This window comes from Pelobates fuscus, chromosome 2 (genome assembly GCF_036172605.1).
Source record: "Pelobates fuscus isolate aPelFus1 chromosome 2, aPelFus1.pri, whole genome shotgun sequence".
NCBI classification, from domain to species: Eukaryota; Metazoa; Chordata; class Amphibia; order Anura; family Pelobatidae; genus Pelobates; species Pelobates fuscus.
In genome coordinates, this window is record NC_086318.1 from 230726893 (window position 1) to 230871071 (window position 144179).

Below are 144179 nucleotides of genomic sequence, written 5' to 3' on the forward strand. Positions count from 1 at the left end.
CAAAAAAGATTCCGGATTTGTAGCTCGGAATTGATGGGCATATAAATTAGTTTGGGCGACAATGTTCCCCAATACATCATCGCCCAGAAACACCTCCATAAACTGCTGAGGGCTAAATCCTGTGACATCCAAATTAATGCCAGGATTTGCAGGAAAGGATGGGATGTCTGGCCTCTGGCGATGAGGCACTACCCACTCCTCAGCAGCACGTCTCTGGAGCAGCACGTCTCCTTCTGGCAGGGGGACTAGCAGGCACAGATACAACATCACCAGATACATCACTAGCAGTAGACACTGTATCTAGTGATGATGTATCTGAGCACCTGGCAGGGTCAAAATCATGGTCAGAGTCTGACATAGACGCGTCAGACTCTAGCGCAAGGGTGGCATATGACTGCTCAGCGCGGGTTGACTTCCGTGACCCATGTGCCATGACCACAATTACTTTACTTAGTGACCCGTCACAAAAAAAAAAAAAATAACCCCTGAAAAAATGAACAGACAGCAAAATAAGTGATGCTGTGCAAGAGCCTGTGATCTGTATAGTGATCACTGGCAGGACAGGGGTTAATCGTTCTGAAAAGAGCTTTTGGGTCTCAAAAAAGATCACAAAAAAATGAACCCCTAAAAAAAAAAAAAAGGCACAAACAGCAGAAAAGTGCTGCTGTGCAAGAGCCAGTTATTATAGTGATCACTGGCAAGACAGTGGTTAATGGCTCTGAAAAGAGCCTTTGGGTCTCAAGATTTTACAAATCCCTACCTATGAATACCTAAATCTCTCTAGCTAAACCACAGATCTCTCTCCCTCTCTCACTAAAACACAAGTGAAGAGAGGGAGGCAGATCCACACTAATCAGAGAAATGGGGAACACACTTGGGATGAAATTGCTAATTGGGCAAGCTGTGATTGGATGACCCCAGCCTGCCTCTTATGATGCGGCATGCTAGGGACGCCCCCAGAAGCCCCATGATTCTGGGGGCGGGGGGGGGGGAGTTAATATTGATCTTTTTTTTTATTTTTTTATTTTTTATATATATTATTTTATATGCACGTAGTGCCAGGACCCCTCAAGGCACTCATCACATGCAGAGCGTGTACGTCCAAGGTCATTATGGACTGTTTTCTGCCAGACGTACCTGATACGTCCGCAGTCGGAAGGAGTTAATTAAGATTTTCTTATCCCCTGCTATGTCAATAGCTTGCTAGACCCTGCAAGAGCCTCCTGTATGTGATTAAAGCTCAATTTAGAGATTGAGATACAATTATTTAAGGTAAATTACATCTGTTTGAAAGTGAAACCAGTGTATTTGTTTTTTTTCATGCAGGCTCTGTCAATCATAGCCAGGGGAGGTGTGGCTAGGGCTGCATAAACAGAAACAAAAAGTGACTTAACTCCTAAATGACAGTGAATTGAGCAGTGAAATTGCAGGGGAATGATCTATACACTAAAACTGCTTTATTTAGCTAAAGTAATTTAGGTGACTATAGTGTTCCTTTAATGTCATGAATATTCTATTAAATCGCCCCTGTCATGCCGTACCTACCTTTTTTCCCTATTGTTTTCTCGTCTCTTCTTCCCTACTTTAGCTTTCTTTGTTTCATTTTTGATCAATTTCCAACTAAATAAATAAGACAAAGTAGGGACATCCAACTGATGTCTATATATTTTTGCTACATTGTCAATCCAGACAGCCGTGACGAGTGACATGTGCAGGGAATTGGCTCTGCCTATGGAGGATCCCGCGGTTTTGCAGGATCTTTCATAGACCTCAATGCTGTACTCTTGTACAGCATTGTTGCTGAAAAGGACCTGCTGGAGGATGAAGGCAGCTCTTGCGAGGGACAGGTTCAAGTAAGTAAACCTCTCCTTTAACTGCTCCCTAACATTCTCTGGACCCCCCAGCAGTGATGTCACTGTCGAAGGTCTTTGCAAAATCCCCAGACGGTGACATTGCTGCTTTTACATTCAAGAAACACTCCTCCCCCCCCCCCTGCCCCCCATTTTACAAACAATGCAGATGTCAATCAAAACTGGCACATTTCTGAAGGAACCTTGCTACACCACCCTTTCAGTGAGGCAGCAATTGCCCAGAGCATCTGTCTTACAAAGACTTCTTATTGAGCTGCATTGGAATGTCTGTGATTGGACAGCTACAGAAAGTCTAGGCGAAACGGGTGGGTTTGCAAAGGCTGCAGGCAAGAGATCTGCATTTTTTTGCACGCTGTTTTTATATACACTCCCAATGAAAATATGTGTAAATCTGCATGCATCTTTTCATTGGGGGTTTATCTACTAATCAGTGATTTTTATTTGTTTTTCTATTTGGGCAGTAGAGTGGCTATTAAGGATGATGCAGAGAACTTTAAAGACGGTGAGTGGTTCACATTTTAAGAGGTTACACTTCAAGCGGTGGAGGAGATCCATGCTAACCCTTACCTGTAAAGCTCTAAGCACCTCTAACCCTCTTATATATTTTTTTCACTGATTCATAGGTATTCCACTTGTCTGTCTCTCCGCTCGGCTGGTGAATTTCTCCTGTCTACTCCTCGCACCCTCACTGCTTACTCACGTTTGCAGAATTTTTCACATGCGGCTACTTTCCTTTGGACCATCCTGCCTACCCCCATCAGACTCTCCCATAGTCTTCAATCTTCAAGAAGTCCCTCAAAACCCTTCAGTTTAGAATTGCTTATGGCCTCCCAGAGTAACTTCTATGTCACATATGTCTCTTGCTCTCTCTTAAAGAGCCACACCCCACTCTCACTTTCAGTTCTGCTACTCTCCCACCTTATTTGATTGCGGTCCCCCTTGATGCCTTTCCACTCCTCTAGAATGTAAGCTCTTTTGAGCAGGATCCTCCTATACCCATTGTTCCTGTATCATTTTGTAATTGTCTCATTTATTGTTAAATTCCTTTTCATAATATTGTAAAGTGCTGCGGACGTTTGCGCTACATATATACCAATAATAACTTTTTATACTGGAACTAAATGTGTCAGCCTTCCCAGTGACCTTCCTGTGTTATATATGTATGTATGAAACACAAATATGGGAATACGGCTAAAACCTAAAGATAAAAAGATCATCATAGTGTGACATAGAGCACCTGATTTAGACTTCTCATTGAGCGGCATTGGGAAGTCTGTGATTGGACAGCCCCAGAAAGTCTGGGAGGAGATAGAAGGGGAGAACTTCCAAAGGCAGCAGACAAAGAGACCTGCAGGTTTTGCAAGCTAGTTTTAGACATATCCCCAATGAAAAAATACATACCGTAATTAAATGAATGAAAGTTTTAATTTGGGGTATATCCACTAAACGGTAATTTTAATTTGTTTTGTATTTGGGCAGTGGAGTGTCCCTTTAAGTGTCAGGTGAATTCCTAATAATAGAAGGGGGAGAGGGGTTGGGGGAATTTTCCCTGTGCCTGTTTAATCATGTATATTCAAACTGAAAGGGAAACATTAGCCATGTGTTTGGATAAATCCTAAATAATCCAAAAAATCTAGTTGTGCATTTCATGCATTATTTTGATACTTAGTAATCTTATTACTGACATTTGGAGCCTTAGAGTTATGGTTTCTAAAGTGATTGTATCTGACACTAATATTTTACCATTTTAATAGACTCTTACCTAGTTTTTGTAAAATGAAATCTCAACCCCTGAATCTTGGTTTTTTTTTGGGGGGGGGGGGGGGGGGGGGGGTTCTTTCCTGTTAATCTCACTAATTCCATAAATATTAATAAACCTCTCTTCTAAAAAGCAAATTAGAATTTTTAAGGACCTGATTTGTGTTTATCTTGAGACACTATGTGGCTGCACAGTGAGGAGACCTTGCAGCCTTTGCCACTAGCTTTAAAGGCACATTTACCCTGGTTCCTGAAAATAAAATGCCTGCATGTGTTATCACATCTTTTGTGGCTGGGTTAATGTATCAAGTGATTAGGCACTTTTTCTGTCGTGTATGCTTATGTACAGGTACGAATATTGCGTTGTTGTTTATTGTTTATTTTTTTTGTTGGTTTGTTTTTTAACTGACATACAATTGTTAAGTAAAAAATGTTGATGGCTTTAGATTTCAAATAGATTGTAAAAGAGAATCTAAAATTATTATTGATTACTTCAAAAGGACACAGTAAAGAAATAAAATAGAATTTAGAAAATTGCTTAAAAATACTCAAGCTATAATTTGGGTTCACAAAATTTCTTATATTCTGTGTACACATCGTTTGTTTAAGTGATGAATACAAAACCTTCTGCCCTTTGTAGGTCTTTGGATTTTCCTAATGCGGGAATCACTAAAGTAAAAAGGGTCCACCATGGGGTATGAACATTTATTCCCAAACATCTATGCACTTGCTTTAATATGTGGGACATTCAGCATTTATTATTTATTTTTGTTCACAGTTGCAATTTTTATTTTCTTTCATACACAAGATCACTTGCTTTTGTGTGTATTTCAGTTGAATATTTTTTGACAACCTTTGTGTTATAACGGTTTGTTTGTGCATTTGGTTGCTTTCCCTTATACTGCTTACTTGTTATTGATGAATCTCCACTCCAAATTGCATTTTTTTCTGAATGCCAATAAAAGTGAAATAGATTTTGTTTTTTTTCCTTTTTCTAGACTCCAAACTTGTTGGTGGATGACAAACATTGAGTAAGCCACCTCAATGGATGCAGATAATGATGTGGCACTGGATATTTTAATCACTAATGTGGTATGTGTATTCCGGACAAGATGCCACTTGAATTTAAGGAAGATTGCTTTGGAGGGAACAAACGTTATTTACAAGCGTGAAGTTGGAGTAAGTAAATTTTTTTTTTTTTTTTTTTAAACCCCTCTTTTGATATAAAATTTTGTAAATGTGAGTTCTTCCATAAATATCTCTACATTTAAATAAGTCTGTTTGGGTGACAGGGTCCATACAGTTCTTTAAAGGGTTACTGCAGCCAAAAAACAGTTTTCAGAAAACATTGTTTTTGTTTGGAGTAACCTTTGCAGTGCTAGTCACCTCACTCCCTAAAAATAATTAAATAAAGCTAAAACGTAACTCCAGCTCCATGGCCAAGTTCTCCCTGCAGCCCAAGGGGACAATATGGGCAGCATTGAGAGGTGTGCCTCCATTGTACTCTTGTCACCAGCATGTTGTGCATGCTGACGACAGACATCCTGTATGTACAAAATTCATTTTGGCCACCCGGAACTCTAGTTCTTGGCTGGCTAATGACATCCCAGTGAAGCTGCAAGTGGGGGAGTTACACCTCTAGGCTGCAGAGATGTTACAGTGCTAAACTCTACAGAGTGTAAGTACAGATGCCATGCACTATGACCACTTAGAATCACTGAAGTGGTGATGGTGTTTAGTCATTTTTGAATATTCTGTCATATTGATAACTGCTCAAAGAGAAAATGTTTTAATCATATTTAAATTGTACCTGTCGTATTAAAAAAAAAAAAAAAAAAAAAAAAAATATATATATATATATATATATATATATATATATATATATATATATATATATAATTTAAAATGGTATGTGGCTGTCTGTGAGTGTGTCTCAGTGAGGGTTTCAAGTAACGGGAGAATCTGCTTTTTTAAGGTGCGGATGGGGCCATTGGGGGTATGCCAGAGGCCGGACTACGGGCACTGCTTGTTGGCTGTTGTTTTTTATTTATTTATTTATTTTTTAAACAGGGGCAGGAGTTAAGAAGACAGGGGACTGGGCTTTAGTAGAGGGGGTGAAAATGTATTTTTATTTTTATTTTTTTTATTTTTTTTGCGGCCCACATAAACTTAAACCTTTTTTATTTGGCCATGCTAGGAACACTATAGCATTATAGTGTTCCTCCTCCTCTGTGTCTTAAGTATAAGAGCCTTTTTACCTTTAGATCTCTTTGCTGCCGGTCCTGCCTCCTTGGCTTAATGATCTAAGCCAATCCAATGCTTCCCAATGGGAATCACTAGGAGGCTAGAGCACATGCCTGACAAATGGTCACAGTGCACCAATGAAATGCAGCTCTAGGAGCAGCATTTGATTGAGAACAGAGCATCTACTAGTGGTCAGGAAGACAGCTGCAAGAGTTATGTTAAACACCGCAATGAAAACATTGCAGCTTCTACAAAAGTACAATGTTTTACATTGCAGGATTAAAACTAAAGGGGACAGTGCACTCAGACCATTTATTTGAGATGAAGTGGTCTGGAATCCTTTAGTGGTTGTTTAAAGGTAAAAACTATGGCTACCAATAGTCAGCATAATTACTTCCAAAAGCGATAATTTTCAACTGTGTGTTTTTTGCAATTATTTTGTGAAGGAGGCCTAAATGTATCGATTAAACCTGTTTGTACCATTTTTAAGATATTTGAAATAAACCATGGCAATTCAGTTTCTGTTTTGAATGAGACATGGGAATGCGTCTAGCTTTTGTGCAGCCAGTAGCAGTATCTGTGTTGATGTACTAAAACAGGCAGCCTTCACGTTGGACACTTTGTTACTGTAAAGCTGTGTAAGGGCAGATAAACATAATCATTGACTAATAATGTTCAACTCTGAGTTTAGAGTGTACCTGCCATGGAAGGAAATTAAACTGTTTCTTTAGCAACTAAATATTTCATATTGTACTTACTGTGGTTTAAAATTGTGTGTGTGTGTGTGTGTGTGTGTGTGTGTATGTGTGTGTATATGTATATATGTATATGCTTGGGCACCCACACAGACAATTTCAAATTCACACAGTGATAACCCATAAATCCTTGCAAGCAATCATATTGCATAGATCATTGTAAGCTAAAGTGGGTGTGCAGCTGTGCACACATCACTACACACAGCTACTCAAAAAAAAAAGAGCCACACATGCCACTCACAGCTACTTGCACACATCCTCTCTGTACCCATGCACAGCAATACACATCACTTACAGCCATCACACTTACAGACCGCCTACACCTAAACACAATCACCACACATTCACACAGACAACTTAGACCCTGTCACCTCACTCACACCTCCACTACACTACAATAGCTACAACAAGGCCACTCTACATCTGAACTATACGCACACTGTCACTCCACGCATACAGCCACAATGTGCGCGCAGGCATCTATTCACTTTTGAAAGCCACTCTACACCTAAACAAAACACACAGTATCTCCCTACATACAGCATGCATAGTATCCACTCATACACATGCAGCTTTTTTAAAGGAAAACTCCAAGCACCCAAACCACTACTGCCTGCTCTAGTGGTTATGGTGGCAGTAGTACCCTAGCACCCTTCCAGAGTAAGGTGTTTAAGAACAGTTTGACAACTTACGTAAATTCTGGTAAACATACTTATTCTAAAGCTCCAATATGCAAACTACAACCACTAAACATACACACATTACAGTCCATGCATAGTACACCACAAACAGACCTGTTTACACACATTCTACACCAGAAACAGTCTTCTCCACACACTATCCCACAGGCAGCCCCCTTACACATACTCCACACTCTTTACAAGACCACCCCCATGGTGGCGTTTTTCTGTGCCTATGCACTACCCTCCCAGTGCTTTCCTTTGGGGAAACATTGCATTGGCTGTGCTTATCCTCCTTAGACTTTGGGGAAGCCTGACACCTAAACAACTAACAGGCACTATAGCATTAGTAACACACATTTATATTCACAAGGCTTTGCTGTTTCTTTAATGCTGTGTTAGTTTAAAACCTAATCTAAAATGTGCTATAAAACAGAAGAAAGAAAAAGAAGAAATGAACAATCTGCCTGTGCAGACCTCCTAAATGGGGGATAACCCCTATGATTAAATTGGAAAAAGAAAAGAGAAGAAGAAAAGGCTGCAGTACCTGATAATACAAGAAATGGAAAAAGAAAATTAAATACATCTATATCTAAATCTAAAACATAGAAATTGAAAGAAACGGACAAAAGTCCAAATAGGAGGATAACAGAAAAAAGGAAGCCCTACCTTTAATAATTCTAGGGGTAACAATAAAGAAGTAAATACCAAAAAGAGGAAGGGCGGAACTAAGAGAGGCTGCAATTAGTCAGTAAATATAAACTGATAATAAAGCTAAAGAGGTGCTGCAATAATGTCAGCCTGCTTATGCAGATCAAAAAAGCCAAACAGGGTGATATAAATACAATCAAAAGCAGAGATAGGAGAGAACCACCCTCCTCTCCTGCAAAAATCCCCAAAGCCAAATAATAGAGAAGCCAGACTGACCTGGAGATCCCTCGGCACAGTGGAACGTCCACTAGTGCCTACCAAAACCTCTATCCCTTCCTCCACTAAGAAAAACACACTTAACGAACTAAAATTGGTGCATAGGGCTACCTAGTGATTAAAGTGAAAAAATGAATAAACAAATAGCTCGATGCCGTTTCGGTCTGTCAGCACGCCGTCGTCAGGAGCATTAAATGTAGCCTGGGTGGGCAAGAGAATATATACACCTCATTAATTGCCAAAGTAACCACTGCTGTGTGATTAGGGTTTGTCCTATAATCATGTTGGTTAAGCCCCAATGCTTAACCTGCCCTGCTTGCTCCCCTATCAGGGGGCGTGGAGCTACTATGGAATGAATGGAGAAAGGTGGAGCCATGTTGGTGAGGACCGCCTCCATATAGGTGAAAAATATTATGTACCTCAATCTAAGGTAATCGGCACAATCCGCCAGTCAGAGCGACCAATGTCATACCAAGCACGTCTGTGACAGGGGGGCGACCAAACCCGAACGAGTTCAGCATACGCTCTCCTCCAATCCAAATTGGAAAAAGAAAAGCGAAGAAGAAAAGGCTGCAGTACCTGATAATACAAGAAATGGAAAAAGAAAATTAAATACATCTACCGGTATATCTAAATCTAAAACATAACTTTTAATAAAGGTCCATGAGTAAAAAAGTCTCCAAAGGGACAAGACCAACAACAAAATAAAATAGTACTATACACACAACATATATAAATTAAAATAGCAAGGAAGCTGGTCCACACAATGGACTTAATACTCCTGAGAAGTATAGAAGGACTACCAGCCGTGTGTCCGTCGGTGAGTGTGGTGAAAAATAGACAAAGTATTTTTTGTTAAATACACGCTGGGTGGTCAGTTTGACTATTGCTGCCTGTATATTGCATCTATGTAACTGAAAATCGTCAGTATAGTGATCAAGGAAAAATGTATACGAAAAGTAACTGTTGGTGGGTATTGGCAAAGAAATGCCAGTGTTAAATGAGGTCTAATAACTCCTATATGGAGGCAAAACTATACCAGAAAAGGGGGGATACGGAGGGGAGGGGAGAGAGTATCTCTATCTCTATCCCAACTGTGCCTTCGAAGGCACCCCTTACCACAAAACTCACCCTAAATCTGTATATAGATAAAACACCACCCACTTGTCCAAGAGTCACAACGAAATCCTTGTAAAAATAAATTAAATTAAATAAATAAAGTCTGATGCAAAAAAACAGACTCTATTGGGTGTGTTCCAGTATGTCGGCAGATACTGCAGGTAGAGAGTGTGGAGCCAGCAGTGCCCCAAAGCCCCTGACATACGTTTCGCTGGGTCAACTTCAACTAACAGCCTGCTTCACTGGAAGAGCCACCATCCCCATAACCTTAAAGCAGGTATCCCATACGGCTAATACCTCAGCGCAAGAAGGAATTGTTCCAGTCAGGAAACATTTTTAAGGGAAGCACAATGACTTAAGAAACATTTTAAATCTTTGGGTTATCCCAACAAAATCCTTAAAGCTTTTCAACGTGCCAGATCAAGTAGCCTAAGAAGTATGAGACCAAAACAAGAAAAATCATTGATACGCTGCATAGGCACTTTTGACCGTTTTATGGGATCCAGTGAGACAAATTTACTCTGATCATTGGCCTATGCTAACCTATGATAAGGACTTGTCTAACCATGTATACCACTTCCCCAGCATTACAGCTAGTCGCCCCAGAAGCATACGTGACATGTTAGTACACAGTCACTTAGAACCTGATCCCATTCAACAGACCTGGCTCACTGAAGTAAAAGGTGTCTTTTAAGTGTGGTCACTGTAAAGCTTGTGATTTTATTAAACCATCTAAAGTGATTGAGTGCACACAGACAAAAGCATGATTTCCTGTCAAACAGTTTATTAACTGCACCTCTACCAAAATTGTGTATGTGATCACGTGTAGCTGCGGATTACAATACGTGGGGAAAACTTACCAACAATTTAGGCGAAGGGTTCTTCAACATGTTAATACAGTCAATAATGTCAGCATCTCGACTCCTGTCCCTAATCACATCAGAAAGTTTCACAATAGTGACGCTTCTAATTTAGAATTCCAAGCACTGGAAATGATTACAATGAACTCTAGAAAAGGGAATTTCAACTTGAAACTTTAAAAAGAAAAAAAGAAAAAAAAAAAGAATCCAAATGGATACACATCTTTCAAACTTTGGCTCCCAGAGGTCTTAATGAAGAATTTAATTTCACCCCCTTTATTCACGGATAATTATCGGCCACTAGGGGAGTATGATACATTTCTACTCATTAATAACTCTGTTACACAACAGTTTTTTTTTTTTTTCTGCGATTTATTATTTTTTGATTATTTAATTCTGTTAAACTTTTTTAAAACGAGTAATATTTACTGAACAACCTTGTATCCAACTTTGTTTCAATTGGATCAGGATTGAACATTCCTTGTATCAATAGGATTCTTTGTAACAAACGTTTAGGCATTTATGAAGAAAAGAACAAACCTATAGCAGTAGTATTAACCTCTACTCAACTACAGGGTTTAATCTCGTCACTAAGTCCACAAACCTACGTCCTATAACAGAGAAATTATGGCATTTGCACATCCTCTAGATTCGCTATATTTTACAATTAATATCTAGTAAATACGTATGGTAACATACATCACCTTAATAACCATGAACACCACACACTGAAGGCACAATACTATCCTTTTTATTTGGCTATTATTATATATATATTTTTTTCTTTTTCTTTTCAATTTCTAAACACCTTATTAAGCCATTGTATCTAGGGACTGGATTTTTCTGGTAATAATAGTGGGCACATTCTGCAATATAAGCTTGGGCATCTCAGAATGGAATAGGACATCCCCATATAAGAAGTACCAACTTTGGATTTATTACAAGGTCCGAAATGGCTGTTTAGTTTACAAACCCTCCGTCTTTTTAGGCACATTTACATCCGCTAATGCCTCAAGTCCTTTGCCACTCTCTGTCATTTATTAAACATAAAATATACAGAGCAGTATATATCTCAATCTTTCTAAGCCAGTGGAAATTATTTTATTTAAACACCTGATGCTTATTTATTTATTTATTATATTCTCAGGATAGTCTAAAGCCTCAAGTGGCTTTTCCTAATTCACCTTAGTAATTATTAAGAGGTATGTCTGAACAACTTAATTATGAAGTTCTGATTCTAAAATTTCTACTGTTAATACAGCATCTATCAACTCATTTTTAACTTAATAATATTTTTTTCACTGGTCTCCTCCTCCCCAATCTCTGTATCCCCCCTTTTCTGGTATAGTTTTGCCTCCATATAGGAGTTATTAGACCTCATTTAACACTGGCATTTCTTGGCCAATACCCACCAACAGTTACTTTTCGTATACATTTTTCCTTGATCACTATACTGACGATTTTCAGTTACATAGATGCAATATACAGGCAGCAATAGTCAAACTGACCACCCAGCGTGTATTTAACAAAAAATACTTTGTCTATTTTTCACCACACTCACCGACGGACACACGGCTGGTAGTCCTTCTATACTTCTCAGGAGTATTAAGTCCATTGTGTGGACCAGCTTCCTTGCTATTTTAATTTATATATGTTGTGTGTGTATAGGCCTATTTTATTTTGTTGTTGGTCTTGTCCCTTTGGAGACTTTTTTACTTGTGGACCTTTATTAAAAGTTATGTTTTAGATTTAGATATAGATGTATTTAATTTTCTTTTTTCCATTTCTTGTATTATCAGGTACTGCAGCCTTCGCTGCTTCTCTTTTCTTTTTCCAATCTAATCTAAAATGTCACATAAAATACAAGATAATTAAGTTATTTTATTGTTATTTTCATTCATTCTTTTTTTATTTATTTATAGAAGGTGTTGATGAAACTTAGAAAGCCCAGAATTACTGCAACAATTTGGTCTTCAGGAAAAATAATTTGCACAGGAGCTACCAGGCAAGTTTGCTATCTGTAATAAAGGGACACTATAAGTACCAAACTAGCTTAATGGGGTGTTTTTGGAGTATAGAAAATGCACCTGTAGTTTCACTGTTAACTTGAATGTCATTTAGGAGTTAAATTGATTTTGTTTGCTGGGTGTGGCAGCCTTAGCCACACCTCCTCTGCACGGGGACCTATATTCTCCCTATACTTTCCTGTAAAGAGGGATCTAATGTTTAAACCTCCTTTATTGCACAGTTGGTTTCATGTAGAAATTCTAATCTCTTGCCCTGCTCTCTTAATAGCCTGCAGTGTGAGCCACAGGCAGGGGACATGTTGCTAGGACTGTATAGACAGAAACAAGAGTGACTTTACTCCTAAATGGTAGTGAATTGAGACAGCAGGGACATGATCTAGATACCAAAACTATTTCATAAAGCTAAAATTGTATTGGTGTTTAGTGTCTCTTTAATGTGCAGTAAAGAGGAAGCACGTCTCCCATATCCTTTTATTACATTTTGCATGTTTTATTTAACCTTGCATGCTATTAGTGTTGGTTTGTTAATTCCACTCGGCTAATGTATGCTACAATGTTGATTCTCAACATATGGTCCGATAATAGTTCCATGAAGCTTTGGTACAAAGGAAATGACTGAGAGTATATGTTTCTTGAATAAAATATGAACAATGTGAAATTTTTAAATCATGTATTGGATGCCTGCACTCTTAAAAGCTTGCAGCTAAAAGCAACACTGCTCCCATAGTAGTTATTGTTTTTCAGTTCTGTATTAAAGCATCATCAAATAATTTTGAAAAAAATGTGAGTCCCCCACGGCATCCAGAGACTACTCGCTTACTTACTGTATTGTTAATGCATCATTTACAATTCCTCGTAGTGTCTGTTTCCACTTTAGATTGCAGTGAATACCTGAGAATTTCTGCTGTTGCTTTCAGCCTATCACTGTCATCCATATATGAGATAGAAGAAAGGTCCAGGCACTCCAAGGTACAAAAAGGCTAATTTATTGTACCCACTCCATCACAATGTTTCAACTTATACAGGCTTTGTCAAGCTTGACAAAGACCGTATAGGTCGAAATGTTATGATGGAGTGGGTTCAATAAATTTGCCTTTTTGTACCTTGGAGTGCCTGGACCTTTCTTCTATCTTCATCGAGTACTTGGTCCCTGGTACTGGGACTGGCCAGGTAGCACCAAGCTACATAATACTTGGGACAGAGTGCAGTTCCATGTTTTCACTACAACTGTCATCCATATATGGACACAATTGACATTGCTATTGAGTAAAGTGTAAATTCTGCATCAGCTTTGCAGCAAGCGAGGGGCTGGACCCTAGATGCTTGGTGGATCCTTTAGTTTTTGTCAAGCCATTTGAAAACCCTTTGACACATAACAAGTGAACAACTGCCTTAGCCTTACTAGCTCCGTAAAAACTAAAACAGACCATAGTAGTTATGAAGCTAAACTCCACACTTACTATAAAACTTCAGTTTTTCTTACAACCTTAAAGAGACACTATACGCATTAAAGCAAAGTTTGCTTACTGAAGCAGTTTTAGTGTATAGTTCATGCCCCTGCAGTCTCACTGCTCAATTCTCTGCCGTTTAGGACTTGAATCACCTTTGTTTCTGCTTACGCAGCCCTAGCCAAACCAAATCAGATGTTACATTACTTTAGACATTTTATCTCCTGCTCTGTAAACTGAAGTTTAATCACATACAGGTCTTGCAGGGCCTTGAAAACCAAGAATTACTTATCTCCTGCTCTGTTAATAAACTTAATTTGCAATAAAGGAAGTTTAAAGACTATATCTCTCCTTACAGGAAGTGTTTTAGGAAGGCTGTGCAAGTCACACACAGGGAGATGTGACTAGGATGCATAAACAAATTAATTTAAAGCAGAATTGAGCAGTGAGACTGCATAATCTATACAACAAAAAGTTTGTTTGGTGCCTATAGTGTCCCTACAGAGCAAGAGATACATACTTCTAAAGCATGTTAACATCTGATGGAAAAATTAATTTTCTTTCATGCAGGCTGTGTGAGACACAGCCTGGAAAGGTGTGGCTAGGGCTACGTAATCCGACACGAAAGTGACATTCATCAAATATAAGTCTCTCTGTTAATAGCCTGCAGTGTGAGCCACAGGCAGGGGACATGTCACTAGAACTGTATAGACAGGAACAAGAATGACTGTAACACCTAATTTACACTCACAATAATAACTAATCAGCCACCCTCATATGCACATCAAATTAATTGCACACTCCCACACCTACACATAGAGATATATGCACAATTAGCCAGTCACCTCACCTCTGTATACATGTACTCTTGCATACGTACTTTCATAGAGACATTCATTCACACACTTGCTTATGTTCATACAGACTTTCATACATTCACACAGATATACACAGACATGTCAGTTTACATTTAAAATGGAAAGTAAACTGTCAGCAGAGATTTCTCTGGCCACCAGGTACCATGACTGTTGATATTAGTCCAGAATTCATAAGGGTAATTGTTTTTGTTTTTCTTCCTTTCTTTACAGTGAAGAAGAGGCGAAGTTTGGTGCTAGACGTTTGGCACGTTGTCTACAAAAGCTTGGTTTCCATGTAAATGTTTTGGTTTCGTCATGTTGAAAGAAAAGTTTATAATTATTTTTAACACCAGCAGCTAAAAAAAAAAAATGTAAAGAATTAAAGGGGAAACTATCATGCCAGGAAAACAAACTTGTCTCCTGGCACTATAGCTTCCTATTGCGTCAAGGCTCCTCCGGTGCAGAAGAGGTTAAACCCTTTTGGCACTTACCTGGATCTAGCTGTGATTTCCCTCGGTGCTGGCTCTGGTCTTTCTTCTCTTTTTCCCCCGCCGGCGGGGAAGATTTGATGCATATGCGGGGCACTGGCTGCACTCGCATAAGGATTTCCCCATAGGAAAGCATAATGCAATGGTTTCCTATGGGGATTCCGGTGATGCTGGAAGTCCTCTTGAATAACGTGAGGATGTCAGGCGACTCAGTCACCTAACAGCCTGGAAGTCCCTCTAGTGACTGTCTGGTAGACCGCCACTAGAGGAGGAGTAAACCAATAAAGGTAATAATTATTGAAATGTAAAAAAATAAAACTGCAATAATTACCTTTGCAGGGTTAAGGGGACAGTGACACTGCACCAAGACCACTTCAATGAGCTGAAGTGCTCTGGGTGCCTATAGTGTTCCTTTAAGAACAAAGCAAAAAAGCAGCAGTTCAATTACAAAATCACGAACTCGCTCCAAAACATAAGTTGATTGGTGCCGCTTTGTAGGTGGTCTTGCCAGAGATGAGGAGGACTAAGCATTAGTCTGCCCCACCTGAAATATATTGCACAGCAGTTAACTGGAAACTAATAGAGGAAGGTGCCAACAAGATACAACTCTAATTGTGAATACCTGTACAAATGTAATAATTGCAAGCATGTTAGCTGAAGCTAATGGTTTATGTTTTGTTTTTTCTCCTCAGGTAAAATTCACAGAGTATAAAGTGGTAAATGTCCTTGCAGTCTGTACCATGCCATTTGAAATAAGACTTCCAGAATTTACAAAGAAGAATCGCCCTCATGCTAGGTAAGTGTTAATTCAATGATGGGAGGAAAACTCAAATTAATGTTGTAAATATGTGGTTGACTGTAGTATAACCTATACAGTGCTGGATCGTCATCTCATTAAATATTGAATTGATATGAACTGTTATCTAGGTTGAAACATGAGTTAATGCTTGATGTTTTTGACTTACAGTTATGAGCCTGAACTTCACCCTGCAGTTTGCTATAGAATAAAGACTCTGAGATCAACTTTACAGATCTTCTCGACCGGAAGTATTACAGTAACAGGTAATTATTAGAATGGAGTCTGAGTAAGCACAATACGACCAAGGGGTTCCTTTAATGTCTTGAAGATGGATGTGCATATTTCAAGTATTGTAGAAGTATAATATACTACAGTGCAAGGGTAATCAAATAGCAGACCTCAAGATGTAAGTAGACTTCACATCCATTAAACATTTGTCAGCCAAAACCATTTCATGTGGGTTGTAATCTTATTATTATTGGCAGTCCAGTATTTTCATTCCATATACTGCTTCTATATATTATTTAATGTGATTATAAATAACACGTTCCATTTATTCAGCTATTTCCTCAGAGGTGAGCTTTGTGATGCAGCTGCAGACAAGAACACATTGGGACAAAATACCCAGGTTCTGCAAAACAATAGGGGAGATTTATCAAATTGGTTTGAAAAGTGACTTTTATTTTTTGGTCTTTAATATGGCCTTATTTATTAAATTATTCTAAAATTTGTGTTAAAAAAAAAAAAAAAAAAAAGAGAGAAATACAGCCTGTTTTTCCCCTACCTAAATAACTTTTTTTTTTTTTTTTTACACAAAAATATCCGTTTTAGATAATACTGCTAAACTTAGAGTGGGAGGAATAAAAGGGAAGTAAAACGGAATGGTCTTCAGGCAGTGATTAACAAATGTCGCATCACCAAAAAAATGATTGGTTAGGGTGCAAAACATGCAAGCATTTCTTATTGTATTTCAAGGGTTACTCCAATCAAAAACCGCATGTTCTCCCTGCAGTCCCTGTCCCTGGTGTAATCAGCCCTTTCAGTTATACAGTGTCAGCATTCTACACTGTTCTACAGTAATTGAATCTGATGGTTTTTAGAATCCAGTATGCTTTTCCTGACTTTATGCTAATCTATATTTATTTATTTTTTCCTTCCTGCAGGCCCTGATGTGAAATCTGTTGCCACTGCCGTGGAGCAAATTTATCCTTATGTGTTTGAAAGCAGGAAGGAGCTTTGTAAATAACCACTTAAGCATTTGGTTTTTAAGGCCGGCACCTTTTTAGAAGAAAACGAAAAAAAGCGGAAGAATGAAACAGTGATGCAACTTGAACAAACATGAGTAGGACCAATCAATGGACAGCACTTTTTACCCGTCAAATGTTCGTCTTCAGAAATTCTGGATTTCATTTGAAACATTCGTGTTATCAACTAAGGACGGTTTACAAGACTTGGACCTGCTGCTTTTTAACAGACGTGCTATTTATTTGTAAAGTAATTCTTATGTACTCATACGGAGAGCTGTAATAATGTGCACTAATGCAAATCCTCTGTTTGAGCTTGTGGTTTATTTATGAATCATCTTAACTTTTTTCTTTTTTTTTTTTTTATAAATACGGGCACCAAAGAAGCTGTACAAGTTTTCATTCACTCATTGAATGTGTTTTTATAAGTATTTTTGTTGTCCTAGCACACATTTTGTTTTCTTTATTTTTGGTCATGTAAATATTTTTTAATAAAACAACATTGATTAAGCCATTGTTATGTCAATTGATCATACCAACAAATGTTTATAAAGAGCTCTTGCTTCCGGAAGGACCAATCTAGTTTATTTGCAGGTTATAGTACAATTAAAGGCAGTCAGGGAATGGTCCTGTGTGCTCAAAGAAGTTAGAGGATAGTGTGCTACCCGTCAATCAGTAAACATTAAAATGTTCTCATCTGTAGGAAAACTATTTAATACTGCCTAATGTCATCAGATTTTTATTTAATTTGCTCCTTTATGTAGCACTTTAGAAACTGCCTGTACATTGTTTTACATAGACACTCTAGGCACTCTAAAAACTTCCTCTCATTAAAGTGTCTATGGAGCCTCCTAGAACACTATAGTCACCTAAATTACTTTAGCTAAATAAAGCAGTTTTTAGTGTATAGATCATTCCCCTGCAATTTCACTGCTCAATTCACTGTCATTTAGGAGTTAAATCACTTTGTTTCTGTTTATGCAGCCCTAGCCACACCTCCCCTGGCTATGATTGACAGAGCCTGCATGAAAAAAAAATTGGTTTCACTTTCAAACAGATGTAATTTACCTTAAATAATTGTATCTCAATCTCTAAATTGAACTTTAATCACATACAGGAGGCCCTTGCAGGGTCTAGCAAGCTATTAACATAGCAGGGGATAAGAAAATCTTAATTAAACAGAACTTGCAATAAAGAAAGCCTAAATAGGGCTCTCTTTACAGGAAGTGTTTATGGAAGGCTGTGCAAGTCACATGCAGGGAGGTGTGACTAGGGTTCATAAACAAAGGGATTTAACTCCTAAATGGCAGAGGATTGAGCAGTAAAGCTGCAGGGGCATGTTCTATACACCAAAACTGCTTCATTAAGCTAACGTTGTTCAGGTGACTATAGTGTCCCTTTAAATTGTTTCCAAACAGCTTATTCGTGAATCATTGACCCTGGCTACCTGGCCCCGCCTATGTTTACACATTATCCTGAGTAGTGATGGGATACACTCTGAGCATCAGCTAACCGCTCTCAGCCTGTCAAAGTGCTCATTGCTGTTAATATGGCCAAAGGGACATGTAGTAGAAATGTATGCCTTAGTCATATCTTCAGTTGGGGGCAGGTTCTGGTTGGTGAGGGCCCCCTCATTCAGTGCTCAACCATCCAAAAACAGTTTAACAGTGAATTGAGGGATGGCACCAGACTCTCCAGACACCATAACCACTTAATTGAGATTACATTGTTGTAATGTGTCAACTGGCTCTTATATTTTTTATATATTAGGGCTTAAATTTGTAGCCCTATTCTATAGTATATGCCCCATGCTTGACTCTCTACTCGCAAGGGCTACATTTTCACTTGCCAATGGTTAGTGGCAAGAGGATATTTTGAGTATTCGGGGAAATATATATATATATATATATATATATATATATTATGTGTGTGTGTGTGTAGCATTATCAGACAGGGCTAATCTGGTGAAGTGTTTGGCTGAGATCACATGCTTTCACAATTTTTTTTTTTTTCATAAACTGTAATTGTTAAGAATAATCGATATTTCTAGATGACCACTTCCATACATAACAGCAGATGACATTTAAAGTGACAATTTCAGTTAAATGTGTGTTAGTTTTTTTTTTTTTAGATGAAAATAATAAAAAAAAAAAATCTCAATTTGAAAAAAAGTAAGCAAAATGTGGAGTTTACATGTTTGTTATAAGTTAAAACTCTGCAAAGAAAATTTTTTTTATGCACTGAAACATAAATTTAACCTCTTAAAAACATAGCTTCGGAAACCTGTCTTGCACTTATAGGAACACTATAGTGTCAGGAATACAAATGTGTATTCCTGACACTATTGGTGTAAAACACAGTATTTAGGCCCTTTGCCCCACCCCTCCATCCCCGTAAAAAAGGTATTGACCTAACCCCATGAAAAAGTTATTAAACGCACGGGTCTCCTCGTTGCCTGCCCTGCATACGCTCTGCCTCTTTGGATGAGATCATCAATTCCTACAATCTCAGCCAATCCAATGTATTGCCATAGGAAAGCATTGTGAAGCTAATGCCCACTCAAAACACCGCTCTGCACCAATCATTTATTTTCTCGGAGAGAAATTGAATCAATGCATCTCTATGGCTAACGCTCAACTTGACCCAAACGTCAGTGCTGCACACTGTGCAGCACTGACACAGGTACCACCTCTAGTGCCCGTCTGAGTGCCTGCTACTGGAGATGTTTTTAGGCGGTAATATAAACACTGCCTTTTCTCTGTCCCAACACAAAAATGGCTTTAATCTGATGTGTCATATGTATGAATTACCATTTATTATGAAAAAAAATAAAAATCTTTTACAGTTTGTGCACGATGGATGCATTCAGTGACCTAAACCGGAAGTGGAATTCCGGTTTAACCCCTTAAGGACACATAACATGTGTGACATGTCATGATTCCCTTTTATTCCAGAAGTTTGGTCCTTAAGGGGTTATGGTAGAGTTCTGGAATGCATAAAAGAGGGACATATTAGGCTTATGGTACCCATAGGGTGACCAGGAAATTTAAGCTGCTCTGAACACTTGAGGATGCATACGGACTGCGACTGCACTGAACTTTATATTTGACCCTGATGATGTCCATGCACATGAGAGACACGGCTGTGGTGTTTTTAATATTTGTTCTGTATATGTATTAGTGTGCTTTTACTTGCTGTTCACCATCTGGGATTCTGTTTGTGTGAAGAACCAGTGGATATGGTGATGTGTCTGAATATTTTTTTTAAATCCTGTAAGTGCAATAAATATATGAAGTAATTTTACTAGTGAGGAACTACTCTGTGTCTCTCTCTTTATATATGATTTGCTGTTAAATGAAAATTCCGAAGAGAGACAAGTACTCCCATTTATATTTTTATCTTTTTACTGTATTACACTATTTTTAAGTTCTTATCTAGGTAGATATTGGTGTTTGTTAGTATGGCCTCTATGCCGGGCCAGGGCAAACATTTCTGACTACTCAGACGAACAGGAGATGCATTTTACTGCGCCATCCTCCCAAAAAGAATTTTGCCTGTGTGTCTCTTAACCCCCCCCCCCCCCCCCACCCCCCTTTGATGTTTCTTATCCCATCTTATGAATGTCTTACCACTTTTTGTGTATCTTATCCCCTCGTTTGTGTCTTACATCCCCTTTAAGCGTATCTGTATCTTATCCACAATTTTTCCCCTTAGACTCATTGTGTGTATCTTACTTCCCCCTCAGCCTATTTGTGTGTGTTATTGTCCCCTTTCCCAGCACCTCTGTATGTCCCTTGTCTCCTTCCTCAGCCCCTCAATGTGTCATTGTCCTCTTCTCCAGCCCCTCATAGTGTTTCATTGTACCTTTAACCAGACTCTCTGTATGTCATTGTCTCCTTCCACAGGCCCTTTTGTGTTATCTCCTCTACAACCACCACCCCCTTGTGTGCCTGCTTACCTCCTTACATGTAAAGTGGCTAAGTGCACCATGGTAGAGGAGCTTCTGTTTCATCTATCCGGTCTGACAGGAAGCTGTTTGGTGCTCTCGGCGAGCACTACCTGTCAGACTGGATCGAGGATAAAGATCCTCTACAGTGGCACGGTCCGCATTGCCACACTACATGCAGTTACCGGCAGGAGGGGGATCACTGTGTGCTCTCCTCCTGCCATTCACCCAGAGCCTGGATATTCACCAGAAAATGCTTCCCCCTTTGCCTTATGGTAGCCTCGGCCCTGCCTCTATGAATTAACTCTGCTTAGCAACAACCTCCTAAGTATAATTTCCAAAGGTTTCTTGGGGGTAATTGAGATTGACCATGCTGTTCAGGAATGGTCTGAAAAAAATTAAAGTAACATATGATAAATGGGAATCTATAAGAAAGGAGTAGAAATACAAGAATAGTGCAGATTATTTCTTAAACTGAGTAAGGGGGTGCCCAAAATAAGTAATATACACTCACAAGTAGAGAGCCATAGGATTTCACTTGGCTCTAGTGAGTGATGCTTGTGGATCTTTAGGGAGATTCACAGTCCTCTTCTGTGTTTTTAAATGGGTAGATGAAGCTGGAAATCAGAAAATCTATAGCGTAATACTATATTTTAACTACAATATAGTAATGGTATAGATTGCACTCACAACATTGCCAACATTTATTGGGTTAAAACAAGTAAATAAAAAAATAATAATACAAACTCAATAAAGTCCAAAACATATTTCGCCATGTGCTGGCTTCTTCACTTGGATAAATGGCTTTAATTTTCTGTATTCTTATATACCTGACATAAAATGAAAAAAATTATTGGCCTCTGTGGGAGTCTGCTTGGTTTCCCGGAACACCCCCTTCCACCGCGTCATTTCCTCTTCCTCCTTCGTTGTGGAACGCACCTTGACCCTTGGATTTAAAAAAAAAACAAAAGCGTATCCCTCCTCTCTCTGAGGCTTACCTTGGGCTAGGGAGGGGTGAGACAGGAGCCTGCATCCAGCACACAGCAGCAATTTAATTTGTTGCTGCCGCCCAGGAGTGATGGGAGTTTGAGCGCAGGACTTTTTTTTGTATTTGTATTCACTTTTTGTATCATACAGCTATGTTACAATGCTGCCGCCTATCCCATGTGTTCCCTATTAAGGGTTAATAAGTATGTAGGGGTGTATATATAAAAAAAAATACCCCTCTCTGTCTCATTAGAGATATCTCTGCCAGAAGCTCAATGAAGAGGTTTTCCTTGACGTGGCAGGCGGGCCTTCCCTCTGATAGCCATTGGTGTAACTAAATAACCTCCATTTGTTTAAAAATCCTCTAACTGCTGATTGCTGCAAAAGGCTCCAATGACATCATATATAATATTGGAGACAACGGGCAGCCTTGTCTGGTTTCATTTCCCAATGTGAACCATTCAGAGCTAAACCCGTTGCCCACCACTTCAGATACAATGACATTATGGCTCCCAATATACCTCCCTCCAAACCAAATGCCATCAACGAATATTGTAAATATCTCCACCCAACCCTGTCAAAGGCTTTTTCAGCATCTAACGAAAGAACTATTTCCAACATATCAATTAATTTTCATATATTAGTAGTTGCGTATCTACCCTGAACAAATCCCACCTGGTCTGGATGGATTATTTCTTCAATAATCATATTCAATCGCGCTGCTAAAATACAATATAATTTTATATCGACATATTGAAGCACGATTGGTCGATAATTAGAAACTTCCAAACTACTCTTATCCTGTTTCAAAATTGGAACTATATTTGATTGTAACATTTCCATTGGGATTGGATTTCTCTTAGCGAAATCATTAAAAAGTTTAACAAGTTAAAATTTTATATTATCCTTCAAGATTTGATAAAACTTATTAAAAAATCCATCCGGACCAGGAGACTTGCCAATTTTTTAAAAATGTTTTAAATGTTTTTTTAATTATTTTTTTTGCAGTGCATATAAACGGTACAAGCAGGCGTGAGGTGCCCCAAAAGCAGTCCTCAGGCTTTTCCTCGCTTAACATGCGGGGCAAGTGAGTAATAAGCACAGTTTTATAATATAATCAAGCTTGGTGAGAATGTCAGCAGGTAGACAGTGTCGAGTATGAGAGACATTCATGTAAGCCAATAATGCTATGAAATCTGCAGTGTATATACCGACATTTTGATTAGACAGTGACATGGTAACGTAGCATGTTCATATTTTAAAAACAGGATTAAACTTCCTACTGTGTCACAAAGATAAGAAATTAAGGTACAAGAGTAAAAAGGCATGCATGAGTGTGTTTTTAAAGACCAGACTTGAGACTTGCTTATCTATGTCAAGTGTACCTCTGTGGGCGCTGTGTGATTATGTGAATCCGCACTTACTGGAGGAGCATATAGGGGTGGTATAGAGTGCTGGTGTAGGTCACAGCTCCGGTAGTGCGTTGTTAGACTGGGTAAAGTTGGATATGTTTTAGTGAGTAGCAAGCAGGATGAACACATGTCTGAACAATATATCTGGTACTGGTGCTTATGTACATATTAAGAGGTGAAAGAGTAGCCATAAACATATATCTGCATAAGAGGTTATGATTTGCGGAATCAGTGTCCATGAGTGGCTGGGTAGCGTTCATTTATGAGTGTCGGGTGGAGGATAATCGCCCGTCCGCCGATTATTCACCCCATTCCTTCAGGTGGGAACCGTGTCCGCGGCATCTGGGGTTCACTGAGGTTGGCGGTCGGCCAGGAGTTAACCAGCTGTGCCCTCCAGCTCCGGGTCTGTAGTGGGGCTGGCATCCTGTGGCCACAGACTCGGGGACTTCTGAAGACTGGGTCCTTCCCTTTCGGGTCAGGTCGGGAGGCCATGTTGTTGGTGTTGCGCCGCCTTTGGCAGGCAGGTCTCCGCCTGCATGGTCGATGCACTGGGGTTGTTCCCTTGGTGGCCCTTGACCCAGATGGGCTAATGTGGAGATTTGTGGACTGCTTTTTAACGGCTGTGCCCGAGGGAAGCCGAGTCCCATTCCGGGCGACGTCGCCTTGTTGGCCCTCTGTGTTCCCGCTTTTCAGCAGCCGTGGCGGTTACGCTGCATTTCGGGCCTTAATCCATGCCCAGAAGGCCTCAAACAGCTCGTTTAAGCGTGTGGTGAGTGACTCGCTTGTGCTGGGGCTGTGTGTCGGAGGCCTGCTACCTCCACAGGGTTGCGTGTCCGCCATTTTTATGCGGCGGTCTGCTTGCCGGTGTGATGCGCGGTTAGGGCTGATCTCCGCATTTAGGGTTCATGGAGACATGCCGATCGAGACAGTTGGGACCGGTCCCCACCCCCACCGGTCCCAAGGGGGGCAGCCGTGTGCTGCATGTGTTTGTGGGCCGGGAGAGTGGCTGTCTCTCCCTTGCCCTGCGTGGCATAGGCCCCAAGCCTCAGCTCTGTCATTCCGGCGTTCATTTCGGCGTTCATTCTTGGCGTGTGAGGTATCCACCGGTTCACCAATGTTTGCGGAGCAAGTTGTGGTAGGTGGGGGTTCAGGATTGATCGGTTTGACCCGAATTTCAGACGGGTTTCAGGCCCAGGCCCAGGAGCTCAGAGTTTGTGCATCTGTACAGCTTCACAGTCAGGCCACGCCCCCCGAGACTTGCCAATTTTGAGGTTCCCAATAGCATTATTTACCTCTTCTTCCCTAAAAGGCAGATTTAAAAATAACAATTGTTCTTGCGTTATTTTAGGTATCTTACTTTTTCTTAAAAAGTCCTTAATATCTCTATCAGAAGGCGCTATAGGCAAATTATATAGAGTCTTATAATAGTCTTGAAAAGCCCATCCTATTTTCTCCGGTATCATGAGAGTCTGATCTTTATATAGAATTTTAGAAATAAATGTATTTGCTTTTTCTTTTTTTAATTAATTAGATAATAACTTATCTGGTTTATTACCCTTATAATACCATGTTCTCTTTTGATTATTGAACCTTTCATTTGCCCTTATTATTAATGTAATTAATTTTTTTCTTTATTTCGATCATTCTTAACGTATACTCCCTAGAGGGGACCTCTTTATTTAGAGCACTTATAGAGTTTTATTGTAAATATAACTCAGGTAAACCTAGTAGTTTATTTTTATTTTCGTGTGTCCAAATTTTAATTAAATGACCAGGTATTCCACTTTTTTTTTTTTTTTTTTTGGTTTTAAAGTTTTTTATTGTTCAACTTTGCATTTTACATTGTTTTAAACAGGAGTCAACTCGTATCCTATTTGGTGAAGAGTTACAACAAACTTGAGTGTGTCAAAGGTTACATACATTGGTATAGACAAAGTATGGCATACATCGAAAATTTATGGGTATCAATATCAACAAATATATGTTTGGTGAGGTATGAGTGGTAGAGTGGGGTGTTGTTGTCTCAGTTGGTGTAGGCTGTGCTTGTTCGGCGATCCCTGGGAACAAAGTGGTTTTCCAAAAATATTATAAGAGCATAGCTTATGCTGGTCGGTGCTATATTGGGGGGGGGGGTGGTGTTTCGTCTGTGTCCCTTTGTAGCGAGTTCACTGGTCCCCTGTCAGAGTCTCTTTCACCCGATACCTTCCTTGCAAAAGTAGTGTACGTCCGGCGCTGGGGTTCTGCTTCTCGCCGCTGTGCGGGTGTCCGTAGAGGTGTCCCTCCTGCCCCAGGCTGGTTTGGAGGCCTGCACTTTCTTGCCACTAACTCGATTACCGCTAGGGTCCGGGTTTCCTCCACGTGCGGGAGTGACGGGGGTCTTTTCCTGTCGCTTGCGTATCTTGTTCCTCCGCCAGTGTGGCTGGTGCTTTGGGGCTTTCTGCCCTTCAGCCTGCAGCCCAGGTGGGCTAGATTGCGTGTGGATAAGTAGTTGAGGTGACGTTGTGCCCGAGGGCATTCCCTCCACTCCCCGCCGTCCGTGGGTCTGCTTACCCAGCGTCGGTGGTGTAGGTGTCATGGTTCGGGCTGCTTGTTGCCGCTTCATGAATGTGTCCCAGAAGCGGTTCAGTATCTCCTCTAGCTTCTGTAGGGGTGCTTTCCTTGGCGTTTGTGCCGAGTGTGTGCTCGCCATGTGAGTCGCTTCAACGGGCGCCATTTTAGGTGCACTCTGTAAGGGTCTGCAGCCTTGCAATTCAGGGTCAGGCTTGTGCTGCTTGCTATTTGAGTTGCGTGTGGACCGGGAGGACCCCCACCGGTCCAGAGGGGAGGGGAAGGAGGCGAGTGTGCATAGGGGGCTGTACTCGGCTTAAACATCCAGGAGATCGGCCGCCTCTCCCTGGCTCGGTCGCATGTAGGCCCCATGTGCTGTTGGTCGGTGTAAATCTCGTTTGTAGGTTCATTCGATGCCCCTTGGGTCCCTTGACTCGTTGTGTGCCCTCCGGCTCAGAATCGTGTCTGTTTTCGGGGTATTTATCCCCAGTTTTGTCGCTTTGTGCAGAAGCTGATTCACAGCACGTCTGTCCTGCTTGGCAGTTAGGCTCCGCCCCCCCACGTATTGCACTTTTATAGGCACACCATATTGTTGAAGATGATACCTCTTCACTCTCATTTTCTTCAAAATACAACTTAGTTGTATCTTTTAAAAGTTCAACATGTTGTTATTTAATAAATTATCAATTCATCTCCATGTAGAGCGTTTGTTTTCAAATTCATCCTTTAATTGTATCATTATGGCATTATGATCAGTCTGAGGGGTAGTAATAATTTAAAAAAATTTTAATATTCTTAATAATTCCAATATTTGTCATTATACAATCTATTCTAGAATAAGTAAGCACAGTCTTGGAGAAAGAAGTATAATCCTTTATATTGGGGTTAAAGATTCTCCATATATCTAATAGCGCATAGTTCTTAATTAACTCTCTTAATCTTTGTGCATTATTACATGCATTCCTATCTATACTTCTCCCCTCTACTGAATTTCTATCCATTAAACAATTCAGATCCCCCCATTAGTATAATATCTCCTTGTTTAATCCTCTCTATCTTATTCAACCCTTTTTTAATAAATGTAATTGGCGAGTGATTCGGTGCATTTAGATTGGCAAATGTGTATTTCTTATTATTTATCTCACATATCATAATTAAATATCTACCTTGTTTATCAATTTCTTGATGCATAAGTTTAAAATATAATTTATTAGAGAAAATGAATGCCACTCCTCTTTTTTTCTTATCCATTAGTGAAGAGGTACATATATATGGATATTGACTGATTTTATTCTTATTGTAATGTACAGATATGAATCTGTTCTTTCTGGAGAAATTGTAATAATATTGCCCATTTTTTAAGTGAATTGGTGCCACGGGCGTTAATCGTAACTATTTTAATATCAAAGTTATCACACACTTTCCCCCCTTATTTTGAGCATACAGGTCATACAGGACAGCAGAACTCCCCTCCTGTTGTTATGTTGCATTAATTTTAATACATCCTTTATAAATCCCCTAAAAAAAAACATTCCCTTCCTCTCCCAGGGTGATCCACCCTAAGAAAGTTCCAGTGCATGAAGACAATAGCAAGAGAGACAACAATCCTCTCCTCCATATCTCCATGCTCTGGATTCAGAAAGACCGTCAACACGGTCTATTTCTAGTATCGATGCTGGCAGAATATTACGATCATTTATCAACTATTATTTTTGACTGCCAATATATACACCTAAAGAGAGAAAAAAAACAAACATTAATTCTAACTTTTCGGCCCTAATTTCTATGGTTTCTTAAAACTTAATCTGCCAAGATATCTCTCAAATACTCATGTGCACGTGTCTATATGATTATATCTTATTTACTACTTCTGTATTCTTTCTCTTTTAATACTTAATTCTTAATATTTTTGTAATGTTTATATAATAAATTGTGTAATTACCCTCTATTATTACTTATGGTTTACCTATTCATATACCCTGTTGGATCTTATATTCTCTCTTAGTGATAAGTTTAATTGATTGTATTCCTTATACGTGTTTTTAATATCTCTAATTATGTGATATCCAATTACCATAACTCTGGAAGTGAATGATCAAAGTGACCTTATTGTGTCTTAAAAAGAAAAAAAAAAAAAATATATATATATATATATATATATACATATATATATTTTGTCTACGATAACAAAATTTTTCTCTACATCTTTCTAGGGATTTCTTTATTTATTTTCTTCTTTTCTCTTCCCCCTTCCTTCCTTTAAATTTATGGGAGAAACTTCATTTTGGCATGCACTCTCTAAGATATTTTGAATTTGAGAAAGTCCTCCTGTAGTCTTCATATGTGACTGCTATTCCCGTCGGAAATGTCCACATATATCTAATATCCTTAGATCTTAATACTGTTGTAAGAGAATCATATTGCTTCCTCTGAAGCCTTGTATTAATTGACAGATCTGGAAATACACGTATATTCTCAAATCTTGTATCTTTCTTTTCCTTCTTCCTATATGCTTGGATAATTTGGTCTTTAAGTTTATATGAATAAAAACATGCTATAATATCTCTTGGAAGAGAGGCTGCTATATTCGCTGGTTTATTTAATCTATGTACTCTTTCAATAAAATGATTGCTTAAATCCGGATTCAAATCCAAGAAAACAAAGAATTCATTTAGATACTTTCCCATTTCATGGATAGTAACACTCTCTGGCATTCTAAGATTCACCCTGTGTGCTCTGTCTTCATTTTCTGTTAGTTTCAGTTTCAAGGTTTCTGTCTCCTGTTCTAAAGATTTGATACGGTCTTCCATCTGTCTATTATGATAAGATACTGCTTCCAATTTCTCGTCCATATTTTCTATCCTCTTTGTCATTTTTGTTATATCACTTTTCACATTTTCTGATAGGGTTTCTAATTGTTCTTTGATTTTTTTCAAATTGGTTGTCAAGACAAGATTTCAAGTATTCTGGAGTTATACCCTTTATGTGTGAGGATTCTATATTTCATGTATCTTGATATTCTTCTCCTTGCGGATTTATCTGTTTCTTTTGATTTTTATTTCGTTTATTTCTTTTTTCCGACGGATTTTGCTGATAACCGTTTTTCTTCTTTTGAATCATTGTTTCTATCTTTTTTAGCTTATTCTTAGCTTCAGTTCTTTTTGTCGCCATTTTTAATTAAATGGATATATTTTCAAATGGAGCGGGTATATTCTTATATGTTTCACTTTCTCACCTTCTTCCCTCTCCCCTTCTCTATGACTGTATTTCAGTGCGGTAGATATCAGCAGTAATGTTGGCAGTGGCTATTTGAGTACTTATATATCCAAATATATATTGAATAAATAAAACTGTATTCGGATTGACCACGAATATGAGGGGGGTGTTCATCAAATTAATCTTATTATTTATATAGAAAAATCACCATAGGCAGTTATTTTTTATGATGCCAGTTGTCCATGATGGATGATAAATAAACAAGGTAAACTTATCACCAGATAAACTGAGCCTTTTGACGGCCAGAATTAAAATTCTCATTTAAATTAAAATGTTACCCTGGTACCCTGGTTCAAGGTAACAAAGCAAGGGGGAATAGGAGTAGACGGGTAAGGGCCTTTTGTGCATCTGATGCAAAGTATCTTTATGTGATATGTTCAAGTTGAGGACACTTACTCAGGTCCTAACTTGGGCGTTAGAGTTAGAAGAACCTATAAAAGTAAACCATTTACTTTTCACACTGTTATCCTATTTAATTTAAAGGGACACTATAGTCACCTGAACAACTTTAGCTTAATGAAGCTGTTTTGGTGTATAGAAAATGCCCCTGCAGCCTCACTGCTCAATCCTCTTCCATTTAGGAGTTAAATCCCTTTGTTTATGAACCCTAGTCACACCTCCCTGCATGTGACTTGCACAGCCTTCCATAAACACTTCCTGTAAAGAGAGCCCTATTTAGGCTTTTTTTTATTGCAAGTTCTGTTTAATTAAGATTTTCTTATCCCTTGCTATGTTAATAGCTTGCTAGACCCTGCAAGAGCCTCCTGTATGTGATTAAAGTTCAATTTAGAGATTGAGATACAATTATTTAAGGTCTCTTTGAAAGTGAAACCAGTTTTTTTTTTCATGCAGGCTCTGTCAGTCATAGCCAGGGGAGGTGTGGCTAGGGCTGCATAAACAGAAACAAAGTGATTTAACTCCTAAATGACAGTGAATTGAGCAGTGAAATTGCAGGGGAATGATCTATACACTAAAACTGCTTTATTTAGCTGAAGTAATTTGGGTGACTATAGTGTTCCTTTAACATTTTAAACACATTTCAGCTACTTCTGTCTCCTCCAATGTCTATTAAGATGTAACTGTGACAAACTCCCCTTTCCAAGTGTATTTGGACTATATGGTTCGGGAACTGAACTGCCGCATGAACCGGAGACCACCCTGGAGCTTATTAAGCGTAATTGCTACTTTGTAGCAATTTCCACCGCAGTGTTCTAAGTGTTCGTCTGGGTGGCCACATTTCCTCTGAACGACCACGAGACTGCGGCCATCTTGTTCACATGAAAACAGTCAGCAGTGTTTGGTTGTCGAATTCATGGAACTATTTTCGGACACTGAAACTCCTGAACACCGCTGGACTTCCACGATCGCCTGTGTTTGGTTTTATAACACTTAAGAAGACACTGTGCGGTGGAAACGTTTCCACGAACAAGGGGAACAAGCTCCAGGGTAAGACTCTTGAATATGTTTGGTAGTTTGTTCGTTTTTTAAACTACCGAACTAGACCGTCCGCAAGCCTTGATTCTCTGGAACTGTTTTGGGCATGGGACCATGCGTGCGGTCGGTCAAATTATGACTTCCAGGAAATTCCTGAACCGATCTGGGTGATTTTTGGATATGTTGGTCACCCAGATTGGGGCTATCATGGGATGTAACTTTTGTGGGGATTTTGTGTGTCTAAAGGTATTTTGGGGGTTTTGTAAAATTGTATGTTTTCTGTGCCTGGAGATAATTGAGTTTAATACAGTGCTGACTCAATTATCTCCCAGGCACAGGGAAGGGATTGACCCATTTTGTAAGGGAGTGTCTTGGACCTGAGAGCCAAGGTAATCGTGTGTATGTTTTTACTGTAGTCTACTCTCTGGTCCAGGAGGGAGTGCCCGTTGCATGGGGACCTGCATATAAGGCCAGTTGTGGCTGCCATTAAATAGATTTGTTTTACCCTTCATGAAGTCTAGGCTCATGTTTAAGGGAATTGGAGAACTATATTTACTCTGGAGATTGCTATCATCACTATACTCCCTTGGATTATAAAAAAAATTCGTGGAAGAGCAGCCTGGTTTGGTCTCTGGACTAGGAGAGGTCTACCCACTGGAAGCTGGATCCTGGTCTTTGGTCCAGGGTGGGTGAAGGACAGTGAGACCCCAACCGAGGTTTGTGGGGTTTACGGTGGTTATGGTGTCCGTTGCAGTGCTTATGGTACTCAAGGATTACTAGGAAGCGGCGATTGACAGAGGTACCCGTTGGGGTGCCAGGCTGTCCATCACAGTAACACACTGCACAGATGTCTCATCACAAAATTATTTATCAAATATCACGTTATCAAATAATTGAGGGCATGGATGCATGCGTCAATATTTGTGCTCTCATTTTTATATTTTATTCAATTTTTTAAAACTGTTCTTAACATACACAGATGTAAGTCACACTTTTACACATGATAAAGAAAACATGATTTAGATCATGGTATAAGAAATGTGATAATCAGTTTTATTTTAACTACATGTAATTCAAAGTTCACAATTAAAAAAAAAAAGATATCAGTAGACAAAATTTATTGATTATAAATAGAAACGGTCTCATAAAGCTAGCAGCGTTTTCTCCTGAAGTAACAGTACTGGAAATAAATGTGGTGATCACATACAAACTTTACTACTGTGCTACCAGCCATTGGAAAGACACACGCACACACATTACATTGTTGCCTTTAAATTTATCCATGTCTTCCGAAAATGGCTGTTTTGTGCTCTTCACCAGTTTCACTGGCATGGGTTTAATTTATACTTCAACTCTTCTGACAAACTGTCCATTTGTTATAGTTCCTGAAAGATAATTGAACAGGAGAAAAATAAAAAAATAAATAAAAAGATAAGACACAAAAAAAGAGCAGAAAGGGACTTTTTTATAGGAATATATTCGAATACATAGAAAATGTTATGAAACATTAACATTGCAACCCACTTTCTAAATTTAGTTGGAAATCTGTTTATTTTTCTTCTATTCCTGCAAATCAAAGGAAGGAACACTGCTAGTGATATGCGTTAGAGGGCTACACCTTCTTAACCCCTTAAGGACAGAGCTTCAGAAGCTTGTCTTTCACTTAATGACAACGGCATTTTTTGCATTTTTTGCTATTTGCGTTCAACTGCAATTTGCATTTTACTAATTTATTGCACCGACACATATTATATACCGTTTTTTAAAGGACAGAAAGGGCTTTAATTTGATGTAACACATATATATATAAATGCTTATTTATTATAAAAAAATACAGAAATATGCAAAAAAATGAATTTTTGTGTGTTTTTTTTACAGTTTTTGCAATAATAATGTGTACATAATTAGTGCAGGTTAAGGAAAGTAATTAAAAATACATTCATTTAGTTGTTCTGAATTACAGAATATATAATGTGTCTGGGATTTTAAGTTTTTTTTGGTAGTTACAGGTCACAAAGCAAAAGGAGTAAAATAAACTTTTTATGTGGAGCGATTTTAGAATTTGGTATGTTTGTCTTGTAAGCCTAATAGCCATAAAAGAAAACAAAATTGCCACACAAAAGTATATATTTATATAAAGTAGACACCACAGGCTATTTACCTAAGGTTGTTTTGACACTTTTTACGTAGCCATTTTACCGCCAACCTCTGCTAAATATTGGAGTAAAATTGTGTTTTTTGGGGGTTTTCGCACACAAACTTATAACAAAGAACTTCTCGTGTGTATTTTGTAAAGTTGGTGTGTGCTATTCCTGTACAACGTTTTATTATGTGTTCAGTTACTTCTGCTGAGTACAACGGTACCCCCATTGTATGTCTTTGGCACTATTTCGTGAAGCTACAGTGCCATATAGGAGACCTGTCCTTTTCAGTATTCACAGTAGAATTTTGAGAGACGGATTTAATGAGCCTATGCTTCCATTTGGGGTATTATAGTAGTTTGACTGTTCAAAAAAAACCCACAAAGGCCTACCATTTGTAAAAGTAGACACTCCAGGGTATCTCATAAGGTGCATATTGTGCCTTAACATGCCCCCATTTTTTTACCATTATATGCCAAAGTATGTGGTAAAAAATAATTTTGTGCATTTTTTACATACGGATTGCATTTTTGCTGGGCATTTTGTATATTTCATGTGTGCCACTAAGTTCAAACCCCCCAAATTATGCTCAGCTAAGTCTTCTGAGTAAAAGGACACCCCCATTGTATGTCTATGGCACTATTTCGTGAAGCTACAGTGCCATACAGGAGACCTGTCCTTTTCAGTATTCACAGTAGAATTTTGAGAGACGGATTTAATGAGCCTATGCTTCCATTTGGGGTATTATAACAGTTTGACTGTTCAAAAACACCCCACAAAAGCCTACCATTTGTAAAAGAAGACACTCCAGGGTATCTCATAAGGTGCATATTGTGCCTTAACATGCCCCCATTTTTTTACCATTACATGCCAAAGTATGTGGTAAAAAATAATTTTGTGCATTTTTTACATACGGATTGCATTTTTGCTGGGCATTTTGTATATTTCATGTGTGCCACTAAGTTCAAACCCCCCAAATTATGCTCAGCTAAGTCTTCTGAGTAAAAGGACACCCCCATTGTATGTCTATGGCACTATTTCGTGAAGCTACAGTGCCATATAGGAGACCTGTCCTTTTCAGTATTCACAGTAGAATTTTGAGACGGATTTAATGAGCCTATGCTTCCATTTGGGGTATTATAGTAGTTTGACTGTTCAAAAAAACCCCACAAAGGCCTACCATTTGTAAAAGTAGACACTCCAGGGTATCTCATAAGGTGCATATTGTGCCTTAACATGCCCCCATTTTTTTACCATTATATGCCAAAGTATGTGGTAAAAAATAATTTTGTGCATTTTTTACATACGGATTGCATTTTTGCTGGGCATTTTGTATATTTCATGTGTGCCACTAAGTTCAAACCCCCCAAATTATGCTCAGCTAAGTCTTCTGAGTAAAAGGACACCCCCATTGTATGTCTATGGCACTATTTCGTGAAGCTACAGTGCCATACAGGAGACCTGTCCTTTTCAGTATTCACAGTAGAATTTTGAGAGACGGATTTAATGAGCCTATGCTTCCATTTGGGGTATTATAACAGTTTGACTGTTCAAAAACACCCCACAAAAGCCTACCATTTGTAAAAGAAGACACTCCAGGGTATCTCATAAGGTGCATATTGTGCCTTAACATGCCCCCATTTTTTTACCATTACATGCCAAAGTATGTGGTAAAAAATAATTTTGTGCATTTTTTACATACGGATTGCATTTTTGCTGGGCATTTTGTATATTTCATGTGTGCCACTAAGTTCAAACCCCCCAAATTATGCTCAGCTAAGTCTTCTGAGTAAAAGGACACCCCCATTGTATGTCTATGGCACTATTTTGTGAAGCTACAGTGCCATATAGGAGACCAAGCCATATCAGTTTTGACCGAACTTTGAATTTTGACGCCGGGCCTATGTGCAATTTCCAAGCATCTTTGCAGGTTTTAAATTCAAACTACCCCACAAAGGCCTAACATTTCTTAAAGTAGACACCCCAGGGTATTTCAGAAGGCATATTTTGAACCTTAGCGTGGGATCATTTTTCCGCTAGCGTGTACCAGGTGTAGTGGTTATAAGCGTTTTTTTCTGCCTTTTTGACACACAAAGTGAGTTTGCACAGTATATTTTGCAAACCATATGTGTACTACCACTGTATAATACTTCATATTTTGCTCAGCTATGTCTGCTGAGTACAAAAATACCCCAGTATGTACCTTTGCCAGGTATATGTGGACATCGGAGGGGCACATTTGGGACACAGCCATTCCATTTTTTTTCACATTTTGAATTTTTACGCTGTGCCCATGTCCCATTTTAGAGTATTTTACCAGGCTATATAATCCAAATACCCCATAAAGCCATACCATTTCTTAAAGAAGACATCCCAGGGTATTTCAAAAGGCATATTTTGAACCTTAGCGTGGGATCATTTTTCCGCTAGCTTGTACCAGGTGTAGTGGTAATGAGCGTTATTAAATGTATTTTTTTTACTTTTTAAAACTTTTTTTACTTTTTAAAACTATTTTTTCAACTTTTGTTTTGATTATTAATTTTTTTAAAGTTTCCTAAACTTTCGTAAAACTTTTTTTTACAGATTTAACATTTTTCTAAGCTTTTTTTTTTACGTTAACCCCTAACTAGCAGTAAGCAGCACTAACAGTAAATTCCCCATTTTCCCATAACTCCCACCCACCCCAGCTAGCAAAATATTTAATTATACAATATTTAAATTAGTTAATTAAATAAATTTAACCCCTGAGGGTTAAAAAATAAATAAAAGTTAATCGTCAGGGGTTAAAAAAAAAATTAGAACAGTATAATACTGTGATCTGTATTTTGATCACTGTAGGCAGTGATCGACTGGCAGGGAAGGGGTTAATTTTTATTTGGACTGGGTAAAGGGTTTATTTTTTTAAATTTTTTACTTAAACGTTATTAAAACTTTTTTTAACTTAATTTTTTAACTTTTTAAAGCTTATTTTTAAACTTTTTTTAACGTTAACCCCTAGTTAGCGTAATACTAAATCCCCCAATTCCCCACTAACTTCCACCCTCCCCAGCTAGCTAAATTTATAATTGTAAAATATTTAAATTAATTAATAAAATAAATTGAACCCCTGAGGGTTAAAAAAAAAAAGAATTAACCCTCAGGGGTTAAAAAAAAAATCAGATCTTAGTAAAATGTAATCCCTGCCAATTGATCACTGTAGTCAGTGATCAATTGGCAGGGAAGGGGTTAATTTTTTATTAAAATGGGTAAAGGGGGGGAAAAGGGGGGTGGGATTTTAATTTTACTATTTTTTTTTTCCACCAAGGGGCAGGATCACTGAAGATCCGTCTCCCTGCACTTCACACAGAACCAGGAAGTGCAGGGAGGCGGAGGTGAGTATAGAGAGCACATGTGCCCGCTCAGACATGCTGTCAGAGCGGGCACATGTACTGGGGCAGCCCGATCCGGTGCTCCCGGTCTGCCTCTAATGCAGAGGCAGACCGGAGCACCATTAACCCCACGATCGCCACGATTGCGGCGATCTGGGGTTAATTTTAACGGGTGACGGACGAGGTCCGTCACTCGTCATTAACGCATTCCCCTGAGTGACGGACCTCGTCCGTCACTCGTCGTTAAGGGGTTAAAGACACTTTCATACAGAGTTATTTATTAGAGTAAGAATTGCTAAGAATTCAAATTTCAGACCCAAATGCTGAACTGGAAGTACAGTTGACTGAGATTTTTTTTTTTTAATTAGGCTATTTGGGCCTTAAATGCAGGCCCCGAGTCCTGCAGGAACGTGTGAGAACGGCGTTCCTGCACTGTTTCCACACTTTAATTCCACACTGTATTTTCTGAGAAATATATATGCATATGAGCATATAATTTTTTGGAGGGGGATGGAGGGGAGTGGATCAGGGATGAGTTCTCACACTTCCACACTCCCCAGGACTTGACCCCTGCTTCAATGTAAAATTCACTTTTAATTCAAACAATTCTTAGTTTTGTTTGTAAATAACCAAAAAACAGCAATATAACACCACAATATCAGTGAAGTGTAGTGAAAAAATAACTTAGCTTAGTAATCAAAATGTAGCCTCCCAAGATCGCTACCCACAAAGAACGACCTTCACAATATACAGAATACCAGAAAAACAGAAAATTCGGGATACGGCTAAGTGAATCTAAAAAAGGAACATAAACAAAAAGAAGTAGTGTGATACAGCATGCACAATAAATCATGCGCTATATAAAAATGCACTCACAAGATGACGTAGAGTTAAGCGCTCATAGGGTGCCTCCCCCGATGATGTGGGGGGCTAGTAATCCCCCTCTCACTGCAGGATAACCAATGGTACACAGGACTTCAGATGGATAAGTGTAAAACATTGGCTCTTTTATTATTTTTAAAAAGGTGAGTAATCACCAATCAGCATAGGATAAAAAAGAAGAAAGCGGTAGGTCCTACGCGTTTTGTTCCGTTAGGAACTTCCTCAGGGACCGCAGTGACAATAAAATCAAAACACAGTATTAACACAGTGTAAAGCATAACATATCCTATTCCTACCGCTTTCTTCTTTTTTATCCTATGCTGATTGGTGATTATTCACCTTTTTAAATATAATAAAAGAGCCAATTTTTTACAGAATAGGATATGTTATGCTTTACACTGTGTAAATACTGTGTTTTGATTTTATTGTCACTGCGGTCCCTGAGGAAGTTCCTAACGGAACGAAATGCGTAGGACCTACCGCTTTCTTCTTTTTTATCCTATGCTGATTGGTGATTATTTTTAAAAAGGTGAGTAATCACCAATCAGCATAGGATAAAAAAAAAGAAAGCGGTAGGTCCTACGTTAGGAACTTCCTCAGGGACCGCAGTGACAATAAAATCAAAACACAGTATTTACACACAGTAACGCATAACATATCCTATTCCTACCGCTTTCTTCTTTTTTATCCTATGCTGATTGGTGATTATTCACCTTTTTAAAAATAATAAAAGAGCTGATTTTTTACACTTATCCATCTGAAGTCCTGTGTACCCTTGGTTATCCTGCAGTGAGAAGGGGATTACTAGCCCCTCACATCATCGGGGGAGGCACCCTATGAGCGCTTAACTCTATGTCATCTTGTGAGTGCATTTTTATATAGCGCATGATTTATTGTGCATACTGTATCACACTATTTTTTTTATGTTCCTTTTTTAGATTCACTTAGCCGTATCCCGAATTTTCTGTTTTTCTGGTATTTTGTTTGTAAATAACCCTGTATAAGTTAAAAATAAATATGCTGAACTCAAAATACTCTTTTTATATTCAGGGAGGTCCTTTTTAAATTAAAAAGTATTTAAACCTATGGTACATGCAATGCTATTTCCGCAATCTGTCGTTCCAATGCATCTCACAGATAAGCATTAATATCATCATGTTACGCATTGATGACGCCAAATGTTAGGATCTTCGAAAACCAAAAGTCTTTAGAAATAGGAGAAATATCTTTAAAAACCAGGTTACCCTTAGGTTCTTTAATACCTTCAGTTATAAAGATAGTTATAAAATACAATAATTCAACATGTGGTTCATATTTTTTTGTTGCACACAGACAGAAGTAGAGCACATAGAGAAGGGTGTATTTCATGTACAGTTTCCCGCTAAGTTGTATGTGCTCTTTTATGACGTAGTGGCTCTTCTTATCCCAGGAATCAGCTTATCAAACTATGCTTAGTAAAAGTCATTATGTGTTTTAGTTGGACCTGCCCAAAATTATCTAGCATTGATATGATCATGATCTGTTTTTAACAAATTAAGTGCCTGGCATTGTTTGAGTAAGGATGAAAAGCACTCTCGCAGATCCCTCTGGAACCTAGAAAAGTGGAGCTATGACAGTGAGCATCTCATTCCTGAAATCAACCATACATTTTACATTAAACTTAGAAATGGAAACTAAATAAAATGTGATGGTAATTGAATAATGCGGAACCTGATTACGCAGTAAAATGGATGATACTGCCCTTACAATCCATAGACATTCAGCTTCATAAAAGACGGAGCAAAAAATAAGTAGTGGTAGTATTATGCACATACACATGTCAGTGAACTTTCCTAATAAATATTTTTTGTTTCCCTTCCTGCATTGATTTTATTGCTTTATATAACCTACAATTACTGTCAACATCTACCAACCACTGCAATTTAAATTCTAAATCATGTTTCCCCAAATCTAATTTGTCCATTTGCTCTGTAAAATTAGCAAATTAGCAAATACAGCAATTCCAAACCTATGATCAATCCAAGGTTTAATCATACATTAATATCGTATTATTGAACCCAGGGCTGTGTAAGTACTCTGTGCCTCTTGCTCACTCAGTTACTAACTCACTCATTATTGTTTTCACTCAGTCTGATTGTGAGTTAGAGATATGCCCTCCAAGTCCTAAATGTCTATCTGATATATGAAAATCTTTTAACATTAATGTGGCGGAACCAACCTCGCCACCGGGCACTGGAGAAGCCTGGTTGCTCGCCTGCTCTCTTTGGACTATGGCCCTGCAGGTTAAACCTGCTATTTTCTATGCAGAAAGGCTTATTCGTGCCTTTCTGCCGGGGTGTTCGGTAGATTTGATCTACCGAACAAACTACCGAATGCACGACCACCTAGGAGCTGGAGTGTGCCGCCAATTGACCTCCCTGAAGCTGTGGTTAACCGCAGCTTAATTGACGAATGCTGGGTGGCCTTTGTTCGTCAAACGAACACGTGGCGGCGGCCATCTTAACTCCCGAACAGCGGTGTTTTGCCGTCGAGTGTCTGGAACTAAAATCGGACACTCGACTATGCAAACGCCACTGAGACCTCCAGACTTCCATGGATTCGTGCTGGAACTACCGAACAGGCCGCCGTTCGGTAGAACTACTCATACGAACAAGGGGATTCCAACGAAGGCAAGCCACAGCTATTTCCTTCGGTATTTTCAGCCGGTTATACTCATAACCATAGACCGACCGCAAGGCCGAACCTTATGGAACTATTGTCGGCTACTGTTGCCTTTGCGGTCGGTCATAGCTTTCAACATCCATAACTCCCGAACCCCCAGTCCGATCTGGGTGATCTTTGAGTATGTTACTCACCCAGATCAGGGCTATCAGGGGATCCCATAGTTAGGAGTGTACTCCAGGTATTTGGGGTACATCCAGAAAGTGGGGAAATAATGTACATGATTAAGGGGATAATGTGTCATGCTGAGGGGAGGAGATGTGTGGGAGGTAACTCATGTGTGATTGGTGTATTGTGTAATTATTGTAAATCCCTCCCTTGCATGGGAGAATCCTTTATAAGGAAGTTATGTGAATAAATGAGTGTTCCTGTTTTAACCCTCAAAGTGAAGTGTCGTCTCATTCTTGGGGGGAATTTGACTGTATGCCGATTGCCAGGAGTGTAAGCCGTTCGTAAGGCTTTTCCTGTTCGGCTGCTTCCAGGGTTCGTGTGTTTCCTATTCGGGAGTTGGGGTATTCGTGCAGTTTGGAGTTCGGGAGATTGGTGATTGCAGTAGCTGCTGGTCTATCTGAAAGGGGATTATCGCCTAGACGGTTTTTATCCTCTTGTGAGGGAAATGGTCTGTTACAATTAATGTAAATGGTAAGCTACTTAGGACACAGATAACTTTATAGATCGTAGCTATCTTTTCTGGTGCAATGAATATTTGACGCAGGAATTAGAAAGTGTGTTAATTTAAAAGGTAGACTTTTGAAAATAAACAGACCCATGTATTATTTGCACTGTAGATACCAACCACAGTGTCATCAAGATGCTGCAAAACATTGCTTAGTTAAAGAGATGCTTGTGTCAAATAAGAAATAATGTTGCATCAGAAATGATGGTATGAGATGTGTTTAGGGTGTCAGGGTGTGATTGACATGGGGTGTCCAATATAACATTTTCCTATAAAGTAAAATAACATGTTTTTTTTTAACCTTACCATATTTAGCATAGTCAAAAATACATACTGAAATTCACTGCTTGATAAATGCATCAGGGCAGTGTGATTAGTTGGAACAGGCTATTAAGTTAGCTTTCAGCGTAATCCCTCTTATTAAAGTTACATATTCCTTTTACTATAATGTGAAATAAATGATCAAATGGTGCCTTATGCATTTTACACTTAGGTATGTCACTCATGGTCCTGGTGTCATGAGAAGAACAAATAGCAATGTGACATTTCTGTTTATAATAAGCTATACAAAAATAACGTGAATAGAGTGTAATTTCCCTAGCGATGATGATCCCTACAAATTGTGAAAATAAATAGGATACTGTAATGCATTGTTTGTGCAGGGATTTCACTTGAGATGTACACTGCATCTGGAATGATTACGTTTCTGTTGATGTGTGCATAATTAGAAAGGGAAAAGATGGGATTTTTTATGTATATTACTTTGCCTGTGGTATATCCAGCATCGGAAAAGGTTACTCCTATCTTGATGTATGAATGGGAAGGAAGAGCAAAGGTGGGGTTTTATAAGTTTGAATGGCTGGCTGAATAGCAAGATAATTTTTGGCAAGTGACAAAAATATTGTTATGCAAACACAAATGATCCTAATACACAAAGAGTCAATGATTCTGTAATTATTAGTTCCATGGAAAAATATAATACAGACATTTATTACAGAGGGAGTTTCCACTATCCTTGTATTTGTATGGTTAGCTGCTAGACTCTACGTAGGCTGTGTCCACATTCCCTGCTTACAAAATATGCAGTACCCAAACATAAGTACAAAATAATAAAGTGCTCCAACAGCATATTTTGGCCTAAATCTGTACTGGATGAGAGTGATGCTTATAACATATGTGACAAAACCAGTATTTTCCTTGGACCCGCCCTCACCAAGTCCCTCACTGACCTGACCAAAAAGTCCCTCCTCAGACAGGTAGTATGGTCGACCGAAGTGCGAGGTCCCCTTCAGCGCTAAGCAAGGCACCTGTGTTGGCCGCCCCAAACCATACTAAGAAATTTCTCATCCACACAGATGCCTCCATGTTTGGGCTGGGAGCCGTGCTAAGCCAAGTGGGGGGGAGGGAGGGGAGGGAATGGAGCACGCGGTGGCATATCTCAGCAGAAAACTTTTACCACGAGAAGTCAGCTATGCCACCGTGGAAAAAGAATGCTTGGCTCTTGTATGGGCATTAAAGAAGCTGCAGCCCTATCTTTATGGTCGTCCCTTCCCTTTAATGACAGACCACAACCCCCTCATCTGGTTGAACAGAGTAGCCAGAGATAACCCCTGCCTTCTGCGTTAGAGCTTGGCTCTACAACCATGCAGTACAGGCCAGGCAAACAGAACGGCAATGCAGATGGATTATCGTGGCAGACGGAATTGGAGCCTTAATTTATCCCCCCGGACATCCCCAAGCCAACCCATTGGGGTCTATGCAGGTATGCCGCACCATGTGACAAACCCAGTATTTCCTTGGCCCAGTTATTTTCCCTGCATTCTGTAGATTTTCCTACCGAACACCGACCACCCCCCGGCTCATTTAACTTCAAAGAAAACCACAAACTTAAGTGCTCGCTCTGTGCGGCCGCCGTTCGTATAACCGAACATAACGTCCGCTGGGAAATGGCGGCCATTGTGTCTCCTGAAAGCAGACAGTGGTACTTGGTCGTTGAGTGTCTGGAACTCTAAATCAGACACTCGACCCCACGAACACCGGTAATTTGGTATGAAAGCCTGCTTCATTTCACGACAAGCCAGGAGAGCGCTGTTCGGTAGGATTGTTAGCATGAACCAGGCGAAGAATCGCTACCTATGAGCCAGGGGAACTGTTTGTCTTTTTGTTCATTTTGGAACTCTCAAAAGTGACCGACCGTGACCACTTTTTCTCTGAAACTATTTTGGACAGACTCCACGTTTGCGTGTAAAACTTTGCCCTAGTGGCGATTCAGCTGCATTCGTGGGTCTGAGCACTATTTGGATTTGTACACTCAGTTATCTCCCAGACACAGAGACTCCTTGGCGTGTTTTACTATATTTTTGCTGGAGGCCCTATGCTGGAGGTCTGTGTATAAAATTGGGCCATCTGGTCATATTAAAACATTATTGTTGTACCCTTCATCAAGCCTCAAAGTTTGGGTATGGGAACAAAGAAGCAATTGATTTTAACCACGATCAAGCACGGAGAGCCTGGGGTGGAGGTGAAAAAGGGGAGATGGGACAGATGAAAAAAAAAGTATCAATTTGAAATAAATGCAACTATATTAATTACAAACATTTTGTTAATAGGAGGAGTAAAATTTATGGAAATGGGCTGCCAAATGGTACTCAAGTGAAAAAAGGTTGGGAACCACTGCTCTAGAGGGATGTAAGTCCTCGGTTCCCTAAAAATGGATCAAGCAATGGGGAACTGGATTTTTGGGTAGAGGTATCGGAGATTGTGAACTCTGCAACAACAAAAAAAATCAGGTTATTCTCTCTGATTTGGGGATAATTTGAAGAGATTTCGATTTGAGACTGATTCAGCTGAATTTTGTTTTATCAAGTGTACATTTAAGTTTTTATTCACCAAACAGTGAAATCAGGTGAATTGAAAACTGAACTGCTAATGTTAGATTAACTTAGCTTAGCTGTTAATTTATCAGATGCAATTACTAATATTTACTGTTTAGTGAATTCTTTAAAAAAAATAAAAGTAGATGTCATAGGTTGAACTCCAGAATAACACAAATCATTTTCGCTTTTTTTCCTTCATTCCTCCACTATAACCAGTTTAGCCAAAAAAATCCCTATTAGTATTTGTCCAAATTCAAGATAGTGTTTGTAATAAACGTATCATGTTGTTACCATAAATAACTAATAATGTGACAAGTCAAAACAACATATATCGTGACAAACGGCAACTATGCAGTATTTAGACTGCTGTCAAGCTCTGTTTGTGATGGTAGTCACCATCACTGGGAGCAGAAGGATACTTTACAAAGGTTCCTAAATTGGTCCTATGTCTAAGTCACCCTGTACCAATTATATATGCAGGGTATTTAAAATGTGTTCATATTGTTAATTGTTTTGTGTGCTCTCCTGTCCTGCTAATGTTTGTTACCAACTAGTGGATTTGGCAATGGAGCCTGTAAAGCTCCCTCTGTTGGTAGCAACAGCAATATGCACTTCCTGAATAGCAAGGCTGGTTAATTTGCATATTCAAGTAGATTTGCATATTTCTAATTCTGCAGACAGGAGAGATATTCTGTGTTGGTTATTGACTTCTCCACCTCATTGTAGATATGTTAATGTGTTATTATAATTCCCTGTATGTTTTCTGATATGTTTTGATTACTGTATTTTTTTTTTTAATTGTCACCAAAAGTTACATGTAAGGAGTACTTGGGCCAGTCCAAAGAAAAAAAAAAAGTTCTGTATGTTAGTTCCATTTGGAACGGTGTCCTGTGTGGATTTTTAGAGATCCCAGCCACAGAGTTGTTGTAGCCGTTGGCTTGCTGCATGATCCCTCTAGCCCTGGGATAAATCAAGAGAGCTGGGCCTGAGAGCAGCAAGTGCCTTTGTTAAGGCAATATAAATCACATTGCAGGCAGAGGTGAATACCAGCCTGAAAGAAGGACTGCAGCGGAATAGGCAGAGGGGACGGTACGTGCCTGGAAGAAGGGCTGCAATCTGGTCAGGTGTAAAAGCTCCAAAAGTACCCCAGTCAAGCCACGGTGACTGGAGCAGAAGAGCGTCAGTTGGTTCCAGCTAGGTAGTGAACCTGGGCGGAGGTACCCAGCCGGAGTACAGGGAGCTCTGCTACACTGTCAAGTTACCTTTGAGCAGGAGAACTCTGCATAGTAGCAGAGCTAATGTAGGGAGGGCCCTGGTGGAAATGTTTTAGGCCTTCCTCTAGCACAAGGGTGACCAAAAGGTAGATCCCATTCTGTTGCACAATTCCTATGTGCTATGACAGCTGGGGTCTACCATTTACCCTTCATTGCAGGGTTGTATTTGTGATCAGTGTTTGTGCATTTGAATGTAAGTATGTTTGTGTATAGAGTATGTGTGTGCATGAAGGGTATGTTTGCATATACTGTTGCCATTGGAATGCAGTGATGTATACTGTGCAGTGGGTTTGCGTTAAAATGCAGGGGTGTGTTTGTATGACGTACTGGCTTTTAATTTTAGGTGTGCTTTTGTGTGTGGTGTTGGTGTTTTTATATACATTTAGAGTTTATAATACAGGTGTGTGATTGGATGTAATGTTTGTGTTTTATTGCAGAGGTGCACACTGATACATATACACATATGGATACAAACTGACATACACACACACTGACACATCCAAACGATCTCAGATATACACTTACACATGCACACATGCACACACACACACACACAATGACACACACCAGCTATCTGACACACAGATACATACACTGGCACATACACACACCATGACACACATATATACACACTGACACATTCACAAAATTTGAAACACAGATACAACACATTAACACATACATACACACATACATGTAATATTATTTATTTTTTTTAGCCATCCTCCTGTTAACATACTTGTGTGCAGGAGTGTGGCTTTCCTGGGGTGTGGCTGCTGACTGAGGCTAATGGGAGTGTGGGTCTGGAGCTGGCCCTTTCTTTATATCTTCCTTTTCTCTCCCTCCGTGCAGACTAGGTCTCCTCTCTTTTCTCCTAAATATAGAGAGTATGGGCACTCACTTTCTTCCAACAGGGCACTGGCTGCTGGTATTATAGGGGCCCAATTGCGCTGTTTAAAAGCCACAGCTCATAACCAGGGCCTTGTTTAGCAATACCTCTCGGGTGACCCTAAGTGCATGCCCCCCTCCCAGCGTGTGGTAGTTCCAATGCTGACTCTCCAATAAAATCGTTGTAATTTGAGGTTGTCAATGTTCTATTAAAGAACATTAATCCTACCCACCCACAATTTATTCCTTGGCAGCCTTTCCTGCCAAGAAACATTCAAAAGAAACAGATTTATCACGTACAATTCGTGGAAAGTGTTACTCAAACCACCAGTGGTGAAGGAGTTGAAAACATTAAATAATTAACTAAAAATCATTCCTATGAATAAGGTAAACACCATAAACCAGAACAAGCTGGTGATTGTGATTCTGTAATCTATGTTCCACTTGTTGCTTCCCTTGGAGTCTTTGAAGTAAACTAGACACTCCTGACTGGAAAGGAGCACATGTTTTAAAATACTTTATTATATAGGCAACACATTCAAAACATATGCAAAGATAGAAAGAAAACAATGTTGACAATTTTCTGAAAATAAAGATTGTCAAAAAAGAAATACATATACTATGCTTTTTGGACGGAGCTGCAGCAGTAAGCCTTGACCAAACCACAAAGTGGTCCACAATCTCAATACTCTACATGCCCACCGGAATATTTCTCAGGAACTTGTACAAGGGCTAACCTGGCTACCAGCATGGTGAAATGTGTGTGTTTGCAACTGACTGTGGGGTAAGATAAGACACACAGGAAACAGAATATATCAATTAAAAGGACACTAAAGGCACCCAGACCACTTCATCTCATTGAAGTGGTATTGGTACACAGTGTCACTATTGCACTTAGTGCTGCAATTTAAAACTGGAGGCGCTTCCTGGATCCTAACTGACTTTTGGTCCGGTAACTGTCACTGGACATCCTCCTGCTCTGCATGGATTACAACAGGAGAGCTCTGACACTGCAAGTGCCTGAGCTTATGAGACAGTTACGCATGGTCTGCACCAGGTGGAGGGGCAGACCAGATTCCCAGCACACTGGAACACCAGAGATCAGCATGCCCTTCTCCGAACAAGGTAACAACAGGAAAGGAGGAATGAATATTTGTTTTAAAATCATTATTAATTTAATAAATGCCCCAAACAAACACTACACCCCTATACACACACACTATACATGAAGGGGGATGACATGGGAGGGGGTTGGGGGTAGGGCTCAGAATATTATTTTTATTGGATGACTCAAGACAAGGTGCTACAGCAGCTAAAAAAAGTTGATGTAAATAAAGCTCCGGGGCCTGGAGTACAGAGAGTTGTTATTAATGGTAAATGTTCTAGTTGGACAAAAGTGGTAAGTGGTGTCCCCCAGGGTTCTGTTCTGGGCCCGCTTCTATTTAACACATTTATAAATTACCTTGAAGACAGCATTGAAAGCCGTGTTTCAGTGTTTGCAGATTACACGAAACTCTGCAAAGTAATACGATGTGAGCAGGATATTGCTTTGCTCAGGGTGATCTCGATAGATTGAGGGACTGGGCACTAAAATGGCAGATGAAATTATATGTGGATAAATGCAAAGTTATGCACTTCGGGGGAAAGGATGCAGAAGCAACTAACACCCTTAAATGGTAGTGAATTAGGAATAAACACACGAGAAGGATTTGGGAATTGTTAAAGACAGAAAACTGGGCAACAACATGCAATAAGGTATTGTCATGTATAATATACTTTTGTCTCTTTATAAATTACCGGTAAGACCACATCTTGGATATTCTGTGCAATTTTGGGCACCTGTTTTTAAAAAGGATATTATGGCACTAGAAAAAGTACAGGTGTGGGCTATAAAATTAATAAATGGAATGAAGCATTTTAGTTATGAAGAAAGCTTACTTAAATCTCTTTTGTTTTGAAAAATAGCAGGTCAGATGGGATATGAGAGTATTATACAAATATATTCGGGGCCATTACAAACCATTGTCTGGAAATCTATTACATAGGATACAAGTGCATGTGTTTAGACTGGAAGAAAGGAGATTTAGTCTGAAGCAATGGAAAAAACAGCAAGAACAATAAGTATGTGGAATTCTCTGCCTGAATTTTACCAGAGTCTATACAAATGTTTAAACAGCAATTGGATGAATACTTGCAAAAACATAATATACAGGGATATAACTTTTAATTAGTGGGGTAATAGGTTCCTGATTCAATGAGATATCTGACTGCCATTCTGGGGTCAATAAGTTATTTTTTCCTAGTTTGTTGCAAAATTGTAAGTGCTTCAGACTGGGTTTTTTGCCTTATATTGGATCAACAGCAAACATAAATGTGAGAAAGGCTGAACTTGATAGACACATGTCTCTATGTAATTTTGCGACAGACATTTTATTACTATTGCGCAAGATGTTGCAATAGTTTTGCTGAAAAATAAAAATCAGAAATGTAAAAAAAAAAATTACGCATAGTTATGCATGAGAAAATCACCTATATCCTCTTACATAAATATAGGAGACAAAACTAGACTGTTTAACATTAAAGGAACACTATAGGGTCAGGAACACAAACATGTATTCCTGACCCTGTAGTGTTTAACCCACCATTTAGGTGGCTTGCCCCTCCTTAGCCCCCCTATAAAAGTTTAAAACTCACCTTATTTCCAGCGCCGCGCGGGTCTGCCGGTGCTGGCTCCGCCCCCTTTGTGACATCATCAACATAGCTGATTTTTTTTTTGGCAGCACTGACCCAGGAAGCACCTCCAATGGCCATCTAAGGAGTGGCCACTAGAAGGTGTCCCTAGAGGCAATGTAAACATTAAAAAAAAAAATGAAAAAAAAAGCCTGAAGGGAACCATTATACTCACCAGAACAACTACATTAAGCTGTAGTAGTTCTGGTGACTATAGTGTCCCTTTAATTAACTAAAAAATAAGATTGATAGTACAGCACCTTTAACTTTTTAAAGCTCATTCTTAAAGCATTTACAATCATACAATTTACCCGGAAACAAATCTTATTAGATTTATCCCTTTGTACAGCGCTACGGAATGTGATGGTGCTATATAAATAATAATAATAATAATAATAATTAGTTTCAATTAAAAATAAAAAAACATTCTGATATCATGAAAATGGGATATTGTTCATCTCAAAAAAGTCTTATGTATAGTAAAAGATGAGAAGCGGGGCGGGGCCTGACAGCCAAAATGGCCAGAGGTGCTCTCTAAGAGCTCTTGCACTGGAGGGCACAAAAACGACAATCCTGGCAAATCCAATCATGCCAACAGCCCACGGTGCCCAGAAAACGATAGAGAACCACACGAGGAACAAAACGGTACCGGTCATGCACTACAACGATCCACGAGCACATGAACCGTCCATGCGGCCTATACTGCAGCGGAACCCGAAGCCTGGGGGAGGCGGACGATCGCCCAGCAAGGGACCCGCTCGCAAGCGAGAATTGCAAGATGCCCAGCTACCCCCCCCTCTGGACCGGCGGGGGTTATCCCGGTACTCGCTGGGGACGATTACCCCCACAACAAGACACGAACAAGCGACAACACTTGCTGGTAAACGGGGCTGTCAAGGCCCCAACAAGATGGAGCCACAGGCGCAACCTGGAACCGAAAGGCTCCCCTGCCAAACCACCCGTTCACACGCTGGACTTTTTCGAACGGCTCTGCACCAGCCTATGGTCCGGGCTCCGCAGCAGGGGATGGCTCTTCAAGCAAGCGAGAAAAGAGGCGGCGGCATGGATTCGTCCTGCCACCCGGCGCCTCCTGAGTGGATGCCCGACCTGAGCCCCCAGAGCGGCCCTCAGACGGAGACGAGGTGGGAGATCGGAATGGGGGAGAGCAGAGAATGGCCTCCCAGGCTCCAACACTAGCCCTCACACATGGCGGCACAAGATTGCCACACATACCCGACCCACTCACCGCCCAGCAGCATCCGACGCCTCCAAACATCGAAGCACGTCCCCACACTTATGGGCGCACGCTGAAAAACAGCACCAAGCACCTACCATCCCTGGGGCGACCAGACACAAGCAGCAAGGATCTTTCCAGAAGCAGGAGCTTCATCAAAACATATCCAGTCATCCAGTGGAGGCTCCCTCATAGGCCTGGGGCCAGAGAGGCACCATACACAAGCACAGAACTGCTGGAGTAATTTTGACTCCAGCATGGCAACAAACGTGACTTAACTCTCCTATGACCCGAACACTCTCTCCACCGGGTTCCGGTGCTTGTAACGCAGCTACAATGCCTCACATATTTTTACTTTTGATTTTCGTTTTCACTCCTGATTTTTACGCTTACTTTATTCTGTTTCGCACACTTAGGGCTTAGCATGTTTCCCATATATGCTACTAAATGCTTCGGACGGCAGCGACTTGTATTCCTCCACGTAGACTGTTATGACACGCAAATAGTCTTAACCAGCATAACCTGCCCTCAACAAGGCATACACATAGACTAGAAAGTAATCTGCATTCTATTTAACAGCAATAGGATACCACTACCAGCATGTTTAAACAAACATAACTCATTTAGCGAAACTAGACGTAATTACTGTGATTTCTATGTGCATGACTTATCTAATAATGACTCAATCCTGTTTATATATAAAAAAAAAGTGCAATGTTTTTTTCTGCCATACTACTGTTATCGTATGCATACATATTTGTTTGCACCAGCTGTTGTGGCAGTGCAAATATGCTTGTTCACGCTATGCACGAATAAAAATAAAGAATTGAAAAAAAAAAAAAAAGATGAGAAGCATAAGAACTAGGGGGAATATGAATAAATCGCAATAATAATAATAATAATAAAACCCTAGAAAGGCTTAGAACTATTTTTATTATTTACTGTCCGTAAAGTGTAAGCACAATCCAAACCCCCAAAGTGAGAAGAATCAAACAAAGGAGAAAGAAGTGGATCCTTGTAAGGCATCCAGAGTTGGCAGCAATCTGCCCTATATAACAGCGATGGTGAACCTATGGCAGGTGGCACGCCGGGCCCTCTCTGTGGGCACGTGGGTATAGGTTCGCCATCAATGCAGAGTAGGCACGGCAGGTGCCCACTCTGCTTTCTTGTAGGAAGGAGGGATCTCGGAAGCAGCTCTCCTGTCCTCCCGCGAGCAATCTGTGTGGAGCTTTGCCACATGTGGGAGGACAGGAGACATACTTACCACCACCGGACCACCAGGGATGGCTGTGTCCCCCCCCTTCACCAAAGGTAAGAAGAAGGGAGGGGGGGATTCAGATTTAATATACTTTTTTTTTATGTATCTTATGTATGTATTCAGCAGTGTGTGTGTGTGTATTCAGCAGTGTGTGTGTATTCAGCAGACTGTGTGTGTGTATTCAGCGGACTGTGTGTGTGTATTCAGCGGACTGTGTGAATGTTTGTGTGTGTGTATTTAGCAGACTGTGTGTATGTATTTAGCAGTCTGTCTGTGCGTGTATTTAGCAGTCTGTCTGTGTGTCGGTGTGTGTATGTATTAAGCAGTTGGTGTGTGAATGTATTCAGCAGTCTGTGTGTTTGTATTGCATTTGTTGGAGATACTAATAAATATAAGCTTAATTTTATCTATTTCTATCATTATTTTTATCATTGAACTCTCTGTTGTGTTCTTTTAAAACAAAATATATTAGTAAGTTTGGACAACTGTACGAGTTGTTTTTTCTAAACTTAAACCTCAGTATTCAGGTTTAATTGCCGTGTTGGCACTTTGAGTAAAAAAAAGTTGGCATGTATTGCGGTCTGGGCACTCGGGCTCTCAATGGTTAGCCATCACTGCTATATAAGAACATATACAAACGCTGCAGTTCATGTTTTTCTAAAGCCAGGGTACCAACTTTATTAGAAGGGAGCTATAACAAGTTTCCGACAATATGTCCTTACTCATAGGAATGTCCTTACACTGTGTCATGATTTATTTAACAAAAATAAATTCAAAATGGAGAAACCATGTATGAAAAACTAAATACACCTTATAATGCAATAGCTTGTAGAACCCCCTTTACCAAGAATAACTTGATGTAATTATTTTCTGTATGACTTTATCAGTCTCTCACATCGTTGTGGAGGAATTGTATAGCCCACTCTTCTTTATAACGTTGCTTCAGTTCATTGAGGTTTTGCATTTGTTTCTGTACAGCTCTCTTAAGGTCCCAACACAGCATTTCAATCGGGTTGAGGGCTGGACTTTGGCCGGGCCATTGCAACACCGTGATTCTTTTCTTTTTCAGCCATTCTGTTGTAGATTTGCTGCTTTGCTTGGGATCATTGTCCTGTTGCATAACCCAATTTCAACCAAGCTTTAGCTGTCGGATAGTTGGCCTCACATTTGACTCTAGAATGCTGTTGTATACAGAGAAGATCATGGTTGGCTCAATGACTGCAAGGTTCCCAGGTCCTGTGGCTCAAAACAAGCATAAATCATCACCCCTCCACCACCATGCTTGACAAATGGTATGAGGTGTTTGTGCTGATATGCTTTGTTTAGTTTTTGTCAAAGTGGTAGTTTGGTCTTGTCTGTTCAAATAACATTGTTCCAGAAGTCTTGCGGTTTGTTCAGATGTAACTTTGCAAACCAAAGTCATGCTGCTATGCTCTTTGTAGAGAGAAAGGGCTTTTTCCTAGCAAACCTTCCAAACAAACAATATTAGTTCAGTCTTTTTCTAATTCTCTGTCATGAACTTTAACATTTGACATACTAACTGAGGCCTGTAGAGTCTGGTATGTAACTCTTGGATTTTTTTGCAATTTCTGTGAGCATTGCATGGTCTGACCTTGGGGTAAATTTGCTGGGACGTCCACTCCTGGGAAGATTGGCAACTGTCTTGAATGTTTTCCACTTTTGCATAATCTCTCTAATTGCTAATTGCTCTAATTGCTTATCTAAGATCATTGCTGCTGTCCTTCCTCCTTGGCATTGTGTTAAATACACCTGAATGCTCCAGACCAGCAAACTGCTAAAACTTCAGCTTATTTAGAGGTGGTCACACTTGCTAATGATCAATAATACCCTCACTGTCTTTGCTTTAATCAAGGCCATTTGATTAGCAGCACCTGTCTGTTGCTCAGCCTCTGAATTTCTATGGAAGCAGTAAGGGTGTAATTGCAATAAGGCCAACTCCCGGAGCGAATAGGGGGAGGGGGGCATGACTGCTGCCCTGAGGGGTGGGCATAGCAACCAAAATGATACAGTTGGTTTTACAGTTGAAAGCAGCGAATTCTGGGAAAATTACCAGTCTATTGGTGAACAATGCTGAGTGAGCCTGGCAGTGTCTTTCCCCACACACCCTCCCCAATGGTTCTGTTCTGGAATTGTTGTTTTGTGTTGTGTTTTTCTTTGTTTTTAATTTTGTCACAGCTGCGGGTTTCCTGCGCCAGCAAGTTTGGTAAATGAAAAATGCCCGGACGGGCTTGGGGAGTCGCAGAATGAATTTGGTTGATTATGAAAGACAGGCTGAAGAGGCTCTGGTGTAAAGATGTTTAAAGTGTTCCTGTCTGCTGGGTAAAACCAGCAGCTGACAATATTTGGTTATGTTGATTTAACCCCTTAAGGACACATGACATGTCTGACATGTCATGATTCCCTTTTATTCCAGAAGTTTGGTCCTTAAGGGGTTAAATAAAGCTGTAGCCGTTGCCCTTACCCACTTATCATGGGTTTGCATTACTTATCGGGAATGGAAGGGTAACAGGATTTGGTGATCGAAGGAGTCAGTAGTCAAGGATTTTTCACGCATGGCTTTATTTTTGTTAAATAGATCATGGCACACAGTGCAATATTTCATGTGTTGTTCATCTGAGGTTACATTTAACTAATTTTAAGACCTGCTAAGGAACAGATGATTGTTATTATGTCCCAATATTTAAAACCATAGAATTCAAAGTGGGTGTACTTTTTTTTTTTTTTACGGAGTTGGAGACCTCTGTGTCTGCTGTCCTGTGAAATGATGGTAAGCTGTCCCGGTATATATATTTGTGGTTACTGTTACATTTCGATTACTGCTTATATATTTTGGGTTATCTACCCTATTCTAGTTGTGGCAGTATCAAAAGGGGTACCTGACTTGACTTACAGTATGTCCCACAATACCTCAATATCTTGACCTTTTAAAATTGCATAGGAGGATTGTCCTGTACCACAGCACATAAGGTAACCATACAGTTTATGGTACAATGCACTCTCTAAAATGTAGACAGTGGCCTGTCAACTTTAATTTTATAGACTGCGGAGCAGATATGTGCATTGACTGCACATTCCTTAGTTGATATCCAGTCAGCTGGTATAAAAGCATACAGTAATACTAAAATTGAATGTAGTTGCATTTAAATTCAGAAAGAGAGGTAGACACAATGAGAGAAGGAGAGAAGGAGAACCCGAAAAGACAGAGCGGAAGGGAAAGAGAAGCAGAGAGAAGTGTGTAAGGAGAGATCAGGTCTCTATTAATTTTACAAGTTTTGCAGTATCTCTGATACGTAAGGTGCCAGGATTGAGTTTGACTCATCCTGGTCTGATGTGCCACTGAATGGTCAGATGCCGGCTGCAGCAGGGCTTTGGTTGGGCTTGCTGTGAACTCTCTGTGCTGCTCCAGGCTTACTGTGAATTGGGAGAGGCTCTTCTGGCAGGAAGAGGCAACCTAGCTTGTAGAAGAGTGCCTGCAACTCATTGCCTCTTCACAGGAAGAGATGGGGAGGCAATGAGTTCTGGCTGCAGTATGGAAGCAATATGCACCTTCCGCTGTGCACACACAGAGCAGGAGGAAAGAGAGGATCATTTAGCATCACCCCCACCCACAGCAAGGGGACAGCGATTGTGGGCTGCTGCTGTAATTTAATGCAGTATATTTGGCAATATACAAAATAACAGTTTTGCAAAGGAAAGGCTTCTCTTTCAACCCTGGTAGTTTTGCCACTGAATTCTACCATGAAGATTGACTTATAAATGTTGATTTAAAAATGATGAGGTACCCACCTATTTGCCAACTCCATAGATATCTCCTCTAAAGGTCTCCCCTTTGTATCAGGAACAAAGACTATGACAAACATCAATGAAGCTAGACTCATTACAGCATATACAAAAAGCATCCACGGTAGACCAACTCTCTCTGTTAACAAAACAAAAATTAAGTGTGTTATCAATGCACAACAATATTGTTTTTATATGAATAAGGTGGTTGAAGCAGATTATTTATTAACAGAAAAATATCACTTATTTGTGATTAAATTACTTATTGCTCTAAAAGTTAATAAACAATAAAAATGGATGAATAGAAAATAACTAATGACTCTTATTTAGTAAAAGGAGTTGCTGAACTGCAGACTAATGAGGCTTAAAATTTAAAGGAATGGCTAAGGGGTAAATACCTTTGTTTTAAGGATTTAAAGATGCGTTAAAAGCCACATCAGCAAAAAAATATAGTCTGTTTTTAAACAAAAGGTTGTCTTTCATATAATATACATACTTAACTGTAAGAGAGAGCAGTAGAAGTTGTTGTACTTATTTGCTATTATCTCATGATTAAGGTTGATAACAACGCTACTTTGGACAGGGCTTTGAGGTAGATTTGTTTAACTGGCCTCTATTTGGATATGGGGTGTTACAGTATTAGGGCCTATCAACATGGAGAAACTAATCACCTATGTATTGTGTGTTTCCCTACCCTTTCCCCTCCAAACCTGAGTGGGTGGTGGAAGGGGATAGGCATCTAGCAAATATTTTTGTTTACATGGTGTGTTCAATAAAAACACGGCAACATTTAATTCTTTGTGTGTTATTAGTTTAAGCAGACTGTGATTGTCTGTTGTTGTGACTTAGATGATGATCAGATCACATTTTATGACCAATTTGTGACGAAATCCATATCATTCCAAAGGGTTCACATACTTTTTCTTGCAACTGTAGGTTACTCAGAGTGTGCTATGGGTACCATGCGGGTGCAGAATGTGATGTTGGTGTACTATGGGTAATAGGCTGATAGGTACTGACTGTATAGGTGTTAGGTGTATGTTGATGTGACTGCACCTATACACGCATATCATATGGTTGTAATCTGCGTGATGTGCAGTTTTAGCACATTTCTCAAACTAGACTAGTTTTTCCACATCCATGTACTGAATGAGAAAAACAAAGCAGGCAGATTTAACAATGTGACCAAACATTGCTTTTTGCTAAATCTATACACAATTGAGATAACTACTTAAGGGAATATTCGTTACACCATAAACACTGTGGCTCACTGGTAAGAAGCCAAACTGTTCTAAAACAGTTTGACTACTTACAATAGGCACTCCTGACACCATAACCACTACCATGTGCAATAGTGGTTATGATGTTTGAAGTGTTCCTTTAAGTAAAAAGCTATAAAATGCATGAAAGTTGTTTTGGTGCCTGGAGTGTCCATTAAATGGAGGCTTTAAACCATAAACAACGAACAAACTTATGAACATTTTAATGTCTGTGTTCCTCATTTACAAAAGCAGTAAGAAAATTCACATAACAATCCAAGATAATTATACACAGACGTAAAAAGAATATTTACTGTATATACTTTATTTATAGAGTGTTGTCCTTGTCGGTAACGTATTATCTCTGGGAAACGAGGACATTACTCTATGGGAGTAGTAAGTTATGCTGGCAACAGCAAAAACGTCTGCCTTCATATACAGAATGTATTAAATTTAAAGGAACCACAAATGTATCTTACCAGTTAATGTGAGAAATGTCAGCGATATGAGTAGATTCATTCCCCAGTTCATACTGCTTGTTATTGAAAATGCCCGACCTTTAATACCCGCAGGAAAGATTTCACTCTGAACCAGCCAAGCCACTGACAAGAAAGTAGAAATGGTCAGTTTACAACTGCGTAGCACTGCACTACAGACTAACATAGCAGATTTAAAAAATATCCTCATTTGATCATTTAATGAGCCAGAAATTTGGTCTTTCTCACATACATCTGCAATCATGCGTGGGTCTGTTCTTAAATGGTGAGTTAACAAGCAATTTACAGTATAGTTATAAATTTGTCTTGGACTGATATTTTGATCAAAATGTGTTGACTCACTAAGCCTACCATGTATAACTGTTTACTGAATAAACCCCATAGGCAAGTTTTTAAATCCAGAAATGCTGAACAGCATGTTTCCCTATAAAGGATCAATAAAGGACTTAGGAGATGCCCAGTCTGGTCATCTCCTGGACCCTTTCAGACTTATTCCAGAAAGTCCTGTAGACAACTCATCCTTCCTGCGCCTCCTATGGGAAATGTCCCAGTTAGCCATTTTATTGTGGTCACAGTACATGCAGGGCCAGATTAAGAGCCCAGTGGGCCTGGTGCTGACAATTATGACAGGCCTAATTACAGAATCATATCGACCAAAAACCAGAAAAAAACACTCCCAAGCGTCATGTATCTGATGGAGATGGTGCTGGAGAGAAAGAAAACAGCAGGTATAAGAAAACACATACCCTAGGCTAATCTCTCACTAATTTATGTTTTCATGTTTCAAGTAAATCCATAACCCCTAACAGCAGTGTCCAGTCAAGCAGGAAGTCAATGGGCACGGTAAAAGGGTGTGCCACTGACACAAATCACGTAACCTGCCAAAAGGGGCGAACATGCCCAAAAAGGTATGTCTGCCCAAAGAATTGGAAGGCCAGCCTGGCATGAATGCATGTCAGGCTGCCTGCCAATCATGCAGCTGGCCAACTAAGGGCATACTATGCAGACAGCACCCTGAGCTTGGCATAAATGCATCTAATGATGCACTTGCTCAACGCTAGCTCAAAGGACTGTCCCCTAGCACTCGCTGGTCCACTTGTCTCCTTACCTTCTTACTAGCAGGCAGAAGCTCCTGGTATATAGTCTGGGACAGAGAAAAGCTGTATGTAGTGAGTGTAGAAGAAAAGGAACATGCCACAGTGTTAGAGAGACCAAAGTCAGCATTACCTTAAAGGACCACTCTAGGCACCCAGACCACTTCAGCTTAATGAAGTGGTATGGGTGCCAGGTCCAGCTAGGGTTAACTAATTTTTTTATAAACATAGCAGTTTCAGAGAAACTGCTATGTTTATCAATTAGTTAAGCCTTCCCCTTTTTCCTCTAGTGGCTGTCTCACTGACAGCCGCTAGAGGCGCTTGCGTGATTCTCACTGTGAAAATCACAGTGAGAGCACGCAAGCGTCCATAGGAAAGCATTATGAATGCTTTCCTATGCGACCGGCTGAATGCGCGCGCAGCTCTTGCCGCGCGTGCGCATTCAGCCGATGGGGAGGAACGGAGGCGGAGAGGAGGAGGAGAGCTCCCCGCCCAGCGCTGGAAAAAGGTAATTTTTAACCCTTTTCCCCTTTCCGGAGCCGGGCGGGAGGGGGTCCCTGAGGGTGGGGGCACCCTCAGGGCACTCTAGTGCCAGGAAAACGAGTATGCTTTCCTGGCACTAGAGTGGTCCTTTAAAGGATCACTATAGGGTCAGGAACACAAACATGAATTCATGACCCTATAGTGATAACACCACCATCTAGCCCCCCTGGGCCCCTCATGCCTCTATAAATATAGCAAAATCTTACTGTATTCAAGCCTGAAGCTGTAACTCTGCATGCTGTTAGACTCAGAAAAACAAGCAGTCTGCTGACATCATTAGAAATGGTGGCCTGATCCAATCACAGTGCTTCCCCATAGGATTGGCTGAGACTAACAAAGAGGCAGATCAGGGGCAGAGCCAGCATGATTCAAACACAGTCCTGGCCAATCAGCATCTCCTCATATCGATGAATTGAATCAATGAATCTCTATGAGGAAAGTTCAGTGTCTGCATGCAGAGGGAGGAGATACTGAATGTTTGGATGCATTTTAGGCAGCCATGACCCAGGAAGGATCTCTAACAGCCATCTGAGGGGTGGCCAGTGAAGTTATCACTAGGCTGCAATGTAAACACTGCATTTTCTCTGAAAAGACAGTGTTTACAGCAAAAAGCCTGACGGTAATGATTCTACTCACCAGAACAAATTCAATAAGCTGTAGTTTTTCTGGTGACTATAGTGTCCCTTTAACTATATTCATTGTCAGCCAGTCCACACAAGTTTTGTTCCCATACATCCCTCTTAAGTTTCCATACTTAAGCAAGAGTATGTGAAAAGTAGTTAGGGTTGCCACCTTTCTTGGAAAAACATACCGGCCTTGTTAATTTGCATAATTAAATATGTATGGGTGACATCACATGATGTAAATCACAAGGAGTGACATAAGAGAAAATGCTGTAAAATCAACAAAAAAATACTTAGTTTGATTCTGCTGTATAGATGGATTCCTCCCAGTGGCCCCATGTCTCATAGTGTCCCCTAGTGTCGTGTCCCCAGGTCTCCCAGTGATCCTATGTATCACAGTGTCTCAATGCCACATGTCTCCCTGTGTCCCCATGTATCCCAGGGTCCCCATGTCACTAGGACACTAGGAAGACGGGGAGACCTGGGGACGGGGAGACCTAGGGACACGGCGACACCAGTGATACTGGGAGACTAGGGGACTCTGGCTGGGATGCATGGGGACACTGGGAAAATAGGGGACACTTGAAGACATGGGGACACAGACACCAGGGACACAGACACTAGAGACACTGGCTGGGGGACATGGGGACATTGAGACATGGGGGCACTGGGAGACATGGGGACACTGAGACACCAGGGCCACAGACACTAGGGACACTAGCTTGAAGACATGGGGACATTGAGACACTTGAGGCACTGGGAGACATGGAGGCATTAGGAGACATGGGGTCAGTGAGACACTGGCAGACTGGGGGAACTGGGAGACTAGGGGGCACTGAGACACCAGGGACACTGGCTGGGAGACATGGGGACCCTGGGAGACATGGGGACACTGTGTCCCCATGTGTCTGTGTCATAATGTCTCCCAATGTCCCTTAGTGTCTCAGTGTCTGCCATAATGTCTCCCAATGTCCCTTAGTGTCTCAGTGTATGTCTCCTTGCAGCCTTTCCCCCCATCCCTTACTTCCCTAAGCTGTAGGCTGTCTCTGCAGGGTGGGAGTTGCTGTCTGGACTCTCTGTAGCTGCTCCCTTGTGGATCGGTGAGTAGAGATAGGCAGGGAGGGATATGCTGGAACTTCCTATCCTTGCCTCTCTCCACTCACAGCGACACCTACTGGCCAGTTGCATAGTAATCTCTTGCTTATAATGAGAAAAATACCAGCATTTGTATTGCCAGTATCACTGTAATATTGGCACCAGCCAGGCAGCCTCAAATACTGGCTGTGCCAATAAAATAAAAGCCAGGTGGAATCCCTAAGAGTAGTGTGTGAAAAAAAAAATGTTAACAATTTTTCAAACATTTTTTTTAAATCAATGGGCCTATTCCATGGGCCTGGGCCTGGGCCTGGAGCTGCAGCTCCATCAGCCCCTATGTTAATCCGGCCCTGAGTACATGAGAATGGGCCGCCATCAGGGGGTGACAACCATGACGGTTGTCACGGGCCCGGAGGTCCTGGGGGGCCCGGACTGTTCTGGCAGTCCTGGGACCCACTTTCCCTCTCTGCACACATAGATAGCGAATTTCGCTACCTATGTGTGCAGCCGCGGGCCCCCCGGCTCCCTGTACTTGCAGAGGGGGCCCAGCGGACTGCAAGTGTACTTACAAGCTCTTCCCTCACTGTAACTCCCGCGAGACGTGCGACCGTCATAGCTTTGCCACGGGTTACCATGGCAACGCTCTCTCGCGGTAGTTACAGAGAGGGAAGAGCTTGTTAGTACACTTGCAGTCCGCTGGGCTCCCTCTGCAAGTACAGGGAGCCGGCGGCCCCCACAATGCCACCGGACCACCAGGGATCATGGAATCTCCCCACACCCTGGACCAGGTAAGAACCAGAGAGGGGGGAATAACATTTTTGGAATGCTCCATTTACACTACACGCATACACTACACTAACACACACTGCATTCACTACACTAACACACACACACTGCATACACTACACTAACACACACACACACACTGCATACACTACACTAACACACACACACACACTGCATTCACTACACTAACACACACACACACTGCATTCACTACACTAACACACACACACTGCATACACTACACTAACACTCACACACACTGCATACACTACACTAACACTAACACACACTGCATTCACTACAGTAACACATACTGCATTCACTACACTAACACACACACACACACACACATACACTGCATACACTACACTAACACTAACACACACTGAATTCACTACACTAACACACACTGCATTCACTACACTAACACACACACACACACTGCATTCACTACACTAACACACACACACACACACACACACACTCTGCATTCACTACACTAACACACACACACTCTGCATATACTACACTAACACACACATTCTGCATTCACTACACTAACACACACTCTGCATTCACTACACTAACACACACACTCTGCATGCACTACACTAACACACACTCTGCATTCACTACACTAACACACACACACTCTGCATACACTACACTAACACACACTCTGCATTCACTAAACTAACACACACTCTGCATTCACTGCACAAACAGTATCTAATACACACAAACACTACATCCATTACACACATTCTAATCCACGTCCACTATACACACCACATTCAGTCCTGCATCATTTGCAGCAGACTAGGTAAGAGTCCTGTGGGCGGGCCGGGCGGTGGGCAGGCCGGCCGGGCGGGGGGAGGGGAGTTGGGGAGTCCCAGACCTTGTGCTTTGTCAGGGGCCCCAAAATTTCTGGTGGCGGCCCTGTGAGAATCCATTGCTTGTGGAATAAAATAACCACAGAAAAGAAGACGCGCATGGATAAGAAAGCCTTAACTCAGTGCCAATTAGCATGAAACATGTTAAATGATTATGACCACACGTTTATGAAACATGGATATGCAATTAATTCTTTTTTTTTTTTTTTATCTCTGGACACACTCTCGTTTGTCGTTACTACTGTTTAACCTGAATTATTTATTGTTTCATGGAAATGTCTGCAGGAGACTAAATGGGACTGTCCACAGAACTCCTGCCAAATGAAGCATCAATGGACACATAAACATTATTATGGTAAAATCTGGGAAAACTTTGCAAATCTGCTACATTGAAACCCCATGATAAAAAGCTAGGACATAACCAGCACTCTAGTAGTATGGGCAGTGATCCTGTCAGGCACTGATTTATTCATCAAGGAATAAGCCTGCTGTGATAAATAAACACGTGCCAGAAGGTAATGGTAAAGCTGAAACATTTTGGCCCTTTCTTGGTCCAGAAAAATAAATGAACTGGGAATCATTTTTCTTGAAGAGCATAGTTGCCCACACATAATATTTGAAAGCATATTCAGTAAAGAGACTCTAGTATTGGGAACTAATGAAGGTAGATTGACAAACCAGCCTTGAGACAAAGAAGATTTAAAAAAGGGACGATTCAGGAGCCTTGACTTGGAACCATAATCAACAGACCAGTTCTTAAAGCAGCACCGCCACCCGGGGCGTGGGTAACCACGGAGCAAGATGGCTGCATGAAAACTTGCTCCGGTACTAGGGTACCTAATCCAGCATAATCCTAAAGCTGCATCTGACAATACAGAACAACAATGTCCCACCACAAAAGCAAGAGGAGCTCAGCGAAACCGGAGAAGCTCAATTTTTTCAGCCAAAAACAGACTTCTGCGGCCCTGGCTGCGCAGGCCTCAAAAGCAGCCGAAGATCCTGAATCGGACGACGGCATGCACAATAGCGACCTAGACATACGATCAGACACGACACAGATCACTAAAGCCGACCTTACAGCAGCCCTGGAGGTCCTGTCTACTAAATTAATCACCACATGGCAACACACAGCAGACTCACTGTGAAAAGACATCCAGGAGCTGGGAAAACGGACGTCGCACATGGAGGACAAATGTGACGAATTTGCCACGGCGCATAATGATTTGGCCACGAATGTGGAACGCATGGCAGCAAAGATTAACACTATGGAAGAAAAAATGGCGGATATGGAGGACCGCTCCCGCCGGAATAATTTACGTCTGAGGACGTTGCTAACAACGACTTACCGGCATATGTACGAAACCTCCTGCACGCGCATGCACCGGAGATACCTGCAGACATGCTACTAGTGGATCCGGTACATCGCATCCCGAAACCCCGACATCTCCCGCAAACAGTGTCAAGAGATATACTGCTGCATGCTCATTATTTCCACATAAAGGAACACATCCTCCGGAGCAGCAGATTGAGAGCTAAGCCACCGGCCGAATATCCCACGGTCAAAATTTACGCGGATCTATCGGCCGCCACACTACGGAAAAGGAAAGATTTCCACCGAGTCACCAACACATTGAGATCTCACGGCATCCGATACAGGTGGGGATTCCCCACAAAATTGATCGTCATGCAAGATGGGGGCACAACGGTGATACACACCCCTGAGGACGGTCTGAAGAAACTGCAGGCCTGGAACACGCCGGCGGAGCCGACCGACCAGACCACACAACAAGCAGGAACACTCAAACCGGAATGCTCGCGTCCTCTCCTCCTCCTCCCCCCAGCGGCAGCATGGCTAACGCTGCACGCTGGGAGCCGGCACCCATATCAGTACGCCGGGGTCACTCACGTGACCCGGCGTTAAAGCGACAGTACAACAATCACAGTGGGGGGTATAGATACCCCCCACGTGTGTTTGTTAATTCTGATTGGAAGTTATCCAATCAGAATTAAGGCAAGGATATTTATACTTACCTTTCCTGTCTCTCAGTGCCCTGTTGTGGTCTTTGCTTTAGAGTATTGATACTGAACGTGTGCTTTCTGGTTACGTACTCCCTGGCTTGTTATACTGACTTTGTGACTTTCTCCTACCCTTTGACCTCGGCTTGTTTCTCGTTATTCTGTTTTCTGGTTCCCCTTACTCGGCCTGTCTCCTGACTATTCTGTGTGTGCTTAGCCCGGCCCCTCTAAGGTCCGGTACTGCACACTTTCTGTGTGTGTGTGTCTGTGTGTGTGTTAGCGTGTTGGGGTCCCCGAATCGTGACACAGTACCTATTCAGAACACTCCAAATAGAGCTGCCAAGGCAGTTTTTTAAAGATGCCTAATATTCCTTAAATCAATTCATCTGGGGAGGGAAACGACCTAGAATAGCAGCCGAAACCATGTATAGGCCCTTCAAGGAGGGGGGAATGGGGGCACCTGATATCACAAGATACTACACAGCGGCCATGATGAGCACACTCATATCCACCTTCTATCATACAACTCCGCCAATGTGGAGTCACATAGAAACTGCAAACACAGATGGACTCTCGATGTCCATCTTAGCTTGGATGCCCAAGCACAAAAGACAGAAATATAAAAATATTTGCCCCACCACGGCGGCAACACTCCTCATATGGGACAAATACGTTAAGAAACACTATTCCGCCTCATACATATCCCCGGCACTACAAATCCAAGCGTTCCAACTTCTTATTCCGGGATTTGACCATGGCCTGTGGTGTAAACATGGGGCCACACGTCTATCCCACTTAATGACAAATGGTCGATTATTGGACTTTAGCTCTCTAACCAAACAGTTTAACCTCCCTCCTAAAGCCTACTTCTCATACCTACAATTACAGTCATGGGCGAGAAAACATATTGGTATGGATGTTGCACAAACGCAGGTCTCTACACTGACAGAGATAGAAAAAGTGTGTATGGCCCAAAAGCCACCCCAAAAAATGCTGTCACTCCTGTATAAACTGACCAAGAAACAAGATCAACCAGGGAAACTAAGCTTCATGAGGGCATGGGAAAAAGATCTAAACCAGACTATACCCAACGAAGTATGGTCAAAACTGCTAATGGCACACAAGAACTTCACACTAAACACATCCCATATCGAGACTAGTAGGAAAGTGCTATATCGCTGGTACATGGTACCTACTAGGCTACGCAAATTTGATCAAAATAAGTCAGGGTCTTGCTGGAGATGTTTGAAGGAGCCGGGGTCAATGCTCCACATTTGGTGGACTTGCCCGGAACTTAAACCCTTTTGGGAAAACATCTCGGATATCATAACTGAATCTACTGGCAATACACTACCGCATTCTCCAGAAACTTATTCACTGCTAGCATTGCCACACGAGCTTGAAAAGGTTGACCTATACCTAACGTACCACATTATTATTACAGCGCTAATGGCTATAGGCAGGAATTTGCTGAGCAAAAACCCACCTAGCATTAAACGATGCCTAGACATGATAGATACTACCCAAGTGTATGAGACAGAGGCAAGGCGACTGAGGTCCGTAAACAAAGTTTGGCCAACAGTATGGCAAAATGGCAAAAGTGGGGAACATGGCGACAAAAATGCCAAACACAAACGTAGTTCCACTACAAATCAATAATCGGAAACACTTTCCTGAAAAAAAAACAACAACAAAAAAAAAAACGACCCTTTTACCCTCTCCCCCTCCCCTCCCCCCCCTACTTCCCAGTGTGTAACTATGGTAACACCTAGTCGTAAGTCTAGGTTAGTTGACTAAAAGCCAAGGCGCAGTTGCAGGCTAAAATGTTAAAGCGTTATGAAGTTATGATGATATATTATGTCTCCTCAGCAACCTGTTGGGGATAACTAGTATTAGATGAAGTGTGACGTACTTCAACAATGTGGATAATGTGAAAAAATGTTTACTGCTATTCTGCAACTGTACAATTTGTTTACAATTTGTTCACAACTATCCAAAACTCAATAAAAAATATTACACAAAAAAAAAAAAAAAAGCAGCACCATCACTGTCTGGGGACTTTGCATAATTTGTGAAGACCCCCAACAGTGACATAGCGGTTGGTGGTCCAGAAGCCGGTAGGGACAGGGAAAGGTAAATTTTGCTTACCTGAACCTAGCCATATTATTCCAGCCAGTCCTCTTCTTCTCTTAATGCTTCAGCACCAGGAGCTGACGTCACTGCTGTACTCTTGCACATCTGCTAGAGTACAGCATTCAGGTATTTGGAGGATCCTCCATTGACACAGCTAATATCTCTGGAGCTGTCACTGCTGAGGGCTGGGAGACTGACACTTCTACACAGCGTTAGCTCCACCCAGTGTCTAGAAGTGTCAGGCGTAAGAAATATACTGAGACAAAATAGTTTTTAATTTGTCTTAGTATAACTTTTGTCTGGGTTGCAATGTACGTGAAATTCCAGCACAGTCAGTATGAGTATTTCCCAGAGATGTTATCTTTGTGAAATACTCCTTTTGAGGGGGACCTGCCCTGGAGGACCTGCAAAAAGAGTTCCAATCAGAACATTTCTGAAAGTCTTGGTTCTATTTGTCCTCTTGGAGGAAGCAAAATCCCACAAACAATGTATTCTTTTAACCATGCCCACATTAAAGGGACACCCTAATCACTAAACAGCTTTAGCTTAGTGAAATGGTTTTGGTCTACAATTTTCAAAAACTTTATTAAAGGGTCAGCTAATTGAAGTGGTCTGGGTGCTGTGTCCCTATTGCACTTAGTGCTGCAATGTAAAACATTGCAGTTCCAGAGAATGTTTACATTGCAGCTCTAAGTCTGCCCTCAGTGGCTGTCTACCATACAGTCACTGGGGGCGCTTCCAGAATCCAAACGGACCTTTGGTCCGTTATCTGATACTGGACGTCCTCACGCTCTGCATGAGGACCTCCAGCATCAGATTCTCCCCAAAGGAGGTAGGGCTGACGTCGGCAGGGGAAGAGCGGGGGCGGAGCATGACCCAGCGCCGAGGGACATCGGCACTGGATTCAGGTAAGTGGTAATTCAGCCCCGCGGGAGGGGGGCTCCTTAGATACCTATAGTGCCAGGAAACGGCTCTGTTTTCCTGGCACTAAAGGAACCATTAATGGATGGAGTTCATTGTTTGTATCACCTGTTTATTTTACATACAAGACTGATTCCAAAATTTTAATTGTCCGCTACTTAACTTATTGTAATACAAGCTGTAACAGATATTGCAAAATGTATTGTAAATGTGTGTTATTAGTCACATCAAACTATCAATTTTATTATTTAATTCATTCTCTTCACATATTAGTTCAGGTTCAAAGATTTATGAAACTCATCCCTAGCTGTATAACAGATTGCAATCCTTGGTTTAAATAGTTATTTCTATGTATTACTTCACTTAAGCTTTTTGTGTTATTTCCAAAAATACATCACATCTGAATTTGATTGTTAGGTATGAAAAAAAATTACAGTTAAAGCTTAAATTAAAAATGAACTGAATTTGTATCTCTCCCAAACAAAACAGTGAAACACTTGTTACAAAACCAAAATTATTATTTCTTAATTTGCCTTTTTTGTAAATCAAATACTTTTTAAAATATATTTCACTATTCAATGGTTTTGCCTCTCGTGAACTCAGCGGATGTTAAAAGCTCACATCCCCATCAAAAGGGGCTGTAACTTGATTACCTTTAATCTAAAATATTTACCGTATTACAATTCAGACAAACCAGAATTTTAGATCACTTGATAAGCATTGTTTAAAGGGACACTATAGTCACCTGAACAACTTTAGCTTAATGAAGCAGTTTTGGTGTATAGAACATGCCCCTGCAGCCTCACTGCTCAATCCTCTGCCATTTAGGAGTTAAATCCCTTTATTTATGAACCCTAGTCACACCTCCCTGCATGTGACTTGCACAGCCTTCCATAAACACTTCCTGTAAAGAGAGCCCTATTTAGGCTTTCTTTATTGCAAGTTCTGTTTAATTAAGATTTTCTTATCCCCTGCTATGTTAATAGCTTGCTAGACCCTGCATGCTAGACCTCCTGTATGTGATTAAAGTTCAATTTAGAGATTGAGAGACAATTATTTAAGGTAAATTACATCTGTTTGAAAGTGAAACCAGTTTTTTTTTTTCATGCAGGCTCTGTCAATCATAGCCAGGGGAGGTGTGGCTAGGGCTGCATAAACAGAAACAAAGTGATTTAACTCCTAAATGACAGTGAATTGAGCAGTGAAATTGCAGGGGAATGATCTATACACTAAAACTGCTTTATTTAGCTAAAGTAATTTAGGTGACTATAGTGTTCCTTTAATTAAATATTTAACTTTGCTTACATTTAATTTTACGTGAATGTTCTGTATTCATGAAAATAAGTTACAAATGTATGTGTCATTGAAATGAAAGATTTTAACAAAATCTGTTGATTTTGATAAATATTATGGGTTATTCAATGGTTTGTTTTTTTCAAAAACTGTGAATTTCAAAATTTAGAGTAAAGTAATAGAACTGAAAACATAACTAACTGTTATGATGTTTCCATCCTATCTATTTTGGCCTAAAATTTGAAATTCAGAATTTACATTGAGCCAATTTTATCAAGTATCTTCTGTTACAATTTCAGAAAGATATGTCTACTACATTTCATACTTTGAGTGGAACATCTAAGGGTGTAATTTGCTAAATGCCAAAAATGTTAGGCTGCCAAGCTGTGACTTTCTGAAGTGGAGAATCTTTCTAAATCATCTACTTTTGATTCAATTTTACTATTTAGTTTCAAAGTCACTGTGAATCTGGGTTTATTGAATAAACCCCTAACTGTCACTAGGTTTCTGTCCCTTCCCTCTATATTCTGCATTAATGATCAATGGTAATTAGAATGTTTAACTTGATGACTTTTAGCTTTTAGTTTTCAACCTCATTAACTATGTAACTGCAAGCACAGTTAAGTCAAGCGGAATACTCACTTGGTCCCAAACCTATAGAAAAAGCAGCAATGTAAGCAAGAAGGCTGGTTAAACACAACCACTTCAAAGATAGTGAAATTTCTGATCCATGTGATGAGACTGTTGTGCCCCTTGGAGTAGCATGATCTGCCCTTGGTGTCCAGTGCCAGATATTTGTACCGTTTCGTAATGCAGCAAGATCTGATTCACTGCTTGATGATAGTTCATTGAATTCTTTCTTGAGAGACTCATTGCTTCTTGCTATGTTCATTGGCCTGGAGAATGCAGACATTTCAAGAGAATGATTGTGGGCTTTACACATACTTTTCGAACTCACATCTATTTTAAGGCTTACTAGTCCCATTGCCACCAGAGATACAGCCATCACAGCAGACCCAACCCAAAGAAAACGTTTACTACCAAATCTGTCCACAAACATAATTGCTGGAATTGTACTAACAACTTTGACAACTCCAATTCCAGTGGAGGCTAATGTGGCGGCTTCATTACTCTGGAACCCAACAGACTTTAGAACAGTTGAAGCATAGAACAATATGTTGGGCTGTCCTGTTATTTGTACAAAGAAGCTTAGTGTTAGACCTATTAAGAGCCGAGCTCTCATGTTATCCCGGGAACAAAACAAATCCAAAAAGTTGTACTGATATTCAGCTTTGATAGATGATTTAATCACCATGAGTTCTTCATTAATATTTGATGATGCCCTTAGTTTCTGAAGAACCTTGCCAGCAGCTTCATCTTGACCTTTCATCATTAAAAACCGAGGGCTTGGGGGGAGGAAGTACATAGCAAAGGCTTGTAGGGCAGCTAATGGAATAATAAGGCCAAACATATACTGCCATCCATTGGTGATGGTTGCAAACACGTAATTGGAAATATAGGCCAGAAGGATTCCAACAACAATCATGAGTTCATTTAGAGACACCAACATGCCCCGGTTATGCTGTGGTGCAATCTCTGCAATATAAACACAGGTAGCAATGGCAGCTAAAGATATTGACACTCCAATAGCAATTCTTCCAATGATGAGACTCCAATAATTCACAATAATGATTAACAGGAGATTTGCTAGGAGAAGTAAACATGATGTTACAATTATTGTGATCCTCCTTCCATAGTAGTCTATGAGAAATCCGCCAACAAGTGAGGCTAGAAGTGCTCCAATTAGTAATGCACTTACTACTATTTCCTGCTGTCGGCAAGTAAGGTGCAATAAACTGTTCAACTGAAGAAGGGCTCCAGAGATTATTCCTAGTTCATAGCCCACTAGCAATCCACTTATGGCAGCAATTATGGATGAAAGGGCTATAAAGATTCCACACCCTAGAAAACAAAAATAAGGATCTCAGTAAAAAGCTTTAGCACAAATGAACACATTGAATATGTTTTTCATAGATACTTTAACTATAGACGTATGCACCGGGTGTGGCAGGTGTGTCTTGGCACAGTTTACTGCATGGCTGGATGGTTTTTCCTTTTCTCGCAGACGTTGTAGCGGGGGACAGAGGATCCACTGCAGCTAGCAGCTGTTTCCTGTCAGCATGCATGAAGTGGGTAGAGGCTTGTCAGACTCAGGGTTAGATTCTATTCAATGAGATAAGCTTATCTGTTGTAATTATATAACAGAGTCCCAATGACTTCTACCGAAAATAAGCTATTCAATTACAAGAGATAAGCTTATCTCCTCTAATAGAGTCTAGTTCTGAGTGTTTACAGGAATCATTCATGCAAGAGTGCAGGTAAGGACTAAAAGAGAGAATACAATAGTGGGAGAGAAAGACTTACTGACTGGATAATTGACCACAATAAAGATTTAAAGGTAGGTTAATCACTAGACAGGGCACAAAAGGCAGCGCAAAAGGCAGGGCTGAGTGAATGGAATAACAAACAGATAGAGAAAGGTTCCAAAATAACTGACTGGTGTAAAAAGAGGGACTAAACCAGAAGAGTAACAAACAGACAGGTAGCAAGGGAAGGGGTAAAAGTAACCGCTTGGCGGGCAGAGAGTAGGGAGTAACAACAGCAGGACCTACAAGAAAAGCACAATTAGGAACAGCAAGGGAGGGACAGGAGTAACAAACAACAGGAACCACAACAGGAGAAGAGGAAGGATAATAACAAACAAGTGCTGATATAGGTTAGCTCACAATTGCATTTTTACATTAAAGTGTAGTTGTTAATATAAAACAAGTATGTTAATTGCTAAGTAGTTCAGCTAGCATTGCTACCTTTCTTGGTGTAAATTACTGATCATGCTAATTTGCACAATTAATTATATGCATGGCACATTACATGTCATTATGTAACATCACAGGTAGTGGCATAAGAGAAAAAACTTTTGGAAGGGGACAATTCTCTAAAACACTTAAAAAAATACTTACAGTGTGCATTATGTCTGACTGTGAATGTGGCATTACGTATGTGTAGCAGTGTGTGTATACTGTTTCTCAGTGTGTGTTTGTGTATAACAGTGTGTGCACTAGCAGTCTGTCAGTGTGTATATTGTGTGTGTTTTTGTCAGTGCGTGTTGTATTATGTCATTGTGTATAACAGTATGCTTCATTGTTTGCGTACTGTTTGAATGAGTGTGTGTATATTGTACCTGAATGTGTTTGTTTGCATACCAGTGTGCCATTGTGTGTATACTTTATGTAAGTGTGTGTATATCAGTTTGTGCATACTGTGTCTGAATGTGTGTGTTAGTGTGTATATTGATAGTGTGCGTATGGCAGTTTGTCATTGTGTTTATAGGGCATGTCATTGTGTCTATATTGTAGCCCATGAAGCCCCATTGTCCCACCCTCCATCCCCTTTTTTAAATTTAGCTCCCGTTTGGTCACAGCGGCAAGGAATGGATAGATAAGTTGAGGTGAAGGTTGTTTGTCTTGATGTAAAATAGTTTGGTTTGCTAAGTACAGTTAGGTTTGGAAGGGTATTGGTAGGTACGAGCTCATTGGTAGCTCCAAACCTGGTGTGTGTATTGTGTATCTTGGTATACCCCTACACGGATAACCCTGGGAAATCATGCCCTTGGTGGCAATAGTTATGTTTATATGTTAATTATATGTTATAATATGGTTTTACTTATTGTGATGTGGGTCATTGTCTGGGGTAGTAATGTTAAAGGAGTTGGGGGGGGGGGGGGGGGGTTCTGTTTAATATGTGGACCATGACCTTTAAAACATTTAAGTACTATTTATATTTTTTGTGAGGTTTGTTAAGCATTTGCTGGAAAAAGCGACTATGCATATGTCAAGTAATGTGTGTACCAGCCATGCATAAGGTGGCTATTCTGGCTCACCACTCTCCCAGAGTCCAATTAGGTAAAAGCACTGGCCTTTGCATTGCCCATATTTTTGCAATACTGGCACTGGAAAGACATTCTTAACCCCTTAAGGACACATGACATGTGTGACATGTCATGATTCCCTTTTATTCCAGAAGTTTGGTCCTTAAGGGGTTATATACCAGTTGTGCCGGTAAAACACCGGCTAGATGGCAAACCTAGGCTAATCTCATACGAAGGTTTAAAATGATTAATTATCTTAAATAATATTAATATAGAAAAAAACTTTATGGGTGTACACCCTAATGAAATGTTTAGTGCATGTACAGCATATACAGATAACATTTATAAATTACATTAGTTATCTAAGCACGAATGTTAGGTATGTGAGTCACCAGCTATGAGAACAGGCAAGGGCATTCATTTCATATCAGGACAAAATCCAATCCTTACCTTTCCTCACGCTAATTTGTTTTCTTGGTCGCATTAAACATATTTTGCTATTCCTTGAGTCATAAGGTGTATATATTTAATATAACTTCCTTTATTATAAAAGCTGGAATAGGTCTTGATCTTGTCTTGATAGTATGAAAAGCAAATAAGTACAATAAACTAAAATACGTCCAAGTGCATGTAAATAAGGAAGGTTCTTCGGCTGACAGAATACAAGTGACCCACAAATGGAAATGTCTGCTTGCATGCTGTGTTCAAAATTTCCATGTCAACAATAGTATGTAATACACGAGACACAGGTTGTACATAAAGATTATTTCAGAGGCAGATGCATTTACAACAGGAGTCAAGTCCTGGGTAAAAAAAGTGTGGAAACTCACCCACTTGCTCAACTACAAAGTAGCACTGCCTGTGTTCAGGAGCCCGCTATGCACTGGACCATGTGCGTTCGGTTAAACGAATGGCGGCCACACAGGGAAAGCACTTGAGTTAATCCATTAATTGCGGTTAACAGCTGGGGGTGGTCAGTGTTCTGAACTAATAAAAAGGGGGATCACACATGTTCCGTTCGGTCCACGAACAGGGGGATACGTATAAGTTCAGGAAGATAGGTTCGGGCAACCTCAGGGAATGTTACAAGGTCCACCACAGTCATCATTTTACTGATTTCAAAGGGTAGAAGATTAAGTGGACACAAATGTACACTGTAAGCACCTGAAACACTACAGCTTAATTTAGTGGTTCTGACAATTTAGACAGTCCAGCAGTCTCTGCAATGAAAAAACTGCCTTTTTCTAAGAAAATAAACGGCTTGCATTGGCTCCTATGACCACCTGGCTGTCTGAGTGAGTTTCAAGCTGCGGTACTGCAAAGTTTGCATAAAATGCTGAACGTTTCCAACAGAGATGCACTAGTGTATGCATGTCTATGAGAAGATGCTGATTGGCATTGCATGCACATTGAATCCATCTTTCTTTCCTATGGGGCAGCATTGGATTGGTTAAGATTATCAGTAATGAAGGGGAGTAGCTGCAGTGAGGCCATTGCGTAGGAGGACTAAGGTTAGTAAAACATGTTTAATGGAGATAATGTTGGGACCACGTGGGAGAGCCATGGCGAACCCAGCAATCAGGAATACATGTTTGTATTTAAAGTAAATCATGGGTATAATAGGTTCCTTTAAAGTCAATCATGGGTATAATAGGTTCTATATTTGGCGCGTTAACACATTGAGCTACCATTAGTTATGTGTAACTGCTTAATGACAATGGGCGTGCTACACCATCCTACAAAAGATGGGCTTTAACACCATAGGGCAAAAAACAGCAAAAAACTAATGCGAGAAAGGCTGAACTTGATGGACGCATGTCTCTTTTCAGCTATTTAACTATGTAATGATTATCAACCCCTTCTCCTTGGGTACTCAACCTCTGCGTCAGTCACGATCTGGGGGACTGTCTGACAACTGAGGTTATGGCACCATGATCGCATGACTCGGATCAGCTTAACTAACAAATTCACTACAGCGGGAATGCCTGCTTTGTCAGGCAGGTTCCCTCGACTTATAATTAATAAATATAATATAGTTCTACATAAATAATAAACAAAATACATTTAGAATCAAATTTAAGTCCACAATGAGCGAGAACTACAGGAGTCTTTAAAATCCTCTCTTTTATTGGTTTCCAGGTTACATAAAAAATGACAACCTTTCAGTTTTATATAAGAACTTTCCTCAGGACATACAAACTCCATTGGAAATCATGTTTATTGTCAAAATATATAGATTTTCAGTTGTTTGCAATGAACAAATCAAACAAAAGCAATTGAAATAGATAGACACAACGAATGCTTCAAGTGGTTTCCCCAAATTCAACTAAAACTGCAACTTACAATGATATCTCCAGTCTAAAAATTATTCAAACCCCTGAATAGAATCCCTCACAACAGCCTAAATATGCAAAACAGGTGTTATCTCAAGCACACCTGGTGCAACGAATCAAGGGCTTAAATGGCCCTATAAATAGAGCTCCCCAGAAAAAAGTAACAAATAGTAACAAAAAACAATTAAATAGCCTTGCTAACACATTTGAGATCAATATCGCAAAATGTCTAAGTGGGCAGCAATATCGACCCTTCTGTTACAAACAGTCACATTGAACCACAGGGAAAAAAAGTGGCAGTACGACCAAGAAGGGAGAAGTCCGAAAAGAAAGTAATTACAGTGATCTCAGTCTTGAAAACGAAACAGGTGGATGAGTTGGTTATGGAATTCATTGCAGTACGTATAAGTGGGTGGCAAATAAGGCTCACAAGAGAAGAGTAAGGTAAGGTTTCATTGCGGAGTTTACATTCTTGTGAACAAAACAGGGGGATAGAATAATCACAAAACCCTTCCCCAACTAAATGATATGCCATGCTCAAAGAAATTCTCATTCCTATGCTGCCATATGGTCTCAAAGGCAACATACCGGTAGGTCCCGCAAACCAATCTGGGAAATTCCACTGTGTAATAATTGAAATGGGCAAGCTCTTTATTTGACCCTGTCAAACAAGTACATGGGGGGTGGGGGGGTGGAGGAAGGAAGGGGGGTACTGTTGGACGCCTAATGGTTTTAGAACACTCCTTTTGCATTAAGGGATTAATATGAAACATATATTGCAAATAGATAGTGGCTTATGTACACAGCTAAAGCTGGCTTAATAAATACAAAACATTATAAAACAAAGTATCACAGTGCAATGATTATAATAATTAATTATCATAATTATAAAAATTATAATAATGAAACTAATCAGAGCATGAAACCAACATAAGAGTAACTAGTACCACAGATAATATTCACTGGAGGAAAATCAGCACATATGGGTGGATGAGAGTTAGGAAGCAAACCTCTCCAGACAACTATGCACCGGTGTGGGAAAATCACCAAAGTCCTCGGGATGGCAGGAGTTAGGAAGAAATCTGAGCTCCTTATGAATTCGCTTGTGCTGCATATAATGAGCAGTGAGTGAAAGCTGAAATAAACCCAGGGGATTCCCAAATCTGTTAAAATATAGCAGTTATCTATGAAGCGTGAACTACCTCCTTATAAAGATACTATTAATTATGTTTAAAAGATTTTTTAACTGTTTGCAATTGTGTTTGGGATATTATGAATAAAATGTTTTCTTACATTAAAGGAACACTATAGTCTTAATGTAGTTGCTCTGGTGAGTATAATAGCTCCCTTCAGGCATTTTCATGAAAACACTGCCTTTTCAGAGACAAGGCAGTGTTTACATTTCCCCTAGGGACCCCTCCAAGTGGCCACTCCTCAGATGGCCACTGGAGGGGCTTCCTGGCTCAGGGCTGCACAGTAAGCAGCCCTGCTGTTCAGCGTCTCCACACTCTGCATGGAGACGTTTAATTTTCCTTATAGAGATGCATTGATTCAATGCATCTCTATGAGGAGGTCCTGATTGGCCAAAATGGCATTTGGCCCCGTGCCGATTTTAAAAATCGGCCATTTTTATGATGTCACAAAGGGTGCGAAGCCAATGCCAGCGCACCCGCGCGGCGCTGGAAATAAGGTGAGTTATAAAATTTATAGGGGGCCTAAGGGAGGGCAAGCCACCTAAATGGTGGGTTAAGCACTATAGGGTCAGGAATACATGTTTGTTTTCCTGACCCTATAGTGATCCTTTAACCTTTTGTGTGATTTAGAACAGAATGCAGAGGACTAATGCTGTTCTTTGGCTCAAGTGACATAATTTCCAGTATTTCTGCTCAAGGGCGAACGAGTTCAGATGATACATTTAATTATGAGCATGATTAGACATGGAAGAGGATACAGAAAATTTGACTGGTATTGAGGGGAAAAGTACTGACATGGATTAAAAAGAAAAGGGATTTAAATTGTTATAATGTTTTGCATTTTTTTTTAAACATTATGCTATAAAAATATATATATATTTAAAATCCATAATTTCCATGTAAATTAAAATACTACATAGCTTATTATAAGAACGAGATGCTAGAAGAGAGCTCAGGATGTTAATCTATCAAATAACAACTGCGGGAATTTACCACACTTGAGTAACATTTGAGTTCAATAATTTTGTAACTCATTCTAAAATTTAGCCAAACTCACATTACTTACATGTGACTTGTTAACTAGAAAAAACTAATCTTGAAAACAACGGAATTTGCAGCTTTTCCTTGAAATGTGATTTATTCTTCAGCTAACCTTTTACACTTTACTCAGTAATGCTATGATAGGTTATTAATGACACACACGGGGTTTATTCACTTAACAGCAAGGACAACATTTTTAAAACAAGTCTCCAGCTCAGCCAAATATGGAATTGTTTCGATCTTGCTATTTTAACCTTTATTCTTGCACTTCAACTTCAAATCTGACTTTATGCTGAATTCAAACCCAAGGTTAAGAAAGCATACTTTTACACTGTAAAGTCAAAGAGACACTAGAGGCAACAAAGCAACTTTAGCTTAATAAAGCAGTTTTAGTGCATATATCATGTCCCCTGCAGTTTCACTGCTGAAATCTCTGCCATTTAGGAGTTAAATAACTTTGATTATGCAAGTTTAATTTACAGAGCAGGAGATAAAAACTTCTAAAGAATGTCAACATCTGATTGAAAATAAAATGAAGTGTGCATCACTGCTAAGGGGGGTGTGACTAGTGCTGCATAAACAGAAACAAAAATGTTTTACATAGGCTGATAAGTGACATGCATCTCTTTCTGAACTTCTAAATGGCAGAGAATTGAGCAATGAGACTGCGTGGGCCTGATCTATACACCAAAACTGCTTCACTAAGCTACAGTTGTTCTAGTGCTTATAGTGTCCCTTTGACCCCTTAAGGACCAAACTTCTGGAATAAAAGGGAACCATGTCATGTCACACATGTCATGTGTCCTTAAGGGGTTAAGCTGTTAGTCCTGAAAAACTAAGGTGTGAGATTGCACTGTGGAGTTCTCTCTTGTTAACCCCTTCAGGACTGGACTGTTTTGGCCATGTTGTACGTTAAGGACCAGAGCTGTTTTAATTTTTTTTTGGTGTTTGTGTTTAGCTGTAATTTTCCTCTCTCTCATTTACTGTTCCCATACAAGTTATATATTGTTTTTTTCAGGACAAGAAGGGCTTTCTTTACATACCATTAATTGTATCATGTAATATAATTTACTTTAAAAAATAAAATAAAAATATGGTGAAAAGTTGAACAAAAAACATGCTTTTTGACTTTTACTTGAAAAATCGTTTGCTTATCTACAAAAGCTAATGGAAAAAACTGCTAAACAGATTCAAACATTTGTCCTGAGTTGAAAAATACCCAGTGTTTAAATGCTTTTTTACTTTTTTTTTGGCAAGTTATAGGGCTATAAGTACAAGTAGGACATTGCTGTTTTAAACTATATATTTTTAAAATTGATCAATAGTAACATTGTAACACTGTTATCTGTCATAAATCTCTGAATCACACCTCACATTTTTTTTTTAAAGTAGACAACCCAAGGTATTCAATATGGGGTATGTCCAGTCTTTTTTAGTAGCCATTGGTCACACACACTCCAAAGTTAGCATTTATATTTGTATGTGTGTTAAAAATGCAAAACACAATTATAAACGCTAACTTTGACCAGTGTTTGTGACTAAGTGGCTACTGAAAAAGACTGAACATACCCCATTTAAAATACCCTGGGTTGTCTTCTTTTGCAAATGGTATGCCATCATGGGGGTAATTCTTATTCCTGTGCTACCATACGCTCTCAAAGGCAATATAACCAACCTGGCAATTTTTAATGTAAACAAATTTGACCCTGTAACTTTCAAAAAAACTATAAAACCTGTACATGGGGGGTACTGTTATACTCAGGAGACTTTGCTGAACACAAATATTAGTGTTTCAAAACAGGAAAACGTATCACAACAATGATATCATCAGTGAAAGTGCCGTTTGTGTGTGAAAAATGCAAAAAACTTCACTTTCACTGACAATATCATCACTGTGATATGTTTTACTGTTTTGAAACAAAAAAATATTTTTGTGTCCTAAGGAAAGTTCACTGTAGTGAACTGAAACGTTGACTATGGATTAAAAAATATTATTTTTATGCAAGTCCTCGAGTGCTGGCTCTTCTTGGAACCTGCATTTTTGAATAAGGAACCCACAAGCCACTGTTTTTTTTTTGCCTTCTGTATTTTTGTGCAGCTGAGCACCGGGCATTTAAAAGGAGGAAAGCTGGAGTGCAAAACCCCTACAAATTGTATATAACGGTGAGATAATTTTTTTGCTAAAAGCTTGATTTAAAATGTTACATTTTGTTAAAAAAAATGTTGGTAGTTATTTTGTTTATCATGTATTTGTATTGTGTTACTTTACAAAACATTGTGATCAAGAAGCCATACAGCATAATTTAGAAAAATAATTTATAAATGATTTTGAAGTAGACATTGAAAATCATATGTCAGTGTTTGCAGATGACACAAAACTAGGTAATAAAATAGTGTCTGAACATTATTTACAGAGGGACTTGTATAAATTCAATATAGATAAATACAAAGTCATGCATTTTTGAATAAGGAACCCACAAGCCACAGTTTTTTGTTTTGTTTTGCTTTCTTTTGGATCAACAGCAAAAAACAAATGTGAGGAAGGCTGAACTTGATGGACTCAAATCTCTTTTCAGCTATGTAACTATGTAGAGCTAGAGATAACATTAAATGAAAAAGCTTGTTATTATAGATCACAAACTATACAACAGTATGAAATTCCTGTTTGCCAATGGAAAAGTTAGTCGTTTCTGGGGGGGTTCTAATCCTGCCAGTGTTTTTATTTGTCTGACTAATTAAACAGTTAATTTTTAGAGATGCCCAATGTTCTATCATGAAAGTGTAAATATGTATGTGCTTTTTGGACTGTTGCTGGAATGCCCTGTTCCAGGGTTAGAAACTAATGTAAAAAAATTTGACACAAACACAAACTGCAACACCTTTGTACAATTAGTACAACACATTAATTTCTCTATTTGAAGAACATGGTTGTTTGGAGGCAAGAAGTCCTGTATTCTATTTATGTGGACACTTATGTGGATATTCTGAATGGCAGAATATGGAGATATCACTGAACAGGAGAGTCTTATAAATTCTGGACACTGTCTCAGCCACACCTTTTAAGATCCTGGTGGTTAAATTTACTGCTGTTATTTATTATGATGTGGCTTGCTGCCATAATTTATAAGTCAATAGAGTTAAAATGTCGAACACAACTCAATAGTTCACTAAAAGTTAAAGGGACACAACAAGTATATAGTGACCTCCCACCATGTTTGAATGTATTATTTAGATAATGCATTACAAATATCATAGGTGTGGAGACATTTTTTAAATCTACTTCTCCGAGGGACTAAAGCTGCAGCCCAATCTACTTGTGCATCACACAAAATATAATCAATTACAAAGATTTGGGGTCCTTGCCTACAGCTGTAGACATTTACAGGGCTATTTGCTAAACTCATTGTCACAAATTGAATCTGAATAGAAAAATAGTTGATATTGAAATATTCTCTAGCTTTGCTATAGTTAGAACATGGGTATTTTTGCTTCAATTTTGCTATTAAAAAAAGTATTTACTTTGCAAAAAGAATGTAGTTTCGCCCTTTGCCATAGTGTGTGTGCTAGCTGCGTGTAACATTAATTGGCTGTATATAATGTGTGTGTGTGTGTGTGTGTGTTGACTGCCTGTAAAGTGTGTGTCCTGGCTCTTTGTATTAAATGTGTGTATGTGCTGGCTGTACATAACATGTGTGCGGTGTGTGCTAGCTGTATGTAATGTGTGTGTTGGCTTTATAGTTAAAGTAATGTGATTCAGATTTTGAGAAGTGATGCTTATAACATATACACATGTAAATATCAATATAATACACATATATTAATATATATTTGTATATATATATATATATATATATATATATATATATATGCATAATACTCTTAAAATTGTTGAATTTGTTTAATCAGACTTTGTCCTCACTAACTTACACAACCCTTTTTTTTTAACATATACACTGCAACATTCAATACTGACACATGCACTGTTATTCTGACACACATACCCACAATCACTGGCCCACACACTGTCAATCTGACACACATACTGACAAACACACAATTACTGACCAACACACTGTTTTTCTGATGTACACCGACACCCACAAACACACACTCCATCATCACACACAAGCAAATTGATTATGTCACTATTAGAGGCATAACCAGAAACCACAAGGCCCCGGTGCAAAAATTGCCCTGGGGCCCCCTCATAACCCCCACCCCGTACGTCCCCGCTCCCATACATCTACCCCCACCCACTATGTCCCCCCGACCCTACACATGCAGACAAACAGATACAAACGCACACACAGACACACATACAAACACACATACATACAAACACACACACACAGAGACCCATACATACAGACACACACACACACACACACACATACACACAGACATGTAGATCCACACATACATACATACAGACACACACACACACATACAGAAACACATAAATACAGACCTATACATACACACAGAGACACACGCATACAGACACACACACATACACACACACACACACACAAACTTACCTGGGATCCAGTGGCTGCCTAAGAACTAAATATTGTTGGTGTGTCTGACAGTTTAGTTACAAGAATGAGAATTCAAAGTAATTTTTTTTTTTTTTTTGCAGTGCATAAAGGTGTGACATACAAGCAAGTGGTACCCCAACGGCATTCCACTTTGCAGATAAAACATTGGTAACAGTGGGGTATGAGATATGTCTTGCACATTTTTTAGAATATAGGGTGCGGTTGCATCAATAACGTGGAAAGATAGGTTGTGGGTTTTCAGTGGTTTGTGATAAGCATGCTAGTTAGGTAGTCAGTATACATAAATCAACGTTAGTTATACTTTAGCTTAAGTTATATAGTATGTAGAGTACATGCTGTAAAACATAGCAATGACAACAAGAAGAGAATATAACATTTGCACATCATAGCTTGACTTATAATTATAGGGTTAAATATTGGCTATGGTTGTGTTTTGAGACTGCTGGAGTAGTTAGGGAAAGGCAGGGCATTAGGGAGCAATAATTCAGATTATGTGAAACAAGTATAAAAATTGGGGACTGCGTTAAACTGCGGTGGAATGAGTCCCTGTAGCTGCTAATCTTCACCCGATGCATTTTATGTGCTCGAGCAGGTAATCCCTTTTTTGATCCGTTAGGGGCACTCCGCCATCTCGCCTTGCTATGGAGGCGCTGAAGCCTCTTCTGTATGGTCTCCGGGTCTGGCTGAGGTTATAAGGCAGGCGATTAGGGGCAGCCCGGTGGGAGTGTGGCGGGTTAGTGGGTGCTTTTACCGCTTTTCTTGCGCAGGGCTGCCTGGCTGCGTCCCGGTGGGCCACGTGTGAGCGTTGTGTGGTCCGCCATTTTCGGGTTCTCTGCACCTTGGACAGCTTGGGTTTGCCACTGGATCGGGAGGGTGTCTTTTGAGGTGAGTGTTCTGGCTTGCCTTGTGTCTGAGCCTGTTGGTGCCTCATTTCTAGTTTTTCCCAAAAAGTTGTAAGCAGGTTGTTTAGTTTAGCATCAAAGTCCCAGCATGTGGCGGCGGCCATGTTGCTTAGCTGCATGTTTTCCGGTTGCTCCCATAGTTTATCTCTGGGGCTCTCACATTTAGGTTGCTTTTTCGTGTTGGACCGGGATAACCCCCGCCGGTCCTGGGGGGGAGCAGGGCTTTGGTGGGTTAGCACCTGCAGTGCATGGGTGAGGAGAGCGTCCGCCTCTCCCCGTTTCCATCATCCACAGGCCGCGGCTTTCCATCGTGGGTCCCCGAACCTCCAGACTCTCGATGTGGGTCTCAGGTTTATCACCAGGTCGCCCCTGTTGTAGGTGGCGGGTCCCGGTGTGTTTTTGTCTCGCTTTCGGCAAGTTTTCTGTCGGGTTCTTGGAGTTTTAGCGGAAGCCCAGCTTACATGCGACTTCTCGGCTTGCTGGCTTGACCCCGCCCCCTTGGGACAGGATCTGGAGCCTGCAGCCAGTGGAGCAAAGTAAATTTTAAATACAATGCTGAACTGAAAACATGATATGGTACAAAATATGTGGGATACAGCTGGATACCTAAAATATAAAATAACAAAAGATAGTGCAACACTGTATAATTATGTCAACAGTGCCTTCTGCCTTCTGATAGGTGAACCAAGATCTGCCTGGGGACCACACACAGTACCCCAGGTGCAGTGGCGTACATACCAGGGTCGCAGGGGTCGCGGCTGCGACCGGGCCCGGCCCACCAGGGGGCCCGGCCGCCCCTGCGACCCGGTATGTACGCTCTGGGCCAGCCTCTTCTCCTGGGGGGCCCAGGAGCCGGCCACCTCCGGGCCCCCCGAGGCTGGCCCTGCTTACACCCGGCGGGCAGTCAGGCTGGCCAGTGCGCGAGGGAGCACTCTCCCCTGAGTGCTTCCTCTTCAGCTCCCTCGCGCACCGCAATGATACTGGAGCCGGAAGATGACGTAATCTTCCGGCGCCGGCATCCCTACGCGGCGCGCGAGGGAGCTGAAGAGGAAGCACTCAGGGGAGAGTGCTCCCTTGCGCACCGGCCAGCCTGACTGCCCGCCTAGGAGCCCAGCAGCACCACTGGACCCCAGGGAATCCCCTCAGCACTCCAAAAGGTAGGGAGGCTGGGGGGATTAAATAAAAAAAAAAAAAAAAACATGTGTGTGTGAGTGTTAGTGTGTGTGAGTGTGAGTGTGTGTGAGTGTTAGTGTGTGTGTGAGTGTTAGTGTGTGTGTGAGTGTGTGTGTGTGTGTGTGTGTTAGTGAGTGTGTGTGTGTTAGTGTGTGTTAGTGAGTGTGTGTGTTAGTGTGTGTGTGTGTGTGTGTTAGTGAGTGTGTGTGTGTGTGAGTGAGTGTGAGTGAGTGTGTGTGAGTGAGTGTGTGTGAGTGTTAGTGTGTGAGTGTGTGTGTGTTAGTGAGTGTGTGTGTGTGTGTTAGTGTGTGTTAGTGTGAGTGTGTTAGTATGAGTGTTGGTGTTTGTGTTAGACTGTGTGTGTCTGCTAGTGAGTGTCAGTGAGTGTGTTACTGTGTGTGTCTGTTACTGAGTGTGTTTGTGTGTGTGTGTTAGTGAGTCTGTTTGATGTCTGTTAGTGAGTGTGTGTTTGTCAGTGAGAGTGTATGTTTTGTAAGTGAGTGTGTATGTATGTCTGCCGCTGAGTGTGTCTCTGTCAGTAAATGTGTGTGTCTGTTAGCTAGTGTGTATGCATTTGTTCGTGAGAGTGTGTGTGTGTGTCTTCAGCACTTACCTTTCTCCAGCGCCGGACTCCCATGGTGCTGGGGATCCCTCCGCCTCTCAGCTCCGAATGCGCATGCACGGCAAGAGCCGTGCACGCATTCAAACCGCCCATAGGAAAGCATTACTCAATGCTTTCCTATGGACGTTCAGTGTCTTAAAATGGCGGAAGCGCCTCTAGCAGCTGTCAGTGAGACAGCCACTAGAGGCTGGATTAACCCTCAGTGAAACATAACAGTTTCTCTGAAACTGCTATGCTTTCAGCTGCAGGGTTAAAACTAGAGGGACCTGACACCCAGACCACTTCATTGAGCTGTTGTGATCTGGGTGTCTGTAGTGGTCCTTTAAGTGTGTGTGCATCTGCATGCACTGGCGTACATACCGCGGTCGCAGCCCTGCAACCCCTGCGACCAGGTGCCCGCCGCCATGTGTTGCTGCCCCGGCCCGCGCAGAGTAATCGCGAGGGGGGGGGGCCCACGGATCAATTTTCGCACCGGGGCCCCATGGGTCATGTGTACACCACTGCCCAGGTGAGAAGAAGACCTGTCTCTGTACAAGAGCCCCAAGAGTACAAAATCCCTGGTGCAGAAAATGGATACACCTGTACAACAAAGGAGGAGAAAGGTGTACTGACTGGGACGTGTGGGTAAAAGGGTTGGTCACTGACACAAATCACGTAACCAAAACTGCCCAAAGGGGTATACTTGCCCAAAAAGGGGACGTGTCTGCACAAAAAATTAGATGGCGTGAATACACGTTAGGATGCCTGCCAGTCATGCAGGAAGACCAACCAAGGGCATACTGTGCAGACAGCCCCCTGAGCTTGGCATAAATGTGTCTAATGATGCGCTAGCTCTATGGTTTCTAAGGACTGTCCCCTAGCATTTGCTGGTCAATTCCTCAACTAATCTTCTTACTGGCAGCAGAAACTTCTGTTATACAGTCTGGGACAGAGAAAAGGTGTATGTAGTGAGTGTAGGAGAAAGAAAACATGCCACGGTGTTAGAGAGACACATTTTTATAGTGCGCAAAGTCAGCTTTACCTTAACTAATTTCATTGTCAGCCAGTCCACACCAGATTTCTTCCTCTACAAACCCTCTTAAGTTTCCATACTTAAGCAAGAGCATGTGACGAGTAGTAGATTTTTTAAATCAATGGGCCTGGAGCTGCAGCCAGTGGCGTACACACAACCCATGGGGCCCTGGTGCGAAAACTGATCCGTGCATACATACACACTCACTAACAAAACACACACTCACTAACAGACACCAAACAGACTCACTAACAGACGCACACAGACTAACACACTCAGTAACAAACACACAGTAACACAAACTAACACACACACACACACACTCTAACACTAACACACTCTAACACTAACACACACATTCTAACACTAACACACACACGCACACTAACACACACACACAAACACTAACACACACACACTCTAACACACGAACACTAACACACGTTTGTTTTTTGTTTTTTAACTCATCCCCCAGCCTCCCTACCTTAGAGAGTGCTGAGGGGATTCCCTGGGGTCCAGTGGTGCTGCTGGGCGGGAGGGCTGGCTGGCCCGGGCGCGCGAGGGAGCACTCTCCCCTGAGTGCTCCCTCTTTAGCTCCCTCGCGCACCGTGTACTGATGCCGGAGCGGGAGTATTACGTCATATTCCGGCTCCTGCATCAGTACGCGGCGGAAATTTTATGGAAAAAGTTTACTTTTTTTTTTACTAATATCATAAAAATATGAATATTTGGAAAAGCAAAAATTATTGTTTGTATTCAAGGTGGGTGATTCGAAGAGACAGGCACCTATAGGCCACTGCCTACTCTGTCTACTTGCAAATTCAGTCCTGTATCTTTCTCTTCTACTGACAGAGTTTGGACTAATTGGATGTGGGGAATGACTGATACAATAAAGTGATGCTTATGGTGGACAATGTATAAATTGTCCTTGTAGAATAGACAAATACCCAACACATAAAAAGTTAAACAATAGCACTTGCATGGTTAATATCTGATAATGTTATGCTTGGACTGGTACGAATGACATATAGTGATTATACTCTGATGTAATAAATAAATATATAATGTTTGAGTGTTTCTGCATATGTTTAGATTACTGGGCCCCCACCTTTAAATTAAAAAAGTTGAACTCTTTGATTCAGGATTTTTTGGTCTCCGCACTGCAGCTGGCCAGCCCACTGTAAGACCATAACAATCAAAAATCTTGAGCTAATCCAGTGCCTAGAGAATTATTAGGGTCCTATGGCACATGCAAATATATTAAAAGGACACTCCACTGCCCAAATACAAAATAATAATAGCATTTTTTTTTTTTAATCTGCAGATAAACCCCCAATGACAACATGAATGCATTTTCTCTTTGGGGGTATATCTTAAACAAGCTGAGCAAATCTCTTGTCTGAAGCCGTTGCAAGCCCTCTTCTACTGCAGTCCGAATTTTCTGTGGCTGTTCAATTCCAATGCAACTCAGTAAAAAGTATTTGCAAGGCAGATGCTCTGCACAATTGTATGCCTCTTGAGTTTTGCACCAGTGAGCTAAACAACCCATGAAGGAACAGGATCTGTTGATTGACAGCCAGGGAGGTAAAAAAAAATTAATTTAGAAAAGTACCAATTTCTACAAAAATCTGCACATTTTGTAACATGTAAAAAAGGACACACTTGTTACACATAACGTACTTAAAGGAACACTATAGGGTCAGAAACACATACATGTATTTCTGACTCTATAGTGATAAACTATTTAGCCCCCCTGGCTCCCCTTACCCTCCTTAATGCTAGTAAAAACCCACCTTTTTTCTAGCGATCCGCCTCCTTGTCTGACCACATCAAAATCGATGATTTTAGCCAATCACAATGATTTCCCATATAAAAGCATTGGACTGGCTAAGATTGTCAATTCTGATAATTTCATCCAAGGAGGAGGTCTGGGGGGAAGGGAAGGGCGAGCCGAACGCCACCATGGCAAATCAACTTCTTTTCATAGAGCTGTATTGAATCAATGTATCTCTATGGGGAAAGTTCAGTGTCTGCTGAACATGAGTGCTGAGGTGTGGCCGTCTGATGAGTGGCCACTGGAGGTGTCCCTAGGCTGCAGTGTAAACACTGCCTTTTCTCTGAAAAGGAAGTGTTTGCATGAAAAGCCTGCAGGGACTGACTATACTCAGCAGAACAACTACAATAAGCTGTAGGTGTTCTGGTGAATATAGTGTCCCTTTAAGGTAACACTATAGTGTCGGGAACACAATCATATATTCCTGACACTACAGTGGTAAAATCACAGCCACTACAGGTGATACTCGAAAAATTAGAATATCTTGCAAAATTTCATTTATTTCAGTAATGCAACGTAAAAGGGGAAACTAATATATGAGATAGACGCATTACATGCAAAGCAAGATAGTTCAAGCTGTGATTTGTCATAAGCGCGATGATTATGGCTTACAGCTCATGAAAACCCCAAATCCACAATCTAAGTAAATTAGAATATTGTGAAAAGGTGCAATATTCTAGGCTCACATTGTTCCACTCTAATCAGCTAAGTAAGCCATAACACCTGCAAAGGGTTTCTGATCCTTTAAATGGTCTCTCAGTCTGGTTCAGTAGGAATCACAGTCATGGGGAAGACTGCTGACCTGACAGTTGTGCAGAAAACCATCAATTGACACCCTCCATAAGGAGGGAAAGCCTCAAATGGTAATTGCGAAGGAAGTTGCATGTCCCCAAAGTGCTGTATTAAAGCACATTAATAGAAAGTTATGTGGAAGGGAAATGTGTGGAAGAAAAAGGTGCACAAGCAGAAGGGATGACCGCAGTCTGGATTGTCAGGAAAAGGCCATTCAAAAGTGTTGGGGACTTTCACAAGGAGTGGACTGAGGCTGGAGTCAGTGCATCAAGAGCCACCACACACAGACGGATCCTGGACATGGGCTTCAGATGTCGTATTGCTCTTGTCAAGCCGCTCCTGAACAACAAAAACGTCAGAAGCGTCTTACCTGGGCTAAAGAAAAACAGATCTGGTCTGTTGCTCAGTGGTCCAAAGTCCTCTTTTCTGATGAGAGCAACTTTTGCATCTCATTTGGAAACCAAGGACCCAGAGTCTGGAGGAAGAATGGAGAGGCACACACTGCAAGATGCTTGAAGTCTAGTGTGAAGTTTCCACAGTTTGGGTTGATTTGGGGAGCCATGTCATCTGCTGGTGTTGGTTCACTGTGCTTCATTAAGTCCAGGGTGAACGCAGCCGTCTACCAGGAGATTTTGGAGCACTTTATGCTTCCTTCCGCAGACAAGCTTTATGGGGATGCTGACTTCATTTTCCAGCAGGACTTGGCACCTGTCCACACTGCCAAAAGCACCAAAGGCTGGTTCAATGACCATGGGATAACTGTGCTTGATTGGCCAGCAAACTCGCCTGACCTGAACCCCATAGAGAATCTATGGGGCATTGCCAAGAGAAAGATGAGAGACATGAGACCGTAAAAGGCAGAAGATCTGACGGCCGCTATTGAAGCATCCTGGTCTTCCATAACATCTCAGCGGTGCCACAAGCTGATAGCTTACATTCCACGCCACATTGAGGCAGTAATTGCTGCAAAAGGGGCCCAAACCAAGTACTGAGTCCATATGCATGCTTATACTTTCCAGAGGTCCGATATTGTTCTACGTACACTCCTTGTTTTATTGATTGCATGTAATATTCTAATTTACTGAGATTGTGGATTTGGGGTTTTCACGAGCTGTAAGCCATAATCATCGCACTTATGACAAATCACGGCTTGAACTATCTTGCTTTGCATATAATGCGTCTATCTCATATATTAGTTTCCCCTTTTACGTTGCATTACTGAAATAAATAAACTTTTGCACGATATTCTAATTTTTTGAGTATCACCTGTAGATGTGTTACTAGGCAGTAATGTAAACACTGCCTTTTCTATGCAGCGACATAGACCAGACACATAGGCACCAGAACCACTACATTAAGCTGTTGTTCTGGTGACTATAGTGTCAATTTAAGCAGCTTAAAGTGCTATAGGTGTTTGGAGAGTTCCATTAAGAAAAGTTATTTTACTTATATTTTTAGCATACGTTTTACAAAGAATCACAGGAAACATCTCCATAAAGGACAAATGCTAGGGTTACATTTAAAAGGTGGTTATGTAATTTTTAATAACTTGTTACTAGCAAGTTTGTCTAGTAAGTAATGATTGCCTATTTTAATGTTACTTATTAAGCAGCTACTGAGCGGATTATAACTACTGCTGATAGATTGTGACTTAAAGGGACACTCCAGGCACTCTGACCACTTCTGCCCAATGGAGTGGTCTGGGTGCCAACTCCCACCACCCTTAACCATGCAAGTGTAATTATTGCAGTTTTTATAAACTGCAATAATTACCTTGCAGGGTTAAGTCCTCCTCTAGTGGCTGTCTATCAGGGTCCTGCAGTGCCAGGAAAATAATATGTTTTCCTGGCACTGGAGACTCCCTTCAAATAGTTACTTAAAGTGCACCTGTCTGTAAAATGTACATCACACAACTTAACAGAGCATAAGATTTAAAGGGACACTATAGTCACCAGAACAACTGCAGCTTGATGCAGTGGTTCTGTTGTCTATAGCCTGTCCCTACAGACAATTTCTGACTGCCACATGAGGTGTTACTAGGTTGCAATGTAAACACTGCCTTTACTGATTGGACAATAGCATGCACAATAGCATGCACAAAGAATTAGGAGTTATGGCACACGAATAAGCATTGCTATAGGGTAAAATAAAATCAGAGGAAAAACAGCTTCATTTTTGTACAAAATAAAATAACAGTGAAAAGCACAGTGCATGCATGTGAGATACAATAAGAGATTAAAACAAAGGATGATTATATACACTAAGATTAACTGAGAATGAGAAAAGCCCTTGGAGCTCCCCCTTGCCAGTAAGTCCCAGTTGGGTTATCTTGACAGGTGTAGAAAGTATCTCAGCTCAGCTTAGGGGTCAACCAACGCCCTGCTGGGGACAGACAGAGTCTTGCCACAAGAGTCCCGATATCTGGCCCGGAAGCCCACATGAGAGAGAACAGTGAAGCACAATGTAGTGTTCAGGTACGATGGTTCGGTCTACCTGATTCTTGCTAGGGGCAATTAGATCCAGCGTGGTTTGAGGTACGGGTTGATTGTCTTGCGGCGCCTCAAAGAGTCACTCACCACCAACCTTAAGATAGTTCTCTTGCATCATGTAGGCCCGAGCATGAGAGGTGCCATCCGCACTTACTAGAGCTTCACTTAATGTTGGAGGTCAAGTGTCGAAGCTCCCCCAAACTGTGTCCTTCTGGTATGACAGTCAAGCCCCTCCCCCCCATCCATTCTGTATCTAGCCATTTAGACTTTAGTGAATAACTCTGTATATCTCTAGTGCTTAAACATAACTTTTTTTTCCTTGCATGGACCTGACCTCTGATTCCTCATTTCTTTATTTTATTTATATAAAATATGGATGAATAATGATGTCTATCAGAGTCTGTCATACTTAGCTGTGCTATTACATTAAAGATTTTACATAACAAAATAAAAATGCTGAACCATCCCAAAAAACAAGCAACTCAAAATACTGCAATTGCTTCATCTTTATGGATTAGTGTTGCATTTTGTGTTGTTTATTGATAAAACAGCTTTGAGTGTACTTTCTATTTTGGTTGTAGTCTGTTATTTTTCTAAGTAAAGTCCAAAAAAGATTATTGTGCAATACTTAATTGCAGTCTATAATAAACACTTTATTACTTATCACTTGTTTGTATTGTTTGTGATTTCCTTAGACTTTGGTAGCTATAGTTCCAATAAGAGATCATTTTTGTTTACTTGTTTTAGCCACAAAACTTGTTCAAGTGAAAGGTAATTCATACTTTTCTATCCAGGTACTCTTTACAGAAAGGGAAGTTGTGGAATTATTGTCTACTATGGGGTACATTCCAATCTATCTTTATCAACATGTTAAAGGGTGCAGATGTACAATTAACCCATTAAGAATGGAGGCAATTCCAACTTGAACCAAAACAAAACCTAGAATTTGTGCTATGGGTTTGTTCAAAAATATTTTTTTAAACATCAAGTGCAACTAATTAAAAGGAATTTAAAATCGATTCACATATCAGTTTGTTTGTGAAATGCCTCATATGTCTAGAGTTTAAATAAATTTTTGCCAGTTAGTCCTAACACGATACCAACCTTACCCCTACTCTGACGCCAGCACGTACCTGTTTCAACCTCCCGTTTTCACCCTCTCAGGTTTTTTCAAGCACATACCAAGATCTCCTATGGACTACTTTGATATCAACTGATACCAATGGAATATGCAGGCAGTAACTATCGTATACAGAATATAGCTACTAAGTAAAATCATTCAAAGTGATAACATTTTAAGTTACACAGTACAACATTTACATAGTATTACAACGGAGAAACCTCATGCAGCTATCTATAATTCTATATAAGATAAAAAATGTCAAGTAGACCATAAAATATACCATAAATAGAGTATATATTAGAGTATTATACAGATAATTAGAAAGAGAATCACAAAAGGGCTGGGGTTCAAGAGGGGGATTAAGGGACACACAGGTGAATATATAAATTTTGGGGGGAGAGCAGGGGTTCGGCAAAATGCATTTTCGGCTATGTAGCCAAAAATCCTTGCACCAGCCTTGCTGGGTTCTTACCACTTCACACAGATTTATTAAGACATTCACAGTTAGAGTGCCATGTAGAAATTTGAAAATAACATTTATTAATGACTCATACGTTTTTAGATTGAATTCATATTAAATTAGGTTTCATATATAATTATTTCATATGAAATTAAAGTCCTGTTTCTTCTGAACACAATGATATATAATAAGTGTGGGCACACTTAATACGAAAGAAGTGAATTATGGTTGATCACAGATATAGCACAAATTCCAGGTTTTGTTTTTGCTTTGGTCAGAACTGTACAATTACCTCCATCCTTAAGGGGTTAAGGAAGCAGTGTTGGAGTATAGATCATGCCAATGCAGTCTCACTGCTCAATTACTAGCCTAAGCTATTAAAGGGACACTATAGTCACCTGAACAACTACAGCTTAATGTATTTGTTCAGGTGAGATCTATAGCTCCCTGCATTCTCATGTAAACACTGTATTTTCAGAGAAAATACAGTGTTTACATTGATTGATAGGAATACCTCCAGTGGCCGTCACTCAGACGGCCACTAGAGGCACTTCCTATCATGCAGGGCCCTAAAAAGGCTCTGTACACGTCAGACGTTTGAAAATACGTCTGACGTGTGCTGGAGAGAGAAGGCACTGTGTGCGCGCCTTCTCTCTCCAGCCTGTCAGCAGAGGAGGGGGACGGGCAAAGACTGCGAGCTGAGCTGTCAGTCAGCTCAGCTCGCGGCCGCTCACACCGGGCGCATGCGCGGTAGTGCGCTGAGGACTTCAGTGGGCGGCATGAATGCCGCCCTCTGAAGTATGTGTGCATGTGTGGCGAAGCCGCGCATTCGCACAAGGGAGCAATGACGCTTCCAAATGGAAGCGTCTGATTGCTCCCTGCTCGCGCCCACCTATTTCGTCATTTTGATGAAATAGGGGGCGCGGCTTCACGAGGCTAATGGCGCTGGAACCAGGTGAGTAAACAGGGGCTCCCTGGAGAGTCCCTTTAAGCTAAAGTTGTCTTGGTCCCTATAGTGTCCGTATAAATGTGGCATAGATGATAAAATGTGCCAGATAGGCTAAATGTGGTATAATTCATTAAATATAACACATGGGGATTTAAATGTAGCAAATGGTATAGAGATTAACGGTGTAAACTCTGGTAAATGTGTTGAATTTGTATATGGAATTAAATATGACATCTTTAATGAAAAAAAGGCAAACGGTATAAAATGTGGTAAATGGTATAAACAATGTAATATGTGATGTGTCATATGCGATTAACCCTTTCGTGTGCCAAATAGGCATAAAAAGAATATTGGTTGATATGACCTGTACACTGGTTAATTACACTTCTACTTGATTTCCAATTTCATCTACCACTAACTGCAACTCTTTGCCTTCAAATCCATGTTCTAACCCCCTATTTTGCACTTCCCATTATTCCTACAAAACCATTATTATTCTTTTTTTTTTTTTATTATTCTTTATTTTCGCCGTGCATAATAACAGTTTCATGTTTACAATACCGTGACAGTAAAATCAAAGGTTCAACATATCTCAATATAGGCATTTGCATTTAGGCGACTGCACAATGTGGTGAAAACTAAAGTCTAGTTATTCCAATAGACGTGTGTTCTCTGGGTTAGGTTGAAGGGATCGTGATACTCAACTACTTGTATTGCAGAAGTCTCAGCCATTGTGTTATTCGCTTTTCCTGGTGGCAAATGTATGTAGTAAACGTCTCGTGCCGATGTCTAGGGCACGTCTGATGGAAGTAATCTGTTACATTTTTGAATGTATTGACTATGTGTGGGTTATCCTCAGGTCAGTATTATATGGCGTTAACAGCGATCTGGCGCCATTCTGTAGCTCTTGACCTATCTGTGGTACCCCTAACCTATGGGATGACGGGGGGAGGGGGGAGGATGCGTGATGGAGATCCTCCAAGTTTCGGAGGCACACTAAACGGGATTTGAGATCATACAGTGGGGTGAGGAGTTTGGGGCTCTCAGGTAGAGGAGTTACATGCTCTCCTCTGAGCACGGGCCTGTGTGGCTGACTAGTGCTCAATGTGTTTCTATTAGTGCCTCGTATTATGCAAGTAGCCCCATATGACCTCGTATCATTTGGTATAGAGAAGGAAAAGTATAATGCTTAAGCTTCAGGTTTACCATTATTATTCTGCCACTGCCTACTATTCCTAAACTGCTAATCAGACACCGTTTTTTTCGTCTACTATGCATATCATTTATATAGACCTGTGTACTATTTCCTTACAGCAGCTCCTGTAACCACATTCAGTATGCTAACAGTGCCCACTCATCTGAGTTGAAAAACCACTAGTCCTATTCAATGCACAATAAATGTCCACTTATTAAACAAATGTAAAAAAATAAAATAACAAATACACGCCGTTCATTTTAATTGTTACGGATGGGTTCTAAAATACTTAAGATTCTTGTTTGGAAATTAAGATTAATAAGATTATTTAATCTAAACTGCACAACAACTTATTTCATTGGTAAATATGCTACTGGTTCAATAATGTAATACTTCCTATTACATAAAACATGTATTTGGTATTTTACACCTTTCATTAATTGAATCAAGTCTTTGATAAGTGACTTTGCAAACAAGGAAAATACTGTTAAACACTTCAACCTATCTGAGGTTGTTCCATTTGATAATAGAAGACCTTGACAATTTGGCTTTGTTTTTCCAGGTTAATCCTTACAAATAAAGTTACACAAGTGGTTGTTTAAAGGGCCAGAAGCCATAAAGCCAAGGTGGAAAACATTTGACTAAATTACACAATTATTAACGTGTGCCTGAAAACTGCCTGGTATAATATTACTGAACAAATAATTCTCTCTGAACACGGCATTGGATATATTGTTAGCAAAAACATATATCACATTTTACTTCTGTGTCAATAGTCTATAGCTTTTATCTGTCTGCTAATTGTATGAAAAAGTACAAAACCTAGAAGTAGTTACAGCAGCAATTTAGGAGAGAGCCCTCACAATAAAGACTAGCTTGTTTCACTAATATATTACTTATGACTGCATCACTTTGATATATTGTTTCTAATTTCTGCGTGACCCAGTATAAATCCAATTTATTGATGGGACCAGTGGCGGTTGGTGAAGTGTTAAGATGATGGCATGCCAGTCTCCTCCACCACTTGAATTTTACTCCTCCTTTTACAGTATAGAGCAGTGATGGCGAACATTTTTGAGCCCGAGTGCCCAAACCCCAATACAAACCAACTTTTATTCCATAAAGTGTCAACACGGCAATTATACACACTGACAATCACAGATACGCAGATACTCACAGATACACACACACTGACACACGCATACACAGACACTCACAGATACACAGACACCCTTAGAGCTCTCCCTTCCCCTCCTGTCCTTAGTTCTCTCCCCTGTCACCATGTGAGGTCCCCTGCCCCACAGTCCCTTAGTGCTCTCTCTTCTCCCCTCTCTTAGAGCTGTCCCCTCTGTCCTAAGAGCTCTCCCTTGCCACCTGTCCCTTAGTGGTCTCTCCTCTCCCCTCCCCTCCCCTCCCCCCTTAGTGGTCTCTTCTCTCCCCTCCTTTAGTGGTCACTTCTCCCCCTTTAGTGGTCACTCCTCTCCCCCTCCCCTTTAGTGGTCACTCCTCTCCCCCCACCCCCTTAGTGGTCTCTCCCCCCCTTTAGTGGTCTCTCCTCTCCCCCCCCCTTTAGTGGTCTCTCCCCCCACCCCCTAGTGGTCTCTCTTCTTTGCCCCCCCTTTAGTGTTCCTCTCTCTCCCCCTCCCCTTGGTGCTAACCCCTCTCCCTGTTGTGCCACCTACCTCCCTTTGTAGCGTAGCTGGCCGGCGCGGACCCCAGTACAGGAGCTTCTGTTTCCTGTACCCGGCCAGACTGAAAGTAAGTGCTCTCTCAGTGAGCACTCCTCCTTTCCCTCCCTCTCTCATTGCTGGCTCAGAGTGCGCACCTGCGCTCGGAGCCAGTTAAATGGACCAATCAAAAGCTCTATGAGAAGCCTTAGGTTGGACTACAGCGCAACTCCCGTTACATCAGAAGGGGTGTTCCAAGTAGCACTGGGAGCTTTGCCCGTCGATGGATTAAGGTAAGTAAAACCTTCATTTAGAACGATTATCAAGCATTTGGGGATAAAGGGGGCCCGGAGGAATAATTTAAATAGGGCATTATTCACGGATTTTTAAAAAGGTTTGAAGATTCATTAAGGGTCACGCTGATATACCTCTTTTTGCTTTAGACTTTAGCCCATTTGGGTATCACTAATGACAGAAGTTGCATCACTGACATGTCCCCTTTAAACTTTCCCCAGTCTTCACGTTTTTTTCCCATCCCATGATGACCACCCCTCTCTTCAGCCACACTGTCCTCAGACGAGTAACATTTAAAAACAGAAAGGAACCTATATTCCCAAATGAAATGTTTTTATTCTTTAAACTATATGTTACCTTTAAGATGATACTCATCTGCTAAAGAGAGTTTTGATGAAAACTCTGTTATCCGCTGATCAGCCACAACATAATAACCACTGACAGGTGAAGTAACTAACATTGATTATATTGTTACATGTTTAAGTTTTGAAAGCAGGAAAACTGGGCAAGCGAAAGGATCTGAGAAGCTTTGACAAGGGCCAGATAGTAATGGCTAGGTGACTGGGTCATTGCATCTTCAAAACGGCAAGTCTTGTGGGGTGTTCCTGGTATGCAGTGGTTAGTATCTATCAAGAGTGGTGCAAGGAAGGACAACCAGTGAACCAGCATCAGGGTCATGGGCACCCAAGGCTCACTGATGCACGTGGAGAGTTAAGGTTAGCCATCTGGCCAATATAGGAAGTATCAGAACACACAGTGTATCACAGTTTGCTGCGTATGAGGCTGCATAGCTGCAGAAGGCTCAGAGTACCCATGATGACCTTGATCTACCACAGAAAGTGCCTTCAATTGGGGACGTGAGAGTCAGAACTGGACCATGGAGCGATAGAACAAGGAGCCTGGTCTGATAAATTGTGTTTTCTTTTAGATCGGTGGATGGCCGGGTGTGTGTAGGGTGTTTACCTGCACAATGGGAAAGAAGTACGCTTTTGGAGGCAGTGTTATGCTCTGGGCAATGTTCTGCTGGGAAACATTGGGTCCTGGCATTCATGTGGATGTTACATTGACGCGTACAACCTACCTAGAGAATGGTGCAGACCACATACACTACTTTATGGCAATGGGGTTCCCTGATGGCAGTGGCCTCTTCAGTTGAGCTCAAATGAGCTAACGAAACCAAAAAGTAACATGATCTGTGGTCTGATTGGAAGCTAAGTGGGTATAACCACGTTAATTTATAAAAATTAAAATTTCTATTGAAATCTGCACTTTTTGCAAAACGAAAAAAGAGGACACACTCTTCACACATAAAGCTTTTCAGCAAGCTGAAGTTATTTAGGGATCTGGAGTGTCCCTTTAAAAGATCTGCTGCTAATGTGCCAGATACAACAGAACACGTTCAGTGGTATTGTTGAGTCCATGTCTAGACGCATCGGAGCTGTTTTGGCAGCACAAGGTAACCTACATGAAATTAGCAGGTGCATTTAAAGTTGTGGCTGATATATAGGCCAACATTTTCAAATTGATTTGATATATCACCACATTATACTGTTTGGTAAACAGACCTCAAATTGTTAGATCCATTGCAAATTCTAAGAAACAGGGCAAGGTTTTCTGATTGAATAAATATTCACAGGAGCTCATACCCATTACTCAATGGAAGCCTGGGAAGTAATGAGACTGGTAGCCCAAAAGGCACTGCTACTGAATCGTTTCTTCACCCCTTGAGTCTCCATGACATTTTAATGGGTTCATATTGTTTGGACAAGGCACATTGTACTGATTGGACCTCAGAAAACTTTACTGTAAGACTTTTTTTATGGCATCATTGCATTAAAATGCAACTCAGTTTGTTTAATATTGGAATGGAATCCCTTATTAATATGGCAGTCTGGGTTTATACGTAATGCAATACTTGATGAAAAGGGCCCATGGTTTTGTTGGCCATCCCAAACTCCATCATTTTTATGTTTAAACTGTTCAACTCATTGGTATCAGATGCCTGTGGGACCCACTGTATTTCCTATTATGTAAGAATGTATTCTGCATGTTCTACATACCTCCCCAGTGTCCCTATTTAGAAGGGACAGTCCCTATTTCTGTCCCTCTTTTCTATCCCAATATCCATCTTTTCTAGTAGCTCCATATTGTTGGTGTATATGAGTGTATAACAGAGCTCCACGACAATAATACAGTAATATATCAATCTGTGTAAATTACATACTGTATATGGTTACTGTTATACATTACATTTTAGTTATATAAACTGTTATAAGTCACCTAAAATGTATCAGAACAGCAATGTCTCTCATCACACACCCGCTCACACCCCTAAATTTAAAGTTTCTCTCTTTGTCCATTTAAAAGTTTTGAGGTATGTTCCTATTCTTTACATTTAATGCAATGTCAGCTGTAAAAACTCAATTCATCTCATTCAAATGAAGTCAGAATCTAGCACTTTAAATAATGTTTAAATCTTTCTAATTAGCTATAAAAAAATAACCAAAATTGAAAGAAACATCCAAATGAATAAAGTAGAAATTGCAATAAACGTTCTGTACTGACAATCCACAGCGGCAAACCACTGTGTGCACATTATTGTATTGTGAATTTGCAGAGGTAGCTTGTTTATACTGCAGATGGATCTCAACCTGTTGCCCAATACATTGTGTGCAGTGGACGCACACACACACACACATATATATATATATACATATCACACACTGTGAGTGAACTACAGGTATGGCAGCTTTGCATGTTCAGACAGAAGTCTACTGTTAGTGAGTGTGCACAACTGTCTCCCCCTGTACATCACACACAAACCAGCCAGGTATATATTCTATTCCACGTAGACCGGATAACCCCTTCTACGTGTTCTTTAAACTGGCATTAATAGAGTATTAGTCGAAAACAATGCCAGCTTTCATTTCTCCCACAAACATAGCCTACTGCATGAAAGTAAAAAACAAAGGCTGCTATTTTCCTCTGTACCTGTTTGTTTTGGGGCAGCCTGGAGATGTTCAGCCCGTATGCTGTGTTGCTGTAGGATTGCATCCTCTGTGTTCCCCTCTGGATGCATGTTGATGGAGTATTGTCGACCAGGTCCCAGGATGTAGGAAAGCAGGGGATGTTTGTAAGGTCATGAAGAAGATGCAGAAAGTGGGGTTCTCTTGCAGGGCATGGCTTCATATAGCCTTACTTCATGGATAAAGTGCTGGTGCTAACAAGTTTTGTTTCTATTTCAAAATACTTTGCCCTTCAGTGACACAGGCAGCATACTATTCATAGCAGCCTATTACAGACAAGAGGGAGGGATCTAGGCATATTACTGTTTTGTCTGTGACACAAACAGTTTGAAACCGGCTTAATGGGCATTCTTTTGTGATTTTTAATTCAGCAGTGCACACCTACAAACCCTTACTTTGCAGGACTAGCCAAATGCTACAGTTTGCACTCTGCTTTTTCCACCTGAACAATATAGAGAATGTTAATGATGTGGCCAGATTAAAAAGAATAGCCCCAGTTTGTAAACATTTCAACCTAAAGTTCTGCAAGAGTTTAATCCTTGGAGTTATTTTTTAATTACTTCAGAGGGATACTCTCCCTTAATAAAATGTTGACAGACACATTGAAATAATAAAGTTGTGTTTTTCCCCCTTTCAGGCTGAAGGGCATACAGGCCAATAAAAATGCAGGGTACATTGACAATTTAGTGTACGTAGCTTACTAAATTTGTGATGCAGGTTTTCATTGGTTGCCTGTAAGGACAGCTTGTAAAGTGTTACATGATTTGTAGAATGTTTGGGTTCCCAGGAGATATATATCCATAACACAGGGCAATGGAAGCATGGGTGAGAAAAGAGTTTGTAAACACGTTGATAAAGTATGAAGATATCATTTGGCATGTGCTAAGTGGTAAACACAATGCTGAATGTTTGTAATGCTTTATAAACATGTTACTTAACTGAGCTAAAATTATTATATTATACTCACTACTGAATAGATCAAATCCTATCTGTGATCTTAAAAAAACCTTTAGTGAGATAATCATAATTTTAAAATGCATATGTAACCCCATCTCCTGCCTTAAAATGTTTTTATATGCTAGTTGCTCAGAATCTTCACATATACATATTTTAAGTGTTAATCACAGTAATGATATAAGGTCTTGAACTCTCTGACTGTAACACAGCCATACAAAGTCAGGTCAGTCTGTATAACACAATTTTCCTAAAGTCCTCCCCATTGCCCAACTGACCAGATCTGTCACCTAGTGCCTGGATGAAAAAAGCAAAGTGCAGTGAAAGCACGTTATTAACCCCTAAAACACTATAGCATGCTGAAGCGCTTTAGCTGTTAACTGCATACCCGCCTTGTCATGATTCATAAAAGTGTAAATTTCAAGAAAAATTAGCACTTTATTGATTTGGGCCAATGTAGGAACCCTCCCTAACACTCTAGTCAGTCTGACAGCCAGGAGGGCTTCCTGCTTCACTTCACTTGAATAATCGCTCAAGCAGAAGTGAAGGGCATCCAAAGGGAAGCATTAGCCAATGCTTGCTTTTAAGAAGCATTCTATTGATCACCATATTTGGTTGGCGCACCACGACCCACCAGTTTTCTTTGTCAGGAAGAGTAAACTGATGTCATGCCAGTCTTCCCATGGCGGAGTGGAGCAGAAATGTGCACTTTATTTCTTTTATTTATGGAGGGCAATTGGCATTTGGATAGTTAAAGGAATACCTCAAATGTTAAAACCTTATATCATTTTTAATATTGAATTGTTCCTTTGACATTGCTCTTTCGAAGAGTTTCGGGGCATTCAAAGTGTACCTGTCATCACCGTAGGCTTATTTTAAAGAACAGAAAATGACATTTATACATTGTGTTAGCAAATGTGATATTACATTTATTGTTTGTAAAGAAAAACCTAGCTTGGGAGAGAACACTATTTAAAAATAGTTATTTCTGTCCAGGGCCGGACTGGGGATACAAAGCAGCCCTGGAAAAAAAATCTATGCCAGCCCCATAAGTCATTGCGCCATATATTGTCACATGTAATATGTAAGGCTATGTCTTGCCACCCCAGATGATTGAGTAATATATATATATATATATATATATATATATATATATATATTGCTTTTTCCAATATAAAATATTGGTCCTTTCAGAGTAAAACATTTAATTATACAGTACGCATACTCACTTGCAGACACGGACAATCTCACTGACACACACAAGCTCATTGTTACACAGCCTCATAGACAAACAATTTCATTAATATACACAAGCTCATTGACATAAAAACACAAGCTCACTCACTAGCAGGCACACACACACATGCAAGCAAGCTCACTCACTAGCAGGCGCACACACACACAGCTTAATGTAGTGGTTCTGGTGTCTATAGCCTGTCCCTGCAGGCTTTTGAATGTAAACACTGACTTTTCAGAGAAAAGGCAGTGTTTACATTGCTTCCTAGTGACACCTCTAGTGACAGACACTCAGACGGTCACTAGAAGCGCTTCCTGTGTCAGTGCAGATTGGCTGAGATCATCAAGCTTGATGATCTCAGTCATAGAGGCAGAGACCAGCACGACGTTGGAAAAAAAAAGGTGAGTAAAACACTGTTTTTAAAAACACACACAGACACCACGACTGACACACACACACACACTATGACAGACACACACCATGACAGACACACACACACAAACACCATGACAGACACACACACACACCATGACACAGACCATGACACAGACAGACACACACACATACCATGACAGACACACACACACACCGTGACACAGACAGACACACACACACCATGATACAGACACACTGTGACACAGACACACACACGACACAGACACACCATGACCCAGACAGACACACACAGCATGACACAGACAGACACACACACCATGACAGACAGACACACACACCATGACAGACAGACACACACAGCATGACACAGGCAGACACACACAGCTTGACACACACACCATGACAGACAGACACACATAGCATGACACAGACAGACACACACACACCATGACACAGACAGACACACAGCATGACACAGACAGACACACACAGCATGACACATACACCATGACAGACAGACACACACAGCATGACACACACAGCATGACACAGACAGACACACACACCACGACAGACAGACACACACAGCATGACACAGACACACACAGCATGACACACACACCATGATAGACAGACACACACAGCATGACACAGACAGACACACACCATGACCCAGACAGACACACACAGCATGACAGAGACAGACACACACACGCACCATGACACAGACAGACACACACAGCATGACACACACCATGACAGACAGACACACACACCATGACAGACAGACACACACAGCATGACACAGACAGACACACACAGCATGACACAGACACCATGACAGACAGACACACACAGCATGATACAGACAGACACACACAGCATGACACACATACTTTTTGGTACCTGTGTGGGTGGGTGGGCAGACTGAAAGCTGTGCTGGCGGCCGCATGGAGAGCTTGGATGTCGGCCGCAGGGGAATCTCTTCTTGCGGCCGCTGGGGGAGCAGGCTGTTCTGTCTCTGCTCCCCCTCCCTCGCGTGCCCGGTCTCTTTCTAGCGCGTGAGGGGGGGGGAGCAGAGACAGAACAACCTGCACTCCCAGCGGCCGCAAGAAGAGCTTCCCCTGTGGCCGACATCCAAGCTCTCCATGCGGCCGCAGGACACCAACATGTCTCCCCGGCCCCAGGTGCCGACGGCCCACCGGGAAATTTCCCGGTATCCCGGTGGGCCAGTCCGGCCCTGTTTCTGTCACCTCTCAATGACAAAGAATTGACTGGCAAGAAAGAGCAGAAAAGACCCCCCACAGGCAGTCCTCTTGCTTTCCAAACATAACCAGCACAGTTGCTATACTAGTGCTGGCTAGGGAGTATGGGAAGAAAGTGACTGACGTCACTCCACTCAGGCATTGGCATGTTGGAAATGAAGTCAGCAAGTTGGCATCACAGAGGGGGTGTGCCCTGCCTGGAAAAGGTCCCCGGGAGAACAGGCAGAGTGAAGGATGGACCAACAGTGAGTGATACGGAAGTGTAACACTTACAATTATGAAATAATGGGGGTATGGTGAGTGATATCTTGAAAATTAAAATTAAAGGGAATACATCATGTATCTCTGTGATAAATTATTAATTCAGTGTATTTCGAGCTAATTTAAGTAACCTTTAAAATGCTTATGCAAGTTCTTGAATAGTGCTCACCTCCTGGGCAGCCTTAATGTGCTGCTCTCTCAGGCAGCCTGTTTTTCTGGCATTCATTTCTGGTTGCAAGAGCAAAGGGTGGCATGAGCGATATAGGCATTGCTTAATATTTCAGAATTTCAGGAAAGCTCCAGTTATTAAATGGGCAGCAGGCATCCATTATAGACAAGATTTATTCTTAAAGAACATCTGAAAATGTATTTCCACAAACTGTTTTAAAATTCCTGTTAGGAATGTACATACAGTTGCAAGAAAAAGTATGTGAACCCTTTGGAATGATATGGATTTCTGCACAAATTGGTCATAAAATGTGATCTGATCATTATCTAAGTCACAACAATAGACAATCACAGTCTGCTTAAACTAATAACATACAAAGAATGAAATGTTGCTATGTTTTTATTGAACACACCATGTAAACATTCACTGTGCAGGTGGGAAAAGTATGTGAATCCTTGGATTTAATAACTGGTTGAACCTCCTTTGGCAGCAATAACTTCAACCAAACGTTTCCTGTAGTTGCAGATCAGACGTGCACAACGGTCAGGAGTAATTCTTGACCATTCCTCTTTACAGAACTGTTTCAGTTCAGCAATATTCTTGGGATGTCTCGTGTGAATCGCTTTCTTGAGGTCATGCCACAGCATCTCAATCGGGTTGAGGTCAGGACTCTGACTGGGCCAATTCAGAAGGCGTATTTTCTTCTGTTTAAGCCATTCTGTTGTTGATTTACTTCTATGCTTTGGGTCATTGTCCTGCTGCAACACCCATCTGCTGTTGAGCTTCAGCTGGTAGACACATGGCCTTAAGTTCTCCTGCAAAATGTCTTGATAAACTTGGGAATTCATTTTTCCTTGGATGATAGCAATCCGTCCAGGCCCTGACGCAGCAAAGCAGCCCCAAACTATGATGCCCCCACCACCATACTTTCCAGTTGGGATGAGGTTTTGATGTTGGTGTGCTGTGCTTCTTTTTCGCCACACATAGTGTTGTGTGTTTCTTCCAAACAACTCAACTTTGGTTTCATCTGTCCACAGAAAATTTTGCCAGCACTGCTGTGGAACATCCAGGTGCTCTTGTGCAAACTGTAAATGTGCAACAATGTTTTGTTTGGACAGCAGTGGCTTCCTCTGTGGTATCCTCCTATGAAATCCATTCTTGTTTAGTGTTTTACGTATTGTAAATTTGCTAACAGGGATGTTAGCATTTGCCAGTGACTTTTGTAAGTCTTTAGCTGACACTCTAGGATTCTTCTTCACCTCATTGAGCAGTCATCTTTACAGGACAGCCACTCCTAGGGAGAGTAGCAGCAGTGCTAAACTTTCTGCACCATTTATAGGCAATTTGTCTTACCGTGGACTGATGAACAGCAAGGCTTTTGGAGATACTTTTATAACCCTTTCCAGCTTTATGCAAGTCAACAATTATTAATTGTAGGTCTTCTGAGAGCTCTTTTGTGCGAGGCATCATTCACATCAGGCAATGCTTCTTGTGAAAAGCAAACCCAGAACTGGTGTGTGTTTATTATAGGGCAGGGCAGCTGTAACCAACACCTCCAATATCATCTCATTGATTGGACTCCAGTTGGCTGACATCTCACTCCAATTAGCTCTTGGAGATGTCATTAGTCTAGGGGTTCACATACTTTTTCCACCTGCACTGTGAATGTTTACATGGTGTGTTCAATAAAAACACGGCAACATTTCATTCTTTGTGTGTTATTAGTTTAGGCAGACTGTGAGTGTCTATTGTTGTGACTTAGATGATGATCAGATCAGATTTTATGACCAATTTGTGCAGAAATCCATATCATTCCAAAGGGTTCACATACTTTTTCTTGCAACTGTATATGCAAATTATTTTCATGTAAGCAAGGTATAGTAAGCTTATTTGTCATTGAAGAGGTAGCCATCTTGGAGTTTCATCAATATTTTCCAACCTCCACTATTATAGATTAAAAAAAGAAGTCATCAGAGTCTGTGATTTACAGAGTATGTACCAGCCTTCCACTGTTCAAGAAACAGTAAAACGTTTGTGAGTCCAAAATATTTTTTTGTTTTATATTTTTTTTAAATAAATTTAAAAAAAAACGTACATAAAGTTTGAAAAATGATCAAAACAAGATATAGACGAATTTAACACATGATGGTATATGGAAGACTTTTGATGACATGGACTCTTTAAGGCACAGTGAAAAATGTATCCAGCTCTGTGGAATTTGTTGGCCTTATATAATAAAATGATAATAATTAACAGGGAGTTGAAATCTCACTTGCAAGGTTTAAGAACACCAACAGAACAAAATATTAAACATCAACACAATTTTAAAACAAAAGGCTTGCAATTCCTATACCAGTCCAATGCTCAGCTCTGTTTACCGCAGTGTCAGCTGTTCGATTAGTGGAAAGTGCAGCGGTGCTAAACACTTTTGTAGGAAAAAAAGGAATTATGGTGGTCTTTTAAAAACTAATGATAAGTGTGCTAAAAAAAAAGTATCTTATGTTTGTCACAATTGTATCTGCATGATACCCATTTATTTGCTTTCTGGGTCTGAAAATGCTGAGAGGCTGAGTAACTAATCATGTTGAGATTTTGAGAGATTATAAAAAAAATTAGACACCCATTTTTTAAGTAAAGACCCCTCACACGGCCGCTGCATTCTTCAAGCATTAGGCTACCTAAAAAAATTGGCCTGCGTATTTTACTGTTGTCATTTGGTAACAGCATGGGGGGTGGAGATGGATCCCTTTAAAGTAGTTTTGTGCCAAATGTGTGTATCTACAGGTTTATATTGTTAAACAGGGCAGGACGTCTCATTAGGTCCAGTGTTGAGAATATGGGGTTACATCAGGGGGCAGCACACGACCATCTTAGATTTCACCAACTACCAATGTAGGGCAACAACAACTAAAACTGTTATATTTCAACAGGGAAAGCTTTAACTGAAGGCCAGCATGCTGCTTGCCAATGAATCTACGTCTTTGAACTAGTACACCATTGCCATGGTAAATAAAAACAAACAAAAACAACTTCTACTGATTACTTATGGAGAAACATACACAGGACTTGACTGTGCACAGTTAATGCAATTTACTAAACTAAGAACTTATGCACATGAATAAAGCAGTTTACCACTCCTAAAATTCACGAATATAATAGGTAACATATATCAATGAAAAATATTTACATATTAACAGATTCCTGTAAAATACGAGTAAAACATAAGCAGAGAATATTCATACATATAACCTGTAAAGAATTGTCAGTCCAATGATTTGTTAGTGAGATTAACATAAAGTAATATATATGTCCAATATGTCCATATTTTGTTACTGTGTATATAAATGCAGCCACACACAAAATAAGTACATTTATAAAACACTAATGAAAAGAAAAAAAGAGAGAGAGTGCTTTGGAAACATTTTTGTCTTTTGTCCAAAAAAAAAAAACTTGCTCCAAAAAAATACATTAGGAACCAATGACATGGTAAAATAATTCTAAATCATTGATAATTATTTTTATATTATTGCGACTGGCTAATCATATAATCTAAAATCCAAATCCACAATACTTGTATTTTTGGAAAAAGATTTACCTTTATCTCTGCCTTTCATTGGGGGTATATTAAAATCTGACATCAGTAACCGATAAATAATGTTTTTGGTTTTTACAGCAGGAATCACAACAATTAAAGTGATTGGATGCAACATTAATACATAATTTTACTGTCTGTAATGCTGCCAAAGTCAGAAAACATTATTGAGTTAATTAAAACTAGGCTCAACTGGTTAATACAAGCAACATGGAAGCTTCAGTGTTTAAGTGTTCTTGGTGCAAGAACCCGGTATATGCAGGGTTTTAGTATGCACATACAGAGATATTTACAGTCAGTAGTGGCTGGTGTAGTTTAAATTAATAGGGCCCTATTAATTCCCCTTCCCCCCATACGTGTTGGGCTCTACCCATTTAAAGGGACTCTCCAGTGCCAGGAAAACAATCTGTTTTCCTGGCACTGCAGGTCCCCTCTCCCTCCCACCTCCCATCCCTGGTTGCTGAAGGGGTGAAAACCCCTTCAGTCACTTACCATAGGCAGCGAGACGTCCCACGTCACTGCTTCTTCCTCCGCCGCCGCTCCTCCTCTTCATTACGTCAGCCGGCGGGGAAGACTGATCCCGCCCGCCGGCTGGGGAGACCTAATGCGCATGCGCGGCAATGGCGCGCATGCGCGTTAGACCTCTCCATAGGAAAGCATTGAAAATGCTTTTCAATGCTTTCCTATGGGGATTTTAGCGACGCTGGAGATCCTCACACAGCGTGAGGACATCCAGCGACGCTATAGCACAGATAATCTGTGCTATGGACCAGGAAGTGCCCTCTAGTGGCTGTCTAGCAGACAGCCACTAGGGAGGACTTAACCCTGCAAGGTAATTATTGCAGTTTATGAAAACTGCAATAATTACAGTTGCAGGGTTAAGGGTAGTGGGAGTTGGCACCCAGACCACTCCAATGGGCAGAAGTGGTCTGGGTGCCTGGAGTGTCCCTTTAACCCCATGATCTGGTATGTTCTGGTAAAAACCAGCTGCATTCCCAGTCATCAGTTAAGAGGAGAATGGAAACTGTAGATGACAGACACATGTTTGTTTTCTAATACACACTTATCAGTAGTTCTTAAAATACCAATCGATTTTATTTAACTTTTTTTTTTTTTAACAAAAACTGGGCGGACATCGCCCCACCTTCCCCTATTGACCAACCTCCAGTGCTTACAGGAATAATCATTAAAGTGAGAATTCAAAGTGATTTTAACCCCTTAACGACTGAGCCAAATGTACAAGTTGTGATCAAAACCTGGAATTTGCGCTATATGTCTGTTCAACTGTAATTCACCTCTTTCATATTATGTGCACCCACACTTATTATATATCATTTTATTCAAGGGAAACAGGGCTTTCATTTTACATCAAATATTTAGGTATGAAACATAATTTAATATGAATAAAATATAAAAAAAGGGAGAAAATAAGAATTAAAAATTGTTGAATATTGATATCAAAATACACATAGAACAAAATATATTTATATAAAATTATATATGTACATATATCACTATAATATATGCATAATTAAAAAAAATTATATATATATATATATATTTTAATTCTTCGTATATATTTATGTAATATTTTTACATAGTTAAGTCATTTTATTAATTACAATTTGCAGGACCTGCCTGATAACCCAGGCAGAAAGTCCAGAGAATTTAATTTGCTAGCACTATCTTTAACCCTGTAATTTTCCAAGACACCATAAAACCTGTACATCAGGGGTACTGTTATACCCGGGAGACTTCGCTGAACACAAATATTAGTGCTTCAAAACAGTTAAACGTATCACAACAATTATATCGTCCGTGTAAGTGCCATTTGTGTGTGAAAAATGCAAAACAAAATACACTTTCACTGACGATATCATCGTTGTAATATATTTTACTGTTTTGAAACACTAATATTTGTGTTCAGCGAAGTCTTCCGAGTAAAACATTACCCCCCATGTGCAGGTTTTATGGTGTCTTGGAAAGTTAAAGGATTAAATATAGTGGTAGCCTGGGTTGTCAGGCAGGTCCCACAAATTGTAATTAATAAAATGACCTAATTATGTAAAATTATTACATAAATATACACGTAGAATTATTATATATTATATATAGATATATATACATATAGATATATATGTATATATATAATTTTGTAAAATTATTTAAATTTATATATAGGTATATATATATATATATAGTGATATATACGTATATAGTAATGTATTTAAATATATATTATTTCTCTCTACGTGTATTTAGATATCAATATATATATATTAATTTTAAAATACAGTTAGAACGAATTTACACATATTTTTTATTATTATTTATTATTATTATTTTTTACATTTTCTAACGTATTTACATATTTATTTATTTTACATTATATATAAATATATATATAATAATAATACTATATATAATTAATCAATATCATTCTACGTGTATTTTGATATTAATATATATATAATAAATATATATATGATCTAGGTATATATAATTTAATTTTAAACTGTTGTAAAAACTTTATTTTTTTGTTTTTTTCAGGCAGCAGGGGGATTACCTGTCAGTACAGGCACTCCCCCTGGTGGCATTGCTATGGACGGCTAAGCCGTCCATGTGATCGCGAGGTCCTTGCAAGGACCTCGCGATCACATGGCCCAGGGGGGCCGGAATGGACGCAGGGGGACTCCCTGGGCTGCCAGGTGAGTCCCCACGCCGCGATCACTGGCGTGGGATCGCCGGCGACCGGGTAAGTACAAAGGACGGTGGGGACGTGCTATGCCGCCCCCCCGGCGTTTAGAGCCGGGTCCCCAAGGATGGCATAGCCATTCTTAAGGGGTTAAAGTGAATCTCAAATTTAAGTCAGAATAACTGAACTGGAATAATTATCTAAGTTAGCTATCCTTCCAGTTTGCCTACCTTGGCCTAAAATGTGAAATTCACTGTGAATTCACTTTTAACTCTTACTTTAGTGAATAACCTGGTCAATGTTGCTGCCAGAGGTGTAACTCCACTTCCAGGAGCTTGACTACTGACTCTTATCACCAAATCCCGTTACCCTTCCCTTTCCGATAAGTAACGCAACACCATGTTAGTGGCTAAGGGCAACGGCCACAGCTTTGTTTATGTAGCGGTACTTACCTTATCCGGGGGCCGGACGCGGTCCTCTCTTCAAGCCGCGCGCGGTCCTGCGGCTGCACGAGCCGCGCGCGGCTCGTCCGACTGTTCAGACAGGAAGGCGGGCAGTGACCGCGAGAAGCGGTCACGTGTCCCGCCTGCAGCTAAGAGCGCGCCGCGAATCTCGGGCGCGCTCTTAAAGAGACAGTGGGAGCCTAAATTGCAAAAAGGCTCCCATTGGCTCCTGTCATGCCAATCACCCCATACACTTACCTGTTGGGGGAGTGGAAGTGACAGGAGCCAATCACATTAGTTTGAAGGCTACTTATACTTACCCTTTTCCCTTAGTTCCTTGCCCTATCGTGGTTTCTGCTACAGTTCCCTTTAGTGCTTGTTGTGTTCAGTTGTGTTTCTCCGTATTTGACCTTGGCTTTGTATTCTGACTTCGTTTTCGCTTTATCCTATTCTGTACTGTTTGCCGGCTTGCTGATTCCTGTGTACCAGTCCCCGGCTAGTTTTCGTTTACGCTGTCTCTTTGTGCCCTTGACCTCGGATCGTTCCTGACTCTGTCTTATCCTATTACGTCGAGTCCGGCCACTCTAAGGTCCGGTAGACGTATCTCTCCTCTGTACTGTCTTCTGTTAGGCTGGATCCTGCGTGTAGGGGTATATACTCGTTACATTACGATAGGGCCATGGACCCCGCAGATTTAGCTCAACAGATGGCGACCCATGAGGCTAGATTTGTAGAGCAGGATCACCGTATGGATCAAATAGCTCAGGCTCTCCAGACGCTCTTAGCTAGAACCATTCCAGCAACCGCACCTAACCCTCCTGCACCCCTGCTTCCTGAAGTATCGACTATGCCTAACGCTACAGCACATTTAACGCCTCCTCCTAGGTATGGAGGGGATTCTAAGACATGCAGAGGGTTCATTAACCAAATAGAGTTTCATTTTGAAATGTATCCACGTTCATTTCCCACAGAGAGGTCTAAAGTTGGGTTCTTTATGCACCAACTTACCGACAAAGCACTTGAATGGGCAAACCCTATTTGGGAGGCTAATGGACCTATGGTGCATAACTTTCACAGTTTCCTAACAGCTTTTCGCAGAACTTTTGATACTATGAAAAGGTCTAAGAATGCCGCTAGAGCATTAATGAGGGTTAAACAGGGTTCTAGGTCTGTGGCTGATTACGCTATACAGTCTCGTACCCTTGCCTCACAGGTCGATTGGACCAATAATGGGTTAACTACGGCCTTCATGGAAGGTTTATCAGACTCTATATTGGATGAGGTAGCAGCTAAGGAGCTTCCTATTGCCTTAGAGGACCTTATTGACTACCTCATCGATATAGATAATAGGATTCGTGACAGGCTCTATACTAAGAACAGGAATAGACGTTTTGTTACACCTATTCAACCCAGAGTTAATATACCGGAGAGTGTTAAAGTATCTGAAGAGGAACCTATGCAATTAGGGGTTGCCAAACTCTCAGATACTGAGAAATTACATAGGAGAAGGGAGGGACTCTGCCTATATTGTGGTAAGAGAGACCATATGGTAAAGGAGTGTCCTCTGCTCCCGGAAAACTCTCGCACCTAAGACCTTATAGGGGACTGGCCTTGGGTGTGATTTCTAAGTCTCCTACATTGCCTCCTAACCGACTGCTTCTCCCTGTTTCTTTACATATGGGAGAGAGTTGTATAGTTGAAAACATAGACGCCCTGGTTGATTCTGGGGCAGCCGAGAACTTTATAGACTCTGGTTTTGTAAAGAGAAACAATATTCCCATCAGAGAGAAGGAGATACCCTTGGCCGTTGAGGCCATAGATGGTAGACCATTGATATCTCCTGTTGTTACTCACGAGACTGCACCGCTACACATGTACACAGGGGTTCTACACTATGAAACCATTCGGTTCCAGGTCATCACCTCTCCCTCTTCACAGTTGGTGTTAGGGTATCCATGGTTACGTGCCCACAATCCCATTTTTGACTGGGAGACAGGGCAGATAAAATCATGGAGTGAAGCCTGCCATGAGTCATGTACTATTGAAGTCACGCCTGTGAATTCTATTAACGTTCCTACTGTTCCTCCTTTATCTACGACAATACCCTCTCAGTATTTAACTTTAAAGACTGTCTTTGATAAAAGAGAGGCTGACAAATTACCGCCTCACAGACCCTACGATTGTGCTATTGATTTGTTGCCTGGTACTATACCTCCTAAGGGCAGGGTGTACCCCCTATCGGTTCAAGAAAACCGTGTCATGGAGGAGTACATTAAAGAGTCATTAGACAAGGGATTTATTAGAAGATCCTCCTCTCCGGCTGGAGCGGGGTTCTTCTTTGTATCAAAGAAAGAAGGTGATTTAAGACCTTGCATTGATTATAGAGGTCTTAACAAGATCACCATCAAAAATGCTTACCCTATACCTCTAATAACAGAATTGTTTGACAGGCTCAAACATGCTACGGTATTCACCAAATTAGATCTTAGAGGAGCATACAATTTGATACGTATTAAAAAGGACCACGAATGGAAGACAGCCTTTAACACTCGGTCAGGTCATTATGAGTATACCGTCATGCCATTTGGGCTTTGCAATGCCCCAGCAGTGTTCCAAGAATTTATTAATGATGTCTTAAGGGACTTTATTCACTCATTTGTTATTGTGTACTTGGATGACATTTTAATATATTCTACTGACATTCACGCTCATCACAGACATGTTACAACAGTTCTGAAGACCCTTCTTGCTAATGGTCTTTATTGCAAATTAGAAAAATGTCTATTCGACCAGTCCGAGGTCCAGTTTTTAAGGTATTTGATTTCCGCCGAGGGTTTTCGGATGGATCCCCAGAAGCTCGCTGCAGTCATAGAATGGCCTCTGCCGCAAGGTCTGAAAGCCATCCAGCGTTTTCTGGGTTTCTCTAATTATTATAGACGTTTTATCAAAGGTTTTTCGTCTATAGTAGCGCCTATTACTCGTATGACTAAAAAGGATGGCAATACACGTGTCTGGTCTACTGAGGCACTTCAGGCTTTTGACTTTCTTAAAACTACGTTCGCCTCTGCCCCTATTTTACAGCATCCTGTCCCCTCATTGCCATATATACTTGAGGTTGATGCTTCCGATATAGGGGTAGGTGCTGTCTTATCCCAAAGAGAGTCTCCTGACAAGCCATTGCATCCTTGTGGCTTCTTTTCTAAACAAATGTCCAAGGCAGAGAGGAATTATGATGTGGGTAATCGCGAACTCCTTGCTATCATTTTAGCACTCAAAGAATGGAGACATTTGCTAGAAGGAACTAAGGATCCTATTCTCATATTTACAGATCACAAGAACCTATCCTACCTTAGCGAAGCTAAAAGATTGTCTTCAAGGCAGGCTAGGTGGTCACTGTTCTTGTCTCATTTTAATTATATAATCACCTATAGGCCAGGTGACCGGAACACCAAAGCGGACGCTCTGTCCAGACAATTCGAGACTATTGACAAACAGGAGATTGATGTCACTCCTGTCATTCCCCCAGACAGGATAATAGCAACTACTATATTGTCTATTTCCTCGTCCCTCTTGCAGGCCATACAAGCGAAACAAGGCATGGCACCCAGCGAGAGGCCTAATGATAAATTGTTCGTTGACATTCCCGAGAGACGGGATATTCTGTCACTTTATCACGATACTAAGACTGCTGGACATCCTGGTATTTCCAAAACAGTGTCAGCCGTTTCTCGGTATTTCTGGTGGGATACCTTACGTAAGGATGTTACTGACTATATAAGTGCTTGTACTACTTGTGCATGTATGAAAACCTCTCGTAGAGTTCCTTGTGGGCTGTTGCATCCGTTGCCCGTTCCCGAGAGACCTTGGTCTAATCTATCAATGGATTTTATTGTTGAATTACCCCCTTCGAATGGTAACACAGTCATCCTAATGATAGTAGATCGGTTTTCCAAAATGGCTCACTTTGTGTCTCTTCGCAAGTTGCCCACTTCCAAGGAATTGGCTCTTATCTTCGCTAGAGAAGTGTTTCGATTACATGGTATTCCCTTATCTATTGTATCCGATAGGGGTAGCCAATTTATTTCCAGGTTCTGGAAAGCCTTTTGTTCGGAGATGGGTATTTCCCTCTCATTTTCTTCCGCTTACCATCCCCAGTCTAATGGAGCTGCTGAACGTGCCAACCAGTCTCTTGAGCAGTACCTCCGTTGTTTTGTGTCTCACCATCAGGACAATTGGTCTGACCTGCTTCCTTGGGCTGAATTTGCTCGGAATAATGCCACTCATGATTCTTCCGGCAAAAGCCCTTTTTACGTTGTCTATGGCCAGCATCCCGTTGTTCTTCCGGCTGCATTCTCCTCTCAGGGCATGCCAGTTCTGGATGAGCATTTGGCTGGTTTGCGTAGTACTTGGGAGCAGGTTCAGCGTTCTTTGGTGGACTCTGCTGCCCGCCAGAAGGCTCAGGCTGACAAGCATCGCAGAGCGGCTCCTTCCTATGTTGTGGGGGACAGGGTTTTGCTTTCCACACGGAATATTCGCCTCCGGGTGCCTTCTATGAAATTGGCTCCCCGCTTCATTGGTCCTTATCGCATTATACATAAGGTTAATCCCGTTTCTTATGCCTTGGGTCTGCCTAAGAATCTGCGTATACCCAATGTATTTCACACCTCTTTGTTGAAGCCTTACGTACGCAACCGCTATACCCGGCATACTCCCCCTCCCCCTCCTGTCTCTGTGGAGGGTCATGAGGAGTTCGAAGTATCTGCTGTTATTGACTCTCGTTTTCTTAGGGGTCGGCTTCAGTACTTGGTACATTGGAAGGGTTATGGGCCTGAGGAGCGCAGTTGGATTTCTGCGGATGCTGTTCATGCTCCCCGCCTTGTACGTTCTTTCCATTCGCGTTTTCCTGCCAGGCCTGGTCCTGCCCGCCCGGAGGGCGTGTCCTCAGGGGGGGGTACTGTAGCGGTACTTACCTTATCCGGGGGCCGGACGCGGTCCTCTCTTCAAGCCGCGCGCGGTCCTGCGGCTGCACGAGCCGCGCGCGGCTCGTCCGACTGTTCAGACAGGAAGGCGGGCAGTGACCGCGAGAAGCGGTCACGTGTCCCGCCTGCAGCTAAGAGCGCGCCGCGAATCTCGGGCGCGCTCTTAAAGAGACAGTGGGAGCCTAAATTGCAAAAAGGCTCCCATTGGCTCCTGTCATGCCAATCACCCCATACACTTACCTGTTGGGGGAGTGGAAGTGACAGGAGCCAATCACATTAGTTTGAAGGCTACTTATACTTACCCTTTTCCCTTAGTTCCTTGCCCTATCGTGGTTTCTGCTACAGTTCCCTTTAGTGCTTGTTGTGTTCAGTTGTGTTTCTCCGTATTTGACCTTGGCTTTGTATTCTGACTTCGTTTTCGCTTTATCCTATTCTGTACTGTTTGCCGGCTTGCTGATTCCTGTGTACCAGTCCCCGGCTAGTTTTCGTTTACGCTGTCTCTTTGTGCCCTTGACCTCGGATCGTTCCTGACTCTGTCTTATCCTATTACGTCGAGTCCGGCCACTCTAAGGTCCGGTAGACGTATCTCTCCTCTGTACTGTCTTCTGTTAGGCTGGATCCTGCGTGTAGGGGTATATACTCGTTACAGTTTAACCCAGCATAACCAAATACTGTCAGCTGCTGGTTTTACCCAGCAGACAGGTACACTTTAAACTTCTTCCAGAGCCTCTTCAGCCTGTCCTTCGTCATCAACAAAATTCAGGATGCAACTTTCCAAGCACGTCCGGCAGGGCCAGATTAAGAGCCCAGTGGGCCTTGTGCTGACAATTATGATTGTCACATATTTTGCTCTCATCATACTGTTTATTATATTCTGTTTGACAATTATGATGGGCCTAATTACAGAATCTTATCAACCAAAAACACTAAAACACTCCCAGGCGTCATGTATCTGGTGGAGATGGTGCTGGAGGGAAAGAAAACAGCAGCTATAAGAAAAAACATACCCTATGCTAATCGCTTTCTAATTTATGTTTTTATCTTTCAAGTAAATCCATAATCCCTAACAGCAGTGTCCAGTGAAGCAGTAAGTCAATGGGAGCGGTAAAAGGGTGTGCCACTGACGCAACTCATGTAACCTGCCAAAAAGGGGGCATGTCTGCCCAAAGAATTGGAAGCCCAGCCTGGCATGAATGCATGTCAGGCTGCCTGCCAATCATGCAAGTTGGCCACTAAGGGCATACTATGCAGACAGCACCCTGAGCTTGGCATAAATGCGTCTAATAATGCACGATTTCTAAGGACTGTCCACCAGCACTCGCTGGTCCACTTGTCTCCTTACCTTCTTACTAGCAGGCAGAAGCTTCTGATATATAGGCTGGGACAGAGAAAAGCTGTATGTAGTTAGTGTAGAAGAAAGGGAATATGCCACAGTGTTAGAGAGACCAAAGTCAGTATTACCTTAAAGGAATACTGTAGGGCCAGGAACACAAACATGTATTCCAGACCCTATAGTGTTTAACCCACCATTTAGGTGGCTTGTCCCCTCCCCCCCGCCCCCCTTAGCCCCCTTAGAAGGAATTCAAACTCACCTTAATTCCAGCACCGCGCAGGTCCGCCGGCGCTAGCTCCGCCACCTTGGTGACATAATCAGAATTGCCGATTTTTAAGCCAATTTTTTGCACCTACTCATAGAGATGCATTGAATCAATGTATCTCTATGAGGAAAATCCAGCATCCCCATGCAGTGCGGAAGCAAGGAGCCAGGAAGCACCTCCAGTGGCCATCTGAGGAGTGGCCACTTGGAGATGTCCCTAGGGGCAATGTAAACACTGCCTTTTTTTTTTTTTTAAAGGCAGTGTTTGCATAGTTGTTCTGGTGACTACAGTGACACTTTAACAAATTTCATTGTAAACCAGTCCACACAAGTTTTGTTCCCATACATCCCTCTTAAGTTTCCATACCTAAGCAAGAGTATGTGAAAAGTAGTTAGGGTTGCCACCTTTCTTGGAAAAACATGCCACCCTTACTAAGTTGCATAACTAATTATGTATGGATGACATCACATGAGAGTGACAAAAGAGAAAATGCTGTAAAATCACCAAAAAACTACTTACAGTTTGATTCTGCTGTATAGATGGATTACTCCTAGTGTCTTCCTGTCTCCCAGTGTCTCAAGTCTACCACTGTCTCAGTGTCCCTATGTATCCCCATGTTTCCCCATGTCTCCCAGTGTCTCAGTATCCCCTAGTCTCCCAGTGCCCTCATGACTTAGTGTCCCCATGTGTCGATTACCCCAGGTCTCACAGTGCCCCTATGTTTCACAGTGTCTCAGTGCCCCATGTCTCACAGTGTTCCCTAGTGTCGTGTCCCCAGGTCTTCCAGTGACCCTATGTACCACAATGTCCCTATGTATCACAGTGACCCTATGCCCCATGTCTCCCAGTGTCTTAATGTCGCCCATTATCCCCATGTCTCCCTGTGTCCCCTAGTGTCTGTGTCCCCGTGTCTCCCGGGGTCCCCAAGTCACTAGAACACTAGGATCACGGAGAGACATGGGGACACTGTAAAGCAAGGATACACTGAGACAGGAGACACTGGGAGACATGGGGACACTGGGACACATGAGACACAGACACCAGGGACACTGAGATACTAGGAGACATGGGGACGCAGGCACTAGGGGACACTGGGAGATGTTGGGATACAGATATTGGGGACACAGACACCAGGGACACTGGGAGACTAGGGGTCACTGGCTGGGACACATGGGGACACTGGGAGACGCTGGGAACATAGGGGACACTTGAAGACATGGGGACACAGGCACTGGCTGGGAGACATGGGGACATTGAGACACTGGGAGACATGGGGACACTGAGACATTGTCTAGGACACATGGAGACACAGGGAAACTAGGGGACACTTGAAGACATGGGGACACTGAGACACTAGGGACACTGGCTGGGAGAAATGGGGACATTGAGACACTTGGGGACACTGGGATACATGGGGACACAGACACTAGGGGCACTGGGAGACATGGGGACACTAAGACACATGGGCGCACTGAGACACGTGGAGACACTGAGACACCAGGGACACTGGGAGACATGGGGACACTGAGGCACTCGGGACACTGGCTGGGAGACATGGGGACACTGTGTCCGGAGTGTCTTAGTGTCCCCATGTCTCCCAGTGTCCCCAAGTGTCTGTGTCCCCAAGTGTCTGTTTTACCCAGGATATACTTGCAAACAAGAGAAATCTCAATGTATCTTTCCTGGTAAAATATTTTATAAATAAATAAATATTTTAAGAACAAATAAATAAATAATGTCTCTTAATGTGTCCCTTAGTGTCCCCATATCTCCCAGTGTCCACAAGTGTCTATGTCATAATGTCTCCCAATGTCCCTTAGTGTCTCAGTGTCCCCATATCTCCCAGTGCCCCCATGTCTCCTTGCAGCCTTTCCCCCATCCCTCACTTCCCTGAGCTGTAGGCTGTCTATGCAGGGTGGGAGTTGTTGTCTGGACTCTCTGTAGCTGCTCCCCTGCAGATCAGTAAGTAGAGATAGGCAGGGAGGCATATGTTGAAACTTCCTATCCCTGCCTCTCTCCACACACACAGCGACCCCTACTGGCCAGTGCTGGTATTGCATTGTAATCTCCATTTATACTAAGAAAAATACCAGCTTTTACCAAGTTTTTTTTATTTTTTATTTTTTTTAAATCAATGGGCCTGTTTCATGGGCATGGGCCTGGAGCTGCAGCTCCATCAGCCCCTATGTTAATCCGGCTCTGCCTCTTGTTCTGTGTCACTGTGTTACTCCCCCAGCAGGTTGCGCTGGAGAAATATGGGATGCACAAACTCCATTGTGTTAGAGTCAGAACAGGGGATTACCATGCCTAAGTAAGTGACCTGAAGCAGGGACAATCACTCCACACTTACATGCAGTCAACCCCATTTACAATCACACTCAGCCAGACAGACACATATACACATTAATACCAAACAACACAATAATAATCAGCCAGCCCTGAACAATCATACTCAGCCAGTCCTCGGACAATCACACTCAGCCACCACACACATATCCCACTCTGTTGTATTGCTTAGGGAAAGCATCCTTCTTTGATTTTTGCACCAAACCCATTTGATTCCTAGTAACGCCCCTGATTCGTTCAGGATCTTTTTTCTATGAGCAGGTGCCTAAATAATTAGACAATGCACAAACAGTAAAATTCCACTGTTCCAGGCACTGATTGATATCCTGGCACTTATTGTCTGACTGGTGCTATTTCAGCCATCAAGGGTGAGGCAGGAAGGAGTTTGAAATAACAGGTTCACAGACTCCTGCTTCCTTCCCCTAGACACCAGGGATACTGAAGTTTAAGACTCCTCTCATCATCATTTGTATTGACAGAAGAAAACTACAGAGGGAATATAGAGGTTTAACATGTATGTCAGTATATGATAATGCACGTATATGGACCCATGCACACCCTAATCCAAGCCAAATTGTTCTCCCTCTCCCCTGTTTAAATCTCACTGTGGCCACATTTGCATGGGTTTAAGCTGAACTTTTAGGTTTAAAAGAAAAAAAAAAAACATGACTATATTTGTGCACATGTAGTTATGACATAAGTTGTCAAAACTGACTAGTCAATAGTGAACGGCAGAGCCGCTTTAAGATCAAAATAGCCAAACTGATAAAGTTGGCACAATAGAATAAAAGATATGCTGTATCTTAAAAAATAGTGACAAAACAAAACACTAAAGTACATACAACAAAGTGCACTGTGCAAGTAAAATATTCTTTATATACTGCAATATATTAATAACATGTGGTTGCCACCCCTGATGGTGACCCTGGTAGGTTTAGTGGGACCCAGGAGCTGTCTTCCTCAGCCCCATTGGTCTTCCATTGTCCCACTTAATATTTAACATTATTCTATTACCAAATTATACTCTCTTCTTTACACTCAAAGTGTTGACAACCATATCCTCTACCCCGAAATGATGTACACTTTGCTCTTGCACAAAGCTGAAGTAACTATCCTCTGTCTCTGGTGATGAAACATTGCTATTGATTTCAAGCTTTAGGTTTATGGCAAAGTTTGTTAACCTATTTGAATATTATTATTTAAAACACACACACACACATCACATGCACACACTATGAGAACAAATGCAAAAGCGGAAGTACAATTTGAAAAGGGGAAAAGGAATATTTTCTATTATCTCATACTAAAATTGTTGTGGGAGTTGTGGGTGTGTGAATTCAGGAGGTAGGGTTTTTTTTGGGGAGGAGGGGGAATGCATTTCACTCTCTGGTGAGTACGAGTAGGAGAGTAACTTGTTAATCTGACCTGGCTAATAGTCACTACTGTTGACCAATTCTGTGCAGTTAAATACCACCAACATAGCTGCACATCTTTTAGTTTTTGTGCTAAAGTGAGAATGGCCTTGCGTTTAATTTACACTTATAGGTATCATGGATGTAAATTAAGCCCTGGGAAATAATTGCAGGTTGGCCAGCTGGGTAGGATAAACTATTGAGTGGGTGGAATTTGTAAAGAAGTAAACTCAGTAAGTCCCAATGTTTTATTAAGTATCTCATTTACATACAGTGGCTTACACACAATCCATGGGGCCCCTGTGCGAAACTGATCCATGGGAGCCCCCGCCCCTCCCCCCCCGTCACTTCCCCCCCCTCCTGACAGGCACACACACACACATACATACATACATACATACATACATACATACAGACAAACATACATACTGACACATACATACAGACACATACATACATAGAGACACACACACATACAGACAGACAGGCCCAGACTGGCCATCGTGTACACCGGGCAAATCCGGTGGGCCGCGATGGCCGTGGGGCCGAGGCCGGCAGGGGAGATCACAGGATCTCCCCTGCCAGCCTCTGCAGGGCCAGCGCTGTCCGAGCGCCGGCCCTGTTGTGTGCCTCCATGGGCCGTTGGGGAGATCAAAGATCTCCCTCACCGGCCCAGAGACACTGTTAAAGAGTTCACTCTCACCACTGGACCACCAGGGATGGCAGCATGGTCCCCCTCATGGCAGCACGAGCCCCTACCCACCGTCAGAACGGCTCCCCCCCCCCCCCCCCCCCTCCCAGGCTAAAGGTAAGAAGAGAGGGGGGGGATATTACTTTTTTTTTTTATTATTAATAAAAAAAAAATATTTACATTTAAATAAAAAAAATCACACTAGCAGCCCCCTCACACACACATCACCCCCAGACACACACAGCACCCCCAGACACACACAGTACCCCCAGACACACACAGCACCCCCAGACACACACAGCACCCCCAGACACACAAATCACCCCCAGACACACAAATCACCCAGACACACACAGCACCCTCAGACACACACAGCACCCCCAGACACACACAGCGCCCCCAGACACACATAGCACCCAGACACACACAGCACCCCCAGACACACACAGCACCCCCAGACACACACAGCACCCCCAAACACACATAGCGCACCCAGACACACAGCGCACCCAGACACACACAGCACCCTCAGACACACAGCACACACCACCTTCAGATGGCAGCATGGTCCCCCTCGTGGCAGCACAAGCCCCTACCCCCCGGAAGAACGGCTCCCCCGCCCTCCCAGGCTAAAGGTAAGAAGAGAGGGGGGGGGGGATATAACTTTTTTTTTTTTAATTATTAATAAAAAAAATATTTACATTTAAATAAAAAAAATCACACTAGCAGCCCCCTCACACACACAGCACCCAGACACACACAGCACCCCCAGACACACACAGCACCCAGACACACACAGCACCCCAGACACACACATCACCCAGACACACACATCACCCAGACACACACAGCACCCAGACACACACAGCACCCCGACACACACAGCACCCCCAGACACACAGCACACATCACCTTCAGACACACATAGCACCCTCACTCACACACAGCACCCTCAGACAGACAGCACTCTCGCTCACACACACACACACACACACACATATATATATATATATATATATAATATATAAAATAACCCTCAGTGAGTTAACAGACAAAGAAAATTAGAAACCTAGAATGTGACGGCAGATAAAAACACCCTCACACACAGCACCCCTCTTACATACACACACACTGCGCCCCTCACACATACAATACGTCCAAATATATATATATATTTATATATATATATAAATATACACACACACACACTACAGCACCCCTCACACTGCACCACTACACACATTACGCTCCAGATACACGCTAGATCCCTTACCCTATATGCACTCTTAATCCTCTATACACACACACACACACACACAATCTCCTATGCACACTCTGGGTCCTTTACACACTAGATCTCCTACACACACACACTGCACCACCTACACGCACACTACATTCCTTGTCAGCAAACACATACAACATTCTCGAAAACACACCCTCTCTACAACCCCTACACACACTACGTCACCTATACACACACACTACAGCCCGTATGCACACACTCGCTACATCCCCTATAACACTATGCCCCCTATACACACACTCTCTACAGCCACAAGCCACACATATTACACCACAAACACAAATGAAATTGACCTATTTACACAATACCACACCACACTCTACACACACGCAATCCCACAAGCAGGCTCCAAACACATGCACCATACACTTTCCTGGCCCTTTTGTCCTCTGGTATCCCACTTGTGGAGACACCAGAGACAATTTAAAAGCAAACACAGCGCAAGCTGCGCAGAACAAATACAGGGCCTTTTTCTAATGCCAGAGCTCTTCAGCGGGGCTCTGCGCATTGAACCAACATGCTCACTTTGAGAGGGGGCGTGCTTGTCATTAGTGATGACAAAACACACCCTCTCTGGCCCCGCCCCCTTCTTAGAGGGCCGCTCTGATTGAAAAATGTCCGGGCCTAATTTTTATCCCAGTCCGGCCCTGCAGACAGATGCCTACAGACACACACACAGACACACACAAGACACACATACATACAAAGACACATACATACAGACAGACAGACACACAGGCACATAGACACACATACACACACATACAAAGACGCATGCATACATACATACACACAGGCACATACATACAGACAGACATACACACACACATACAAAGACACATACATACAAACAGACAAGCACACATACAGACAGACACACACACATACCGACACATACACACAGACAGACAGACACACACACACACACACACAGACACATACACACATACAGACACACACACACACATACAAACACACACATATACAAAATATTTTAGTCACCCTCCTGTTTCCTACCTTTTATGTGCAGGAGGCTGACATTCCCTGGGGTCCAGTGGTGGCTCAGTCTGGTGGGAGTAAAAGTTCCCACTCTGACTCCCTGTCCTTCCTCCCGCGCGGGCTCTGTGTATGCTGGGAGGAGTGAAAGGGGCAGTCATCCTTCCAGCAGTGATGTCATCACAGGGGGCACGATCGCGCTGTTAAAGCCCCCAGTGCTGACCAGGCCCCCTTTAAATCCATGGACCCCTTGAATGGCGCAAAACATGGCGGCTGGTGCAAGGATCCGCAGGGCGGCCGACCCCCTGGAGTGATAGGCCCGGTCACAGCTGCGACCCCTGCAACGCCTATATGTACGCCAGGGTATACATATTAATAAAAGAATCACTCCAGGCACTTTCACCTTAGGAGCTTAACTGTTCAAAAAGTGGTCCAGTTTGTGACCCTTTACATTGCCCCTTCTCCAGGGCCAGATTAACATAGGGGCTGATGGAGCTGCAGCTCCAGGCTCATGCCTGTGGAATAGGCCCATGCCCATGGAATAGGACCATTAGTTAAAAAAAAAAATTGATTTTTTTTTTACTACTCTTCACATGCTCTTGCTTAAGTATGGAAACTTAAGAAGGATCTAGAGCAGGGGTTCCCAACCTGTGGTACGCGTTACCCCAGGGGTACAATCCATTGTGTCAGTGTTTGTATCTGCATGTGTGTCAGTGTGAGTATAAATGTGTCTGTACATCTGTTTGTGTGTCATTGTGTTTATCTGTCTATACACCTGTGTGTCAGTATTTGTATCATTATGTCTGTATCTGTATGTGTACCAGTGTTTGTACATGTGTATCTGCATTTGTGTGTGTCTATCAGTGTGTCTGTGCAACTATATGTGTGCCAGTGTTTCCATCTGTGTGTCTGTGTATCAGCATGTGTGTATCTGTCTGTACCTCTGTATTTGTGTCAGTGTGTGTATCTGGCAGAGGAGGGGCAGGGGGGACCTGGGGCAGAGGAGGAGCAGGGGGAGCCTGGGGCAGAATCGGAACAGGGGGAGGCTGGGGCAGAAGATGAGCAGGGGGAGGCTGGGGCAGAAGATGAGCAGGGGGAGGCTGGGGCAGAAGATGAGCAGGGGGAGGCTGGGGCAGAGAAAACAGAGAGATCGGGCAGAAAAAAATGTATACGTTTGAAATACCAGCAACTATATTTTGCTAATATGAGGGCTACAATTTATGAAAATGGGCTGCCAGGGGGTACTCAAGTGAAAAAAGATTGGGAACCACTGTTCTAGGGGAACACAAATTTGTGTGGACTTGCTGACAAAGAAATGAGTTAAGGTAAAGCTGTCTTTGTGCACTATGCAATTACTCTTGCTGCTTCTGTCTCTTTAACACTGTGGCATGTTCCCTTTCCTCTACACCTTTTCTCTGTCCCACACTATTTATCAGTAGCTTCTGCCTGCTAGTAAGAAGATAAGGAGAGGAGTGGACAAGTGAGTGCGAGGGGACAGAAAGTGTGGAGTGAGTGCCAGGGGTTCCCAATTAATTTTTCCCATGGTACCCTTTGACATAGTGTATCACTCTCTACCAAAAAACAAACAAACTATTTTGCGCCGTTGCACAAACCTCTCAATTAGCAGAGAATAATGTCTTCTTTTTTGTAAATTTTTTAGTTTTTTTACTATATATTGGAAGGTATGGCCTGAAGTTGTGGGAGGGGCTATAGACCTACAAAAGGGACTCCCCCCTTTCCCTACTTACCTTTGTGGGTCAGATGAATAGCACTTCCAGGTCATACAAGACGCCATTTTGATTTCACCTTTGCTCCATGAGGTCTCATACTCCAAGCTGTGTCCAGGAATCCTGCTGCATGGCTTTCCGTTAATCCAGTGGCTTTCTTTCCTGTCAGCATCACATTTGGTGCCTCAGGGACTCTCAAACCGTAAGTTGACCCACCTGTCGCGCCATGATTAGTTCCCACGGCGTTCAGCACAGCACGGGTCCTAACTTTACGTTTTCCTTTCGTTTTGCACGGTTATTTCATTACCTAATACTCACCTAGCTGTTCATGTAAAATCTGTTGGGTTAAAATCATCTGTGCGGTTAAAACTACAAACGAACTACAATTTTTCGCCTACACACTGTCCCCTACTGGTCTTTGGGTGTACTACAGGCCTCTTAGACATTATTGCATTTCATGTACAAACCAACGAACCACTGCATTTTCGCCCACATACTGACCCCTACCGGTCATTCGGTATACTACAGGCTTCTCAGACATTATTGCATTTCATGTACAAACCAACGAACCACTGCATTTTCACCTACACACTGACCCCTACTGGTCATTTGGTATACTACAGGCTTCTCAGACATTATTGCATTTCATGTACAAACCAACGAACCACCGCATTTTCACCTACACACTGACCCCTATCGGTCATTCGGTGTACTACAGGCTTCTTAGACGTTTTTCATTTTCATGTACAAACCAATAAACTATGGCATTTTCGACTACACACTGACCCCTACCGGTCATTCAGTGTACTACAAGTTTCTCAGATATTATTGCATTTCATGTACAAACCAATGAACCACTGCATTTGAGCCTACACACTGACCCCTACCGGTCATTCGGTGTACTACAGGCTTCTCAGACTTTATTTCACTTCATAAGCAAACAAACTAACTACAGCATTTTTGCTTTTATACTGACTCCTAAGGAATATTTGCATGGTTGCACGCTTAAAATATAAGTCCTTCCAATTACGTACTTTCACACATTAGGTTATTCAGCAGCCAGTCATGGTTCACTACACTCATGTTTCCGGGTACAGTTGTATTCCATATCACAGATGATATAACACTCCCGACAAGTTAATTTCCATCAAACAGGGGCATTAACAAGCATACAATAAACATTGGGACGGAGCACTTTGCTTTATTAAACGTGCATAACACACATATGGGTATATGCTTTTAAATGTCTATATTCAATTTTCATACATTGTTTTACCCGTCCGGTATACAGGTATTAATAACCCTTACGACCAGTAAGGGTATCTAATCATACTACCAGGTATATACACCTGCTTATGTGGTATTTACATACATTTTCTGTTTTCCCCTGGATACATCCTTAGCGTACTGGCAATTAGGGACTATAGGTTTCCAATAGGTATTCTCCTTTCTTGGCATCTATGCCTGTCATATAGTGGTCCTGTGAGGCCAACACCCCGCCTCAACGCTCGGAGGCAAACACCCACCGGGCCACTTGTGAGCTAGCCGCCTCGCATGGTATATAGAGAGGGCCTCACCTGTCACTCCCCTCCCCTTTTTTCTGGTTACAGTCACCGAGAGGCCAACATCCTGCCATTACGTTGGTGGCCACAAAATTCCCTCGCGCCATTGCATAGATAGAGCCTCTCAAGCCACTTGGCAACTAGCAGGGCCTCACCTGTCACAAAACAAAGGATTCATTGTTTCGCCATGCGGCTTTAGCTAGCAAGCCAGTACTAGCACACTGTGGGTTCATATAATAATGTCTATCTTCATCTTTCACTTGGAGAGGATGTTGCTAGTCCCACACAACAATTTTATCCCAACACAGCGGACGATCACGTTTCAGGTTCCAAGCTCTATCACCTCAGAACTACCAGAGACAAATTGGGTTGTCTCATTCTCTTTGGCAAATCCCAGATTTGCAACAATTTCCATGTTGGCACAAGTAGTTTCAGTGCATGCAGACTGACAGATATGTTCCCAATACGTCAGGGCACATGAAAACCATGTGTCCCAATAAATGTACCCTGAACATTACTTCACGTCTGTAAACATTATGCATTTCCAGTACTTTCTAACTCCTCACCCTTCCAGACATTTAGTTGATTTCCTAATCTCCGATTTTAAAGACCTTCCGGACAGGTATTGCCATATACTTTTGGGGAAATCTAGAATGTCCTAACTTGCAGTCATCACAGCAGCATCCAACAGCTAGCAATACACTCATGGCCCAAGAATGTCAGAAAGATTTCTACCTGGGCCTCTCCGATCTACACCATTTACCGCGTGGCACAATCCCATTGGGATTGTTACAGGGAATCTTCCCTAACACTGTAACTAATCATAGACTTATCTGCACCTCACGCCTCGGCTACCCCAAGTCTCAACTCCCTCATACCCTTCCGAGGAGTCTTCATTACAGTATGCTACCATTACAGCTATCACTCAAGCAGCGGGGGAAGCCTGGTTAAGTAAAACTGATATCACAACGCATTTCAGACTGCCATCATCCACCCTACACTGGCACTTACAGGGCATTTATGGGCAGCAGTCATATATTTCTTCTCCTGCTTAACTTTCGGGTCAAGAGCAGCCACAATCTTAAATATATTCGTAGAAATATTTGCTGGTTGTGGTTAAACATATGCCCCACAGTCATACACTCCCGAGATGATTTCTTGTTGGTCAAAGGGAACGCCTTTCCCTCTAGAAGCTTCAAGGAAGCCATTAGTATGTCTGAACACTTGGGGGCCACAGTATTCCCTAAGGTCACAGAAGACCCAGACACTATTGTTACATTCCTGGGCATACAACTTGACTTGGCATCCTTGCCAACAAGTTACCACGTGAGATAGGAACAATCGCAACAACACCAATTACCAACTCCTGCTTGGTACTCGCAACCGCATGGAACTACAATCCCTGCCAGGTTCCTTAAAATTTGCCATGCGCATCATACCGCAGCCTGCGCTTTCATCTCAGACCACTTTGCTTTTTCCACACTCCCGCATGATGATCAGGGGCTGTCCCTAGACAACCAAGCCACGGCGGACCTAACCACACATAATGGTAAACTACTGTGGCAGCTGACGAGACAGCCGCCATGGCAGGGGGTCATTTATGGTCAAGGTCATGGATTACATGAACCTCGCCAACATAGCCGGGCTCTGACTAAACTTGCCTTCTCCACCAGCACTCAACACGCTTGCTACAGGGTTTCCACTTATACAATATGTTTCATGTCGGACCATGACTTAGATAGCTGGTTTGAGGTTTCACCATTTATGGCATTCACTTCTTTTTGCCACCTTAAGTTAAAAATTCTCGCACAACACGGTTAAACTTTATCTCACGGACATTCAACACTATACGTATTTCTCCTTCCCAAACAACAAAGGTTCCTATCCTCCTACCCCATCCATACCTTACTTAGAGACATAGCCAAGCGGACGTTCCCGCTACAACTAAATACTGGCCATAGACATACAATGTTCAAACCATATCAGAACCACTCGACCATGCACCTTCCGAACCATGCACCAATGCAGCCATCAAAACTGCTACCTATCTAGCCTTTAACTGCTTTCTCAAGGTATAACTCACTATCAGCTGCAAACATCATAAACAAGAGTGCCTGTTGACCTCTTATTGTTCTAAAACACACAAACCACTATGTCCGGTCCCTTCCTAAAACTAATACAAGTCAGATGTGCGAACCAGTGCATATAACCATCTTACAAGCAATGCTTGGTGCCCGGTTAAGGTACTGGTTACGTTCTTGGGCACTCCACCATACACACCACTGAACCATTACTGTCACTGTACAATACTGTCCTTACCATAGGTAAGTTCATGCACTATATAGCCAAGATATCCTCGAACACGTTAAAGACACGGGGCCGCTCGGAATCATAGGCTTATGCGACTTACATACCACAGCCGATTCAGGAATTAGGAAGCTTTCATTAAAATGTCTACCTGATGGTTAACAAATGCACTATGATCCTGTATAATGTTTTGCATTAATATTTCTCTTTTTGCCCACTTTTTACCGGCCTACAGCATACGTCTGTTTCGGCACACCTCAACCGATTATTCCTAAAGCTACATCGCTACAACCATCTTATTCTATATCATATGAGAATGCCCCGAACACAAATTGGAAGGCATGGCCTGAAGTTAAACAATTAAAATAATTCACACCCACTTAGAAAAATATACAGAGTAAAAAGGATATACCACCTATTGCAGATATAGATATGGTGGTTACATCTGTAAAACAAATGAGACATACATAGTGTTTTCCATATAGGTAAAAACAAACAATTGTATCATATGAGGATTGAACTCACAAGGATGGAGCCTCTTAGGCTCTATGTACTTCGCTCTCGGGTGCCTATTCAGGCTTTCGATAATTCAGTTGAAGACCCAGACTCCACAAATTCAAGAGTAAATAAGGGTTTATTAATTGATGAAATATTATATTAAAATATTAATAATATAGGACAAAAATAGGCAGATATATGCATAAAATACAGCGTGGTATGGTACTGCAATAATGGCCAAAATTAAAAGCAGCAAAGCACCACAGCATAAACACAAAATAACAATACCGCCAAATGAAAGTCCCAGTAAAGTGCAAACGCGTTTCAGCCCTAGATAGGGCCTTCCTCAGTGCTAAATTCCTGGAGAACCTTCAGGGCTTAAGTAGCCCCCTTGATAAGTCCAACTGCATCCAGCTGTGCTTCAGAAATGCCGCCGGCAATATCACTTCCGGTTTCGGGGAAAAAAAAAGTGACTTCCGGTTGGATGCGGTCACGTGATGTATTTGCGTTCCACCATGTGTTCCACACTCGGGCATGGTGGAATTGACTACAGAAAGTGTTCATATTGAAAGAGGGCATTTGCCCAAACAAATAATACAATAATATAGTAGAATAAATAAACAAATTGAGTAAGCTGTAAATAAATAAATTGGAATAGAAATATAAAATACAAAATATTTGTTAATATAGGTACATATAAAATAGAAGAAATGTAACTCAGGGGGATGTGGAAGGGAGAGGAAATGTCCTAGAAGAAAAGATATTAATATAAAAATGTAAATATAATATTTAAAACAATTATAAAATATTATACAAAATGGACTAACTCAAAATCTATGTTGAGACCTTTAGGGCACATAGTGTCCAAAGTGAAAATCCATTTACCCTCTAACTTACTAAGTTCTCGGACATTATCCTCTCCTCTCCAATTCATCCGCTTCTTCCCAATAACCATAAAACTTAAGAGAGAAGTGTCACCATTATGAAATTCAATAAAATGTGCTGACACACTATGTTTAGTGTATCCCCTCCGTATGTTCCCCATGTGCTCCTTAATGCGCGTTTTTAGGCTTCTAGTGGTCATGCCGACATACTGGAGCCCACAGGGACACCAGAAGAGATATGGCCTGAAGTTGTGGGAGAGGCTATAGACCTACAAAAGGGACTCCACCTTTCCCTACTTACCTTTGTGAGTCAGACAAATAGCCCCACCCTCCACTCCCATTGTTCATATGTCCTCTATGTAAGCCCACTTTTTACCGGCCTACAGCAAACGTCGGTTTGTGTGTATATATACACTAACTTCTACAGATAGAAAACATATTGTAGTATTTAGGAGCAGGTGTGTAGCGTTAGTGTTTGTATATAAATTTAGCTTTTTTAATGTAATGTTTGCATGCAGAAGTGTGTTTGGATGTAGAGTTGCTGAGATGTCTATACATGTACTGCCACATACATACTTGCACATTAACAAATCTAAACACACCAACACATAAACAGTCATGTACACACAAACACATACACACAAACTGACACAGATACTCACACCTTAACACACAGATATACACACACCTTGACACATAGACACAAACTGACACATACAAACACAGATACATGCAGGAATATACACACAGACATACACAGATACAAACTAGCGCACATACACACACACACACACACTGGTACATAGATACATACAGTGACACACAGATACACGCACCTTGACACACAGTGTGTATCTGTGTGTGTGTTAAGGTGTGTATCTGTATGTCTGTGTGTCAAGTTGTTTATATCTGTGTGTATGTGCCAGTGTGTGTCTGTGTTCCTGTGTGTATCTGCCAGTGTGTGCATCTGTGTTTGTATGTATTAATGTGTATCTGTGTATGTTTATGTATCATACACACAGACACACACTGACACACAGTATACATACTGACAGATACACACACGTTGGCACACAAAACACACACTGACATATACACTGACACACAGATATACACACACAGTGACACATACACACACACCTTGACACACAGATACACATAGACACATACGTTTATATTTGTTGTTCACTTACATTTTACCATTCCTTCAGATGGTGCTGCTGGCTTGGGATGGTGTGCCAGGTTAGCAACTGCTCACTCTCCGCTGTGCTCACTCTCCCTCCAGCCGGCACGTTTTGTCTGGGAGGAAGTGCTGCCACTTCCTCCCAGCATCTCATACAACAGGGGTCCGGTCCTGGTCTTAGACTGCCGTGGTGCCTGACCGGTAGTGATGTACCGAACTGTTCTCTGGCGAATAGTTCCTGGCGAACATAGCGAGTTCGCATTCGCCACGGCGGGCGAACACATGCGCGGTTCGATCCGCCCCCTATTCGTCATCATTGAGTAAACTTTGACCCTGTGCCTCACGGTCAGCAGACACATTCCAGCAAATTAGCAGCAGACCCTCCCACCTCCTGCACAGCATCCATTTTAGACTCATTCTGAAGCTGCATTCTTAGATAGAGGAGGGAAAGTGTAGCTGCTGCTCATTTGATAGGGAAATGGATAGCTTGGCTAGGGTATTCAGTGTCCACTACAGTCCTGGTCCTGATCTCTGCTGAAAGGACAGCACCCCAAAAAGCCCTTTTTAGGGCTAGAACATCAGTCTGCTGTTTTGTTTTTTTTCTGTGTAATGTAATTGCAGTTGCCTGCCTGCCAGCTTCTGTGTCAGGCTCACAGTGGATACTGTGCAAACTTGCCCAGTGCCACCACTCATATCTGGTGTCACAATAGCTTGCATTTAAAAACACTTTTTTTTTTTTTTTTCACTGTAATAGATTGAATAGCAGTTAGTTGTCTGCAAGTGTCTGGGTGTCAGGGCTTCAGCGTGTACTCTGCCAACCTCTGCAAGTGCACATTGCCACACATATCTGGTGTCACAATAGCGTGCATTTAAAACCAAAAAACTTTTTTCACTGTTATAGATTGAAGAGCAGTTACTTGTCTTCAAGTGCGTGTGTCAGGCCTTCAGCGTGTACTCTGCCAACCTCTGCCAGTCCACTTTGCCACTCATATCTGGTGTCACTATAGCGTGCATTTAAAACTCACTTTTATAGATTGAATAGCAGTTACTTGTCTTCAAGCGGGTGTCAGGCCTACAGCGTGTACTCTGCCAACCTCTGCCAGTCCACTTTGCCACTCATATCTGGTCTCACAGTAGCTTGCATGCATAGTACCACTAATCCCCCAAAAAATGACAGGCAGAGGCAGGCCACCCCGCAGGGGCCGTCGTGGTCGTGGTGCTGTGATTCCCTTTTGCCCTAGAATAATGCCCAATTTTCAGAGGCCACGTACCCTGAACTTGAAACATAGTTGACTGGCTAACACAGGACACCCAATCTTCTACAGCTTCCGCTCGGAAACCTTGACGCACCATCCTCCTCCAGCTTAACTTCGGGCAGCTCTCAAGATACCACTCACCCGCCTGCCGCCACCACCACCAACACTAGCACCACAGCCGCTTCACTTTATCTGTCAGAGGAGTTATTTGCACATCCGTTTGAAGAAATGAGTGATGCGCAACCATTATTGCCAGAGGATGTAGATAACAGGGATATGTCTCAGACAGGCAGCATTACACACATGGACGTACGGTGTGATGATGATGATGATGATGATGTACCCGCTGCTGCTTCCTTTGCGGAGTTGTCGGATACAAGTGAAGCGGTTGATGACGATGCGTCCATGGATGTCACGTGGGTGCCCGCTCGGCAAGAAGAAGAACAGGGCGAAAGTTCAGATGGGGAGACAGGGAGGAGGAGGAGGAGACGAGTTGGAAGCAGGGGGAGGTCGTTGCAAGGAGCTAGTGGCACAGTCAGACAGCATGCATCGGCACCCGGGGTCAGCCCGACAGCACGCCAATCAACGCATGCTGTGTCCACCAACAGAATGCCGTTATTGCAGAGCTCAGCAGTGTGGCATTTTTTTTGTGTGTCTGCCTCTGACAACAGCGATGCCATTTGCAACCTGTGACAAAAGAAACTGAGTCGTGGGAAGTCCAACACCCACCTAGGTACAACTGCTTTGTGTAGGCAAAACGCCTATGGGATCAACACATGAGTACAAGCAGCACACAAACTCAAAGCCGCCATCCTCCTCCTGGTCCAGCATCTTCAGCCACGTCAACCACTGCTGTCCACCTTGCCCCCTCTCAACCATCCGCCACTTCGTCTCTCGCCGTGAGCAGTTCCCGCTCATCTGCCCACAGTCAGGTGTCTGTCAAGGACATGTTTGAGCGTAAGAAGCCAATGTCAGAAAGTCACCCCCTTGCCCAGCATCTGACAGCTGGCTTGTCTGAACTATAAGCCCGCCAGCTTTTACCATACAAGCTGGTGGAGTCTGAGGCGTTCAAAAAATTTGTGGCTATTGGGATACCGCAGTGGAAGGTACCCAGACGAAATTTCTTTGCACAAAAGGCAATACCCAACCTGTGCTCGATTGTGCAAAAGGAAGTAATGGCATGTCTGGCACACAGTGTTGGGGCAAGGGTCCATCTGACCACTGATACCTGGTCTGCAAAGCATGGTCAGGGCAGGTATATCACCTACACTGCGCATTGGGTAAACCTGCTGATGGCTGCCAAGCATGGAATGCTTGGCTCTGCAGAGGAGTTGGTGACACCGCCACGACTTGCAGGCAGGCCTGCTGCCACCTCCTCTACTCCTCCTACTCCATCCTCTTCCATAACCTCCTCGGCTGAGTCCTCTTCTGCTGCTGCGTCTTGCTCCACATCAACGGCACCCCCCAGCTCCCCAGGTACTATTCCACATCCCGGATACGGCAGTGTCACGCCGTCTTGGGTTTGACTTGCTTGAAAGCAGAGAGTCACACCGGACAAGCACTCCTGAACGCACAGGTGGAAAAGTGGCTGACTCCGCAGCAACTGGATATCGGCAAAGTGGTTTGTGACAACGGAACAAATTTGTTGGCGGCATTGGGCAAGTTGACACATGTGCCGTGCATGGCACGTGTGTAATCTGATAGTACAACGCTGTGTGCATAAGTACACAGGCTTACAGGACGTCCTGAAGCAGGCCAGGAAGGTGTGTGGCCATTTCAGGCGTTCCTACACAGCCATGGCGCACTTTGCAGATATCCAGTGGCGAAACAACATGCCAGTGCGGCGCTTGATTTGCGACAGCCCGACACGTTGGAATTCAACACTCCTAATGTTCGACCGCCTGCTCCAACAAGAAAAAGCCATTAATGAATATTTGTATGACCGGGGTGCTAGGACAGCCTCTGGGGAGCTGGGAATTTTTTTGCTACGTTACTGGACGCTAATGTGCAATGCCTGTAGGCTCATGCGTCCTTTTGAGGAGGTGACAAACCTAGTCAGTCGCACCGAAGGCACCATCAGCGACATCATACCATTTGTTTTCCTTCTGGAGTGTGCTGGATCAGGCTGTAGATGAGCGTGAAGAGGAAGAGTTGTGGTCACCATCACCACCAGAAACAGCCTTATCAGCATCGCTTGCTGGACCTCCGGCAACTCTGGAAGAGGATTGTGAGGACGAGGAGTCAGAGGAGGAATGTGGCTTGGAGGAGGAAGACCAACCACAACAGGCATCCCAGGGTGCTCGTTGTCACCTATCTGGTACCCGTGGTGTTGTACATGGCTGGGGGGTAGAACATACCTTCATTGAGATCACTGAGTAGGAACGGGAAATGAGTAGCTCGGCATCCAACCTTGTGCAAATGGGGTCTTTCATGCTGTTGTGCCTGTTGAGGGACCCTCGTATAAAAAGGCTGAAGGAGAACGACCTGTAGTGGGTGTCCACGCTACTAGACCCCCGGTATAAGCAGAAAGTGGCGGAAATGTTACCAAATTACAACAAGTCGGAAAGGATGCAGCATTTGCAAAATAAATTAAAAAGTATGCTTTACACAGCGTATAAGGGTGATGTCACAGCACAACGGGAATCTAACAGGGGAAGAGGTGAAAGTCATCCTCCTCCTCCCACGACCACGCCGACAAGGACCGGACACTTTAAAGACGTGTTGTTGATGGAGGACATGCGGAGCTTTTTAAGTCCTACGCATCGCCACAGCCCTTCGGGATCCACCCTCAGAGAACGACTCGACCGACAGGTAGCAGACTACCTCGCCTTAACTGCAGATATCGACACTCTGAGGAGCAATGAACCCCTTGACTACTGGGTGTGCATGCTTGACCTGTGGCCTGAGCTATCCCAATTTGCGATAGAACTTCTGGCCTGCCCCGCTTCAAGTGTCCTGTCAGAAAGGACCTTCAGTGCAGCAGGAGGTATTGTCACTGAGAAGAGAAGTCGCCTAGGTCAAAAAAGTCTACATTACCTCTCCTTTATTAAGATGAATGAGGGATGGATCCCGAAGGGACTGACACTGGGCGATACATTCAACTAAAAAAGGCCTGATGAGATGAGCTGCCTTGGGCTAAAAATGGTCCACACGCTGCTGTATTTTTAGCTCTGAATGCCGGTTGACTTGCGTGACTTATCCGCCACCAACTAGGGTTCAAGCCGCAATGTTTTAGGGCACTTTCTGCCTGGGAAACAAACATAAATTTTTCTGGCCGCTGCTACAGCAGCGGCTGCAACAATACCTAATTTTTCAGGCATGTGTACATGCCTAATTTTTCGGGTCTCCGGTGCTGCACTGTGGCTTCAAAAACCAAACCACATAACAGGGATTAAACTGATAGGAGTGGTGTGTTAAGTAGTACTATTCCTATCTGGTGGCACATTAGATTGCACGCGCAGTGCCCCAAATTTTAAGTAGTAGGACCGACCAAGCATCTTTTTCCATCTCCCGGTTCCTAAAATCGATGCCATATACACGTCCCCTGATAGGGCGCCAGCTCATTATTCTCTTGGGCGCCAGCTCGTTATTCTCTTTTTCACTTCACTAGGGACACTTTTTGTCTTGCACAGTGTTATTCCTAGCCAGCATCTGTGATGGGAAATCAGGCAGTCATCTAAACGTTTAGATTGAGCGTTAGCTTAGAACACCCTTGAAGGTGTTTAACCCCTTAAGGACCAAACTTCTGGAATAAAAGGGAATCATGACATGTCCCACATGTCATGTGTCCTTAAGGGGTTAAGGAGATTAGGGCTAGTTTAGAGGATTCTTCTTAGACCTCTCTGAGTCTTTATAGCCCTTCTACCTATCCAGCATTTCTGGAAACTAGCTAAGAGAAAGGGTGTCTGTGTGTCTGTGATACATTTAACTTTATATCACCTTATTGACACTTTATCACTCCTGCCTATACCCATCTATTTAGAGGGAATTTCCTTGCCCCTGCCAATATTATATAATAAGTAATAGTATTACCATTATTACACAATTAGCCACTATAGGGGAATGAGTATAGTATCCCTTTGTTATTTATAAATGATACAATAAAGACTTTTGTCCACTACTCAATTTACTTTAACAAAGGGTACTAACCACGGTATTAGGAAGCATTACTCTGCTTTCCCTTTCTCCCTCTATTATACACCTATGCTCACTAGGATTTGTAGGTATCACTTTATTATATTTGTCTAACTTTTTCCTATGCCAGTTTTAGATCTCCTTCACCGTATCCTTATTTACTGAATATTCCCCTGTATAACAATGTTTGGCATTTAGTGAGTATTCCCTATTCTGCTCTGTGTCAGTGTGTATCAGGGTCCCTGAGGACAGGTGTCAATCCATATCTGCCAAGTGACCCTATGTAGGGGGAACAGTCCCTATTCTGCTCTGTGTCAGTGTGTATGAGGGTCTCTGAGGACATGTGTCAATCCATATCTGCCAAATGACCCTATGTAGGGGGAACAGTCCCTATTCTGCTCTGTCAGTGTGTATCAGGGTCCCTGAGGACCGGTGTCAATCCATATCTGCCAAGTGACCCTATGTAGGGGAATAGTCCCTATTCTGCTCTGTGTCAGTGTGTATCACGGTCTCTGAGGACAGGTGTCAATCCATATGTCAAGGTGTCAATCCATATCCATTGTGATTTAGGAATGTTAGGTGATGTATGCCCTTTATGGATTAAAACCAGACTCTGCATCAACTGTGTAATTTTCCATGGGAGTTTTGCCATGGATCCCCCTCCGGCATGCCACAGTCCAGGTGTTAGTCCCCTTGAAACAACTTTTCCATCACTATTGTGGCCAGAAAGAGTCCCTGTGGGTTTTAAAATTCGCCTGCCCATTGAAGTCTATGGCGGTTCGCCCGGTTCTGGGTTCGCGAACGTTTGCGGAAGTTCGCGTTCGCCGTTCGCAAACCGAAAATTTTGTGTTCGGGACATCACTACTGACCGGATCCCTGTTTAGTATCAAAGAATATGGAACACAGGCAGCACTCCCGGATAATGAAGGTAAGTTTTATTTGTGGGTTCACCACCTCACCAAAATATAAGTGTGACGTTTCGGCTCAGCAGAGCCTTAATCATGCAATGGATCCCTGTTTAGTGATACCCATCGATTAGCCCTAAACGCTTGGGACACCCGACTGGAAAATCGCACCAATTGGGAAGCGCTGCATTCGATGCATTTATGCACTGTCTATACTACACGCCCTTAGTTGTCCTTCCAATTGTTTGGGCAGACATGCCACCTTTTTTGGGCATGTTCGCGCCTTTGGGTGGTGCCAGTTATGTGATTTGCATCAGTGGCCCACCTTCTTATCCCACGCACTGACATCCTGCTTCACAGGACACTGCTGTTAGGGGGTATGGATTTACTAAGAGATGAAAGCGAGAGATTAGCATAGGGTATGTGCTTTCTGTGTATGAGGGTATGAGCTATATCCTGTGACTTTCCCTCTAGCACCACCTCCAGATACATGACACGTGGGAGGTATAACTGTTTTACCATTTTCTGTCGATAAGATTCTGTAATTAGGCCCATCATAATAGTTAGTACCAGGCCCAATGGGTTCTTAATCTGGCCCTGCCCTTCTCCTCTCCTTTAGTACTTGGCTTTAGAAACCTTGGACTGGGTGCCGGTAATAGGCTGAGAGATTCAGGTGATGCTCTCAACCTGTCACTGACTTCCCATTGAGATGATGCTGGAATGTTCGTTTACCACTCTGGTACTTAGTTAAAAAAAGGGTGACTGGTTCAGTATGTTAACTAGGGGAGGGAAAAAACTCACAATATAACTCTCTGGGACTGGGAGGTTTATCTGTAATAAATGTGTTAGACTAACCAAAGACAGTGTCCTCCACCCTTAATTTTTTTTTTTTACCATTTATCCTGCACCATGGTCAAGTTCTACCTATAGTCTGACACTCCTTTCATGACATCATTTTTATTTGCAGCGGGAGGATTGTTGTCAAGGAGACAATGCTATGGAGGGCATAAGGCAGCATGCTGATGGGGGATTAGTCTTTTGTCACCAGAATGCTATGCATGCTGAACACAGATGCCTTTTAAGCACAGAATTGATATTAGGATCCCGGACCACTTGTTCAGAACTGCTAATGAAACTGCCAGAGGTGCACTTGCACAATGATAACAAGTATTTACAGAGTTTCTTACTGAAAAGGTGCTCATAGAGACTCTATGCACCATGACCACTTCAAAATACTGAACACAAGTCCTTTCATTTTGTTGCCATTAAAAATCCAGGAAAATATCAGTGAGAAAAGCCTCATAGCAATGACAGTATAATAGTAAAATAGCTGAAATTGTATGACTTTGTTTTATCACACATTGTTTGTAAGAGAATAGAGCACTTAGCGTATTCCCTTTAATATAGAAAAGGGTTAAATCTTTCATTTCAAAACAATGTTGAGAATGTTAGGCAAGGCAAAAAATGGTAATCGGCTTTTGGCAGCTAGACTTAAAGATTCCTAATGCAAGAAAATAATGTTCTGTAGGTAATGTTCTTTTTAACTATTTCATTACCAGAAGGGTTTACAAGGTCAAAAGACACAATTAGTATTTTAGAGCAAATAATAAAATTTGGTTAAAATGTGGACTTGTGAAAGTTTCTTCCAAAATAGAGAGATCGGTGAAAATTAAGCAACTAAGATTACACCTGCGCGTACATTTTCTGCATGAATATATTATGTAAATGTTCATATTTTGATAGTGAAACATGCAATAATTGATGTCTTCCTCTTTCTGCTCTCAACAAGCTGGAACTATAATTTCCCAGCAGCCAAAAGTTATCGATTGGGGTAAATTGGCAAGAGGGGCAGTGTCTCCCAAATTGTTGTTGCAATAACATTTATTGGAGTGTTGATTAATTTTGCAGTATACTTCCCCACTCTTTTGTGTTGGTTGGAGATGCTGCAGAAGGCTGAGCAACTAATCATGGCAAGATTGTGCATCATGTTGATTAAAGGAACACGATAAGGTCAGGAATACAAATGTGTATTCCTGACCCCATAGGGTTAAAAACACAATTTAGGTGCCTCCGCTGTACAAGACTGGCAGACTTCCGATTGTGTGGATGTTGTAATGGGTTCAATCCCAGAATGGCCTTCAGCTTGGGTAAGACAGCACAGGGAATATTGGGTTGGTGCTCAGATTATTCGCCTGGTAGGGACCCTCTTGCGCTACATTTCTCGCTGTTCAGGGCTATTTTGCTACACAGAAGCTATGTTGGCACTGCTCGCACCTCCAGTGTTGCCCAAATGCGTGAGAAGATCTCCTCTATACACAGCAGGGAGCTTGCAATGTAAACATTTTGATCTCTGTAAGCTGTTTCAGGCCTTGCACCTCTGGAGTTCTGATGGCCACTGTCTTGGGTAACGTGACAGTTGCCAGACAGTAGTCATTATCGAGTGGCTTGGGCTATATGTGCTGTGCAGATCAGCCCAGTGGGGATGGGATGACCCCCATCCCTCAAGGGGGGGAGGGGCGTAGGAGGAGAGTGGTTTCACATGGCACTCTCAAGTGCAGGGAATTTGGATGTCGTTCTCCTGCTCCGTTTCATTCAGGCCACGCCATTCCACCGCAGGTTCCTGGAGGTCAAAAGTGCTGAGGAAAGTATTGATTTGTTGGCTAGGATGTCCCCGTCAAAGGCATTACTCTGTAGCATAAATCTTTGATCAGCAACCAGATTATTTGCCCGCTTGACAGCCAGGCTCAGCCACGTCTATTAGATCTTACTCCCTAAAAGATAGAGCTATGTATTGTCCTATCAAAGTAGCTACTGTCTCATTTGATGTCTTACAGCTATTGGACCCCTTCTCTAGATACATATATGCTTCATGTTACAATGTAATAAAGTTACCTCCAATTACAACCTTTAATGATAAGCTTCAAGAACTATAACAGCTTACAGTAATTGTTATGGTACAAGGAGCATGTGAGTGCAATGTAGAATTGTTGGCAAGCATGCATTTCCATAAATGTTTGGGAACTAAATTTTCAATAATGCTTTAAAGGGACACTTCAGACTCCTAAAGCACTTTAGCTTGGCCGAAGTACTTAATGTGTAAAGAGTGTGTCCTCTTTGTTTCTTTTACAAAAAGTGCAGATTTCATTAAAAATGGGCACTTTTATAAATTAACCTGGCTACACTCAAGAGGCAGCACTTGCTCAGTATATCTCCCTTATTGAGCTGCATTGGGAAGTTTGTGATTGGACAGCCATAGAAAGTCTGGGCGGGGTTTGAATTAGATGGCTTGCGAAGTCTTCAGACAAGAGAACTGTAGCTTTTTGCAATATGTTTTTAGATATACCTCCATTGAAAAAAATACATAATAAAATGCAAGCATGTTTTTATTGGGGGTATATATACAAAACCGTGCTTTGCAGTGGAACACAAAAAACAACTTTAGCTTAAATAAGCTGTTTTGGAGTATAGACCATTCCCTTGCGGGATGGCCGCTGGTGCACTTGCATCGGGGCTTAAATGCTGTGGGGGCCCATTGGGTGGCTCATGCATTTAGGCACTTTAGGGCCACCAAATGGGTAATCCTAAACAGTAGCCTACTCAGGCCCTTTAACAGTGTGGCCGGGCCTCAGTAATATCGTCAGCTGGTGCAGTGCTGAAAAGGAAATGAGTGCCGGTCACTTCCTCACAGGTACAGGAATAACATAGTTTGGGGAGGAGAAGAGAGGAGGAAGAGTCAAATACCCAGTGCTGGCCAACCCCAAACTCCCATCAAAACTAGAGTATTACAAATCATAAATAGACATAACCAGAAAATTACAAAATCATAAACAGACAAACCAAAACAAGTGCATTACAAAATCATAAATAGACAAAACTAGGCATGTGCATGGGAAAAAATTTTGGTTTGGTTTGGCATTCCGAAATTCGGGACTTCGGCAATTCATCACTTCGTCACTTCGGCACATCGGCACTTTGGAAATTTGGTAATTTCAGAACTTCGGGAATTCGGCACTTTATAAGCCTTCCCCCGCCCTGCAGAGCTCAGTCTGTGCGGAGCCCTCGCTGTCTGAAGATGGATTATTGTTTTTTGCGTCGGTTATTATGGCTTTTTATTTGGCCTTTTTTGGGCCTGAAAAAAGATTTTAGAAGAAAGAAAACATCAAATGGTAGGTTTCTTTTTTTTTTTTTTTTTTTTTTTTCAGGTACTTAGTTAAATGGTCCCCCCTCATTATTTTTAAGGTGAGGGGGTAGGTAGGGGATAATTTTTTGGGGGCAGGGGGTGACTAGGGGTTTGGGGACACATGGGGAGAAAGGGGAAAAAAGCTATACCGGACAAGCTTACCTCAGGGCTCACGATCGGAGAGATGTGGAAGCAGGCACGAGGAGCCACTGAAAGAAACATGGCGGCACTGCATGGTGGGTGCTCAGACTTCTCCGAGGAGATGTCTGATGACGCGGAGGAGGAACACCTACAGACCCCTAAACCGCCACAGAAGCCGAAACACCGCGCCACAGAGGCAGACTCGGAACCGATCATCACAGCGGTCCTAAAAGCACTATTAGCGGACCTAAAACAAAGTATCCACGAGGATATTACAGCGCTCCGCGCAGACTTGAGAGGTCTGACAGGCCGTATCACCAAGTTGGAGAGCTCCTCACAAACCCAGGCCCAGAACATCACCACGCTACAACACTCCACGCAAGACCTGATCAAGCAAACACAGCAGTATGAACACCGCCTGGCGATCTTGGAGGACGCCATGTGGAGACCTAACCTCAAGATCAGGGGAGTCCTGGAGGACATTCCAGAAGCCAAACTGCCTAAACTCATGGGACGCCTGTTGCTGGCAATTTTGCAACACAGACAGGCCACAGCAATTACCCCAGAAGAGGTCTTTTGAGTCCCTATACCGGTAAGCGCACAGCCACGAGGGATGTTATCGTCACCCTCCGTAATGGCAGAGACAAGGCAGGGGTCCTGTCTGCCCTCTGTGGCAGAACTACCTTCCGCTTCGAAGATATGGCACTCTCGTTTTATACTGACCTATCCAGCAGCACCCTGGCCTGGCGCAGTCGCTCAGGCCACTCACCTCAGTACTCCGAGCCCACAAGATTGACTACCGATGGTGGTCCTCCAGAGTACTAGCAGTCCTAAAGGGAACGAACACACACACTATCCAGAACATCCAGGATGCCCCGACCATGCTGCGGGCCCTGGGTCTGCCCCCAGACTCCCTGGCCCCAGAGGGACCAGCCAACAATGACAGCTCCCCAACCCGCACCTACACTTGGCATCCGGGACAGATCACCCCATTCATCCCCCAAAGCTCCACGCAGGACGCATACGCAGCAGTCACAACATAGGGCCACACAGCTCCTTACACATAAGAGACGTTGCCTCGTCATCAGACTCCTGGTAAGGAGACAACACAAACCCACAGAAGCCACCGGTTAAGACTAAGACCCAGCAGCAGACCACCGTTTACCGAAGCCCAAGCATACATTATGGGCATCTGTGACCCGAGGGCACAGACCAAGGTCCCACACCATCACCGATAACACATACCCCGACCACTGTATGACACGCAAAAGACTTACCCTGTTTACCGAGACTCCCTAATTATCACACGTACCGGACACCGGGACCCCCATCCACAAGCAATAAATGGTTGCTGAGCCCGACAAGCACATGATGTGGCCCTAGTTCACGAGGCCACCCATGCGTACCCCATGTCCTGGACCTCCACCACGGCAAGGTAACCCCTATTCCCTGCTCCGGCTGGGCTGTCTCAGGCCAGGACTTTAGAGACTAATTTTATGTTTACTCCTTTTAAAGTTTGACTTTTAATGTTTGAGTCTATTGCTGTTGACCCCAACTAGGTCTTAAACAAAGCAACTTACCGCCAACAGGCCTTGCCCCTAGCGCAGACCACACGCTGTCTTTCCGACGCTATATCGAACTGGATACCGTAAGCTCAAAAGGCGAAACCAACGACCACCCAGCAAGTAGCGGAAGCCATAGACTGAACATGGATATAAACATGGGAGCCATACGAGGAGAGGGTCTTTGACCCGGGCACAGCAGAGTATAAACGTTCATATTGTAGCATATGCCTGCACCAATCCCATTGCCAGCTAAAATAGCATGTCGTTGCTCATAAAGCATTGCAAAATCGGCTCCCAATTACTCTTTGACAGACACATCTGTCCTGAGCTTACCTGTATTATAAAATATGTATGCTCTCAAACGAGGCCAGATTTTAAAGTTAGATATTGACGCATGTTCTCTATTTAACATCATGCGACTCTCACACACCTGACAATACACTATAGAGGCTACTCTAAACTTTTAACTAGCCTAGCGTGTACCACAAACGTAGAACATTATCTTGCACAACCATCACAGACAGCAGGAGAAGCTCACACTTAATATGCTATGTTTATCACATGTTTATATTTCCTCTCAACAAAACTAAAAATTGTGCTGTCTTTTCATTAGCCACGTTATATGTATTGTTACCACTGTTAACTAGGCATGTGCATGGGGAAAATTCGGGATTTTCGCAATTCGTGACTTCGGCAATTCGGCACTTCAAGACTTCGGCAACATCGGAAATTCGGCAACTTCGGCATCTCGGGACTTCTATTGCAGCCGCTTAGTAGATAACTCCCTAATTCCCACAGTATTAGGGAGTTATCTACCAAAAGGCTGAAAGAACTAAATTGGTCTTTCAGACAAATTTACTAATACTAAGTAAAAATTAGTCAATTTTGCCGCTACTCGCTATACCGCGAGTAGGGGCATGTCTAGTAAAGAGTGAGCAGCCTATGGCTGCTCATTGGTTTAACCCCTTAAGGACCAAACTTCTGGAATAAACAAAGTTTAAAAAACAAAATAGGGTCCCCCTTCCCGAGCCCCCACCCACGACGCGAGTGGGGGCTTTTAAACAAAGGGGGACCTATTGCCCCCCTGGCCTCCACCCCTAAGCGGCAGGTGGGGGCCCTAAATACTAATAAGGGGGGACCTAATGTCCTCCCCCCTGGCCCCCACCCCTGAGCGGTGGGTGGGGGCCCTAAACAAGAGTAAGGGGGGACCTAATGCCCCCACCC

General features: G+C 41.8%; 2 protein-coding genes across 3 annotated transcripts in view; one reads left to right on the forward strand and one right to left on the reverse strand.

Moving 5' to 3' along the window:
* Window positions 1–17540, forward strand: part of TBPL1 (TATA-box binding protein like 1) — a 21680-nt gene extending 4140 nt beyond the window's left edge. Inside the window, exons 1-7 of one of the 2 annotated variants that reach the window (XM_063443249.1) lie at window positions 4279–4324; window positions 4628–4808; window positions 12137–12219; window positions 14778–14841; window positions 15727–15830; window positions 16002–16096; window positions 16997–17540. In XM_063443249.1, the coding sequence (XP_063299319.1) occupies window positions 4674–4808; window positions 12137–12219; window positions 14778–14841; window positions 15727–15830; window positions 16002–16096; window positions 16997–17079 (564 nt within the window). In that variant the 5' untranslated portion in view covers window positions 4279–4324; window positions 4628–4673 and the 3' untranslated portion in view covers window positions 17080–17540. Of the gene's footprint in view, window positions 1–4278; window positions 4325–4627; window positions 4809–12136; window positions 12220–14777; window positions 14842–15726; window positions 15831–16001; window positions 16097–16996 lie in introns of those variants that run through there. The other variant, XM_063443247.1, reaches the window with a different exon arrangement.
* Window positions 17541–31675: 14135 nt separating this feature from the next.
* On the reverse strand, window positions 31676–98496 carry SLC2A12 (solute carrier family 2 member 12). The gene is made up of 5 exons (XM_063443250.1): window positions 98239–98496; window positions 68324–69643; window positions 56267–56389; window positions 54535–54667; window positions 31676–32064 (listed from the first exon to the last, which is right to left on the reverse strand). Exons 1-5 carry the CDS (start codon window positions 98324–98326, stop codon window positions 32028–32030), a joined length of 1701 nt encoding a protein of 566 aa, XP_063299320.1. The 5' UTR covers window positions 98327–98496; the 3' UTR covers window positions 31676–32027.
* Between the last annotated feature and the right edge of the window lie 45683 nt (window positions 98497–144179).

Bases quoted from the DNA above. Each gene is read 5' to 3' on its own strand.
- SLC2A12 (XM_063443250.1), bottom strand. From the start codon at position 98,326: ATGCATCCAGAGGGGAACACAGAGGATGCAATCCTACAGCAACACAGC. The intron at 54,668-56,266 runs GTAAGATACATT...TTTTGTTAACAG, and splicing joins GACATTTCTCACATTAACTG to AGAGAGTTGGTCTACCGTGG. The intron at 32,065-54,534 runs GTGGGTACCTCA...ATTATCTTTCAG, and splicing joins TCTATGGAGTTGGCAAATAG to GAACTATAACAAATGGACAG.